General features: G+C 40.7%; 4 protein-coding genes across 6 annotated transcripts; all 4 read left to right on the forward strand.

Annotated features, from left to right (window-relative positions):
- The first annotated feature begins 863 nt into the window (after nucleotides 1-863).
- On the forward strand, nucleotides 864-2,084 carry rxfp3.2b (relaxin family peptide receptor 3.2b). Its single transcript, XM_008289642.1, has one exon. It carries the CDS (start codon nucleotides 864-866, stop codon nucleotides 2,082-2,084), a length of 1,221 nt encoding a protein of 406 aa, XP_008287864.1.
- Nucleotides 2,085-39,887: 37,803 nt separating this feature from the next.
- LOC103363049 (elongation factor 2-like) lies at nucleotides 39,888-47,148 on the forward strand. Its single transcript, XM_008289643.1, has 13 exons — nucleotides 39,888-39,956; nucleotides 41,127-41,341; nucleotides 42,182-42,363; nucleotides 42,642-42,853; nucleotides 43,250-43,428; nucleotides 43,585-43,690; nucleotides 43,957-44,209; nucleotides 44,371-44,566; nucleotides 44,667-45,033; nucleotides 45,138-45,491; nucleotides 45,576-45,758; nucleotides 45,984-46,116; nucleotides 46,784-47,148. The coding sequence occupies exons 1-13, from the start codon at nucleotides 39,954-39,956 to the stop codon at nucleotides 46,975-46,977; spliced, it is 2,577 nt and encodes an 858-aa protein (XP_008287865.1). The 5' UTR covers nucleotides 39,888-39,953; the 3' UTR covers nucleotides 46,978-47,148.
- A 4,044-nt stretch (nucleotides 47,149-51,192) lies between these two features.
- hmg20b (high mobility group 20B) lies at nucleotides 51,193-58,162 on the forward strand. 3 transcript variants are annotated; one of them, XM_008289644.1, is made up of 9 exons: nucleotides 51,193-51,241; nucleotides 51,570-51,716; nucleotides 53,484-53,684; nucleotides 54,031-54,151; nucleotides 54,342-54,394; nucleotides 54,479-54,545; nucleotides 54,704-54,919; nucleotides 55,234-55,366; nucleotides 57,473-58,162. In XM_008289644.1, the coding sequence occupies exons 2-9, from the start codon at nucleotides 51,636-51,638 to the stop codon at nucleotides 57,483-57,485; spliced, it is 885 nt and encodes a 294-aa protein (XP_008287866.1). In that variant the 5' UTR covers nucleotides 51,193-51,241; nucleotides 51,570-51,635; the 3' UTR covers nucleotides 57,486-58,162. The 3 variants fall into 3 exon arrangements, with proteins under 3 accessions (XP_008287866.1, XP_008287867.1, XP_008287869.1); XM_008289645.1 differs by having other exon boundaries at nucleotides 54,345-54,394; XM_008289647.1 differs by lacking the exon at nucleotides 57,473-58,162 and having other exon boundaries at nucleotides 55,234-55,370.
- Nucleotides 58,163-60,676: 2,514 nt separating this feature from the next.
- Nucleotides 60,677-120,784, forward strand: unc13a (unc-13 homolog A (C. elegans)). The gene is made up of 44 exons (XM_008289648.1): nucleotides 60,677-60,698; nucleotides 65,523-65,552; nucleotides 65,647-65,746; nucleotides 69,179-69,296; nucleotides 70,671-70,794; nucleotides 71,287-71,357; nucleotides 71,946-72,000; nucleotides 72,664-72,693; nucleotides 74,579-74,774; nucleotides 77,960-78,144; nucleotides 78,199-78,772; nucleotides 79,268-79,361; nucleotides 80,665-80,711; nucleotides 80,898-80,976; nucleotides 83,320-83,325; nucleotides 83,587-83,661; nucleotides 83,761-83,980; nucleotides 85,548-85,775; nucleotides 86,055-86,196; nucleotides 86,637-86,806; nucleotides 86,982-87,097; nucleotides 88,835-88,998; nucleotides 90,241-90,394; nucleotides 90,549-90,617; nucleotides 90,971-91,060; nucleotides 91,363-91,497; nucleotides 93,450-93,583; nucleotides 97,145-97,230; nucleotides 99,086-99,212; nucleotides 99,305-99,401; nucleotides 100,179-100,322; nucleotides 100,460-100,537; nucleotides 100,689-100,766; nucleotides 100,872-100,960; nucleotides 101,057-101,203; nucleotides 102,771-102,952; nucleotides 104,298-104,389; nucleotides 106,263-106,292; nucleotides 108,749-108,805; nucleotides 108,955-109,035; nucleotides 111,121-111,268; nucleotides 118,057-118,149; nucleotides 120,028-120,187; nucleotides 120,270-120,784. Exons 1-44 carry the CDS (start codon nucleotides 60,677-60,679, stop codon nucleotides 120,556-120,558), a joined length of 5,406 nt encoding a protein of 1,801 aa, XP_008287870.1. The 3' UTR covers nucleotides 120,559-120,784.
- The last annotated feature ends 5,369 nt before the right edge of the window (nucleotides 120,785-126,153 follow it).

Here is a 126,153-nt window from a genome sequence, read left to right on the forward strand (position 1 = left end):
AGCTATCTCATTTACCAAATAAATGAACGTAAAATTACAGAGTCAACACAGCAGTTTCTATTAATTGTCATTAATTGTATGTCATTTTAGAAATATGTTTAAAGAAATAAACTTGAAGCTCCATCTGTTAAACAAAAAGGAAATATTTGTGAATTAATGACAAATCTGTAAATATGTATTAACTGTCTTTTTATGTTTAAAAAAAACATTATTTATTCACTTATAGGTTTTTAATGCCATTTATATATTTAATACATAAAGAAATCTGTAAAAGAAAAAGAAGAATGGAAATTCTGTTACTATTATTATTATTATTATTATTATTATTATTATTGAGTGTATGTATTTGTATGTATACGTATTTGAATGTTGTGTCCTTGATCCTTGTCCTTCACCTGCAGACTGCTGACGGTCACATGTCAGTGCAAGTTTCCTCCGCACTTTTTTTTTTCTCATTTTACGCACATCTTTTGTCTCCACGTCTCCCAAAGCTTCCCTCTGAAACCGGCTGAGCACAAGCAGGTCCCGGTGTCGTGTCAGAATACATTAAGCTTCACCCCTGACGGACATTCTGGAGACTTTGATGTGGCTGCGCTTATCGGAGCGCGGATTCGCTCTGCTCCAATCATCCGGCGTCGACCGCGCGACGGAGCCATGCGCGTTCACGTGGAGCCTATAAACGGACGTGGCGCGCAGGGAGCTGTGAGTTGTCTTAGAGCACTGAGACGAGGATAATCGCAGCAGAGGATGGCATCTGCAGCGCTGTGGGATATAACCTGACACAGATAAGACAGGGATGCTGAAAATGTCATCTGCATGTTTTTTCTCTCTCTCTCAGCTTCCCAGCTTGGCCGTTTAAGGTGATGTGTGAGAAAGAGAGTCCAGCCATGAATGAAACTGGAGTTCAAACACTGGCTCCAGAGCCATGTGAGCAGCAAATACTACAGGAGGACCACAGTGGAAACTGCAGCGGAGGTTCCACCGGCAACCTGTCGCTGCACTGCTGGCTGCAGCTCCTCACCAGGGAGTCTATCATGGAATTTCAAGGAGACAGCTCCAGTGTGGTGGTGCGTGTCATGATAGCATGTGTGTACTCTATAGTCTGTGCACTTGGGCTGGTGGGAAACTCATTGGCTCTGTATCTGCTGCACTCACGTTACAGGCAGAAGCAGTCATCCATTAACTGCTTTGTGATGGGACTGGCTATCACTGATCTCCAGTTTGTTTTGACTTTACCTTTCTGGGCAGTGGACACAGCCCTGGACTTCCGCTGGCCGTTTGGCCGCGTGATGTGCAAAATCATCAGCTCTGTCACCACCATGAACATGTACGCCAGTGTCTTCTTCCTCACAGCTATGAGCGTGGCACGTTACTACTCTATCTCCTCTGCGATGAAGATGCACAGCCGGCGGGCAGCAGCCGCCAGGGCCAAGTGGACGAGCCTGTGCATCTGGGCAGTGTCTCTGCTGGCCACTTTGCCTCATGCCATTTACTCCACCAGCGCCCAGGTGTCAGATGAGGAGCTCTGCCTGGTGCGATTTCCAGACTCGGGCAGCTGGGATCCACAGCTTCTTTTAGGTCTATACCAGTTGCAAAAGGTCCTGCTGGGCTTCCTTATTCCTCTGATAATAATCACTGTCTGCTACCTGCTGCTGCTGCGCTTCATCCTCAGTCGACGCATCGCAGGTGTAGCAGGCCCAGAAGTAAAGCAAGGCCGGCAGAATCGGCGCTCCAAAGTCACCAAATCGATTGCCATCGTGGTTCTATCCTTCTTTCTGTGCTGGCTTCCCAATCAGGCCCTGACGCTGTGGGGAGTGCTCATAAAGTTTGACCTTGTGCCCTTCAGCAAGGCTTTCTACAACGTGCAGGCCTACGCCTTCCCCCTGACAGTGTGCTTGGCACACACCAACAGCTGCCTCAACCCTGTGCTCTACTGCCTGATTCGCCGGGAGTTTCGTGCAGGCCTCAAGGAACTTCTCCTCTACGCCACGCCATCCTTCAGGAGTTTGACCCATCTGCTGCGTCGCAAGGCCAAAGTGGCCGAGGCGCCACCTGTTCTGGTTTTGGTCCAAATGGATGTCTGATTGGGATGACAAAGGAGTAAATGACTAACCCACAAAGCAGACTGCTCCACTGTACTGTTTATCTGGAGCTGTTTACCGTGAGGGTACATTTGCTTCAACCCTGTCAACACAGGAAGTCCCATTTCTTTCTGGCTTTTGAAAACATCATAATCGTACCGCTTCACACAGTGGGATGTGCCCCTGCTGTGTTCTTAAAGATTTGCTCTGCTGCAGATCTTTTCATTGTTACAGTGGCTCTCTGTTTCGCTCTCTGTGCCTCTGACAGGCAGCACAGCTCTCTGGTAATGTGTCATGAACATGTGTAGTTTTTAATCACAAATGAGACTTGAATAGTTGCGTCACTCAGACACAGGATGTCTAATGAGGAGATTTGTTGGTGCAGGCTTGTTCATTTTCTCTTACTGTACAATAAAAATGGAGAAAATTAAATCCAAACACATAATAATATATTTTTTAAAAAGGCCACTAAAAGACTACAAAAGATGAGAGTAACTGAAAAGCCTGTGGGCACATATTTGTGGAAAGCCTGAAAAAAATGGAGCAAAAGGCATCTGTGCAGTTTGTTTTTCTGGGTTGTAAAGAATCACGTACGTGTTGTTTGGTGCATTGTCTTGGGAAAGTGATTCCTGCCTGAAGTGTGAAAGCTTACAAGGCAAGTAGAAGGTACAAAACGTATCAAAAGCTTCAGTATAATGAGTGTAATAAGTGAAATAAGTGCTCTCCTTGTGGAAACCTTGAAGGATTTTGAGCTTGGGGGAGATTCGCGTGAGATTTATACCCTTGGTGCGACACATGAGACGTGAGCTGAGACTGTGTTGTATGTTCACGAAAATGTATGATCAATATCTCTCCCTCTCTTGTTCTCACTGAACGTACACAGCTGCACGCACATTGGTAGCTGCAGACGTGACAGACTGGGCTACAGGATGAATAATTTAGAGTTCCCCTATAATTTGCAGCACATTCAAACCAGGCCATTCATTCATAAAAATAAGGCATTCCTCAATGGACAAGACCATCCATGGCAACACCAGCATGTCCATCTCTGTTGAATTATACTGTCATACTGCAGGAGCGCAGAACCGAGTAACATGTAATGATGTGATCCTCTGTGAATATGTTGTCACTCTTGTGTTTGTGACCGTGACCATAATCATGATCTTTTCTAGAAAGGCACTTGTCAATTTGATGTTTTAATGGAACATTATGTTTACTGATGCATTGTAAATGAAATGAAGATTAAAATTGAAAAAAATAAAAAAAAAAAACCCTCTCAGCTTGAACTATGTGGGATAATTGGGCCATTCCATCTTAGAATTCAGATCACATACATGGGGGAGATAAATTAGGCAACAGAGGCGGAGAGAATCTGAAAAATAAAGTGGCGCTAATATTGATGCGAAACAATCCTGTGCTGGCGGGAGGGCATCAGTCAACAGAGACCCACTTCTCTGTTCTTTTATTAATGAGGTTTAATGTTTTCATTCAGTGTTTGCGCAGCAGCTCTTCAGTCACTAACAACATCAGCACCGCGCTGCAGAAATAATCAGTAAACAAAGGTGCTGACAGAAGTGCTGTTTACTGGAATCGCTGTCTGATAGAGGAGGGAGCTTTTCCTAATCCGATCTGATGAGCTGGGATAAAATCAGATTTTCGCTCTTCAGCAAAGCTCTTCTGACACGGCGTATAGTAAAGCCCACTCCAAATATTTTAACATCAATACCAAATAAAATATTATGGATGAATTTGAATTGTTTTCTTGCCTTTCTCATGTTTTTGTGCATCGTAAAGCTTATGTTTATGTTATATATTGGTATATCTGATTGTTATAAAAGCCTGGAAACAAAAGCAGTTCCCTCAGACAACCAGGGCCCTGCAATGGCCCCAGTAAATTTATGCGAATGTGATTAATCGCTAATTTGTGCGGGCATACTGCCCAGTACATTAACATGTAAGGGCATTAGCGGTTCTGCATTATGCACTTATCTGATGTTCAAACTTGCATGGTGCCGCATGTTAAAACTTGTATTAAGACCATTTATTCTAATTTCATTGTTCTGACATGGTGCATATTCCTGGATAGATTTTTTTGGTCAAGTTGCTCTAAACTGGGTGACACACAGCAAACCTGGAGTCAAGTAATATTCCAGCCAGCATTTCTTGGTTTCCGAGGCTCAAGGCAAAATATCAGTATTTGTATTCTGCTGTATGCTGTGCTTGAAAGCAACCTGGCAAATACACAATGCACCAGGAGGGATAGGAGGGGGCTCAACAGAGGCCCCAGCTCATTTTTTTGCTCCAAAGATCTTGGTAGGTTAACCTTGCTACGATGGGAACAGAATTGTTTTCAGCAAATAACAGAGTCAGTGACATTGTGAAACCTTTCGTCCATATATTCAGTCAGGGAAGATGTAGAATGACCAGTTTTGAGTGCAACTTTGTTTAATGTTTAATGTAATGGTGCTGGTAAATCGTAGTCTTGTGGGCTTTCATACATAGAAGTCAAGATAAAGCTGAAATATCAGCTAGAAAGCTTGAGTAAAGATGAAATATCTGTGCTTACCAGGAATTCTGATAACAGAGCTTGTCTTGAACAGAGTTGCACCCACTTAAAGCTGTACGTGCACAAAGAGCACATCCAGAAGACTTTGCATGAACCCGTTCCTCTGCTTCACTGCATTTATCATGTGTGTCAAAGCCAAGGGTTTATCTTTTTATGTTTGATCCACTGTTGTCATTTTTGGAAGCTCACCTTTGTAATTACCCGTACCAGCATGACAGAGATTTCTACTATTAACATGTGTATTCTGAAAAGCCTGCTTGGCAGTCTGCAGAGAATGGTTTGAGGGTTAGCCTCATTGCAATTAAAACCGGCAGGCCTCCTGGCCAACAGCCAAATGACCCATAATGAAAACTGAGCATGCAACGCTCATGAAATGATAATGAACAAGTGCCATGTAGATGAAAAACTGTGGTGTTTTTGTATTATTTTTAAAAGTTCTTTCATCCCCAGATAGCAGCTGGAGGGAGAAACTGGAGTAAGTTTGGGTTGCTTTTTTTTTGCATCTGACCTATATTTTGCCAGGCTGCATTATTTTTGTTTTGTGCGGGTAGCCACGTACACAAAGATAATTTTCACTCTGCACCTCAGTTTGGCAACAAACTAAAGGTGGATTTCTATGAGTTTAATAACCCTTGGTAGCATGTTCTGCATATAGCTGGACTTAGATGATGGATATAGCACAGGACCCGTAACAAGCCAGAGGTAGCCCAGAAATAACTGCACTTTGAGCAAATAAATGTTCAAATCAATAGCTGAGAGGAAATAGAACAACTGCTAAACCTTCTTAACAATGAAAGGACAAAGACGCCTGTGTAGCAGGGCACAGTGGACCGGCTGACTCACAGACTTTGAGCTCTTATTGTTATCACTGCACTGCTGAGTTTATCTTTTATATTACATAATGCTTTGACTGTAATAAAACTGGGGGATTTTCTTGCACACTCAGAGAATGCACTCACATCTGAGTTCAAAGCGTTTTTAAAAGGGTCATGCAGAACTCCAGAGCGTCTTTTTTTTTTTTTCATCCCTTCTTTCATCTCTTTCTCACTCGCTTACAGGACAAAGTGCCACTTTCATTACATTAAAGTGCAGTTCTGCAACAGCTGTTTTTTGAGTTTTAACAGTAAGCTAATAAACCTGTCAACATGCCATTCATGTCGCGCTGTTTGATCAATACACATCTAAGCTCCCCCTCGGGACCGGAAGTGGTAGTAGAAGGTTGCATGCCACCCTCCGCGCTGACCTTTCTCTGGGGCCTAATGATAGCTGAACGACACCCGCATCTTTGGAATATTTAATTGTCCCTCATTAGCGGTAAACATGCACACTCAAGAGAGGCAGAGTGACTTTTTCCAACGTGGATAGGAGATGTTAGAAAAAGGTGAGACACATAGAGTGTTAATGCCACGTAGTCTACATCAAAAGCTCCTGTGGCGAAAGAAACCCCACACAGCTACATTGATTACCTATTCGTGTAGGGCAACAAACTGGGCTGTTCCTGGGGGTGTCACATATGCAGGGGATAAAGTCCTCATTTGCTCACTGTAAGAAAGTAGAGCACGAGGAGGCTGTTGAAAATGCCTGACAACAAAGGAGATTACACCCACCTTTAACTCTCTGAATCCCAAAACCTTAAAAGGCATGCTGTCGTTTGAAATTAGCTGAAATGACACCACGAATCACGGCTAGAAACCGCAAAAACAGAAAGAATCCTTTTGATTTTCAGCTTTCTGGTGGTCATTAAACTAATCATGTGTGACATGCAGTTCAAAAATCACCACATCTAAGCATGAAATCATTACATTACATCAAAATCACTTTATTCTACATGTCTCCTATGAAAATGTGTCAGAGGTAAAATGTTGGCTCTAGCTCAGGGGTGGGCAATCCTGGTCCTCGAGGGCCACAATCCTGCATGTTTTAGATGTGTCCCTCTTCCAACACGCCTGATTCAAATGATCAGGATCATTATCAGGCTTCTGCAGAGCTTGATGATGAGTTGATCATTTGAATCAGGTGTGTTGGAAGAGGGACATGCAGGATTGTGGCCCTCGAGGACCAGGATTGGACACCCCTGCTCTAGCTGGATTCTACAAAAAAAATCTGCCATCCTTGATGCAACTAAAAACACTATTGGTTAATCAGCAGCAACCAACAGTCAGTTTCTGCAACTTTTTGGCAAAACTCGGCTGAACTGCAGGCTGTGTTTACACAAAGCATGGAAACAAATTAAAAAATTAAATTAGTACAATATATGTTGTGAGTAGAATCACCTTTTTTTTTTTTTTTTTTTCGATATTATTAACAGCTATGTTGATTTCTGACACATTAACTGTGTCATACTGCATAAAAGACATCCTGAGTATGGTTATGCTTTTTCCATTGAGGTGCAGGATTTTATATTGCAATAAAAAAATGAGCCCAAACAGAGAAAAAAAGTGGAACAAAAAAAAAAAAAAAAAACGCCCCCAGAAACCAGCAGAGGTTCTGAAAATTAATCAAAGTCAGTGTGTGCACAGACAAACCTTTATTTCTGTTTTTTTAGTACTTTCCATTTTCTTTGTCTCTCATTTTAATAAACTTTCCTTATCTATTAATTCTAAATGATAGCTTTTTTTGTATGTTAATCGCCCATTTACGAGCAATCATCTCAAAAACGAGAATTGCACCCCTAATAAATATATACTCACTTTCCTATCACTTGCCAGCCAGGAAATCATTTTCCTGCAGGTCATAACTAATCAATCATTCAAAGCTTCAGCTTACTCTTTGTGGAAGCCGCTTTCATTCCCCAAATATGTATTCCCCACATTTGGGATTTCAGACACATCTCTATTCAGTCGACTAATCTATTGGTGGCCCCATTTCTTCTGGTCATATCCAGCTGCACAGCCACAGCCATACCATCCAAAGTCCGTCACTGGATTCAATTTATTCCTCCAAAGCAACAGAAATGTGCTTACCTCTCTGGCTATTAAGAGGTCTCATGAGTGCTTAGCGATATCACAGAGTTCATATTCAATTCTGACTCTTCCCCCAGTTTCCTGCTATACTATAATAGCTCCACTTATACATTCCTCATTTCTCAATCTGCCAGCTTTTCTGCCAAAGGGGCTCTTTGCCCAGTGTGTGCATTGCCTGGCTGTGATTTAAGCAAACAAGGACACTTGTGCCATCTTCATTTGGCAAACTTTGATTACTCATTTCGCTGCTGCTGCCCACACAGAAAGCCTGAGACTGAAGATTATCGTTTGGAGGAAGAGTGCAAATAGACTCCTGTTTGCACAGTCATGTGTAAAAGTAAGTACATGGAGATTGTTGGCTTTTTGACATACTTGGACAAGCGAACGTTTGATCCTCTTTGAAACAGTGCCTGGAGATAAAAGAGGTGTATTTGAACACAACCTCGAGGAAAATTAGCTTTTGAAATCATTTATTTACCAAAAATATGAATTCTTCTGTGAGAAAAGGGGCCTCAGAGGCTGACGTTGCCCTACGGCAGACAGAACTTGTCAACCAGTGTCTGACATTGACCACTCGCACAAGTCATATATCCCTTCGGCTGTAAGGGATGTCTTGCTTGTAATTGCCTCTTTGAAGGGCAGTACAGAAAAAGCTGCCTTTGGTCTCTGCAAAACATCCATCACAGGTGAAACAACTCCATCCCTGGTTCGTCTGTCCAGAGCACAGAAATCCAAGACGCCTGGTCTCTGCTTGCATGTTCACCGACAAACTGTGGTTTCGCTCTAAGTTTGGTTTGTTTTGTTTTTTGACAGAAATAGCTTCCTCCTGGCATGCCTCGGGTCAAATCTTTTCAGATTGTCGACGCAGGCACTTCAGCATCAACAGGTGCAAGAGCTACCTCGAGATCCTGTGAAGAAACTTGGAGACTTTGTTTTTGCATCAAACGAACTGCTCTTGAGACAATTTTGCCAGGATTTACAGGCGAATTGGCATTTATTTCAGATAATTTGGAGATTTTTTTAAAAAGTTTTGATAGACTCACTGGCATTTCCTGAAGCTCTTGGAGAGTTCTTTAGATCTTATCATGATGATGATGCAACACAGCTCAGTAGCAAAGAGAACACCAGAACCTTGAAGTTTAAGTTACACAAGCTTCCCTCCCTAAGGAGATGAAACGGGCGTGACATGTATATTTATGAAAATGGCCACAAAATGTAAAGTGTCATATCTTGAGTCTGCCATATTTGTTAACAAACTCTGTTCCAAAGACAATTGCCTGTCCAAATACGTCACAAAAAAAAGCAAACAACTTCCACTTGCTAATTCACTCGACTGTATTTTATCAGAGCGGAACTCCAAAATGCTATTTCCTAGTAAATTCTTCGCTTTTCTCTCGTCTTGTCTGACTCTCTGCTTGTTTGAGTCACTCAAACGTCTTGGCAGCTTTTCGCCCTGCATGATGTTCATATATTGCAGGCATCACAGAGAGATAAGATTCAAGAAACTGATGTCTTTTATTGCACCCCGGGGGAAACAAGTCAATGTCAAGCAACCCCTCTTTGAACCTGAAATCCCAGCAGATTAACAAGGAAGGTTGAGTTATAGTGTCGCTCAGCAAGCATCCCGAAAATAGATCAGAAAATGTCCCAGGTAAGTTGGAGGTTACGTTCACCGGGAAGCCTTGGGTTCAACGTCAATATGTAAGTCAAGAAGATGAGCATCCCGCATGTTGTCACTGATGCTTTTTTTAGTGGTATGCATCTGACAGCGGAGAAGAAAAAGTGTGTCTTTGTGTTCTTGTCAAGTCTTTGATGATGACGCAGAGGTTCATTTCGGGAGAAATACAGAGTGAAGTTTAAAACTGAGACATGCCTTTTAAAAGATCAAGAGTCTGGGACCATTCATGTGTCTTTGTGTTGATTTTTAGCAGTTGGAAACTTTACTTTGATCGTCGTCCTCATTGAATGCCTCAGCATGCTAACATTTGCTCATTAAATAGAAAGTACAGCTGTAGCTGAAAGCATTGTCATTAATTTTGCAGTAGTTTTTACTCGATGATGGGGCTAGTTGAAAGAGTATCTCCGAAGTTATTGCAGTTTCTCCTGTCGGGGACATAAATGTGTGCACTGAATGGTTCGGCAGTTTTTCACATCTCACTTAAAATCACAAATGTCAGGTTCATGGTGGTTCCAGGGGAAAAGTCTGGGAAAGAAAAAGGTCATTAGAATTCATCTTCAAGATAGCATGAAGGTCTGCACCAAATTTCATGGTACTCGCATGTCATAGTTGTCAAGACGTTTCACTAAAAATAAAAAAATGTCAACACGCTGGTGGTGCTGGAGTGGAAGAGGATCACAGGGGATGTCATTCATCCAGAAACGTCTGTACTGTGAGATAGTCTCAATCAAAGTGACGGACCGGACGACTGGCAGACCGACGTTTCCGTCCCCGGAGATAAAACGGGCTGAGGCTTTTTACATTTAACAGACATGTTCTGTCGCAAAATTTCGACTGACCTGCGTTCATTTCACAAAATAATCCACCTGCAAACACCTCTAGTGACTTGTTCAAAACGCTGCCGCTTGACTACTGACAAACACCAAGAAGAGAGAACGCATTACTTTGATTCTTGGATCCCCTGCACTGGTTTTCAGTTGAATATAGAATTTGTTACTTATTGTCTGTAAGTTTCAGAATGATCAGGGCACAAAATATATCAGAACCTCGTAGGTGTTTTTGAGATCTGCAGGGACTTTTCACAGTTAGTGTTGGTTCAGATGAGACACGGTGAAATGTGTTTGGTCATTATTGTGCCCACTGCTGGAACCAGCTCTGTAGCAGGGTTTTTGTAAAACTGAAAATCCCCCCCCCAATAGAAAAAAACATTAATATACACGACCTTGTTTTTAGAAAAAAATTCATCCACACCTAACCGCATTAGTGCATTTTTAAGCACATTCATATTCTACATGAGGATTCACAGGACAGAAGCGACGACCGGGACATACGGAAATGGTCGCGCCATTCCTCCGGGAGCACGATTTCCATCACAAAGTTCTCCAACCAGCTGGCAGTGCATCCCGGTCTGACCCAAAACCGGCACGGTTGTCTTTGACGGAGAACATGCCTCGGACGTGGAATGGCAAGGTGGTGGAAAATAACCGTCCTTAACGCCGTCCTTCGCCTGTGTTCTTGTACATGGAGCAGTATCTGGGCTTGTAAAAACAAGCAAGCAAAAAGCGCCTGGACAAGAGAAACACAGTTTTGAGGGCGTCCACGCTGTTTCCAAATGTAAACACAGGTCACATATATGATGTGAAGAACATATTTTGTTGCAGGCAGTGACGTTTCGAAACCTAAAACCTGGTTATTTATGTCCACATGCAGACGTATAAATGGAGGATTTGCAAATCTTCACTTTCAAGAATCATTTTTAATGCCGTAAATGTGCGTTTTCGTGTGGATGACAGGCCAACTCGTAGAAAAATATCTTCGTTTTCTGAGACCTCAGATTTGCCTCAGATGAAGCCACTTTTAAAAGTAAGCTGAAGAGAGTTTCCCTTAGTTTTATTATAAAATCTGGTCAAAACTGCCAATAGTTTAATTATGCTTTGCCAGTGCTTTTATTATGCTTGTCTGCACTTTTGTTCTTACCTCAATTTTTTTTTTTTTTTTTTAAATTTCACTGTGTAATTTATCTTCTATTCATTTTTCTTACCGTTTGTCTTTTTAGTCAAACAACTTAAGTTATTCCATAATATCTGTGTGCACTTGATTCAAATTGTAGCAGAAAACATACAGAATGGCCCTTTTTTTTCTACCTGGACAGGAAGTGTAGGCAGGAAGTGAGGCGATGAGGCAGACACACCTGTGAGCTGAGCTGCTGCTAACAAAGACAGGATGGACAACAACAGAGAGAAGTGAGAGGGCCAAAAGAAACTGAGTGTTCAAGAAGATCTTTTCCTACTCTCTGCAAATTTGCTCAGAAGAGTCATATGTTAAAGTAAAGAGAGTAGTTTTAGAACCCTTCCTGGTCCATAAGAAACTGCTGGCTGTATCTGAGCAGGGCTGGATGTGCATCATTAGACCTTTTCAGCTGCTCGGACGTCGGATCCTTTTGTTGAACCCTGGTTGAGGTAATTACTCCTGTTTTTTTTTCTGTCCACATCTCCAGCTTCTCCTCTTTCTCTTGCTTTAATTTTGCACCGTCCCTCACATGAACCTTTGCTACCTCATGTAACTTCACCCACAACCCCCAGAACTGATCTGAACTGGTACAAACTGAAGTGAACTGACCTTTGCTACAATTCTAATTTCTTAAACTGACATTATTTGGATTACTTTTTTTCTCAAATAACTCAGAAGCTTTTTAAATTTCTATATCATGACACTGAAACAGAATTAGTTTGTTCTGTTTCTGATTTTCAGTTGATATTCTGTTGAGCTAATTAGCTTTTATCTTTCATATTTTTGTGACTGATTCTGATTTGGGTTCTATTGAAACAATTTAAAAGAATTGATTGGCCATGGTTTTCTTCTGTCTTGTGCTTTGTAGTTTTGTCGCAAGAAAATTAAGATTTCCAGGCTACCCGCCTAATTAGTTATCTTTAAAGTGACAGCTGGAGAATAACCTTTATCCTCGTGTCTGGCTCCCAACTCAGCTTGAATATGAGAGAAACCTCTACGTTACAAACTTTTCTGTGCTGTTTTTGATTTGTCTTGATGAATTGCTTTATTATATTCTATTGCATTTTATATTTTATCTTCTACATGCTTCCCCCCCACTGCTCTTTGTCTGTGTATGATGACGTGTTACATAAATAAACTTGCTTGCCTGCTTGATGAACTCGGTCACATTAACTGCTGCCGTTTCTGACCTTTCCCTGCTGATGGTGATCTGGAGAAACAATAGAATCTCTAAATTACCAGCCAGCGATTCCGGCTTTATCTGTTCTCTCTTGCCATGTAATGAAGCTGAGGTCAACGCACAAAAAAAAAGAGGTTTAGATCCACCAAACCAAAGCAGGACAGATCCTGTCACCCATGTCTGGCTCCATTATTATCACACACACCAGGCGAAGCTGTGGAGGGAGGAGGACTGAGCCCACATCAGTCTTATCCTCCTGCAGGTACGCTTGTCAGGTGTGAAACACACATTTATGACATCTTGTCATTTTGTCACCCTGTTTGTGAATAATAGATGTTGAATGTGATTATGTTAAAGAAGGTAATTAGTTACTGTATGTATTTATAGCCACGTTAGCAGCATAGCTTCAGCCCTATTTGATGGGAGACCATGACATGTTTTACCAGGACTCATGGCTATCAGAGGATGAATCCAACAGAATAGAATAGAATAGAATAGAATACAATAGAATACAATAGAATAGAATGCCTTTATTGTCACTATGCACATGTACAATGAGATTAAGAGCAGCTCCTTCAGTGCAACATAGAATAAAGAACAAAATAAAGAGCAAAAAATAAAAAACAATTTTTAAAAAAAGACTCTCCAGGTTGACAGTTCAGGGTTTCAGCAACTTGTCCTGACAACCATAAAGAAACTATTTTGGATGCATAAGAATTGCATTTACTCTGCCTAAAAGAAATAATTAATACATGTGCAATTTTTTAAGTGTAGATATAAATATTAAGATAATAAATTAAAGAAAAATCTATTTTACATTTGGTTTGCAGTTTGTAGCGTTACATGTTTCAAATATCTTGAGTTAGCATTTTCTCAGTTACACCGTTTTTTAAAATCCTGTAAAATAGAGAAAAAAAAGAAAGAAAATATGAAAATTTAGCATCAAGGGTGCTAGAAGAAAAAATACATTAAACAGTGGAATACTATACCGTTGAAAAGCAGTAAAAACTTTACAAATATCAGCGAATATCTGTATAATATTGATTTTATTTTATTTTTTTTACAGATTTATATATAGCCAAATTAAAAAAACTAAAAAAGAATTTTACTAACACACATTGTAAAACAACAAAATACTATTTGTAAAAATGTGGGTTTTTTGGGGGTTTTTTAAGGCCAACATTATGTACAATTCTGGCCTGTTTTTTTTGTTTGTTTGTTTGTTTGTTTGTTTGTTTTGTTTGTTTTTTAAAGTCACCATGTAAATTAATCTGGATTTTTTTTCTCTGTGGTTTTACTAAATATAATCAGTGATGTAAGAAAACCGTTCAACAAATTTTTAATTACAAACTGTTTTTAAAAAATCTGTAATGGCCCAGGGCTGCTCATCGTGACAATCATGGGTTGCTGCTACCACCCGCAGGTACCGTAACCATGTTGTGCCCTGAAATTGATCATAACTCAGCAACTCTGATTTTATTTCACGGAACCTAAACCAGAATCAGCTCAACACAACAGGGATTCAGTCTGATTTGTCACAAACACAGAACTCAGTGAATGTTTCTGGTTCTTCGTAACTACAATAAATAAAACAATCAGTTCAGAGTTCAGAGAGCAGGGCGAGTCCAGCTGCTTCACTATATGTGAGGCAGCCGCTAACCCTAACCCTCACATATATAACTTATTCAGAGTGCAGCTGATAAAGATTTATTAGACTATTGATAAAATACCTGCCAAAGTTCTTAAAAATCCAAACTGTTTAGTCGTATGTGCCAAATGTAATTAACTGATTCTGAAACTGTGCCTCGGTTATCGGTAGTAATAACTCATGTCATTGACAGCAACTGCTTAAGGGAATGTAGAGCGCATTGTGCGTATGTTCTGGCTCAAGGTCTGAATCTAATACATAAAGAGTGGGTGCCACACAGGATCCCAGAGACAACACGCACACACACTTACTTTGTGTAATTGTTGTGAAGTTCTCTTTTACAACCTGTTTTGTGAAGGACTGAACATTTGAAGGTTATTTTAAGACCTTCTTGGGCTTTGTCAACACGTACACAGGTGTTTTTAAAAAATGCAGCTTTCTCTATGTATTTTGGCCTTTTGTTCACCCGTGAAAGCAGTTTCAGGTCACTGAAAAGGGACCTTTCGAAAAACTCCTTCCAGAGTGAAGATTTTCCAGAAACTTTGCAGTGTTGATGTGTCGACAGGAAGAAACGGAGACTTTTGCAAAACGATGGCGCAGACGCCCACATTCGCTTCCTGACTGGGTCCCTTACCGATTGATCACATGACTTTACAGCTAAGAAGGCAGCACTCTTCTTCCTTGTATACACCAGCCTGTGCATTCCCAGTGTATGTGCATGGTCATGTAATACACATGTTGGTATGAAAGGGGAACCCATTCTGAAATGCTCATCTGGATGGAGAGCTCTCTTGTTTTAAAAACGCATTTTTAATTGACTGATGTGAATGTAACCTTGGGTGCATTCAAATACTTTTTTTTTTCAGACTCTATAGAAACAGATTTAGTCCATAACACAAGGTACATCAAATCTTCTTCTGCATCTGGTCGGATTTGCAGCATGAAAACCAACATGCTTATCTGCCCATTTTATGTGACAGTGTCTAAATCTTGAGCTGGAAACAAACGCACCGATGAGGGTTTATTTTGCACAACAGACGTTTGATGGTCAAAGGTTAAGACACAATGTTATGATGAAGTACTTTGTCCCAGTCGTATCCGTCCTGGATGCAACAGTACATACTTTGTAGGGCAGCTGCAGTTCATATTTAAAGCAGGAGAGAAAGTATGCGATCTGGAATGCAACCCGCCATTCATCCATTTTCTTCTGCTTATCCGGGTGTTGTGGTGGCAGCATGCTAAGGATTGCATTCCAGACATCCCTCTCAGCAGCGATGTCTTCAGGCTCCTTCTGGGGGATCTCGAGGCCTTGCCAGGGCAGATGAGATATGTAATCCCCACGGCGAGTTCACGGTCTACCCCGAGGTCTCCTCCCAGCTGGACATGCCTGGAAAACCTCCAAACGAAGGCGCCCAGTAGGCATCCTGATCAGATGCCTGAACCACCTTCAGCTGGCATGTTTCAATGAGAAGGAGCAGCGACTCCACTCTGAGCTCCATCTGGATAACTGAGCTCCTCGCGCTATCTCTAAGGCTCAGCTCTGCCACCCCACGGATTAAACTCATTTCAGCCACTTGTAGCTCCCGGCTCGCGATTTCAGTCACTGTGCCTCCAACATAGTTCAACAATGCTGACCGACTGGCTCGGAATTTCGCGCATTTGGATCTCCAGGATATGAAAAACGTTCAGATGCTGACAGGCAGATAAATGTACAACGAGTACTCAGCACTTTCAACACTACATTAGATTAATTACAAATAAAATGAGCCCATTATCTCTCATCATTCTCCACTTTTCCGAGCCAGGCATTCTTGTGGGCCGCTGAACTTTAAAACTGAGAAAACAACAGGGTTGCTGCAGTCATTCAGCTCATCCTGTAGCAAGTAATATTGAGCTGCCTAACCTTTGCCCGAGCGCTGTTTTTCAAAAGAGAGAGTCCTTGAATTTCCTGATGGGGCCACTAAGATAAAGGAAGATTCACAAGTTCAGATTCCTCCAGAGGCCGAGCGCCCTGCGATGTAGGTCAGGCATTTTCTTGCTGTGAATCAGATTTCAGCTGTCCTCAGGAGACTCCGCGGTAAAAAATCGACATCTCCCCACCTCTCTGTCTATCTGTTTATCTATCTATTGCACTTTCTGCATGTGAAAGTGATCTGGCTTCAAGAAAACAAACATTTCACTGGGGTATAATGGTATATACGTAGCGAAATATTCACAATCTCGCTCCGTCTGGGGGTTAGAATGCACTGTCAGCATAAAAAAAAAATCTGATTTATTTTTCACTCATGTCAGTATCAGTACGCAGGTAAAAAGCACATGTGTCAAACAGAAAAAGATAGAAAATGCCTTTTTGTTGGCTAAATAAAACACCCACAGACAATGTTATTCCCATCTGGGGAACAAAATGGCCAAAATGAGGGAAAGAATCCAAACACATAAGCTGCCACAAGCTCACAGTGAAACATTTGTTGTCATCTCTTAAGAGCGATGCCGAGACTGCAGTGTGTTGATGTTATGTAACTGCTTCTCTGTACAGTAGCTCTCATTGTTAGCCTGCTTTTCCTGCACTGAATTCAAATTGCCTTCCCAATACGCAAAAGATTTGGGAAACAATGCGTGCATGTAATCCAGTGTTACTTTTTCCAATTTTATTTAGCTGACATTGACCTTATTGTTCGCTGTGCACTCTCCCACGTTCGTATAAGAGCTGGACTAAGTTACCGAGAGCGCAAACTCAACTCCAAGGACATAATTGGCAATTTTTCGCGGGGTGTAATGCGGCATGAAGGAGCAGCCGGCTGCTAGATGAAAAGCTGCACGGCGTCCACTGCACGCCTCAAACTCTTTAGCAAAACGTCCAACTTAACCTCGTCGTCCCGCCACGTCGAGGTTGCTGGTAGCGTGGTGGAAACCGGTCAGACATATTGAGGTATGTCAGACAAAGCAGCTCCTCAAGGACTGTCTCATGGTGTTAAGCCGCACTTCAGGTTACTATGGTAACCACAGGTATTGCCACATCAACCAGGAGTGATAGCGTCAGGAGTGTAACTTTAACTGTCATCGTTTTCATTGTTAGCTCGTTTTCCGACAATTAACTGACAGAACATTTCATCTTCTTTAAACAACAGCTGCATCGCTATGGACTCCACAGGACAGCTGTGGGTTATTTATTGCACGTTGATTACTGCAAATAAAAGAGGCCTGAAAAATGTAATGAGCAACTGTTTTGTGATGTGTTCCGGCAAATTAAGTCTTCAAATCCTGCAGAACCTCTTAGCAGAGCTTAATCTCTCTAATTGGCAATACGTTTTGAATTAACCTGACCTTGTAAACATGAGAAATTCTTGTGAAGCACGAGAACTGAATGAAGATTATGATTCTGTTAAATAAAAGAAGAGAACAACATAACAATCCAGCATGACGGCCAAAAAGAAAAACAACAACTCGGCCTCCGCTTCCTTTTGTCTGACCTGGACTTTACCAACAAGTGGAAATTACTCTCCCATGCAAATCAGAGTTCTGAAAATTCAAGCAGCATAAAAAGAAAAAAAAGTTTGGAAGGAAGAAAAGCCACAGCAGGAGGAAGCAGACAGGCAGCTGAAGGGTCGGGAAAATCGTTCAGATACAGCAAAGCATAAAACAATCAGAAAGCAATTTTATTCTGTGTTTGCAAAGTTAGAAATGACAAGATTCGATTATGCTGTCTGGCGTGTTGGCCTGTCTGAAATGCATCACCACGCTGGTTGGCAGCATGATGTAATATTACAGGGGATTATCTGAACTTTTCCCCTCAGCAAAAAGCCAAAAACATATTTCTAAATTGTTTACCTTTACCTCTTGTATTTGTGCTCCTTTTTTTATGATGTTTTATCTCAGAATTACCTTCGTCCCTGTGTTTGTGTAGCTTGTAGACTCAGCATTATTGTTTGTATGAAGACAAACACCGGTACACCTGCAAGCTGCTGTCTTTTCATCCCTCTTTCTCTGTGACACTTTTCTGAGATAATAGAAAAATACAAAGGAGAACAAGTAAATAAAGTGAAACTTCATCCCTTTAAACAGAAAGTGAAAAGAAACAGAAGACTGTTACTGTCACCTGAAGTGAAATCTTCTCATTTGAACACATTAAACTGTGTTTCTGCACCATGTACATGACAAACATCGGGGAGGAATAAAGCAAACACTCGAGAAAATTAGATAGCCTCATTACTCTCTACCAAAACAGCTTCGTAAATGGTTTGCAGGGGCTTTAATAACAGCTAATAAATAATTTGCTCTTGATTTATCAGCTGGCTGAAGTCTGTCACAACTTTGCCAAGCTGCAAAAATGCCCTTTATCCCTTCTCTTATTTCCATCCATCCATTATCTATACACCGCTTAATCCTCACTAGGGTCACGGGGGGGCTGGAGCCTATCCCAGCTGACTCAGGGTGAAGGCAGGAGACACCCTGGACAGGTCACCAGTCTATCACAGGGCTACACTTAGAGACAGACAACCAAGCACACTCACATATGGACAATTTAGAATCACCAATTAACCTCAACATGTTTTTGGACTGTGTGGGAGGAAGCCGGAGAACCCGGAGAGAACCCACGCTGCACGGGGAGAACATGCAAACTCTACACAGAAAGATTCCGGTTCCCCCACCAGGACGCAAACCGGCAACCTTCTTGCTGCGAGGCAACAGTGCTACCAACTGCGCCACCCTGCAGCCCCTCTCTTATTTCCATTGTGGGATTTACTTTCTAATCAGTGTCTAGTTATAGATGAATACAGGTTATGTTAGTTTTTTTGATTGCATAGACTTAGGTCCAGATGCCAACAGAAGATATAAGTAGTTGAGTTGGCCTGTCTGTTTAATTCTAAAGAAGACACAAGAAGAGTCGTGCTGGAGGCAGATAAACACCTTTGGACAATCTGTCAATAGACCTGTTTTTAAAGCATTAGTCATTTGTAATTTTGTCATTAAAATAAATCCATTCGTCCCTAATAAACATCTTCAGGGTTGCTTATTGGAAAGCCGAGACTGTGAAAGGGTGACTGACAGGAGGGAAAAGGTACATTTTTTACAAAGTTAACAGCAGGAAGCAATTAGATGCAAATCCGCCCGGGACTGCAATTAGACATAAAGATGTGTCGCACCAAGTCAAAGCGTTTCTTTGAGAAAAGAATTCAGAGACAAAAGGAGAAAGGAAAAAAAAAAAAAAAGAGAGACTAGAGGGAAATAACAGGCAGAACCGCAATTTCTGTTGAGCTCTGAGTTCATTAAGAGGCTGAGCTGAGCGCAAACACAGACACACTCCCACAGCAACCCCGACTGGCGGAAATTGCATATCTATACAAGTAATTTTTAACAGTAATACAATTTGAAGGGAGCGCTGTGCTGACTTGCTTTTATTTCTTATTAACATAATGATGAGATGTTGTTAATTGATGGCAAGAAGCAGGAATGTTTATGTTAATCCGATCAGTAAAAGGTTAATTAAAAACCCAATTTTATTTTTTTGTCCTATTTCAGTCTCAGTTCTTGCAGTGCAGGAGCTTTTCAGAGCTGCTGCCACTTTTCAAAACACTTTATGATTAATATAAGCACTGAGGGAAACATCGTGTCTTTAGTTTAATGCAGAAAATGTCCGAAGAGACCAGAATCATGAGATATTTAACCTAAACCATAATCTACTCCAACATGGGGTGCTTTTTTTTTTATTTCTTTTTTTTTTTTGGCTCAAGCACATTATGGAGTCTGGATGTGGCCCCAGTCTCTGGAATCAAAGTCCTGCAGCATGCACGCCCACCATCTGCTATCGCTGACTTAGGGATAGTATGCACGTGGGAGAACTTTGGCTTCTGAGCAGACGGGCTTTAGGAAGATAGATGACATAGCATACAGAGCAATAAAGTCCATACAGATCTGAGGTTGCGGTGCATGAATGGATCAAATGCAGAACTTTACTTCAGGACTTTAGGGTTTGTATTCTATGTGAAACCAAAGGTCAATGTTGACTTAATAGTTTTAGATGATTTATTTTTCAGTTTGATTAGTTTACGGCAACAAAACAACCTGATTAAGTTTAGGAAAGGATCGTGATTTTGTATTAAAATGGACACTGATGTTAACCCCATGTTCAAAAGCCTTTTTAGTAGAAAGTCTAGCAGGCAGTCTTGATGGCAAACTTCTTTTACTGCGCTGCTAAATAACGTAAAAATATTCTATTCTAAAAGTACATCTATTAGTAGATGCACCTTTGGCCCCAGTTAAAGCATTGGCCCATGAACAACACATCTTGCACATCTGGACACTGCAATTATACCCCATTCTTCTTTACAAAACTGCTCAAGCTCAAGTCAGATTGCACGGGGATCATGAGTGAACACCCTCTTTTTTAAGTCAAGCTACAAATTCTTAATTGGATTTATGTCTGGGCCCTGACTCTGCCACTCCAGATCGTTGACCTCGTGGCCTTGAAACCGATTCTGTTTAGCTCTGGCTCATTGTCTCGCTGGAAGAAAAATCTACCAAGTTGCAGTTCTACTGCAGAGTGCATTAGATTGTCCTCCAGGATTTCTTTACACTTTGCTGCATTCATTTTATTCTCTACTTCTACAGGCCTCCGGGAACCTGCTGCCTAGAAGCATTCCCGTGTCATGATGCTACCACCACCATGCTTCATGCTGAGGATGTTGTGTTTGTGATGATGTGTTTGGTGTCTCCCAACGCTTTAACTGGTGAGTCTCTCCCATCTCAGCAACTCTTGACTCCTAGTCTCTTGCTGCCTTTTTCCTGAAGATGCTTTTAAGGAATTGAGACATCCTTAAAGACACACTAAGATCAATGGTCAGCTCACAGGCAGGAGAACAGAGAAGAGGTGGCACCAAATGGAGAGGTAAGAAGAGTCTGCGTTCTCTTGTTAGCTAATTTGTTGTTAGCTTGCTCACATGTATACAGAAGATCAATGCATTGGATGTATTTGTGCGAATCAGCAGCACAAGGTTAAGGAGCTCTGATGCAAACATTAGCTTCACTTTGTGTCTGAACAAACCTTTTGCAGAACGATTAACAAAACATACAGTTGCACTATGAGTGCATAAAAAAATACAAAGAATGTGTCGATCCTGCTGTATTTTCTGCTCCATTCATTGAGGAATGTGATACGTTTTACTTGAATACATTTACAAAATATACACAAATACATTCTTGTTGATAAAAAGCCAGAGATCTAATAATTGTTAGAATAGAATAGAATAGAATAGAACAGAATGCCTTTATTGTCACTATACACATGTACGATGAGATTAAGAGCAGCTCCTTCAGTGTAACATAGAATAAAGAACAAAATAAAGAGCAAAAAATAAAATAGAAGAGATTTAAATATAAAATAAGATAAGGTATATATACAGTATAAGTTATATGTACAGTATGAATGTTGTCGTTTTTGCACCATTCTGTAATTGTGGTAAGCCTCCATCTGACTTTAGGACTAAGGTTATGATTATAGTCAAGAAAAAGCTTGCTATGTGTAGAGCAATCATTTCTATAATGGCACTGGTGTAAATCTAACCACTGTCATCTGTCAGAACGGTAATCATGATGGCCAATTTCTTCCCTTCCAGTGCATCAGCCCTTCAGTAGTAGCATTTGACCTTTTCCCATATGAGTAATGACCCACTGACTCACTCAGTTGAGATTCTGAGGGTGTTAATTAAAGCCTGCTTAAATTGACAACATCCAATAACCGGCACATTACCGGGGGATGCTTATCAATGGCTGTCATGTTGCTCGAGGATCAAACATATTAGCACTGATCAAGAGCATCACTGTACAATTCCAGCGATTCCACTTCTTGCAGGCACCACCTCGTGACAATTCCTCTGAAGGGGTGTTGCGGATAATGAATGGAAAGGAATGAAAAAATAGAAATAGATCCATTATAACCAATAAGAGTACTCTACTCCAAGCCTGCGTTACAATATTTTATTATCTGAAGAGAAACACGGCCACAGAAGAAAGACGTAAAAAAAAAAAAAAGCGGCTGTCAGGTAATTTCATTTGCTTGAGTGCCAGGCATGACAAAATTGAAATTTCTATGCAGAGTACAGTCTTGTATTGGATGGTATTTGCTATTCATAGAAATCTACAGTCCTTGGTAAGTGTCTTAGAGAATTGCTATTTAACCTGTCAAGGATGGCGCTTGCAGAGATGCTGGCTGCTTGACTGGGTGAAAATTGAACCCTCTGGCTATGATAATGTTTGAACCTGGTATCCTCTGCACAGCTATCCTTCCCTTCATAAATGTGGGAGAAGGCTGCCAACTAATATGTTTAAAAGAAGAAACTGAAAGAACAAAAAGACAGAGACTCCTAGGAAAATGACAACGTTATTAGAGTAAGCATCTAAACATTAGTAAAATTCAAAAAAGGGGAAGACAAAGAGTCCGTTTTTTATACCTCTGTGTTGACTTTCTTGACTAAATCTATGTTTTATAGATGAACAATGTATATAATGATAAATAACTGTAATGTCTTTGTTATTTTAATGATTTATGCTCTCATTTCAGTACTCATACTATCTTATCTTACACTTTCTTTGAAGTAAAAAATGAGGTAGTTGGGCGATTGGAAAAATTCCTTGACCTCCTGCAGTTTGTTTACTCCGCTAAGAGGGAAGCTGGGGATGCTGCCATCACTCCGCTTAATCTTCCCTCTCTGGAAGGTTTAAATTTCCTTGCAACATTTATATGTTGGCACTTCTTCTGTATTCAATATGATGCATCCTCATATCCTGGCAGAAAAAAAACTGCTGACCCACTTTAGGCACAGTGTTATAGAACGGATGGCTCTTTGACTAGTTCAGAAAAATGTAATTTATGTCTGAACAGCTGCTAGTATGAATTGGCAACTACATGCCACCTTAAAAAGGAACAGTAAGGCCCTTTTTGTTCTCAGGAGGGAAACTTCTTTTTCTATTTGCACAGCAGTCGTGCTTCTGATACACTTTCTGCATACTGCATGGCTTAGTAACCAGTCCACCACAAAATCAAAATGGGAAACGCAACACAGGTGCGGATAACGCAAGCCATCCATCCAAATGTAGGAAGTAAAATCGCTGGAGTGGAATCATCACCACAGGAGCAAATCTCTCAAGAAGTGTCTCAGTCATAATGTCTAAAAACTAAGTTCAATGGAATTGGACTGAATGGGTGTTTTGTAGCAGAGCCTTCGCTGCGAGAGCTCAGCTTCAAAAGAGAGCGGACTGCATCCAAACACGCAGCCTACAAAATACAGTTACATAATGATGGTGGTTATTGGGGATTTAAAATACATTAGTTATGCAGCGCATCTTCATTATATGTTTACATCCTCCTTCCAAGGTATAAATCAGCAGTTTGTAAAAGTCAGTGTATCTCAGCTTTCCCCTGCACTTAATCTCAAAATAACACTTGTGTTGTTTTTGTTTTACCAGCTTGCAGTGGTCCATTGAGACCGTCAGCAAAGACGCTGGGTTCTCAGCTGCTTGCACAAATGGATTTCTGCTTCGGTGTTTGTGAACACTCAAGCGAAATGCTGAGTCTTGAATTAGTTTTGGGAGGCTTAAATCCAAAACGTGATGTTTCGAGCCAGTAGTTTGAAGAAGTCTGCAAATGGCCTGCTTTTAGGATAGTTACGCCAGAAATATCTCATCGTGATTGCACATTGTCTCAGCTGGACTGCTTATCCAACGGGGTAAAACGAACAAAATGGAACCTGTTTTGCAAATTGCGGTGTTAAAAATAGAGTTAAATTAAGAGATATTCTTCCCTGAGGTTGCTTGTATGAGAGGAGACAGCTCCTGCCAAAGCACTGGCACAGCAATCTCCTCAGCAATTCAAAGACATTGTTGGCACATTCTACATGAGAATGGGGAAAGCGATGAGTGCGACCTCTACCTGATTTGCAAACAAATGGAGCTACTCTGAAAGTCATTGGAGTTCAGCATCAAGCACCAAGACAGCCAATGAAAGATTTATTCAACAAATACAACAAGTCTGCTGCTGGAATACTAACATGAATGAGGAGCACTTTGTTTACTCTGTTCTAACCAGGAGAGAACACATCTGTGTGTGTGCGGACAAACTCAGATTTGCCTGGAATTTTCATTGCATAAAATCTGGATATTTGTGAAATTTCATCTTGATATAATAAATATTTACCAAGGTTTTTCTTTTTAATGGCCCACTAACCAAGTTTCAGCTAATTTTTTGGTGCATTTAAATTCAAGGCTATGATTGAATGAATGTTTTATTATAGGTATATTTTTCATTTTACCACTTCATCGGGGTAAACCTTGATTTGAAGGAGACTTGTCACAGCTAGGACAAAATACATAAATCTAGTGGGACATTTTCATGCATTGGTACATATTTACTGGCTTTCTGATGTACTTCGGTGAGCAAGACTTTAAGTGATAAATTTATTGTTATGGTCACTGAGGAAACTGTTTGAAAAATGGATTCTCCGGTTTTGTATTGTGTTAGAATTAGACTTACCAATGTCACAAGCTGGACGGAAAGTTAAAATATAAGTACAGGTATATTTCCTGTAACTGCTAAAGAGTTTACCTCCAAACATGGTGACGTAAAACTACATATGGTTCAGTTAAATCAGTTTTTGTTTTTGTTTTTTTTACCTGTATCAAAGATGGGACTTCTCATGATGGCTAGAAATTTTAAAAATATAAACTTACCCAAAATCATAGATTATTTGATCTACTCGTTCTATATTGCAGATTCTGAATCAATAGCACGATGAGAAACGTCAGTGAACATTTCAGGCTTTAATCTTTAACAGTTTCTGAGATATTGTCCTTCAAACATAGCCTCAAATTAAAATGTGTAAAAACAACCTGATGAAAGCAGGTCGACCATCAATTTTAAGAAATTTACAAAAAGCATTCAATATATGAAGCCAACAGTTCACACATACCATTTTAAATATCCATAGTTTCCAAAAAGGTTTCCAGCAAATCAAAGGTGGTTTGAGGAGAAGCCTCCTCCGTGATTTGAGATGGAAAACCCCCTCGTGTCTCCACCAAACTGACTTTTGTAAGTGCTGATAGCATGGAGACTGACTGTGGCAGCATGAAGTATGACTAGGCAAGTATGACTAACTGCACTCCTACCAATAAAGCTAAATTTAGTGTAAAATAATTAGAATGTCTGTCAAACTTCACTCTTCCACTTGCTTCAAAATTCCAGTTTAATTAAATTTTGTCATAAACTAAGCCGCCCAGACCGCCAAACCTTAACACATCCAATAAATCTTCACAGATAAAATCGTATTTGAATAGATATCGAACACATTCGACTTTAAGCAGAGGGATTGTGTATAAGTAGATACAAATATGATGACGTCCAACGTGTGCAGGCAGAATTTTCTACCACCATCAGGCCAAACTCAGTCACGTAGTTTTTCTGTAATCATCTCGATATTGTCAGTGAAAGCGTGACGGCTAGCTGAGGGCGGCGCTCAGCCTCGGTGGAGGTTTGCTCTAAATGGAGTGCATGCACCGTTCAATTCTGAGATGCACTGTGACCAACAGAGGGACACAGTCAGAGGTAAGGCCCCCTGCCGTGAGCCAGTCAATAACAACAATGAGACCAATTCTAAGAAATGAAAAACAACAATCTGCTTGTCAGGATGCGAGAATTAAAAAAAAAAGAAAGAAGGTTCAGGCTGAGTGTCGCTGCAGGAGTCCTGTAAAGGATTTGTGACTTGATAAGCACGGAAAGGAAACAGAGAAGAAATGTTTCTCAAAGCAACTTGTTGAGGTATGAAATGAGTTTGTCGGTCTGATTGCAAGTTGTGTGTATGTATGTATGTTTCACAAATGCATTAACGTCGCATGAAAATCTTCAACCAACTCCATCAGCCACAGTTAATGGACATGTCTAATAGGAAAAGTGTTGGAAAGTCTAGTCTTTGAGTCAAACTGAGTAAATTGTTATTAGAGAAAGAATATGTGCGCTGCATTTGTAATCGCAGTCTGATAATGATCAGAAATTGTGTTCCATTATCCGTGTTTTTTTAATGTATTGGTCAAAAGGAGGAGAGAGAATGCCTCCGAGCCCGTTGCCCTGAGCTCACATCGCTGTCTGGCTGCTAAATCAATTTATTCTCACAGCAGCAGTGACACAACTCTTATCTGCCTCAGGATGATTCTGCGTGCTTTCCTCCATATCTACTTGCTATTAATCAATTTTTCAACTATAATTCATAATCATGTGTCACATATGTCATAAACAACAAGAGCAACTTCAACATGATGTTTTTGACACGATAACAAGAAGCTCTCCAGAGACTGACAGAGACACTTGTGATGAGACGACATAACGGTGTTTAAATGCAGAGTTCAACAGCTTCAGTCTATTTAACTGTGTTATTTGGTTCGTTCCATAATTTGGTGCCAGACTGTATTGGCCGCCTTTGATAAATGACAGCTGGTTAATGATCCGGGAAATGCGTTCAGCTCTTTGTTCAAGTCACTCCATCAAAATGAATCTATTGAAAATTGGTATTTAAATTTTCACTATCCATTTTTTTAGTTACTTCTCCGATGGATAGTTATCTGTCAGTTATTTTTTCATTCTTAACGTTTGTGTTGTGGCTTTAGTATTTTGACATCAGCAGGTCAGATGTGTAAATGGCCAAAGATTGTCTAAAGAAAATTCTTACTGTTTGTTTGCTTTGTGGTGCCAACACTTACTACAGCGTCATTTAACAGTTTTGTCTATAAAAATCAGTATTTGGTAGCATGTTTTCCACTCAAGAAGATATATTTTAATGTGTAATGCTGACATATATTTTTACATGTGTAAAAATAGTGGAAGGTACTTAAAATGTAAGATAATAGCAGCTTGACAGATATTTTGATGGATTACCAGTGACTGTAAACAATAAGAGCATAAAAAATGCAATTATACAAGATAGGGCTGCAAGGTGGCACAGTTGGTAGCACTGTTGCCTCGCAGCAAGAAGGCCGCCAGTTCGTGTGGAGTTTGCATATTTGCTGTTCTCCCCATGCAGTGTGGGTTCTCTCCGGGTTCTCCGGCTTCTTCCCACAGTCCAAAAACATGTTGAGGTTAATTGATGATTCTAAATTGTCCGTAGGTGTGAATGTGAGTGTGCTTGGTTGTCTGTCTCTAAGTGCAGCCCTGTGATAGACTGGTGACCTGTCCAGGGTGTCCCCTGCCTTCACCCTGAGTCAGCTGGGATAGACTCCAGCCCCCCACAACCCTAGTGAGGATTAAACGGTGTATAGATAATGGATGTATAGATAATGGATGGATGGAATTATACAAGATACCTGTCACTCAATAAACAAATCAATGTACAATTACAGTTGTTGTTGATTGTCACCAATTGTGACTAATTTTAGAAAGATATTTATAGTATTAAACTTGAAATTAACAGTTTGCTCTATTAAATAAAAGAAAAGATTTGTGAAATTCTCAGAGCTTTATTTTAACAGCCTGTTTATGTCAAATAAATTCTATTTTCTTAACATAATTTGAGATGCTATGATTATTCACAGCTGCAGGCTGTTAATGTTTTTTGCGAAAATACAGACACAACCTTTAAAATAGCATTGCATTTTTATTTTATTTTTTTACAGTGTACTGTTTCTAAATGTCAATGCAGTGATGTAACTATAGAGAGTCACTGTGGCAACGTGTCACACAAGATGATTCATGCCTTTTATCAGATATTGTAAATTGGAATGCATTTCTTCTTAGGAGAGCAGCTGCACTCTTGGGCACGCTACCCACAGAGGCAAAAAGAAAAAGCACAGCAGCATGCACCAGTGTGATAAATAACATATAGGAAGCACTGCAGATAATCAATCAATATCTGTTAACCTGGAAAGTGTAGACCTGCCAGAATTCACAGTAACACAGCAGAACAAGTGGAATATGAGATGCAGCAGCACTTGCAGCACCAGAGCAGGAATCAGTATTAAAAAAAGTGAATAAAAGCATGAAGACCTCTCAAAGTTCAGGTTAGTGTAATGTGATGGGTGTGGCAGGCGTACTGCCAGCTGACACAGCATAGCATGACACCGAAGCCCCTTTTCATCGTCAACAAAAGCTGGCTTAAAGTCGGCGTGTCAGCAGCTTTCAGTTTGCCATGAATATTTAACCCCGGCACTCCAGCAAACTGCCTTCTGGCAATGAAACTGGCTCCACGCTGTCTTTTGTGATTTTGGAAAGCTTTGTTGGCTTTGTTTATACTGTACCAACACACTACAACTGCAACAAAACCTGCTACAAGCTTCAATCCTCATCAAACAATACATCATTAATCCCCCCCTAATTTAAATGCTGTCTAATGCAAAACCTTTATATTTAGCAGCAGATTACCTTCTGACTGATGTTTGTTTCAACGCTGCTTTCAAAAGCAAATAAAACCTCTCCCACAGTGACAGCTTTACGCGATGCAACTATTTCCCATAGAAAGCCAATGGAGTTGGTTTACAACAAAAGATGTAGTTATCGGAGTGTGTAAAGACGCGATGGTGGCAAACTGACAATTTGCTAAAGGGGAGAGTGAATTTGCATGGAACGAACAACGCTGCATTTCAATAAAGTGTTTTTGCTCTCCATGAAAGAGCTGCGAGTGTCCTGTCAGAAATGGGTCATTAGTCATTTTCAAATTATGGGCTCATTTTCAAATGTCACTGCCATTTTAAGGTTGTTTTCATTCAGTCACTTAATACCCACATACGAGACAAAATCCGAGCTGTCAGCTTTTGCTATGTGCTGCCATTTCTGTTACAATCAGCACCGGTGTGGCGCTAAACGCTGTGATGTTCTCCCACCTCTCTCCCCTAATACTTAGCTGTCACCCTTTACTCTCTTTATCTCTCTCTTTGTTCCTCTCTCTTGTCTTGGATCCAGTCCTTTGCCTCTTCTCTCTCGTCTCATTTCATGAAGTGTTGCACACCGGTGAAGTGTTTGCACTAACCACCAAACTGAGGAACACTAGGTGAACATGGAGGACATGCAAACCTTGACGAGATGAATAAAAGCGAATAATCTACTGTGTCATTGATGCAGCTTTGTGCTTGGTAAAAACAAAAACAAGATGTACAGAGACAGAAGATTGCGCATACCCCCTACATGGCTACACAGTCCTCTAAACTGTTTATTTTAATTATAGAAAATGCTTTGAAAAACAATGTGTGGATGCAGATTTGCATTAAAATGCACGCTGATAGAGAGTCGTGCCGATTTTCCAGTGTCAGCCGCGATTATCGGAGATGCATTATGCCCGAATCCTCTCTGAGAATGTCACTGCATTGTATGAGAACCAAACATGAAATGAACGCTTAAATGAATTATGTCGCTGTAGTGCTACCTTGAAATGAAGCACCAGAAAATGATGCGCATTTCAATTCCTTCCAAATGTTACATGTGACATTTGACAAGGATTCTTCAAAGCATAAAACACAGAGTGGGTTTTAACCAAGACAACAGATGTCTCTAAGCAGATGTCTGTGTGAGTAGCTTAATCAAAAAAGTAAAACCAAACAACAGTCTGGTCCCTCATGTCTGCAGGCTTCACTCCAGGCCAGTGCACCTCCTACTGGCTAATTCTAATGGAAAAAAAACAGCAATCCAAAACACGATTCAGTTTATTAACTTAAAGCGTTTATTGAAATTAAGCCCAACCAAGCAGATATAAAGTTTCACATGACCAGTAATTTTATTCTGAGGAATTATTCCATATGAGTGGAAAGCACAAACAAGCATGAAGGTTATTCTTTCGAGGTAATGAGCTGAGACAAAAACAATTTGGAATCAGACTCTGGTGTAGAAATGGAGAGCACTTAAGTCGGCAAAGGTAGAAAGAAAATTATGGGCGCTGACCTCTAGGCAAAATGTAAAAATTACAAGTGACTGTGTGGGCTGTAAGGTGGATTGGTGGTTAGAACGGTTGCCTCGAAGCAAGAAGGTCGCCGGTGGGCATCCCGGTGAGGATCTTTCTGTGTGGAGTCTCCATGTGCAGCGTGGGTTCTCTCCAGGTTCTCCAGCTTCCTCCCACAGTCCAAAAACTTGAGGTTAATTGGTGATTCTAAATTGTCCGTAGGTGTGAATGTGAGTGTGCTTGGTTGTCTGTCTCTAAGTGTAGCCCTGTGATAGACTGGTGACCTGTCCAGGGTGTCCCCTAAATTCACCCTGAGTCGGCTGGGATAGGCTCCAGCCCCCCCCCCCCCGTGACCCTAGTGAGGATTAAATGGTATATAGATAATGGATGGATGGATGTTCTCAATGCCTATGTTTTATTTACTAATAGCTGTGTACACGTCCATGGGTACACTGGAGACTAATAGATCATTTATCATACTACATGAGGTATTATCTCGCTAGATGTTGGAAGGACAGTCTGCAGAGATGTCATTGAACTAAATAAAATGTTCCTTTCGCAAACAGCCTCTTGTCCATGTTGGTGTAAAGTTGTTTTTTTTTTTTACCTTGTTAACATGTAGCTTTTTTTTTTCCACTGTCAAACTACAAGCTCCAAAACTTCAAGGATATGTATTAGACGGCCAAATACATAATAAACCTAAGAAAGCAATCCTCTCACTTTGCAGGGTGGAACTTTCTTCATTATTTGTTAACAGGATCAGATTTGTATGACTGACTTCCTCTGATTTGCTGATTTATTGATGACTGATCTAGTTTAGCAATCTGCCAGTGTGTGGCAAAAAGCAATGTTCATAGATCTGCACGTTCTCAAGCAAACAACAGCTGCATCATGACTGTATGAAGGCAAGACAGGATTGTTTTCATCGTATGAACCTCTAAATGTGTAATTTTCAGAGTTGAATTTTCAGGGGTTTAATTAATGCCAAGAGAGTAACTTTGATAATTACGTGCTGAAAGTTCACTCTCGACCTTGAAAATTAATTTGGCTTCCTGTTTGCACATAAATAAATTATCAAGTGAATGTAGCTTTCCAGACCTTCCCTGACCTCATCCACACTGCAAAATTCTAAGAGGACGCTCGACTGGAAGGTTTAAAAGACTTTTCTAAATGAAAAGGTCCAGTTGCCTTTTGTAAGGTTAAGATCAAGACTTGTGAAAAGACAAGTTGTTATGCTGGAGGAGGAATATTACACAAACCAAATGGATGTCAGCCGTATTAATGGATTTGAAATACCTGATTTAGGCATCACAACTACTTTAGAAGTGATAGAAAGTGGGAATTAATGTTCTTTACAGCAGGTTTCTTAAGTGCTTAATTCAGGAGGACGGTATGTTTTCAAATGAAATTCAAAGCCACAAACAGGCAGTAATGAATGAATGAATGAATTGGGACTCGCATCACTTGAACTGAACTTACTGCGATTACAATAGATGCCATGCAGGCGCCTACACTTGAGCAACAAGCAATTACCTGAAGAGACGGTTGTTTTACAGACACATCACAACTGCAAAAACAATTATTTCTATATAATTATTCCTTTAGAGTGAGCTTGACTTCTTTGTTTTCACAGGCCACTGACTCAGAAACTGTCAAAACAAGAGGAGCTACATAAATTGCTGCAGTCAAAACACACAAGGATTATACATTGCTTGGTGTTTTGCATCTATTTTGCATGAAAAAAAAATGATAGAACTGCAGAGCTCTGCCCACAATTAATATAATTTCAGTTACTGCAGAATGACTCGGCATCTTAGACAAGCAGCTCATCTAAATACTCAATAGACTGAACTGTTTCCTGAAATGCCAGGTACGCACACGACAAGAATACCAAGGCCTCGTAGCAAAAACAGTCAAAAAGACAACAGCACTGTTCTTCATACGGCTAAAAACAGCCCCCTGTTTCCCAGCTAGTATCCTCCTGCGGTTGTGCAGCTAATGACTGTCCTCTCCAGACAGAAAAGGAGGAATCGGCTCTTTGTTCAGACAGCTTAAGCGTCTTACGCAGTGTTTGGGTGGGTGGACTCGTGTGCAGAGACTTCTACATTGACACCAGAGACCAGAATTTGAGTCTTATCTATCAACAAAGGTCAGTGTTTTGTTCCTTTCAGCCACAGATGATCTTTCCCTAACCTTGACCAAGAAGTTTAGCTGGATAAGTCTTAAAACAAAACAAAAAAGTTTATCTTTGTAGAGTCCTTATTATAGGAGGACGTGTGGGTCCCAGCTCATCTTCTGACTGTCAGCATCCAGTACTGGTGCTTTCAACCATGATAGTAACACAGAAATGAGGTCAGTTGGTCAGTTTGGCCTCCACTGTGGGGACTAAAGTATCTCCATCACTCTGTTATTTTCAGCAGATATTCATAGTGTCTAGAAAATGAATCCCAGCAAATCTGACAACCCCTTTTATTCTCCCTCACCATAAAATTGATATTTGTGTTTGCTTTTCGCTTGCTTGTTTGTTCTTTTGGGATTCTGCCTTTATTGAATCAATTGGAAGAAAATGTGGGAAAGGGAGCGGGAGAATAAGATTTAGCGAAGTTCAGTCAACCGGGAATTGAATCAGGGACGCTGGGTCTTTTAGCGCATGTCATATTTGCACTATTTTTCAAGGAAACTCAAGGACACTTCATGAAATTTCCCTAGATAAATAAAACTCATTTTTGAAGATAGAGATGCTGAATGTGCGTTGGCTGCATTTATACTTTTGATTCTGCTCTTGCATTTCCACAAACCACACACAGTATAAACAGACTTGCTTCCAAGTGCCAAAGTCTAAAGTATTTTGAAAGCAGTGAGGTAAAGATCCAACACTGAGTCATTTTCACCTCAGGCAACGTGCACCCTGTCCTCGCTGCACTTTGGGTCACAACAGCTGGTGCAATGAATGGTGAGCTGTTTTTAGCTCCCTGTTTGAAACACAGTGGCAGCAGAGCCCTTGAGCAATATACCGTGTATTGATCCAGTGTCAACACTCTGACAAACTCACTTTACTATCAGAACACATGCATCTTTGTGCAGCCCATTTCGCAAGGTATTGCAAGCATAGAGCTGATTCATTTGGCAAGGGACTCTCAAACAATCTATTGATTCTTATCCTTTGTAGCATTTGGGGAGCTGCATCCCATCGCAGTTGACATTGGGGAACTTGCAAAAACTTGTAAATTTACAGTGAGATTGCTTGTTCAGTACAATAATGTAGATTGCATGCTTGAGGGAGCAGCACCTGAAGGACACGGGGATTACCAAAGCTGTCCTTTAGCTGACTACAAGCTTTTTTAAAAAGATATTTGCACACAACTGTGATGGCCAGAACTCTAAATATTCTGGTCCCTGCACAGCCCTGTCCTTCTTTCTAGGTTCTAGGTCAATACAGTTTTACTCCTGGCTGCTTCCAGCCGTTTAAGTCTTTATCTCTCTTCTCTAATTCTGCCACACACGTCTTGCTTTTAATTTAGCAGTGCACAAATCGCTGCATGTTCATTCATCAGTAACAGTCGGATCGCAAGTAAGCAGCATTGTGCGACGTCACATCTTTCTACTTTTTAGGAATAATCATATCAGATTGTGGACGGTAGAGGGCTTAAACAGGTCTGCACTGCAACAAAAGCGAGTTCAAAAAGTCATGTTGTTGCCTAGCACTGTTGCCTCGCAGCAAGAAGGTCGCCGGTTCGCATCCTGGTGTGGACACCCGGGATCTTTCTGCGTGGAGTATATATGTTCTCCCCGTGCAGCGTGGGTTCTCCCCGGGTTCTCTGGCTTCCTCCCACACAGTCCAAAAACATGTTGAGGTTAATTGGTGATTCTAAATTGTTCGTAGGTGTGAATGTGAGTGTGCTTGGTTGTCTGTCTCTAAGTGTAGCCCTGTGATAGACTGGTGACCTGTCCAGGGTGTCCCCTGCCTTCACCCTGAGTCGGCTGGGATAGACTCCAAACCCCCGCGACCCTAGTGAGGATGAAGCGGTGTATATATAATGGATGGATGGATGGATGTTGTTGCCTTATTTTGGGATGATTCAATCGTGTTTTTCTCATTGAAATTAAATAATTATGTCAAGCACCAGTTGCATTCAGTTCCAGTCTTGCTTCAAGGTTGTGATTCCTCTTAGTGAGCCGTTCAAGAACTTTCAAAGAATCAAGTCTGACAAGCCAGTTTCACCTTGGATGTGAGGTGCAGTGCACAGTCTAATAAAAACTGTAATGACAGAATGCATTTGCTTCTTGTCAAGAATCTATATCTTTGATGAGAACAGGTAGATTTAATCATCCTAAAAAAATAAAATAAAATGACCCTCCTGGATCTAATCCGCAGTCGTTTAAACACCTGCATTTGGAGAGGTTAAAAATGTTCTTGTGTCTAATTTTAGGAGGACACAGCTTGTATGAAATTAAATGTGTTATCAGAATCAGAATCAGAATCAGAAACACTTAATTGATCCCCTAGGGGAAATTGCAAATTGTAAATGATAAATTCAGGTCTAATCTGATGTGAGGTTACAGATAATCAATGTGGATTCAAATTTCTTTTGCTCACTTTTTGACAATTCATCAACTAAACAGGCTTAAATCTACATTTTAAGGTTTTTTTTTTGTTGTTGTTTTACAGTCGCTACATGTTTATGCCAATTTCAAGAAAGATGAGCTCATGTTTTATATGTCAACATATATTCTGATACAATCTGTTATAATCATAAACTATTAAAGTTTGCTAAGATTTATAAGTTTTGGCCAAAAGTTATTTCTGTCCTTACTCTTCATAATGCATTGCACTTGTAGACCTAGTTTGGATTTGTTTCCAGACAAAAACAAACAATAAAAACGTGCATTGATCTCTTCATTTATGTTTTATAGTTTCTACTTGCTGCTTTGGAGATGTTCCAGACAGAATGCATCAGTCTCTGTGATCTTGATTCAACAATGTTGAGATGTGTTCACTGTTTTATCTATACTTCTGTGTTTCACCAGACAATAAGGAATGTCATTTATTACAATTATTTTTAGCTGTTAGATTTATTACCACAAACAAATGAAATCATTTATAGTTTCCTTTAATCTTAATGTTAGAGTTTCATGTGCAGCGTGTGATTTTCAGGCTCTCTCAGGAGGAAAAAATGAGAGCCACGATCAAGCCAAGGCAGCGAGGTAGAGCGGAGGGCAAGTCTGGATAAATGACAGAAGTTGAAGACTTTCAGGCCCGCAGGCGTTTCTGAGGATCAGACTGAAGCAAATATGTGTGTGTCAGACTTCTGTCTCTTTCTGTTACATAAAGCACCAGCAGAACAGGGACTGTTCCTGAAGTAAGCAACAAAAAAAAAAACAACTTTAACAAGACGTGTTGCCGGAGATGGCTGTTGTGGGAGAAATCACATCCCTCTAAAAGTTGGGTGTCATTTCAATCCATAGTCAATTACTCAGGCTGAGCTGCCTGACATTTCTCCCTGTCAATCATCCGGCGTGAACATTTTCACATATGACAGCACACATGGCTCGACAGGCCGAACAGGTGCGTTAAACTGAGAACATTTTACCCAGATTTCCTCCTGTCCTCACAGGTAATTAACACTGTCAGATTGGTTCAGCGTGTTGTGTTTGTGTGTTTGGCGTATGCGTGTTAGGCCTAATTGTTTTCTAATTCTCTTCCTTGTGTGCTCCTCCCCTCTCCTCCAGTCTTCTCCTAGAATAGGTATCATGGAATATTTCAATGTTTTTGGGAGGGAAAAAAGCATTTTTCTCTAACTGGCATGTCTGTAAAATTCATCACATAATGGTCAATCTTCTTCACTTTCCTCACATGTTATCACAAATAAAGCATGCTTCAGCAGAGTGGGTGGATGGAGATGAATTCAATGTATTTCATTGCATACATATACATAAAGGTCACGGCCTACCTTACATAGAAATGAGGAATGGGTTGTTGTTTTTTTATCCATCCATCTACTTGTTTTGTATCATGTTGACAGAGCTGACTTTCAGAATTCAAATAGAGAACTGCACACAAAATGTCACACAAAGTTACATTATTCACTATAGCAAACTGTGATTTTTTATTTTTTTTTAATCAATAATGAAAGGTGTATAAAACCGCAGTGAGGTCATCCCGCATTGTGAGAGACCTGTAGGAGAAATTCAACAACTGACAAGAAATGGAAAAATACACGTATATTCTATGTATTGAAAGTTTTAAAACTGATTATGTTTGCTATTCGTGACTCCTACACCACATTTCAGTCAGCAACCTTCTTCATGCAGGCATTTCTTGTTGTACAGTACTTTCTATGGTGTAAAAGCTTCATTGTAGGAAACAGAAAGAGGCCCGTCAATAAATCCAATGCTCAAATGGCTGAAATGTACATTCCTGACATTCATATCAAAATTTTTTCCAGCAAATGTTTCATGGGCTTATTTCTTTGTCACTGTATTATTGATAATGTACAGTACATTTACTTTATTGTGCAATATGTTATGTAATATGTTCTAGTTTCTAAACATACTGCTGGATGGGAACTGAAAACCCATCTCCATTTTTTTTTTTCTTTTATTGCCACTGAGAGTTTTAAACAAACACTGAAGATGTGAAGTCAGTTACAAAATAAGCCAGCTCTCACACAGCTTATTCTTGTGACAGATGATGTTCAGAAAAAAAGACATGAAATGAGAATAAATGCAGCATCCTGTAGAAAAGCAATAAGACATAAGCAAGACACAGTACTGAGATAAAATAAGTGAGCTCAAGTATGACTAAAAGTAAAAAGTAATGCTGGTAATGATAACAAGGTCATAAGTTATATCACATGTGATGATGTAATACTGCAGATGAAAATGAAATGTTAAACCTGTGAATGAAATACTGCACATTACAGTGACAATGTTGTACATGACAGTGAAATATTGCGCACATAAAGTCGTATTTTTTTAATTAAAATGTGTTCCCACAGTATTTGTTATGGACCAGACTTTTAACTCTTGCTTCAGTGGATTTTTATAGAAAAATAATAACTGACTTTGTGACATATAAACACTTTCATCATGCTACTTTGGTTTATGTACCGTTTTATGCCCTTATTTCACTGTGAAAAGTTTCATTCCAGGTCTGCTGGCACACAAATCGCAATTCTGCACAGACAGACATTTTTTTTTATTCTACCTGGACATAACTAATGTATTGCTCTATCCACAGATGTGAGCACATCTGTATTTAATAGACAATGAAATACAGGTCTCCTTGCTATCTTCTAATGAGGCTAAATGACTCATCTGATATTATACATCTTATTAATAAAAGGTTGCTCTTGGCCTTATTAGAAATAGAAATATTTCTTGGAAGGTGTTACAATTATATAAGCTAAAGCTGTCGACTGTAATCTGATATGTTTCATATTTATACTGGAATTATGTCAAGGTTGAAGGACACAGTAACACCTACCCATGTCTGACTTAATTCATTTCCTGATTATATAACAATTTAATATATAATGTGGAATATAACTGGGTTACTCCACAAACCTTTAAGTTAAATGGATGTATTTACCTTCAGTGCAGATGTGTAGCTATAATATACTGCCACAGGTGAGTTCAACACTTATCATTTCAGTTCAGGGTAACAGTTTTGGAAGCGTAAAATGACCATTAAGATAACGGTTAAGTTTTCCCTGAGCTCCGTGGAACTTGAAGGCTGCAATCTGGACCTGATGCTCCATCTGCTGGAAACAAAATCAAACGAAATGACATGAATAATCTGCTTAAATTGAAAAAGAAATCTCAACAAGAATGAGACCAAGAAATCCCTTTTTAAACAAAAGTAAAGGCCATTACAGGTAATATAATAAATGTATGTTATTTTATACTTAGTGAAAGGTGTTAAACCACATTCAGGTGTTTGGTGCACTGCCCACCCACTCGATAGATTTGAGCCAAAGTTTATTTTATAAAGTCAACATTGATGTTCCTCAGTATTAGCTTTGCAAGTGTAAAAGTTAATAACGCCTAAGTATAATTTTCTCTTTGTTTCTGGTTTGATTAATGCTGTTACGGCATCATTCACACTAAACTGGAATTTCCAATTAAAATGCCAGTTTTAGACATATGGTAGACATATTGAGTGCTGACTTTACATAATGTCACTGTAGGTTAGATGATGACTAAATGAAATAAAACACCAAACGTAAACACAGACACAGTAACTTTGAGATGAAGCTACATGTGGTTTTAACACAAAGACCAAAGACGATCACTAACTTAGGCTAACTGAATTCTCATTTAGGACTATAACAGGCGACATTTTGAGTATAAGAAATGTAAATAATAAATTACACATGACGCGGTGTAGAGAAGTAATATCGCACAAACAGATGTCACAAAATCGTTTGTGCATTTCAGGTGTAACTGAATGCGGCAGTGGTTTGCACAAACATTTAAAACAGAACAGAAAGTGTAAAATTATCACCACAATAAAACAGCCAAGTGTTCACTGTGAGTCGCGGGACTTGTGGGATGAAAAGTGAAACAGAAGCGCCATCTGCTGGGAAAATGACCAACAACATAACATGAACAGTCTGTTTACAGTGAGAATAAGACCAAGAAATCCCTTTTTTTTTTAAAACTCAAAAGATTCCAAAACAGTGAGAAAAGCTCAAAGTTTAGACATAATGTGGATTTTACGTACACACACAAAAGTATTAAACCACATTTTTATTTTTTGGTCATCTGCCCACTTAGTCATGCAACAAGGATTCAAGGCCTTTATTGGTGACAAACACAATTATACACAGTATAATGCCCAGGGAAATGCATTATGCTCCTGTTCCAGACCAAAACTATATTGATAATAATAATAATGATAACAATAAGAAGAAGAAGAAGAAAGAATAAAACACACAGTAAATAAATCTATATATATGAATATAAACAGATAGATAAATAGATAGAATAAGCAAAATAAATAAATCAAATTGTCAAATTGTGTCAAACACAATACAGTACATGATGATACATGTAATTAATAAATTTAATGCTGATAGTTGTGTGAACGCCAAGGTATAATATTCCAAACTAGAATTACAGATTAAAATGCCAGTTTTACACGTGTTGAGTGCTGACATTGGCTTGCCTGAAGTTACATTAGGAAATCATTATTTACATTTCAAAACGGGGGGAAGCAGCTGATTGCTTCACCCAGCTCAAACATTTGCAAAGTAATTTTTCAAATAGCGAGTAATTCACATACACTGCTTAATTGTTTATTTGTCTTATTATTATTATTATTATTATTAATAGGCACAAAAGCAAATAATAAATGAGTTTAATGCATCCACTTATCCTGTAAAGTTTGGCTCATGCCCTGGAAAAAATAAAGTAATAATTAATATTTTTAGAATAAGGCAAATTCTAATGTGACCGTGTTCAACCAACAAACAAAAGAGAATTGGCTTCTACATTGAAAATGTGTGTTTTATTACCAGTCTTAAATTGTCCAGGCATGTAAATATGGAGGAGGGGGCTTTAAATCTTGAACTCTAAGTGGGGAAAAAATATATTAGAAAGTCAATCTCACTAAGTTACCTGAAGTTTTAGTTTTGAGTCAACTAATTCAAAGATCTAAGTTTAAATATTAAACTGATGCAAAGTTGTTATGTCACCTCAACCTGTCTAAAGAATATTGCAACTTACGGGAAATTGGAGCGTTGCCGCTTCGGCGCGCTTCGGCGTTCCCGCTACGTGATGACGCATGCAGCTCACGCACGCTGTATAAAGCCCTGTTTTCTGACGTCAGCGGCCTCTTCCCTGCCTATGCCCTCGTGAGGTGGGCAGTGTAAAATTCCTTGTCTCTTTTCTCCACCAAGAGAATCCAAAACCATCCGTCAAAATGGTGAGTTCTTCACATTTCCCTGATCGATAAACGAGTTATTGGGTCCAAAAGATGTAATTAGTGTCAGTATTAAAGCTCTGGGAGAAATATTGCATGGATGTTCTGTGACTCGCATAATATGGTATGGCTTGGACCAAAAATGGCAACCATTTTGTCATCTGTACTGTTAGCTTGGAAACGCCACCTAGATAAAAGAAACGCAGTTCTGGACTGTTGTTAAAACTTATTTTTCTTGCTTGCGTGTTTGCATAGCTGTATTCAATTTATACGCTTTAATTTTATCGGGCGACCCTTGTAAAAGCGGTGTTGGCTAACTTTGACAGCTTCTTGTGCTAACGTTAGCTAGTCTTCCGCTAAATTGTCGTTCATGACGCTTGAAATGAAGGGAAATTGGGATAAAGCTGCGTCGTTTTAACACGTCGTCCATATTGGGTGAAGGACCCGGAACAAAATGTGATTTTTAAAGTTGTTTCGTGTCTGAGGAATAACTTGCCGGTATTTCGGTTCAAAGTCTGTACACGTGGCCTATTCATGCCGGTAGATGCTGATTGTAATCTGTTTTTATTACCGTTTCATGGAGGAGATTGTCAAGTTATTGAAGTAACTTATTGTAAACAGAATATACCTGTAGGTCCTGGCAAAGGAGTGTTGGGTGTTTTTAGTCGGCAAAACGTAGACAACAATAACGTCATCTTTGGTGATGGCGGACTCTCTCCGCCCAGGGTGGAAGTGCAGAGCATTTCAGATTAACGTACGTCAGCAACAATATCAGGGGCCTGTGGCATTGTTTGAGCAAGGTGAAATACCTGTTTAAATAGTTACATTATAGTAAATACTCAACACAGAATGATACAAAAGGAAATCCCTGGGCCAGTGAAATAGCAAAATGGGTAGATATGCACTAAGTACACTGTTGGCAATGCTGTTTTTCTGTTGGCAGACCAACAGGTTTAAACACGTCATGCTTTGGCAGGCAGGTTTCCAGCTGTTTCTACCTGTAAGGCGTACATGTCCTCTGTATCTGTACGTTTACGTAAGCTGGCAAAAACAATGACTAGGCCCGACCACGAGTCATGGTGACAAAGGATCATATGTTTCGTCCAAGCTGAAAGAAACTTACTCCCAACATTTGACCTATTTTAATCTTCTAATCTGTACTTTTCCCCTTAGGTGAACTTTACCGTAGACCAGATCCGTGCCATCATGGACAAGAAGGCCAACATCCGTAACATGTCTGTGATTGCCCACGTTGACCATGGAAAGTCAACTTTGACAGATTCTCTGGTGTCGAAGGCTGGCATCATTGCCTCAGCTCGCGCTGGAGAAACTCGTTTCACAGACACGCGTAAGGATGAACAGGAGCGTTGCATTACCATCAAGTCTACGTAAGTGTTCGGTACTTTTCTGACTGCATTCTTAGCTTGTGACTCTTTCTCCCAGATATGGGTTTGATGCCAAGCAGCAAGAGAGTAAAACATGTTGATTAGGTGCCTGTTTTTCTTGCAGTATTTATTATTTGCCCAATAGTAAATCAATATAAAACTCATTCTGAGATTTGCTCCAGCGCAGTATCTAAGTGGTGCAGATTTCTGGCTTGAGGTTGTCTGTTTCACTAGTTAGTAACTGTCTGTTGGTCAACAAAATCCAGTTTATTTTGCCTATTCTGTTGGATTATTGATATCTGTAATCATTTACACCTGATATGCCTGTCTAGTGAGCTGTTCCAGTTAATTCAAGTTTCAAATTTTTCATGTCTGCATATTTGCACAATAAAGAAAATGAAAGACAAATAAAATTTGGCTGAGTAGTGTCGGTAAATTAAATAGCATTAGATTTGTCAAATATTACTGAGTTTTAATATTGTTCTGTGATTTAACAGCATTACCACCCAGGGAGGAGCCCCACAATGAGAAAAAAAAATATAATGAAACTTTTACAAAAACAGCTAATGTTTTTATTGTCTGTTTCTTACATTTGTAGTTATTCAGCAAAGACGTTAACTATTGGAGCACATATTTAATAAGTGTCCTTACAAGTAATTCACCAGTTGTTACCTAACATCCAGCCAGAATTGAATTAAATGGATGTGACTGTCTTAGTCACATGTTGCAGGATGTACTTAATGTTCTATATTAATCATACTTTAAGTGGAATTTGTAACATACACGGTGCAACTGTACTTTTCGTAGTGTAATGTTTACCATTTAAATTTGTCTAACCTGCAGAGCTATCTCCTTGTACTACGAGCTGAGTGAAAACGACTTGGCTTTCATTAAGCAGAGCAGGGATGGCTCTGGCTTCTTGATCAACCTGATTGACTCACCAGGGCACGTTGACTTCTCTTCTGAGGTGACTGCTGCTCTCCGTGTCACAGATGGAGCCCTGGTTGTTGTGGACTGTGTTTCTGGTAAGGCTAGTCTTAGACTCTTACACATTGTAAGTTGGCAGGCAAAAAAATAAAAAGACTGACTACAAATAAAGAGATGCCTGGCATACAGGAGGTTTTTTTTTATTATCATACAAAAATGGGTGGGAGATTTGGCCCATATATTCAAAAATGATCGCAACTTGGCTGCTAAATGTTTCTGGGACACTTGTGCCATTTAAATGTTCAAGCTTAAAATAAATGCTGCTGTTCCATTTAGATTCCAAGTGTTAAATAGTTGCTTTGTGTATCCCTGCCAGGCGTGTGTGTGCAAACTGAGACCGTGCTCCGTCAGGCCATTGGTGAGCGTATCAAGCCAGTCCTGATGATGAACAAGATGGACCGTGCCTTGCTTGAGTTGCAGCTTGAACCTGAAGACCTTTACCAGACCTTCCAGCGTATTGTGGAGTCCGTCAACGTCATCATCTCCACCTATGGAGAGGATGAGAATGGACCTATGGGTGACATCATGGTGAGTTGTCTATACACTGAAAGTGCAACACACACTTGACTTTTTGTGTATGGGTCTCCCCTTGCATTGTCTATGATGAGCAGAGAAGGTTTGATAACTTGAATTCTAGTGTGATAGAAGTGCTGTTTTTATTGAACATATGTGTGCATCTAGACACCTATTTGCACTCAAACTGCTGTTCAATGCTGAATGTGGGTCAAAATGTTTTTCACCTTGTTTAAATTCAATTGAGTATGAAGTAGTAAATTTCTGCAAACTGAAAGATCTCAACTCAGTTGAGACAACATGAGTCTTACCTTCCACAGTAAAATCTCCAAAGCAGGTGTAAACAAAACTACACTAGACATTTAATGGAGAGTCTATAATTACACACTGATGTAGTGGTCTCTTTTCTAGGTTGATCCAGTAATTGGCACAGTTGGCTTTGGCTCTGGACTCCATGGCTGGGCATTCACCCTCAAGCAGTTTGCTGAGATGTATGCATCCAAGTTTGCTGCCAAGGGCAACACCCAGATGACTGCACCTGAGCGTTCCAAGAAGGTGGAAGACATGATGAAGAAGCTGTGGGGAGATAGGTGCGCCTCCAACACAGAAACCTTGATTATCAAACAAAGGCCATGTGATTAGAGTGCATGGCTACCAGCAGTGGAAAAATGGCACACAGAAAAGATCTTAGTGATGTTGCTGCATCTCTATTGTATTGCTTAATGTTTACACCTTTACTATTCTAGGTACTTTGATGGGGAGAACGGCAAGTTTGTCAAGAGTGCTATTGGAGCTGATGGCAAGAGGTACTCCCGCACCTTCTGTGCTCTTGTGCTGGATCCCATCTTCAAGGTAACAAGACTTCAGGTTTATTTGAATAATGTAATGGGGGGCAATGCATTTAGAGTGCAAAGTAGTGAGACTCAAAGAACAAGATTTTGTAAACAGTTGCTCTGTATGCCTGCAAGTGATGATCTGAAAATTCTTCACTTTGACCTGACTAACCAGTGATGATAACCTTCAACCTGAGCAGGCACTGAGTGAAATGATTTTTACTTATGTCCTGACTTTGCTCATGTTAAATTGCAGTCTACTAATTCACATTAATTTCCTTCTAGGTGTTTGATGCCATCATGAACTTCAAGAAAGAGGAAACTGCCAAGCTGATCACCAAGATGGAAATTAAGTTGGATGCTGAGGACAAGGACAAGGAGGGTAAACCTCTCCTGAAGGCTGTCATGCGCCGCTGGCTGCCTGCTGGAGAAGCCCTTCTCCAAATGATCACCATTCACCTGCCTTCCCCTGTCACTGCCCAGAAGTACCGCTGTGAGCTGCTGTATGAAGGACCTGGAGATGATGAGGCTGCCATGGGTATGGAGCTGATTTATTTCCATTTTGCTCATGTACAAGAATGGAGTAGACATGCAGTATACAGAACATGCATGTTAGCAATAATCCATGATGGAATCTGGAAAGGGTAGAAAGCCTAATTGTTCTTGGACTAATGCTGATTTAATAAATTTGTTGCATAGGTATCAAGAACTGTGACCCCAAGGCTCCCCTGATGATGTATATCTCAAAGATGGTACCCACCAGTGACAAGGGTCGCTTCTATGCCTTCGGTCGTGTGTTCTCTGGGAGTGTGTCCACTGGCCTGAAAGTTCGTATCATGGGACCAAACTTTGTCCCTGGAAAGAAGGACGACCTGTACTTGAAGCCAATTCAGAGGTAAGTTTCAACATGTGGCCTGTTGATCAACTATAAGGTGTGAATTTATCAGGAATTTGGTCACTTCTGAATTAAACTTTACCACCTTGCTGTCTGCCAGGACCATTTTGATGATGGGCCGCTACGTTGAACCCATTGAAGATGTGCCTTGTGGTAACATCGTGGGTCTGGTTGGAGTGGACCAGTACCTTGTCAAGACCGGAACCATCACCACCTATGAGCAGTCACACAACATGAGAGTGATGAAGTTCAGTGTCAGCCCTGTGGTGAGAGTTGCTGTGGAGGCCAAGAACCCTGCCGACCTACCCAAGCTTGTGGAGGGCTTGAAGCGTCTGTCGAAGTCCGATCCTATGGTCCAGTGCATCATTGAGGAATCTGGAGAGCATATCGTTGCTGGAGCTGGAGAGCTGCATCTGGAGATCTGCCTGAAAGATCTGGAGGAGGACCATGCTTGCATTCCACTCAAGGTGATAAATCACAGTTCAGTGAAGTTGATTTGTGCTCAAGAGCCATACAAATAAAATGTCCTAGACTTGAACATTCCTGCATTAACACGTCTTTTTCTTTATAGAAATCTGACCCAGTGGTATCCTACAGAGAGACCGTCAGCGAAGAATCAAGTGTCATGTGTCTGTCAAAGTCGCCCAACAAGCACAACCGTCTGTTCATGAAGGCTCGTCCCTTCGAAGAGGGTCTGGCAGAGGACATCGAGAAGGGTGACGTTACAGCTCGTCAGGAGATGAAGACCCGTGCCCGTTACCTTGCCGATAAGTATGAGTGGGATGTCGGTGAGGCCAGAAAGATCTGGTGCTTCGGACCTGACGGAACTGGCCCCAACATGCTGGTGGATGTGACCAAGGGAGTGCAGTACCTTAATGAGATCAAGGACAGTGTTGTGGCTGGTTTCCAGTGGGCCGTCAAGGAGGTAAGAGCCCAGTTTATGCAATGATGTTTTGTTTTAACGGTGGATATACCTGGAACTCACAAATTGTTGCAATGTTGTGTTTAGGGTGTCCTCTGTGAAGAGAACATGCGTGCCATTCGCTTTGACATCCATGACGTGACCCTGCACACAGACGCTATTCACCGTGGTGGTGGTCAGATTATCCCCACAGCCCGCAGAGCCTTGTATGCTTGTGAGCTCACAGCAGATCCCAGGCTTATGGAGCCCGTCTACCTGGTGGAGATCCAGGTGAGTTGCATAGGAGATGCAGCCTATCTGGTTTCTTTCAGTAATCAGATGTATATTTACCTCTATAAAACATGATCAGTGAGTACGTCATACCTGCTCATGTTTTGCAGTGCAAAGCATTTTAGTTTTATCAACTATTTGCTTGTTTTATCCCATAGCTGACTTGCTTATAATTTCACCAGCATTAGTGTCAGGTTGACTCACTATGTCCTGTCCACTCAACAGTGTCCTGAGACAGCAATGGGTGGAATCTACGGTGTGTTGACCAGGAGACGTGGTCATGTGTTTGAGGAGGGCAGAGTCATGGGAACACCCATGTACGTCATCAAGGCCTACTTGCCTGTCATGGAGTCCTTCGGTAAGTCCTCTCTCAAACCAGTGCGGATTTTGTCACTTAATTATTGATGTACCTTTTAGGCTTCTTTCAGTGTAAGTTGTGTCAACAAATTAATGAGAATTTCGAGAGTTATGTCATCATTTGTCTTGTGTGAAATGACTATTCAAATTTCCTGCTCAAACTGCAGTTTTTGACACGCACTGCCCATTTAACTCTGGCTTTGCAGTTTCAGTATACAACAGTCTGCTTAGTAAATACAGAATGTAGTCAGTCCTGTATTTTTTTCTTTTTAGGAGACTTACTTGGCAGAAATCATTTTAAGTGCAACAAGTATGAAGGAAACTACTTTTCTTTAGGAGAGATAGTTTGGACACTAGGGGATAATCTTCAGAAGCTACCATACTGTATATTTTCAAATGAAGGTAGTGGGATGTACTTCTTTTTAAAAAGTAAGCTTAGTTTCACATTTTAATTGGTGCACCTAGGATATGTCATTTTCCTGCGTGTCTTTTTCCATGTTTCTCCATTGATCAGAGTAACGTTGCGCATTGTGTAACCTCTTGACCAATTGTGCAGCCTTTTTACATTAAAAGCCTCTAGCTGTTGACCCAAGTCTGATACTGCTTTACTATACTTGTGATTCTCGTACAAAGCATGTGTTGATGTGTGCTGCTCTGTTGGTTTACAGGTTTCACAGCCGACCTTCGTTCCAACACTGGTGGCCAGGCCTTCCCACAGTGCGTGTTCGACCATTGGCAGATCCTCCCTGGAAACCCCCTGGAGGCAGCAACCAAGCCTGGTATCGTTGTCCTCGAGACACGCAAACGCAAGGGTCTCAAAGAAGGTGTCCCAGCCTTGGACAACTACCTGGACAAATTGTAAAAGCCTGAACCTGGCTCGTCTCATTCCTCTCTACCAACACAAAAGAAGTCAACATTGTAGAACTGAACTGTACAGAACACAGTGAGCACTAAATATTGCCAAAAGGATCGACAATAATAATTAAACAACTGAAAAAATTGTAAACAATTAATAAAAGAAAATAAAAACTTTTATGGTTCAGGCTTTGTTTTTTTATGGGGATGACCATGGCTGCTATGTTAGACTTCAATTCATCTAAGGTGGCAGTGATTCAAAGATGAGAGTTCAAATTTCCATACGGAAGATTAGTATGATGTAGCTGGTAATGCATTGTTTCATTTCAAGATTTACACTCTGTACCATCAGTTGTTTTACTATATTGACCTAAAGGGTTAGTTATATGGTTATATTGTGCTTCAAATGTCTCTACAGCGTGTCTTTGTTGATCTGAAAATACTGCAAGGATTGAAGGGCTGTACTATACAGACTGTTGTGGAAAACCAATTGGTAGTTTCTGTTCATGTCCACTTTTGGAAGAACATACTGTCTTCATCCGTGACTGACAGTCAGAGCTGGCTTATTGATTAGGTATTGTATAGTACTATGATCAGTTCTGGATTACATTGTTTCATGGTTATGACAAAACACTTGAACTACATGCAAGTATAAAAATGTCAATATGGTTCCTCATTACATTATTGGGCACTATAAGCTGCACAACTGGAAGATACTGGTTTCTAGAATCGGAGTTTTTGCTATTTTGTTTGTTTTTTTTGTCAGCCATTTCAGAATTTTGACATCTAGGGTTGGATGATGTCACAGTAAGCCTCTGGAAACAGGTGATGGGTATTGAGGGGTTTTTTTCTCTCCATTATTTGAAGAGTGAAGAGTTGGTGTTAGTCCTGCGTACAACCTACTGTATGCTGTAAAACTGACATGCCTGAATCAGCAGAATCATTGACACAAAATCCTCGCAGTGCTGGGTCTTGGCTGTTAGCGTTGCCTCCTCCATGTCTAGATGCATATAAGCTGCTTGCTTGCTTCATCCATAAATAAACCAAAAAGATTAATAATTTTATCACTTGAATATATAAGGAAAAAGAAAACCTTTCTGAATTCATCTTGCAATATAACTTTGTTTCATAACTGCCAGTCAACCCCACCCTTTCATCAGTATGTACAATGTGAACAGATGTGTTAGAGGAAGGAATGGATTGACAATATTATGTTACACAAGCAATTCCCTTGCTTCAGACAACTTCTGCTTCGAATGTTTTAATAGTTAAAAGTATCTGTAGTCCTCATGTTGATGAGGAAACTCTGTATATTCATGTTATGTCTGGCCTGAACTAACCATCTCAACTCACACAAAGCAAAATCTCAAATACATATTACATCAGATTTATTCCAAGGCCTTTCACATTAAAACTCTTAAAATTTCCCAAATCAATATGCTGTAAAACACATTCCTCCAACAGATAAGGAGGCGTCTTTTAAAGGAATTAATTCAATGCATATAAATCCAAATCTAATTTTTATATACATGTGTGCATTTTTTTAAAAAGTGATGAAGCAACAGCAGACCTATAAATACAATATACCAAAGCAGTTTGGGATGATTTACATGATTGGTTGAAGAGCAAAATGTTTGGCTTTGCCATAGGATGAAAGTTTTTAGCTATAAAATGAACTCAAACGTGGACTCTTTGATTAGATGTACTCTCTGTATGTGATTTTTTATTATTATTTATTCTTAAAACAAGATGCCTGTGGACAACTCCAAACCTCTCCATGTTCCAAAAAGAAGAATTCCCCTTCTTAGCTGCTTTAAACTTTGAGGGAAATAAAAAAAAACTGACTACAGTTAGACTTTTATGACTAACCTCAAACTTGTTAAACATACCTGGTAACATGTTCTTCAGTTTTAATTTGTGGTCATTTAAACGTGTTTGTTGCATGTTCAGTGATTTGATGTCATTCAGTGCTACATTGTAAGGCATGTGGCCTTAGTGTTTGTGTGGACAGAAAATTGTTAATAAATGTAAAAAAAAAATAATATTAATAATAGTTTAGAGCAGTGCAGTTACATTTTGTAACCACAGGTGAATAGTGGAACATTTCCGATGATAAGATATATTTAGGAAAATGTTGGTGACAAGGACACTCAATGCAACAAGGAGGGCAGCAAATCAGACATAATAGCAAAAGAGTACTTCTGAAGACATTCTCATGGTCACTTTCTCTCATTAACAAGTATTTATTGCCATTTACATATAAATTTAGATTATTCATCCATCCATTCATCCTTCTGCTTCATCCTGGAGAGGTTCACAAGGGACTGAAGCCTCTCTCTGGGAAATTTGGGCAAAAGGCGAGTTACACCCTGGACAGTAAAAATATAAATGCAGCATGTAAAGCCACACCTGACAAGGGTGTACATTAACTCAGCAAGTCAAGAATTTGTCACCGGTTGAGAATCAGAATCAGAAAGGTTTTACGGCCAAGTAGGTTTTCACATACAAGGACCCTGACTTGTTTCAGTGTACAACAGTAACATATGAACGTGCTGCCAGTCAGGAGGCACTAACAGCCAATAAGAAGCAGTGTTACAAGCCATATCAGCAGCAAGTGTAATCAAGAGATTATGAGTCACAAAGTAATAAAAGCGCTTCCTGTGTGCAGGAATGTGCAAATGAATCACCCCAGAAAGTGCAGCGTCATCTAGTATGTGATGTAAACAGCTTGATATGTATAAAGGGATCTTATTAATCCTGTTCAAAGGTTTGACTTAATGTAACGCATAGTCAGTGTCTATGGTGGAGAAAAAGAGGCAGTGTCAGTGGGCGCCTTTTATTGAAGATTAATTAATGCTTTTCACAAGTAGTTAATAACAATACTACCAGTAGAGAGAATCAGTTTAATATGTACACAAAATGTCTGCTTAAGTGAACTAATCTAGTGGGTAATTAAATCATAACGGACTGCAACTTTGTTATCGTAAAACTAAATGCAAAATCGTAAAAAGGGCAGTACCTTTTCCTCATGACTCATTGTGATCAGTGCAAATTTGTTACTTTAGCATAAGATTAACTTTATTTTTTTTATGTAGCTCAGACTTTAACTGTAGCATAAATATTAGATACCACATACAGAAATCCTTTTTGGTTTTAATCCATTTAGTTTATTAGGTTTATTAACTGAGCGATGGGCTTAGGACAAAGGTTCTAAGTACTATAACTTTATTGTCATTGATTATTAAAATCCCGACAGTACACTGTCAAATCAATATTCACCAGAGATGCTCAGCCTTACAGTAGCGTAGGTTTTATCGCAGGCAGCGTCTTTCTTTGAAAATCCTACTCTTATACTTTCACATATTACAAAAAAGTCATCTTGTTAAAGTCATCTTGTGAAAATTAATGGATAGCATTCTTATGACTCATGTAAATGGTAAACTGTGATATATGTATATTCCAATGTAAAAAAAAAAAAAGCTTGATGTCCTTTTTTTTGCTTGTACACTTTGTGAACTCGGTTTTGAAAAGGTGTTATATACATAAAGCTGTTAATATTATTATAATTGCAGAGGCCTCTTTCATACTTTTTCAAACTTTCAGGAATATCACTTTTTATATGACCGAGGGAAGATGCCCCTTTTCACGTTTTCATATTTAGCTTTATGATATTAAAGAGCTTATCTGGCATAATTTAGTTGCCCTCTAAATTTGTTTATGTGTTCACTTGGTTTTGTGGTTTTATTTCAGTTCAGCTTTATTTATCGCAGAGGTTAAATTAATAGTAGCTTTCCCAGTCCGTACATTCAATATCAATTGATAGCCAGATATAGTTAAAAATGTCAAAAAAAAAGCATGTTAGAAAAAATATGTATTATATTGATGTTTAAAACACATCTTTATATACTTTTAAAATAAAATAGTGGTTCATAAGGGGATATTTTTACCTTACCCTACTAAAATTTAGTATTTTGTAACTTCTTTTCTACACTTTTTTGCTTCTGTGGTATGTTTTTCTTTCGGTTTCTGTTGCAATACTGTCATTCTGAGTATCTTTTATGGGCTTCCACTCATTTTATATTGTTGTTGCTTTTTTTTAATGTTGTTATTCTTATTATTAGTATAAGTGTTGTTGTTGTTATAACTGAGTGCGGTGCAAACTGGTTTATGGAGGGGGGGGGGTCTTCAACCGACCAATCAGGAGTCTCCCTCTCGACCAATCAGATGACAGTTCGACTTCTCTTCCTGTTTGGCCGAGGATTCATTATCGGGTGAGTAATAAAGCGTTCATCCAAAAAGTAGAAATCATTTCTACTAATCGTCATTGTCTCGAGTAAATAAGCCATTATTAAATCTACGTGTACATGTTTTGCGTGTTTTTTTTTCTCTAAATGAGGAGTAGACAGTTTGGATTACGTTTTTGTGCGGATTTTTATCCGTTGTGTGTGCGCGTGTGTGTGTGAACAGCGACCAGTTAGCCGCAGCGAACTGTTAGCAGTGAGGTTAGCTTGAAAAGCGGCGTCCCTCCCGGAGGATTAATGCTGAAATTCACAATTCCTCACGACTCTTTGTACAAGTTGTCTCGTTTTGTCTGCGCAGAATTCCTCCCACGGTACAAGTCTAACGGATTGAGACTCGTTTTCACACTTCGCACGGACGGAGATCATGGGAGGCATCAAACAGGAGCAGAGTGATGCATCCCAGCAGCCCAAAGCTTCACACACAGCGGATCCTCCACAAGATGAGGTGGGCACTGCTGCATCCCACCACCATTAACAGGGATAGTAAAAGACTTTGGTTTTGCTTCCTTAGTTGGAAGGATGTTAGATTTTACAGCTAAAAAAAAAAACTGGTTGAAAATTTTGTTTAGGCAGTCGCACTGATGCTGTTCACTAATTCACCTCGTTACCATTTTGTTTGGTACATTACTGAGCCTAAAGTAATTTACACCTAGATAAAAAGCCTCCTCTAATAAAGATCAAAACGCAGGAGAGCCATCAGAAAGTTTGCAGCACAAAATACAACATAGAAGGTAGCTGAAAACTGTGTAATTTTTTTTTTTTAATTACATATGTATCGACCTTTTTGTTTCTTAATTGACAGTGAAGGTTGCTAATAATTCAATGTGCATAGACTGATACAGTTTTTGTAAGTAGGACAACCAAAGTCCAAAATAGCCAAGTAGAAGAGATGCTGCTGTGTATTTGAGAAGAAAAAGTTCACACAGAAGCAAAAGTTCTTATTTTTGAGTTTTTTGTGCAGTCAATGTGTGATCATAGTTTAAGAAACTGTAGTCATCTATGGTGTAATAAAATGTGATTTCAGTGATAAATACTTAAACTTTAGTCAATGGATCAGACTTTTACAGTTAAATAGTATATATCTGTGATGGAGTTCAGGATTCAGCTGTAGCAAATGGTTTAAATGCAGCTGATGAACTGTAATTCTGTTTTCTAACCGCTCACCTGTCAGAGGTGAAGAAAAATACACGGTGTCATTTAACGTTAGGTCCTTATCGATCCTGTCTCCATGTCAGAAATAGATTATAAATAATTAAAGACTCTACCATTGTGTTGTTTTGTGTGCTACAAACAGCCATTTTGAGCCAGTCGTCAATGCTGCTTTCACTTTCACTGATACACCTTAGTTGCATTCACTGTGACTTGGACATCAGAGTTTTGGTGAATGAACTTGACCTATGAGAGCTTTGACCCCCCTGAACCCCCTTGAAGGTGCCTCTCTCATAATGTTACAGACGGGGGTAAAATAAAAGAGAATTTTAAAGGCTTTTTATTTGCACAGAAGAGGTTGACTGAGTCTAAACAGCCTGTAACGGGGACATTGTGTGAATAGTTGAACTGAATGATAGAAGCAAAACAACAAAGATGGGTGGAATCAATAAATGACGTACAAAGATGGTAGAACATAAATGTTTTTTAAGTCTTATGCTGTACAGTTAAACAGCAGAAAACGCTACAGCCTTCATATTGAGTATTTCTGTATCCTTTGTTTAGCCTGATGGTCTCACTGAGATACCACATCTCTTCCTCCAGGGAAACCTGGAAGAATGCAACATATCTGTAAATCTGTTTCATAAAACCCAAACACTGTAATCTTTATGAAGGTAGGATTTATTACAGGCAGCTTCTTGTGTATGAGGGTGAAGGTAGTGGAGCTGCAGCTCAGTTCATCTGGTAGTTATTCAACCAAAAATGGAAAAATACTTACATTTATACTCTGATATGTGAGTATTTGTTGGCTGTCTTAGTCTTTTATGATGGTAAATTTAATACCATTGAGTTTTGGAGTGTTAGTTGGACAAAGTAAGCAATCTGAACACACTCTTCAGCAAGATAGAAAATTTTATATTGACTGATAATCAGCATCATATTTTAACTGATTGTGAAAATCACTAGCTGCAACCCTAATTTGTATTTATGTTATGCTAGCTGTCTACTGAACAGTGAGGAGTGACGCAGATGTTTCTTAGAGTGTTGTTTTATCTCTGTGCAGCCCAAGAAGAGAGGCTGGCCGAAGGGAAAGAAAAGAAAGAAGGTGCTACCAAATGGTCCCAAGGCACCAGTAACAGGATATGTCCGCTTCCTGAACGAACGACGAGAACATATGCGGGCCCGATACCCCGACTTACCTTTTCCGGAAATCACCAAGAGACTCGGGGCAGAGTGGACACGATTAGCCCCGAATGACAAACAGGTAGATCGTTAAAGTTTTCCATGTATGCACACTTGATTTAATACAACACAAACTCTGAGAACCGAGTATTTAATGATGCTTGAGTTATTTAACTATGAGCTAGTTTGTTTTTTGTTCACAATCATACACATAAACTGCATTCACACAGATTCTTTTTGCTTAAAAGATTTCCCTCCTCAGTGGATGTTCTTTTCAGCAAGATGGTGAAATGTGTACTCTGACAACTTTTTTTGCCGAAATGTTCAACTTCACTATTTTCTGCAAAACAATTCAAATGAACCAGGGCTTGTTTTTAAGCCACACCAAGTTCCAGTGAAGTATCACAACCTTATTTGTGTGCTAACAGCGCTATTTAGATGAGGCGGAACGGGAGAAGATGCAATACGCCCAGGAACTGAAAGAGTACCAGCAGACTGAGGCCTATCAGATCACCAGTGCTAAGATACAAGACAAGAGGATCAAAAAAGGTGACAAAAGACCTCAGCTTACCTCATGCTTTTTTAGGCTGATGACTGCTCATGCATGTGTATTCATATCAGTTATATAACGTATATAAAGCACCACAGTACCAGTCCAAAGAGCAACCTGTATTTGCGTAGCATTGCTGTGTGCCATGTGATGTGTATGTGGTGTTCATATAGTGTTTTTCTCTTTCAGAAGACGCTCCATCAGTCATCTTCAGTACCAGTTCAGGGTCATCTTTAACAAAGGTACAGGATTTTCTAATACCTTATGACTGTATATTCACACAAGCTTTGAGCTAACGTGTCCATTTGCTAATGATTTCTGTTTAGGCTTCTGACCTCTCCAGCAGGTTTGACATCCCTATTTTCACAGAAGAGTTCCTCGACCAGAACAAAGGTAACAGAGAAACTGACAACAGGAAACCATCGTTCTGTTATATCACAAGTAAAACAAAGAAGTGTTTAACATGTACTAATGTTAAGGTAGATCTGCACACTAAGACATCATCTCACGCTCCCGTCAAACATTCTTTGTTTCACTCGTTGCGGTTTCAGCTCGAGAGGCTGAGTTGCGACGGCTTCGTAAGGCCAACATCGAGTTCGAAGAGCAGAACGCAGTGCTGCAGCGGCACATTAAGGACATGTACAATGCAAAAGAGCGCCTGGAGGCTGAACTGGGGCAGGACGAGAAGCGTACCCAAGCTCTTCATCAACACTTGCTGGCTATTAAACACACATTGGTCAACAGTCTCTCATCAGTCCCCCTGCCAGGTCAGGATTCATGTGGCTGTAGTTAGTCAGAATAAAGGAATGAATGGATACTAATGCTCCTGTATGATATGAGATAGATTTCCTGTTATTTCATTTTCGTGCAAAGTTTTGTTTAACAGGTCATTATACATCTATCGATATTGTTTTCCTTCTTAAATGGTGTGGCTGCTTGAATTTGAAATGTGAATATTTGTTAATACAGACCAGAATCATTTCCATATTAATACTTAAATTCAACTATGTTACCACAAAAAGATCCAATAACACTATTCAAAGATGTGTGTAGATTTCATTCCTGTGTTTATTCTGAACAGGTACAGGTGAGACAGCATCTCTCGGAAACCTGGACTCGTACCTGAGTCGTCTCAGTGGGGTGCTTGAGGGAAACCCCCACAAACACCGCGCCCTGCTCAACCAACTTTGTGAGGTCCTCTCTCATCTGGACAGGTAACTGTTATGTCCCACACTCAGCCTAACGGGGTGGAAACAGTAAAATAGAAGCTTGGCCACTCTAATACAGGATACAGATACTCTGCAGGCATTTTCTGATCAATCTGCTATCCTTCATCTTGCTTAAATATAGGATTGGATGTGTTTACAGTAATCTGTAAAAAGCAGAAGGTTATACCTGCTTACCAGGGTTCAAACAATACCTTCTTTTGCAAGTGTTTGCCGGAATATTGTCTTTACTTTAGTGTAGTGGACACAAATTAGGTGCAACTTGGTAATCTTTACTTTCCTCTTTTGGTTAGTTGTTATACGTTAAAGACGCCTTAATTTGCCCTATCTGCTGCAGCGTTTATGAATCCTACAGTGTTATTACAGTCAACCTTCCTGTGAACTTGTTGGACAAACAGTGGGAAGGCTGGCTACTGTTTGTGCCAGGTTGGCAGCGAGGTCATGGACCAAGCTTAGTTAGATAGCTTACAAAGACAGCGTAAGGGTTCATTTTTTTAAAACTGCAAATACAGTGATTGTGTGTTGGGTTTTGAGTGCTGCCAAAAAGCAGGTGATTACATTTCAACAACTTAATACAGAGCCTGGATGCAGCATAACAAGCTGTTCACACTACACCTCCTGTGTAGACACAGCTGTTGAGGTCATGACATAAATATGAAGCTGCTGCCAGCAGCTGGCTGGCCGGGTCAGTTCTAGTACACGTTAAACAAATGTAATGTAATGTGTTCATTTTTGATCTTGACAGGTACTTTCCGAAGTATTTTATTTTGAAATTTTAGTCACTGCTAACCTCGTAGCCTTGGCCCAGCCCGTCTCCTCGTGTTCCTCAGCTTGGCTAGCTTGATTTTGTTCTCCATGTCATTCAGCTGCCTCTCCAGTGAGTCTCCACCATTGGCTAGAGCTGGAGGGCCACTCCAGCCTCGTCTGACTCACCGGATGTAGGGTGCTGCCATTGGCCGCTCATTTCAGCCAGCTTCGTTCTCTCCTTCTGCTATCTGCATGTCAGCATTTATTTCACTGCAGGAAACATGAAACAACAAAATACACACTCCAGGCTACATTCCAGACTGAAAATTTCAAGTTTTGCGGAGGATTTGGAACTTGCAGTCCTGCTTGTTTGTTTGTTTGTTGTGGATGGACCACACATTTCAATGACAGTTCTTGTGTCCCTGCATGAAAATGTTCCACCCAAACAATTCCACTCATCAAGCTGCATCTTTCCCGTAGCCCCGCTTACGACGACTGTGTTTGATTTAAAGAAATGCAGATAAGTCAGAGCATTTTGTGATGCAGCCAAACCAGCTCACTGAGGCTTGGAGCAAAACAAAGACACCGTAGCGTCCACTAATGATGAGATAGCCAAGTACCATCGTCAGTACAATCAAAGGTGGTGGAGCTAGAGTTCATCATTCCTGGAAAAGCAGCTAAATGGCATCGAGGAACACCACAACAATGACCAGAGGCAGGTCAGGGTTAGCTGGTTAGCTGGTTAGCAACAACTGAACGCACCTTTAAAAGGCTCCATGCAAAGCTAAGTTAACTGGCTGCATATCCTTCCTGCACAAACTTGAGAATGGTGTTAGTCTACTCTTCAAGAAAGCAAATTTCAAAAATGTCTAAGCATTCATTTAAAATGACCACATTATTCTATATAATCATCCATATAATTCATGTATACTTCTCAATTCAATTCAAGCATCCAAAGACCATGGCTGTGTCTGAAATCAATCCATAACCACCATGTAGCGTCCACATTTACCCCCTGCATTTTATTTGAGTGTCTGAGTGTGTAAGTATAGCCCCCATGTAGCGCCTTTAGACAACATACCGGGGAAAAAACACGTGGAGTTTATGGCATGTGCAGTATTTTCTACTAACATGTTAAACACGGTGCAGTGTGGCACATTATGTAGATGAAAACATTTGAGTTGTGAGACTCTCCAACCGTCACTTTACTGCACACTACTTCAAAAACCAGTGAGTGTCCATCATATAGGGAGTGATTTCCGACACAGCACTTAAAACGTATCGTAATATTGATATGACAGTCATATTTTCTTTTTTTTCTAACTGTATGCTTTCATTCCTTGTCAGTGAGAAGTTATGATGAGACTCCAGGCAGAGACCCACTCCAGAGGGACAGGCTTGGTGGTATTAGGTCAAGTCAGTGCCATTCAACAGAGCATGTAGGCATGGTAACGTCAAGCAATGCAAAAGGGTACAAACACTTAAAAAAAAAAAACACAACACACACAGTCCACATCTACATGCCTATTGTTTATGAATATGTGTATTCTGCAGAATGTGTATTCCTACACATGTTTCTTTTATGAATGTATGTGTGGCAGCGTTGAGGGTTTTTTACAGTTCAGGTTTTTACCAAATCCAGTGTAATCTTCCCTTCAGAACTGCCTTAATTAAGTACATTTGAATTGACTCTAACCCTATCGTGTAGCTTTGTATCAGCAGTTATCTACAGGTTCATGGCATGTCCAATACTGCAAGCCTAATTATCAGTTTACAATAAATGCCATTTGGCATGTGGTGGGCGGGGGACGTGTACGTAGTGTTATTTAGAATGCATGAAAAAAAAAAAAAAACTGGAAGGGGTAAAAAAAAAAAATTAAATGTTGGGGTATACATGTTTGAATTTCCATTGATAATGCCAGGTTGTGGAATGGGCAGATAGTTTCAAATGCTGTAAGATTCTATATTTGTGAAGTATATTTGTATTTTTTTCAAATGTTCATTAAACCATACTGAAAATGCTATTTCCAACAAAAACTAGCGTGTGCGGTTTCACTCTTTTAAATTGTTGTGAGATAATTAATTGCTTTACAAAATTTAAATCAAACCATAAAGCAACTTATTGAACCTCACAGCTGGATACCACAGGAAGTAAAAGTATGATTTAAAAGAGAGATGATAGAAGAAGATAGATGATATACGGTAATAGTGCAGAGGACTGTGTGTCCCAACAGGGGGAGCTGCTGTCCCACACATGCTTTGTCAATCCTGGACCAGCTTTGAAGCGGTTTGTCAGTCTGGTTGTTGGTTTTTGTTGTTTTTAGGGATGACAGTGGAATGACCTGCGGTAAGTATGCATCACGGTTAAACACTGACTTTAATAACTGAGAATCTAAGTCCGTCTTTAAGTTGTTGATTTAACCCTATAAAACACATCTCTGTGCATCAAAGTTGCACATTTATCAGTTTTTTGTAGTTAAAAATGATCCCGTCCTAGCCTAAAATGGCTTAGATCTAACTCTGTACTTTCTTAAGAATGTGCAGGTCTGTGACATCTTTACCTCTTTCTCTCCCAACTCGATGCAGCCCAGCACACCAGCTCACCTACACCTTTGCTCAAACACTGTAAAACTACTTTGTCGTACACAACAGCAAGGTTGCAGTAATTCAACCATACATGTTTGAACCGGAAACTGAAGAAAAGTAATGACGCTCAAAGCCCTCCCTGAGCATCTACACGATTGGCTCTTTAGGTTCGTTACATAGGAAATCCCAGAAGTGTGAGTCCACGGTTTTGAAACAGTCATGGGTACACTGCAGCTTCAAGGTAGAAACCCTCACTTGTTCGTTAAGTGCTGATCTTGATACCTCTTCTTAGGTGAAAAACACAATATGGACACATTAACATGGTAGAAAATTAGATCTTCACCACCGGCAATCAAGTAATTTCTCACTAATTGTCTCTGTTGATTTCATAGTGCTCTGTAAAGTTAGGTGTGGACAGTTGATCTGCTTCCACTCTAGTGTCTTACCTCAGTCACTTCGTCATTTGTGAACACCATCATTACCTTCTTACAGCAAAGTAGCTACATCTCTGAAATTTTGAATTCTTCAAAACGTTTTGTGAAATACAGCTAAGTTTGAAAGAAACATGCCAGTATTTGATTACATTTTTTAAAACATTTTTATTAACATAAAAAATGGTGTCTAAAATATTAAATCAATATATCAAATACTTTCCAAGTTGGAAAAAGAAATTGCCCACATTTCTATTTTGGGAATCATTTTTGAAACTCTGTTGTACTTGGATTAGGCCATTTAACAATATTTTGGTTTATCAGTTAATGAGATATTGTCCAAACATAGCCTCAGATTTCAGTGTGTAGCGGGAAAAAAGCTTTTTAATTATCTTTGTCTCGTAAAGTACTTGATATATGAAGGTAAAACTTCTCAAATATCTTTATGAATCGTCATATTTTATGCTAATAAACTTCCAAGCAAATCAGAGATGGTTGAGCAGAAATTGTTCTACAAAATGTAAAAAATTTTGGATGGAATGACCCTTTAGTTTCTGTTGTTACATGTTGAGAATGTGATGGTGTTTGAAAATATTAGTTGCAAAAATAAGTTAATGTGGTTAAAAAAAAAAATATGGAGACAAGCTGCATCAGTAGCATATTTTTTTCATTAATGTGTGCTCAATGATGGGACTTTTTTATGACACTTCAACTCAGCCATAATCAGAGATTATTTGATCAACTTGTTCGATATTGCAGAAGCTGAACTGATGAGATGATGAGAAATAACACTTGAAGTTTTAGGGGTTTGACTTTATTGCTTCCTCAGATATCTATTGAAATTTCGAAGTGCAGAAACATTTTCTCAGAGAGTGCTTGACATATGAAGATATATAAGTAGTCATATTTTATGCTGTGAAATTTTCAAGCAAATCAGAGATGGTTGAGCAGAAGTTGTTGGGATGGAATGACTCTGGAGTTTCAGGGGTTTTTACATAAGCTGTTTCTGGAGGAAGTAACAAAAATCTTATTACACGTTGAGAAAAATCAGTTACAAGAAACCTGGTGCTAACTATGAAGCCAGAGGCTGACAATGTGGCCTGTGAGACCCCCACCACCACCACCACCACCACCACCCTCCACACCATCAACACGCGCTGTGACGTCACGGGCGGAGCTGTCCACGCAGCGGTGGTGCTGAAGCTGAACAAGATGGCTGAGTGTTGGAGACCGGAGAGCTGAGAGCGGAACTAGGGGTGGGGGGAGAGAAAAAGAGTCTCAAATTCACTCAGACGCGCCTTAAAAAAGAGACACACAAGGAGGACTGCAGCCACGTTTCCTCTCCAAAGCGCGAAGACTCCTGATTCCTGTGAGGTGTAACGAACCCTGGCGGGCCCCGGTCCTGCTCTCCACACCGACGGCAGGCTTCTCCATCTCCAGCCCCGCTCCTGCCATTCATCCCCACCGGACTGTATATTTGCACTGATTAGCTCAGCCAATAAAGGAAGCTGGTGAAGAAGCTGGACTATAAGAAATGTCATTGCTGTGTGTTGGAGGTAAGGAGGAAAAAAAAAAGAACTGCCAATGCATGTCTTGGCACGACTTGCTGTGCGTTTTTTTTTCTCACCCAGCAGTTTAAATAGTATCCTTACAGTTTTTATTTTTTATTTTTTTTAAGGGGGAGATTTGCTTGTGATGCTACAGATCCACGCATAAATATTTTAGAAAATCCATCCTGCACAAGGAGCGTTAATTGCTCCTTAATTGCAGTTTATTGCAAATCCATTAAAAGGTAGAAAAATAAAAATCTCCCATCACCTCTAGTAGATTTGTCACATTTCTTATCTCTACTTCGCTATGATTCATCCAGAAATGTTGCACTCCTGCTGTCCTTGATGACAGCTCAGACTCGTTTTTACTAAAAACCTGGCACCGCTACAACCGGATCGATTTATGGAGTAGGTGTATGCTCCTGGCAGCCTCTGTCAAACATAGTAAAAGCAAGATGCGATCCACTCTCTGCTTGGCCCTGTGTGGAGGGCTTTATCTTTCATTTAAAAAAAAAAAGGCATTATGGTTAATAACTGTCTCGTTTGGAAACCTGTCATGTCAGTTTTCGTGCGTAATTTCCCGGAGCGAAAAAAAAAAATAAAGGCGTGTGCAGCCTGCTGGGTTTCTTTACAGTAGGGGTTTTTTTTTTCTTCTTAAAACCACGTGACTCTTTGCAATATTCTTCAGTTTCTCTTATTAATTGAGCTACAAAATCACCACCGATTCTGGCTTTAGAATAAAACAAAATTCCATGTTCTGGGTTCCTACTGTAAAAACACGCCCAGGATCCAACCACACCGCTTGCCGATGGTGTTATTTGTCATTTTTCGGTGATGATGTCGTCTGTGATGGTTTGAGTAGGACCTAAAGGAGATGTAGTCACTTAAATGTCATGCTGTTGCTGTAAAAAGTGAGTATTTATGGTAAGAGTGGGCCTGTGAGAGATGTAAAGTGAGGCTGGATTTGCATTTCTTCTGGGGTTTTCTCAGATTTAGAGCAGAAGACCACCTTTCATCAAATCTGATTTGCTATCAGGCATTAATTTAAATTAACCTGATTAACTGTCCAGGTGGAAAATGTGAGCTTGGATTGTGCAAATGTCTAAGAAGTGAAATGCAATTCTCCTAGTCATCTCCACATCTCACTTTGGGAACCAAACTCCATTTGAAACAAGACAGGAATTTTGCTTGAAGTTTCCTTAGTATTGAAATTTAAGCAGTTTTTCACTGCCTCCAAGCAAGGATAACTTCTCCACGTGTTTTATAACAACACTGTAAACAGGAGTTTATGTCAGTACAGCATATCCAAAGGCCTGGTTGATGCAGGAAAAACTGAGTAATAACTGCAGTAACGCTTGTGTAGAGACCCTTGAAGTGCAGGTTTATGTTATCCAATATTTATTTTAATGGCTGCTGAAATGTGTGCACATCTTTGTTCTGTCACCTTCCACTTCCTGAGCACTCTAAAACAGACTTGTACAGATCTGCAGCTCTTTTTAATCCTTGGAGTTCTCCAAATTGCACCAGCTAGTTGTCATTCTTTTGAAATTTTAAGCCAATTCGTAGCGTGCACTCGGTCCATTTCTGACATACTTTTATAAATATGGTGCCTTTTTTTTTGATGAAGAGAGAGCAGGGATGAAAAGATGAAAAAAGTGATTCCCTCAAGCTTCTTCGTCAGATTCGGCGGCAGGCTTGTAGTGTTTGTGAAGAGGCTGCTATGCTGTTGACACCAGTGCTGGAGCTGATTGCACAGATGTCAGGATTGAGATTCCGGCTCGTTGGTGGTCCCTTTATGTCCCGAAGCTTTGTTGGCATAGCAACCCCAATGGTATTTTAGGCCTCTGCTGGCATTTTCTATTTAGTTTCTACACACTGTTGCAGGCCTGCAGCGAAGGTTTATATTGATACTACTTTTTCTTTTTTTTTTTCGTGGTGGCTGCGAGAAAAAAAAAGGAGAAATAAAAGGGCGATGAGTAATATGTCTGTTCATCCTGGGCTGCAGCAGTCATGTGGTACTTGTGTGTGCATACTCCACTTGCATGTCTCATGATGTTAGATGGAGATGGCAAAATGATGCCACAGAAGCTGAGTGAGCAAATCTGGGAAACATCCGTGCTGTCACATCCTGTAGCAAAGATGTCATTTTAGGCATTGTAACGTCATAAAAGACTGAGGCATAACAGACACCCTTAGTATAACCCTTTAACATGTATTTAACGGTATTTCCACATGTGTATTCAGATAATTTGTTCATTTATCCATCTGCAGAGGGTCACGAGCCTGCTGACACTGGGTGACCCTGAACACGTCGCCAGCCCATCACAGTGCAAACGCAGACAGACACACAACCACACAGTCACACCGACGGCCAGTTTCTTTGCATAGACAGAGAGAACATGTAAACGCCACACGGAAAGGCCCAGCTGCTGCTAAACCCTGCACCGCCGAGCCACCCGGCATCATTAGAGAAGAAACGTTTTTGCATAAGCAATCAGAACGAAATGAATATAATGTAGCACCGCAACGTCCTTGGCCGGTTCGGTCTTTTTATGAGCACACTGCTGCATTACTGTAATAACGACTGGGGTTGCTAGGAGTCTGGAGCAAAGAGCAATTGCATTTTAATGGGAATATATGCAGTCAATACAAAGTATTCAACTTCTGTAGCTAATGATCTCTATCCTATATACTCTCTATTGTATATGCTCTGTTTTTATATCGATTCTGAAAGACACTGTGCTAACAGTCTGTAGAATCTTCATAGTTTCAGTGTAATTCATGTAGCAGGTTTTAATTAGGTCTGGATAAGAGGAGTACTCAATCATCAGTGACCACAGAGTATACTTTTACAGCTGTCATACGGTTAATACATTCTCTGAGGTGTACTGCAGGTATGTGTATTTTATGAGGCAGGCAGAGACCCTTTACTGTCAGTAACTGTTTTTCACTTTTCCCTCTTTTTTTTTTTGGTCGTATTCTTTATGATTTTCTTTCCTGCATTCCCTCCACAAGACTACAGCTTTATATCTTTGTTGCTCTGAAGTGTGGGCCTTTTGAAAGCTTTTTAATTGGAAAAACTCAAGAAATATTAACCAAAAAAAAAAGACCCTTTAGCTCCTCTGGATCTGGGCAAAGGGAATGAATTTGTCCAATTTTTTTCCAGAGCAAAGAAAGACTAAATGAAATCCTGCAACTGCTGTGGCAGCGACTCCACATTTTCTGTTGAGAGTTTGCAGAAAATGTGCAGCGCTCCTTTTATTTATTTTTGCTGTTTTTTTTTTTTTACCTACTCTCCTTCACTCTTTCCTCTTTGCTGTAACTGCAGCACTGTTGGTTTAGTCTTACGCCTCTGAGCAAGAACCCCCCCTCCTCCTCCTCCTCCCCATCCCACCACACATACACTCACCACTCCCCTCTTTCCAGCACCCCCCACTGTCACACTGAAGTGGTTATTTTTAGTGTTGGGGATGCAGCTCACTCTGCCTGCATCCGGCTCCACAGAGAGATTAATGGAGCACGAGAGAAAGAGATAGAAAGGGAGCACACGTGCATTACTTGCCACATGGCAGAGGGGAGCTTGTAGGAGCGAGTGATTGAGTGAGAGAGGACCCGATGGCTGGCTGACGGCGAGGAGGAGAGGACAGCGTGAGCGAGAGAAAGTGTTGGCGAGGGTGCAGCCGAGGTGCATCTGTTAATTACTGTTTATTTAAAAGCGTCTTTGTCAAATAGATGTTCGGTGCCGTCGTGGAAATGAACCTGTCTTGTTCCTCTGCTGCTGAAATATCAGGATTTTTTTTACTTTGAGGTTGGAGAACATGCTTCACCTCACACCTGCCCTTAATGAATCAGAATGATAATAAAGTGATAAGCATTATCCCTGGGGTTTTTTTTGGGGGGGGTGATGCTATTTTTAGAAGCCAATTTGTCCACAATGATTATCATGCCTGCTCTGCTGTCACTGACTAACAATATGACTCAGAATTGTTTTTTCTTTGCAATCATCTCTTTTGCAACCCTAATTTCTTGTCTTTTTATATTCATCTCCCTTTATTTTAAACCCTTCCAGTCCTCCTGCAGCTGCTCACACATGTCGAGTTTGATTTTAAATTATGAATATTTCCTGCATTTCTTTTCCCGTAAATGCAACATCAGTGAAAAGAGGCAGTCAGCAGGGATTAAATACCAGAGCTCTGAATATTAATACCTCACTACCGAACACGGGGATGATGGGCATCGGCAGGGTGCAAGACTGAATGAATAATGAATAGGCTTTTGACGTCACCGTGGCTTTAAAAGTCAGGCTGGTACCTCCAGAGGACCCTGTGTGCAGGAGGGGCACCTCAGCAGAGCCTTGTCTATTGTGTTAGCAAAAGTGAAGCACCGCTCAGTCTTTTATCCATCAGCTGACTGACAACCATGAAGGAGTACACACACATGCATCATTCAGAGAGGACGGGGCATGTGGTCGCAGTCCTTTCGAGCTTTTTACTTTTTCTACCTGCACAAACCGTCCTTCTGGATCTCCTCCCGTGTCCCGCTGAACGGATGCAGTCTTTCATAGTGAGATCCTGGCATTCTACCCAAAGAGCATAGAGAAGTCCCAGACTGAGAAGTGCAGACCTCCCACCCTCTTCCTAAAATGCCAGACTGCTGTCAATCACCAGCCATCCATACTTTCATGCACATGGACCGTAGTCACATGACGCTGCAAGCACAGGCGGCAGAAAACCCCTTTTGTAGATTCATTAAGTTTGCAGTATGTAAATGGGAACTCTTGTCAGGCTAACAAGACTAATTTCTTGTATTTTTTTTTCAATTTGTTCGCAGTGAAGAAAGGCAAGCTTGATGGACCCCAAGGTGAGTTGTGACCTGTGATGATAACTTACCATTTACTGTTTAATGTAAACACACAGTGACATAACCGGCCATGTTTGTATTTTACTCCTCACAGAGAAATTTAACACATACGTGACCCTGAAGGTGCAGAATGTCAAGAGCACAACCATCGCTGTGCGCGGCAGTCAGCCGTGCTGGGAGCAGGACTTCATGTTGTGAGTGATTACTTTATTTCATCATGTCTCTTCCCACTTCAACACATAACTTTGCCTGTAAATCCACTTGTGGAAACTGTCCTAATTTGGTGTCAGTCTTTACTGCAAATCCTTTTTGATTTGTTGCTTTGGGCTGAAGACAACAAGTTTGAAATTGAAGAAAGTTTCTGGTTTTGGAGTTGAAAATAAGTGAGCTTCTCTCTGTGGTGAAACACTACATTAGCTGCTACTAGCATAACACATCCAAATCTCTCACTGAACTGTGGACAGTTGAGTTGCATTATGGGTAACAGAGGTGTCACGATTTGATGACAAATGTTCATCTTATTGTTTTTTTGTGAAGGTCTTTCCACGGTCCTTATCAGAAAGAACACTTAACAATTTAACTAGAATTAAGATGACCTAGCTGCCATTAGTTGATTTATGTCACATGATGGCCGTTAACCGGATGCTCTGCAGGAGAAATAGCATCATCATGGGTCCACCCAATAGCCAAAAGGTTAAGGAGAGTGTAGGCACATGCACCTTTAGCAGCAGATCCCCGGCTCGATTCCTGGCCGTCTGGATCATGTGCTGCACGTAATTCCTCTCCTGTCTCTTCAAGTTTTCTGTCCATCAAATAAAAGCTGAAAAGTCCAAAGACATATCATAAAAGAAATGAATACATATCATTGGGATTTTATTTTACTATAAAGGGATAGAATTTCAGCTGCTGCCAGTAAGGTAGGTTTTCAGTGGAATGATGTGCATTTGTTGCATTTGGTGCATTCTTTGGAGTATTTTGCCAGCTGAAGTGAGCACGCAGTGTTTATGTGCACATCTCACAGGTGATGACACAGTTGTGCTGTCATGGAGCAGTGTTTGATGAGCACCTTGTTACTGTATGTCTTTATGATTTCCTTTTGTCAGGATGTAATGGGTTTTTTGTTTTTTAGAAAAATTTGATTTCATGTGCAGGTGTTTTCCCGGCTCAGAATAGATGTTTGTGGGCTGATAACACATGACAAGAAGACAAACCAATGAGTCCACATTACCTTATTGGATGGTTATGTAGTTATTTCTGACCATCTGATTAACAAAAATGACTACTATACTTAAGTAAACAGCATATTTTCTTATTAATAACTCTTATCATTTTGGCGCTGGTGATATTTCATGACTAATACCTCTTTGGAGTTTGCCAAAATGTCCTCTATGCTGTAAAAATGCTGAAGTATTAACACTAGATTGCTCACAATGTTATTCCCACTAGAGCAATTAAATCACATTTACTAACCTGCTGTCACTTTAGATGCAGATAACTATATATATGTGTGTAATTTAAACTTTTAATAAGTTGTCCGATTTGTGCAAAGCAGATAGCCACACAAGTAGTCGAACAAACTCCAGAGGCATCGGTTCTGCTACAAAAATGTAATAGTGGTTCTGGAAAAATAACTATACTGGAAGCAATAGTTCTCCTGTAGTTTGCAGTAGACAGAACAACATCCTTTGTGATCAAATGTTTTCCAGAGTGTTGCTTCATCTGTTCCCCTCAGATTTGTCCATATCTTGTGGCATCTTAGGAGAGGAAGGGTCACTGTAATGAAACAGAGTATGCCCTAAACTATGTTGTTATATGATGTTTTGAAATCTCGCTCTGTGTGTCCCCTTGTGCCCCTCTGAAGGTCTCACACAGACCCGGTTTTCTGAGTGCAGTGCTAAATTGGTGCAATATCCCCCAAAGTATTCAACCATCTGTTTACTTTCCTTCTATGTCTCTGCTGCCGTCGTAGCTTTTTAGTTCGAACACATCTTTTTACTCTTAACTTCTGAAAGTACAAGTGTAGTAAAATTGCAATATGTTTGATTTTGTTTAAAAAAAAAATAAGGCTCGTGTTAGTTTGCAGATTCAACCCAATGCTTCATATTAAATATTAAAGAAATTCAAACTACTAAAGACTCTGGGTGTTTAAGACCCACTCTGCTGGAAATCTGTTTTTTTTTTAAAATCTTATTAACATGTCCATCAGCACCATGTTTGGACATTTTAGCACTCAAATGTGAAAATAATAAATGCAGAAACACAATGAAAGACACAGATTTATGGGGTTTCATACATAGTAAACCTAAGAAACCAGTTCTGTCACTGTGCAGGGTTCGTTTTCTTCAGAATCAGTTTCCGGTTTGAACATGTGTAGCTGAAGTACTCAGAGTATAGAGTAGTTTAAGCAGCGTAGTAGGGGAGCTGGTGTGCTTAAGCTGCAACCAGTGGTGGAGGGGTGATTGGAGAGACAGGCAGATCTGCACAACAATATAAAGTTAGCATCTGAAGTCAGAAACTGGTTATTTTAAAGGTCAAAACTGATAAAAAATGTAACGCTAACGCAAAGAGACGAGTCTTTGGAACTTAAGCGAACAACTGAGGAGGGACTTTAAATAAGGAATGGATACCGTTATTACACATGAACAGAGATGTCACCTCGGGGTTTCAGCTCGACGGCACACAGACGCTGTGCAGCTCAAGGCAGCCGGGTCAGCGGTGACATTTATACTTCCTAAAAGGAGTTATTTTTGACTCTCTCCCTTTGTGGAATGAGAGGGGTGAAATAACACCTCTGCTGGTGTTTGAGCCGCTCCAGCAGAGTTCACACACCCAGACAAGAGGGTTTCTCCCCATTCAAGCTTCATCAACACCTCCAAAACGTCAACACAACAGTAAAAGTGCCAAACGCAACTGATGAAACTTTCTTGTCTTGCAATCCTTCTGTTTTTTTGTTTAATCTGCCACAAACTAAACTAAAAGAAAAGTCACCTCCCCCCCTCCTTAGCCTTTCATTTTCTTTCCCCCTTTTTTGGAGCAGCGCACCATTCAGCCTGATTACTTCCTCAGCTCACAAGAAAACAGTAGGATACATTTTCATATCAAAGCCACGGTTATTATTAGGCTTTTATTCATTTAACTCAGTGGGCCCCGGCAAGAGAAACTGTTCAGTGGTGAGAGATGCATAGTGAGCTGATAATCTGCCAGTCAGATATGTAGGCGCACTACAAATCCTTGTTAGTCCTGACGTTGTGTGCTGTTGCTTGGGAAAACGAAGCCACTGAGTTCACTGTTGTTTGTCATACAGAAATAAAGATAGTCCCTACTGTTGTCTTATCTGTGCTGTCTCTTATATATTGCCGGCAGCCTTGTTGACAATCACCTACTCTTTTCCATCTTCATGCTGAATGACTCATTTCCCACAGCAGATTGAATCATGGTGCATATCCATCACCAGATTTGAAGCAGCTCCTCATGGTTCTGTATACAACCGTGTCTCCACTAAGCTCTTTATAACATTCTTTTTTATTTCACGCTTTCTTTCTTTCTTTTTTTTTTTTTCTTCCTCTGCATTTTCCCAGTTTATTTCTTCTCTTCTCATCCTGCCACTTCCTCTTTGTGCCAAACAGTGAAATAAACCGCCTGGATCTGGGCCTCACAGTGGAGGTGTGGAATAAAGGGCTGATCTGGGACACCATGGTGGGCACCTTATGGATCCCCCTGCGCAGCATACGGCAGTCCAACGAGGTACAACTCCTCCCTTCCTTCTCTTTGGCCAAGGCCTTGGGTTTCATTGGCTACGCTTACTGTACACGTACCCCAATGCTCCAGATGGAGTAATAAATTAATGCAATTATTTAATCTTCCATGGATCAACACACAGATTATAAAAACAAATGACTTGTTTTTGGTTGCTGCTTTAATTAAGGCCTCTCATGTGACAACTGGAGAGTCTTTGAGGGTTTTTTTTATTTTTTAGCTATGGAAGTGATAAAGAGTCTCAACTATAGATTGCATTTTAAATTGGTTTTGGTTTCTATGTGTATTTGTCACCTTCATATTCATTTATTCAAACTTTATTCTGACTCATGGAGGGCTCATTTACAATGAAGCCGAGCGAGAAAATAGAAGGTGTAGGCGCACAAATAAATTAGAACAAGATGAAAAACAAAAACCTGAATTGCCCAAAGGATAAAAAATTAGTTACGTTTTCATAGATTCTGCAGGTTATTTCAGGTTGCAGGTGCACAGGGAGTAAAACTGGATCTTCCGAGCTCAGTCAAACAGCCGGCACCGGCAGCTTAATCAAGTCATTATGTGGTATGTATTATAAGGGCCCACCTAAAAAGACAGCAAAGAGGTACTGGAAGGGACCTATAAATGAATAAAATCCAGTGTCTGTCCTGCCTTACAAGAAGGAAGACCACCCAGCCTTATTATAGAGTACACAGTTATGATAAACGTTGATGCAGAGGGATAAATGGAGGCCACTGCTGATGCATGCATGAATAAAATGTCACCTTAATCTAGTATTTGGAGAAAAGTTGCCTCAAAAAGCATTTTTTTGACAGTATAGTGTGAACAATGATTTATTTCTGTAAAAGACATGTTTTTGTTGTAGTTTGTTCACCAGTTTGGACATGTGGTATTTAAAAGTCAGCCTCTCATTGATCCAGTTGTCGAGATTTTTGAGTTCTGTCAGTCTTTCGATATTTGTGTCACAGATTAGTGGCTGGTGAAAATCAAGTATTTACTGTTATCTGCATTAAGAACTGATTTATGCTTATTGAGTGTCACTTGCAAACTCAGCAAATCAGTCCTAAAGGCCTTTGACAGCAGAATGTACAGTATCCACACTATTGTACAAAACTGTGTCATCAGCGTAGAGACGCACATTACATCCAGATACAGTCAAAATATATATTCACCATAAAAAAAAGCAATAAAAGAGTAAAACTTCCAAGAGGGTGAATACTTTTTCATAAACATTGCAATCTGAAAAGTGATTTAGATGTCTAGAACCAGCCTGTGATTGACTTTAAACACATAGCAAGAGACATTTATCATGCAGTATGTACTGTTCCAGTCATATTTCTCTCCGTCCTTCTTTGTCTTTTTCAGGAGGGTCCAGGTCAGTGGTTGACCCTGGACTCCAATGTGATCATGGCTGAGAATGAGATCTGTGGAACCAAAGATCCAACCTTTCACAGGCTGCTGCTGGACACACGCTTTGAACTGCCACTAGGTAGGACCTTTTATTATATGTTATTCATGCTACCTTGTGCTTTATTTTTTCTGCTTTAACTTTGCTTCCACTATTAACACCACAAGTGCTACGGTTACGACTGCAATTCTAACTCTGCCTCTGGTAATACTACTTAAGAAAGTACATTCTTGATCTGGGAAACAGCAGTTGGCAAAACAGTCTTACCACAAGATCCATTAGCTTTATAGATGTATGTAAGAAGTACAATTTCATGAGCAAACTCTATCAGCTAAAGAAAACTTGTGTTACATGATCAGAAGCTCCAGATTGGTTTACAAAGAACGTTTTTTCAATCTGTAGCTATTACTGTCACCACTACCTTTTACGTCCAATGCTGCTGCCATTAAATTTATAGAAATTGAATGCGATCTCTACAGCTGTATTCCAGTGCTAATAGAAGCACATATAGAGGAGTTTACTGTCCACAGTTTGCGTTGCTAAGTAGAGTAACACATTTCTGTTGTCCTGCAGACATTCCAGAGGAAGAGGCCAGATACTGGGCCAAGAAACTTGAACAACTTAACGCAATGAGAGATCAAGATGTAAGAACTGCCTTCTGTTGCACACTGTCACTTTCCTCCTTTATTCATTCCTTTCTCTTTCACTTTCTTTTGTATTCTTAACACTTAGTTTCTTTTTCACGGTCTTTCATTATTTTCTCTCTAAGTTTTATACATTTTTATTAATCCTGAATTTTTGTGCTAGATATCGCTCAGGAAAAAAAAAAACAATAAATGATGAAATGAAGTGCCTATAAAGTAGCAAAGCAATAAGGAATAATTACAATACATCACTGAAATAAAATAGGCAAAGTACAGTAAGGCTGGAATAGAACAAAAAAAAAAGTGCAAGCAATTATACTGAGATAATGTCACACATGATAATGAAATTTTGCACCTAAAAAAATGTGATGAAAGTGAAATATTGCACATTACCCTGACAGTGTTGTACATTAAAGTGAAATGACATGTAATCAGAATGTTGCACTTGAACAGTTACACGCTATCGCTGCCAATAACAGCACAACAGCCTGAGTCAGTATTTTACCAGCAATTTTCCTGAAAGGAGTAAATCTTATTTTCTTACACGTGTCGTGCTGTGTTTTTTTGTTGCTGTTTTTTTAACCTCAGTACGCCTATCAAGAAGAACAGGAGCGACCACTCCACGCTCCAACCACACAGTGCTGTAAGTGTCCTCCTGTGCTGTCTCCTGCTGTGGTCTTTTTCATGCCTCCTGTTTTTCCTCTCCCTGCTTCCTCTGCTTTTACCGCCTTGACTCATTGAGAATGGGGCAAGACGGGAGGTAGAAATGAGACTAATAGATGAAGCGAAGGACTGACGGAGGGAGGAAGGGAGGGAAACTGATGTCATTAATCACCAATGCATGCCTGCTTCAACACTAGAATGACTTATAGCTGATAGATGTGTGATGAATGTGAGCTGACATACGCTGTGTGTCAGACACACACTCCCGTCTGTCTGTCTGTCCGTCCGTCCGTCTGGTGATGGTGATGACACAGGGAGCAGGTGGGTAAGTGTGCATAGTACGAATTCACAGAAAGTGGTTTTGGCTGTCACCACAAGGCCTGTGTTTGTGCAGAGATGATAACAGCATGTACAAATGTTCTGCTCCTTGTTAACTAACAGCATCAAGGACAGCTGCAGCTTCTTCAATAACCACACACATGTGCACGCGCACTCCCTTACACACATATTTACATCTTAAAATCATTATTTCTCAAGGCTACAAATCTCTCCATGTTTGTTTACCTGGCTTTGTGGACTGCTGGTGCGTTTAATTTGCAGCCCAAACCTAATTTGGGGTTTTCCATCCTTTATATCTTTGCAGGTAATTGGAGTCTGTGGGGAGATCAGCAAAGTAAGTTTCTCTCATGCGCTCCTGTTAATGACTTGGGGTAATTCTGTATTTATTGTCCATGTCTCACTTAATGTAATGATCTCCTTGTGTAGTTTTCCTCAGAGACCATTAGCTGCCAAGAGAATGTATTTGTTCCCCACACAGCCTCTCTGAACTTCATCTCAGCTCGTATCCATGTTGTTGTGATGAATTTGAAAGTCAAACCATTAAAATGCATTCAAGTAAAGACACGTGCGTATCAAATAGGATGCATATTAATTATTTCCATAATTTCTGGAGATAAGCCCTTTTCACTTTCCAAAATCTAATTTAGTCTCCTTACTTTTATACATCACAGGTTGGCCCTCAACATTTTTGCTCAGGCAACACAGTCCAAAAGAAAAGTTGATAAAAAAAAAAAGTTTAGAGAAACACATCTCAGGCTACAATCACACTGATACATTCTCATTTCAAAATGGTCTTCCTGAACAATTTCAATCCAGATAAGTTTCAGAAATAATGTCTGTCTGCTCTAACATGCCTGAAATGCACTTGGAAGGAGACAGTTGGTTGCTTAGTTGTCCAGTCACACTGTAGTGGTGCAACGAATCAGGGGAGGACATGTAGCCGCTGATAAGACCCAATCAGGAAGTGGAAGTGGGTGCCTGCATTAAAGTTTTCAAAAGTTTCAATTTCTCCCAGTCTACTCTTCAAAATCTTCTCTCTAAAGAGTTTTTGAAAAAGTGAGTTTTCAGTGAACTGAAACTGCATTCATGTGTGGAGGAAGGGTCAAAATGCACAGGGGGAAAAAATGCCTGTGTACGTGTAGACGTGAGCTGAGGTTTCTTCAGTTAGTAGTGTGCACTCAAAGCAACAAGCTTAATAAACAATAATGATTGTATTGTATGGGCTGTTTTTATTTTATTTATTTATTTTTAGTTGTTGTCATGGTTTTTAGCCTGCATAGTAGGCTATCTTACACTGTAAAACAAACAAAAAAATCTACAATTTCACTGAATTTACAGAATATTATCTGTTTAAGTTAAAGATTTTTTTCTGTATTTTTAAAATACAAGATAATAATATTAATAAACTTACAAAACTGAACTGAGTTTAAATGTCCAATATCTTCCTAAATTTTTTGTCAACATAAAAAAAATAATATTTTATAGATATTTTCTTTATATTTAACAGATGAAACAGTTGAATTTGACTTTAGTACTGGTAATTTTTTTATATAATAAAATACAATTAAAAAATTGAACAGAAAGTAGAGAGTAATTTTACACTAGTTTTTTTCATGGAAGATATCTTGTATATCTATGGACTCTTTCACAGCAAAAATGTATTATCATCAGTGTATAAAATCTATATCTATATATACACAAAGCCAAAAATACACATGATCTCATGTAAAATTAAGGCTAAACATTTTTATTTTAATTATTCTTCCTATGTTTTTTCCTTTTGTTAAATATTAGCTGCCAATATTTATTTATTTATTTATTTATTTACAGTTTATTGCATTTTTTTTTTAATTACAGAGGTTGTTTGGCCAGTTATACTGTATAGCCTGGAATTAATACCTGCAGAAACTAAAGAGGGCTAAAAAATTGTTATTCAAACTGTGACTATCCTGTAAAAAAAACAAAAAAAAAAAACCTCTTCATTAATTCATATTTTAATTCATAGTTATTATTCTCCCAAAAAGATGCACAACTGAACACACATACATACAGATACACTTCTGAAACCAAACCATGAGCCCTTTTTTGTCAAAGTGGTTGAAAATAGCATTTGTTCAATCACTGCCACATTGCCGAGTGTGATACAAATTGTTCTAAATCGAGTATTTGTATGTTAAATCAAACTCGTCTTGTTTCACCCGCTCACTTTGTCCGTACAGATGAAGACCCAGACAGCGCCGTGGACGACAGGGACAGCGACTACCGCAGTGAGACCAGTAACAGCATCCCGCCTCCCTTCTACACCACCTCCCAGCCCAACGCTTCCATGCACCAGTATCCCATGAGGCACCAGCACTACAGACACTCCTACAACGAGGACATGCATGAGCTGGACTACGATCACAGAGCCATGAGGTAACAAGTGCGCCACAGCCACCACTTCGCTTCGCTTGTCACTGAGGAAGAGTAGTTTCTTTTACTTGATTCTGATTACATATGTGCACCTTTTTTTTTTTTAAATGCATATGCAGCATAGAGAAAGGCTTTGTTTTGGTGAAACAGGAAGAAGAAAGAACCAAAAGAACAACACTTTTTAATGCTGAAAATGTAACCTCACACTCCCCACCTTATGCAGAATATTTCTTGTTGAGTAAATCCATCTGGGTTCATATTGCCCTGAGACAACTGAGCCCCTTGTTTTGTTTCACTGTGTTGCACATGGTAACATGTCCCACTGTGCTCTCCTCCTCTAGAGAATAACCCCGGCCTCAGTGTATACAAGCAATGCTGGGGCACAGAGTTCTTGTATACAGGTCATGTATGAAGCGGGCCTTTGTCACTATCTTTTCTGTGTGATTGTGTGTGTGTGTGTGTGTGCATCTTTTGTGTGCATGTTGAGTGTGTGAGCATCAGAAACCCCACGTGACTTCTTCTGCGCTAACGTGCAGAAAATAAATGCATAACGGTAACTGGGAAAATTTTTTAGACACGTCTGCAAAGGCGGCACTCATGCTTTTGTCAGATAAGCTGAAACAGAAAGACTGACCTGTTCTTTTGGTAAATGGGTAGAATACATCTGGAAGTGGTCAGTGAGAGGTCTTTGTGTTGACATGTAAGGAATAGGTTCATAATGCAAATAGGTTTTGCTTGCTGTTATCAGTAGTCAGTGAAGGGTACAGCCTAAAAAACACATTCCTTATTGACTCAAATTCTTCTGATGTTCTGATGGCTCCTGATCCTATCCAAGTCATCGTTTCATTTAGTTAGTTTAGCTCGTTAAGGAGCACCATGACAGAGACGTCTGCGAGGCTTATTGGTCTCAGGCTAACAAACAAGTGGTGATTTATGACGGGTTTAAGTTAGATGGTAATCTTACATTTCCAGGGACTATCAGATGGCTGTTATTGTAACTTAAAAAAAAAATAAATCCATGTAAACTGATTGTAAACAAAGTATCGGGCATGGTTTTGTGCTGGTCAGAACGCATGTGATCGGCCCTGGACTCGGCGTAAGACTCATCTATTGATTGTCTTCATAAATTACATTACAAAATGGCTTCCTTGTGTTGCCCTGGATACTGTTTCCTTGTTGAGCTGCAGAGAAAATTTTGCACTAAATGACTCCAATGCAGCCACCTGACTTTACTTACCTTCAAATTAATTTTGGAGGAATGACTGCGGATCACATCGTAATGGACCTGTCAGCATTCAGCAGGAATGATAACAGCAAGAAAAAACTCTCCAATGTCCATATGGCCACCTGACTGTTGTTTTAAGGCAGAACTGTGAACCTAAATCCTGACGCAGGCAGCGCAGAGGCTCAGCTTGGTTAGAACTTTCTTTGAAAGATTTGCTCTGAGCTCAACTGATGCTCCTCTCCCACCTCTCCCCTCCCCCCCACCTCCCTCCCTGCTCCTCCTACCAGACGCTATGATAGTTTAGACTCGGCCACCAACGGGCGCAGTGATATCGACTCAGGCTCAGGCTCGAGCCGCCGCACCAGTCGTCAGTATTCTCTAGACAGTAGGCACTCACTGTCCGATAGGTGGGTCTCTGTACCTCCTCTCCAACTTCTCCTCTTCCTCCTCCTCCTCCTCCTCCTCCTCTTCTTCCTCCTCCTGCTCCGGCCTGTGACTCCGTCTCGCTGTGACGTCAGTGGTGGACTTGTCCCGTCCTCCTCGCTCGCTGTGCTTGCATGCATGCGCTCTTGCCCTATCTCTGTATATGTATATTCTGTATTTTCCTTTTTTTTTTTTTAATTACTTTATCGACAACTACCGGTCCTGCATCTTATCTTAACTGTGTTCCTGGTGAAGAATCACAAATTATCTCCCGCAAATAATGTATCATTCTCATTTCCTCAGTTGTCAGAAGTTGTGTGCAGTGTTCTGTTTATGTGTGTGGGTGACTGATTGACAGGAAGTGAGCGCTGCTTCGTTAACAGTCAGAGACAGAGAGGAGACAGAGAGGTTAATTGTTGGTTGGAGTTTGTGGAAACGCCTGTGTGAGTCCGTGTGTGTGCGCATCTGTCGCCGTGACAGCTTGTTATTACAGCCTCACCCTTGTATGTGAGACTTTAAGCAGGGCCCTGTCTTATTCTGGGTGTCCCATACTTGGTAATTATACACATTTAATTTCCACTTGTGAGACAGCAGGAGGTCGACTGCCAAATAGTGGGGCCCTGGCAGAGAGGTCCAAGACAGATTATGTTGATTTCATCTTCATTTCATCATTTTTTTTTTTTTTCTTTTTTATTCTTGGTGAGGAAGGGCAGCAGACATGTGTTTAGAGTCGAGCATTATGAAAGCGTTTGTCACTGTCTGCGTTAGTCTTTGTGTTGGATGAAAGAGAGATCGTGAGATAGGTGAGAAAAAAACGGAGCTGTTTGGATTGAGTGTTTACATGTCCATTCATCCATACTTGTGTTTTCCCTCTGGCTCACGGCCCAAAGCCTTAATACAGTCCTTTACCGCTCCTGCTCCGTGCATTATTGAACTAACAGACCGTAATCGATAGTGACGAAACAATAAAGTGTGAGTGCGTGTCCTAGTGTGCTAAAGAAAATGTTTTTTACGTGTCTCAAACCTCTCTTTCTGACTCATGGTCTGTCTCGGTGTCTAATAGCCTCATTCATCATTGTGAATAAATATTATTCATATATTTATCTACAGAAAAGACTGTTTTTGTTCTGCCAGGCTAATAAATTGCCCTCAACCTCTGCAGGTTCCTTTCATTTGACTGTGCCTATTTATATCCTCGGTTTTATGAAAAGTGTGTCCCTCTGTTTTCGCAATCAACTGTGCTTTTGTATGGCGTGATCTAGTATCCATAGTAACCTTTCCCATTACTAATAAGATGATTCCCCTTGCAGTTGAATAGATGCATCACTAGCATAAAGCTCTTGCACTGAGTTACCTGGTTGTTCAAAGTCACTCCTCTTTTCCTGTTAGCTGCCTCCCTCCTTGGCCCCAACACAAGCTCCCTAATTATCTCTGTGACACCCAAACTCCGTATCGTGAAAGCCTGGGGACCCCTGTAGTTTACTTTTAAACCTTTGTGGGTGTTCATCTAACACGTGTCTTTGTCTCCCCCTCGATTCAGTCCCACAGACAGTCGTTACGCCTCGTCGGGCGAATTGAGTCGAGGCAGCTCTCAGCTCAGTGAGGAGTTTGTTCCAGAGGATGGCGAAAGCTTGCGAGGCTCCGAATTCTACGATGAGAACGACTCCTACCACTCCTGCCACTCCTCTGTCAGCTACGGCAAAGAAGACTCCCCGGGCTGGGACGGTGAGGACCAGCAGGGCGTCTACAGCGATGAGGGAGGCTACCTCAAAGACGGAGGGGAAGAGGGGGCGCTGTATGACGAAGAGGAGGGAGACATGTACGCCGAGGAAGGGGAGTACAACTACGAAGATGAAGAGGAGATGCCGTATGAGGAGGATGAAGATATGTACCCACTGGACGGCACGCTCAGTGAAGACCAGGAGCTTCCTTACACCCCCACGCCCACAAGCACTGCCCCCACTCTGATGCCGCCCTCTGACAGCCTGTCCTCCGCCCGGCCGCCGTTGGAGAAGCAGGCGTCGTTGCATCAGCAGCGGGTCGCCCAGGATCAGCCGCCCAGCGCGGCTCCTGGTCTACCTCCGGTCTCCCAGGACAGCACGTTGCCCCCTTTCGCTGCAGATTCCACCAAACCTCCGTTTACACCCACGCAGCAAGATCTGTCCGTCACAACTACATCCGCCCCCACCCCGACAACCACATCACAGGTTCCTGCTCCGGAAATCAAGCCCCTGGAGCCTGAGCCCAAATCTGAAGTGCCGCTGGAAGAGCCTGAACCCCTGGAGCAGCCTCCGACAGCAGTGAGCGCTCCCCCGGCTCCGGAAGAGAAACCAGAGGAGCCTCCTGTTCCAAGGTGAACATGGTTCAGACACTTTACAGGAGATCAAAGCAAATATAAGCTTCCAAATACTGTCAACACTTCAGTTTAATTCATCAGACAGTTGCTTTTTGCAGTAGATGCACCATCAGGGACATAAACAGAAACCAGGTAGACTGTGTGTTTATACATCAATAGATGGCAGCTAATGGAAGCCAAGCAATCAGGTCTTCAAAAGAGACATAGCGAATACTGGGGAAACAACACGGGCAGAAAATAATCCATATAAACCACTGTCACTCTAATAAAACAGCCAATAAAAGCTTTACGAGCAGCTTGGTGAGGCTTGGAGCAAAGTGCTAACACCAGTATGCTAACACAGTGTGCTCATAATTTGCAGATAAACCATGCTTACCATCTTGTTTTATCAGCTTGCAGAAATTTGCTGTAAAATGCCCTATTGGTCCATAACTACAACATCCATTGCAGTACTTCTTGTAAAATATATTCCCTTCTCAACCCTTGTTTCAGCTTCCCAAAGAGGGAGATCATGGAACCTGGTCCTGCCAGAGCCAAGGCCAACTGGCTTCGACTGTTCAGCAGAGTCCGACTGCAGCTGCAGGAGGTACAGCCTGAGCATGAGTGTGTTTCACCATATTTTTGTGTTGCATTTAAGCACTGGGCTTTACTGGGTGATCAAGTATTTCTCTCTGCCGATGCTCTGCTTTACATTATAACTATTTTTGCGTCGCTCCCTGCATGTCTTTCTCTTACTTTGTTTTTTATTTTTCCAGCTTTTGTTGACCAGTCTGCCATTTTTCCCTCAGTATTTTATCGTACTATATGTGTTTATTCGGTTTACCCCGTGTTGTATTGTTTTGCCATTTCACTACTTTCTTTTCAGTTGTTTGCCATCCTCGTAGCGATTTGCATGTAGTCCGTTCTGATCACCCACGGCCGGAGCAGACTCTCAGGTGGGTGCGGCCAGTGGCGTGTTAATCAGTCTAGCTTTTACTGTATGCATCCTGTCATAGTTTTTCTTACGAAGAGCCAAGACGCACATAGGAAGCTGCTCGCAAGCCTGTGTCATTTTCAAAGCTTGGCATTTATATCAATCAGGACTATTTCTGTGCATCAGTGTGACGTTGGTATCAGTGCTGTGTGTCATTCTTTGAGGAGGCAAGCAGACAAAGAGCATGTCTTTCAGTAATGGAGCAGATAGAATTAGAAGAATGATTACATGGATAGCCATCTGGTTGTAATCTTCTTTGACTGTGATCCTCAAACTCGGGCTGCAACTTGCAATTTATTTCATTGGCGATTAGTTTCTCAATTATTTAGCTAGCTGTTTGGGCTATAAAACGTTGGAAAATGGTTTTTAAAAATGGAGACGTTTTCAGTTGTCTAATTTTGAGCACAACGCAAAGATATTCAGTTTAATATCACGGAGGAGTAAAGAAATCAGACAATCATCAAATTTAGGAAGCTGGAATCAGAGACTTTTAACATTTTTTCTTTAAAAGTTGATCATGCGTATCCAATACATGTAATAGTTGATAAGTAATCAATTATATGTTGCAGCTGCAGCTCAAATAAACACCAAACTCACCAAGAAAGACACAACACTCTCCTCATCTCCTCTCTATTTCTACTTTTGCTATTATACAATTGTTTTTACTTGTACACTGTATAGGGATCACTTGCAGGCGTTGTGGCAACAGCTAGTGATGAACTTAACCATAAATTTTAGCTTTTGGCTGAAGAACAACTTACAGTATCTCAACAGGTTGTAGTTACCAACATATAGACCAAATAAAACGACTAAATACAAGAGTAAAGTACAGTGCTCTTCTAATTTTCCCACTTTTACTGTAAACACAGCCTGCCTCTCCCTACTTTTTCCACCTCATCTGTTTCTTTCTCCCCAGGCCCGAGGAGAAAGTGTTGGCATAGCCTCTCTGCTTTTATCAGCAGGGTAAGTAACCGTGATGCTGACACCCGTACGGTTATTGAAAATCTATAACTTGCCAACTAAAAGGCAAGCCTGTGGCCTTAATGTCTGAATGCATTTATTAGATAATTGATTTGTTGTGTCCAGATTCTAGTTAGCAAATGCAGCTGAAAACATAGCCGCCGTTATGTGTGTGTGCTTTGTCTCCAGGATGGGTGGTGCTCTGTACAGCATCGACAGCATGCCAGATCTCAGGAAGAGGAAAGCGATGCCTCTGGTCAGAGATCTGGTGAGTTTCTGCTCTAATCTCTTTATGTTCCCCTGACTGAGTGTCTCACATCTCCCCAGTCCATCTATCACTCAGCTCAGCAGACAGCATCTCCTGTTTCCTCTGCTTTCTTGTTTCTGCCTGTTCTTTTTTCCTCCTCTTCCTCCACTTCTTTCAGTTCGCTGCAGTTCATCCTCTCTGCTAACAGACAATACATTTCCCTGCTGTTAAAGCCTGACAGGGCGAGCTGCAGGGCTGAGAGGCCACTGGTGAGGCCAGAGGTTTCCTCTGACTGACGCTGACGTCTGCTAGATGCTGTCATATAACAGACCTTTCGTTACCCCACCCTGCCATCATCTCCATGCCTTCCTGACACTGCCTCATTAGCAACACAGAACACTGTAGAAAACTTAAATCCTCTTTAGAAATCTGTGACTCACGTGTGAAGTCACCTTCTTGGTGTATCTTGTACTGCTGCTCCAGTTGGACAGCATTGTCGCTTTCCTGCCCTGATTAAAGTGACAAGAGGATCAAGTTTTATGAGGATGTGCACATATTACGCTCATAATATGAACAGAAACACACAGTATAGTTCTTTAAACTTTTCAGAAGGACAAACCTCGAAGATATAGTTACAATTTTCCTCTTGAATACTGGAAAACCACTCCATCTTTTCAATATGTTTCCACACTTGTCTCTCTCTGCTCTGTGTGAACACATCCTGCAGCTCTGCAGAGTTTAGCCAAAAAGTCCCAAATCATTTTAAATTTTTTGATGCGATTGTTGCTCACAACTCAGCCACTAATGGCTTCACTGTTGCAGCAAAGAGCACAGCATTTTTTGTTTTTTACAGAATCCAGTTAATGCACATGGTTAATTTTGGGCAAATTATTAAAAATGACATGTAGACGCATTACAGCACGTCACAAAGAGGTAGTTCAAGGACTGTCAGACAGCTCAAAGTTGAGTGATTCTTTCTGTCTTTACAGTTTCTGCCTCTGACAAATGTATAATTTTGTCGTTTCTTTAAAACATAATATGTCATTCAAACCATCCGCAGGCTTTAGTGTTCAGTAATGATAAGGAAATATAACAGAATAGAATAAAATAAAACACAATTCCTTTATTGTCACAGACATTTTTTTTTAAAGTACAGTATGTTCATTTGATTATTTATACAATGTTTATACAGTATTCTTATTTAACAAGGGTTAGAAGACATGGTTAATGCTGCTCTTACATCTTTTTGTTCAATAAACCAGCTTTACATTAAAACCAGAAGCCAGATTAAACAAATAAAGTATAACACAGTAGTTTGTGAGCTTTAGATAAAATGTGCTGGTGGGCACATTGTGATACTGTTAGACAGACCCAGGCTAGCTGTTTTCCCCCGTTTAATGTCTTAATGCTGACCAAAGCTAACTGGCTGCAGCCTTGTATTTACTGCGCCTCCATAAACAGCAATAAGCACATTTTCCGAAGTGTCAAACTAAATGCAAAAAATACTTTCTGCAGTGGGAGCTAACAGAAGTCTTTATATCAGCCACCAGGCGAAGCTCAGTGTGCCGTTTTCCTGAACACACCCAATCCAAGCAGTTGCGCACAGAAGTAATTAGCACGAATGACTGTCCTCATTAATTAATACATAACACCCACTATGCACCGACAGGCAGACACAGGCAGGTGCACCGCTGCTTCTTCCCTCCCTTCATCTCTGTCTTTCATACAAGAACACACAGTCACGACTTGTCAAAGTGTCTCAGGTGATTGATTAAACAGGCTGGTGCGCTGGCTGGCTGAGCAGTGAGGATTGTCTCATTCAGATATCAAACAATCGGTTCTAGTTGCAGCAGGGACAAATTCAAGTCTCCACATTTGGCTGTAGATTTGATAATTTATTACCCAATTGTTTTTAGTATTTGTAGGGAAATTTATACCATGTAAATCACCAGAAATTACATAATTTATCAGAATCAGAAAATGTACAAACAGAGAAAATCACTGAGTTTTAAACATATCCAAATCTAGGCTTAAAATCATAATATTTCATCGTGTCATATCTTTTTTTTTTTAAATTGCTAAAAAATAAAGCATCTGCATTAACCAGATTCTATCAAAAACAAATAATTCTGTGCTATTTGCTGCAACCATGAAGCCATTAGTAACTGAGCTGAAACCAACAGTCACATTTTTTAAAAAAAATACAATAAAATAGAGTTTACACAGAGCAGTATAGAAACAAATTAAAATATAAGTAACTTTAAGACATTTGTGAGTCCTCTCTACTTTTAACTATGGTTGTGCTGCCTTTTTCTAATATGAAATCTCTCCCGTTTTCCCCCCATCGTCACTTCTCTGCCACAGGCAATGGTGAGTAACACTGTTTTACTGTCTTACAGTAGGTAGAGAGTGTGCAGTAATTTTCATCAAGGTGGTCACTCATAACAAAAAGGAGTCATTTAAATTCTGCAGCTGTCACCTCTAACTTGTCATACCTATTCAGAAAAACAGTGGCAGACAGATGGTAATGATACATGCTCCCTCACAGGCAGCGCTGAGATTGATCTTGATATAAAAAGATATTAAATGTGGGAGCTGAGAGAAACTGATCCCTCCTCTGCTGTCACTCAGTCCTTGGTTCAGAACTCCAGGAAGGCAGGCATCACCTCAGCGCTGACGTCCAGCACGCTGCACAACGAAGAACTGGTCAGTCCGCGTTTACGCTATTTCACATATAACACATGAAAATCATTCTTGCACACGCTCTGCTCATTTTGCACCAATCTCTCTCCCGTGCCTTCGTAGAAGAGTCACGTCTATAAGAAGACCCTCCAGGCCCTCATCTATCCCATCTCCTGCACCACGCCCCACAACTTCGAGGTGTGGACGGCCACCACGCCCACCTACTGCTACGAGTGCGAGGGGCTGCTGTGGGGAATCGCTCGCCAGGGGATGCGCTGCACCGAGTGCGGAGTCAAATGCCACGAGAAGTGCCAAGATCTACTCAATGCTGATTGTCTGCAAAGTAAGAAGGATGTGGAGGGAAATGTTACTGCATTTAAGCCCCAAATGCACTGAATTAAGAATAGGAGGATGTCATGTAAACTTAGCAACCAATGAACAAGGTTTATCTTACTCGTCTGTGTGACAACGAGATGAAATGAGGCCATGTACTGGAAGCTGTAAACATCATTATAAACATATTCAGATCTGTTAATTAGACCTATGAAGTCCAGGGGGAACTAGAGCCACAAACTTTATCTTGCTCAAGTTCTTTAAGTTCCATTTAAAGCTATTTATGTGTTCTTTAAGTCAAACTTTTTGACATTTTGGGAATGTTTTTATTTATTTTACTATTAGTATATTTGTGTTATTGCTAAGAGTTGAATGAAATATCAAAATGACTCTCATCGTCATGATAAATACGGAGCCAGAGCTGGCAGCTGTTAGCTTAGCTTAGCACAAAGACAGGAAACAGAGGTTTGCATTACTCTATACAAACCTTTTTTACATTTTTTTTTGTTTACATATTTAACAAATATTAACTATGGTGTGATTATAGACCTTTAGAGGTGCTGGTAAGTTTATTTTAGAATCCAGCCTCCTGTTTCCCTATTTCTTATTAACCAGACAGGCATGAGAGTGAAATCAATCTTCTCATTAAGAAATAAAGCAAATAAATGTATTTCCACAAACGTTCTTCCCCACCTTTTTAACCCCAAGAGAATTCTGGCTGTTTTTGTCACACTTTGACTCACTGACACCTCATTTTTCACTGTCCTGAACATTTATATAAACAGCACAGCCACTGAATTTTAAGTTCAGATTTAGTTTTCCATGTTAAACATCCAACAATTCATTCTGTTTTTAGAGTTTCTGGCTCTGAAAAACGGTGTTATTTTAGTGATTTCATAAACACCGCATCACTTTCCAACTCAGGGACTCAGTGGGTTAAATGTGTAAATATGTGTTTATTTCTTGGCTTAACACCAGCCTTACATGACCCATGCAGTTCTCAGATATAGCCAGAGCTAAAACTTCTATACCGCATTGAGCTGATGTTCAGGGACAAAAAAAAAAAAAAAGCATAAAACATCCTTTTGCTGACTTCACGTTTTAGACTTCTCCCTGTGTCAGTTCTATTTTTTATATTAATAAGAGAAAACTAGCGAGTCCATTTATTTCCTCTTATGTCTATTTGTCACTGCCAGGCACTGAGTCGTCGTCCTCCTCCTTCTCCTCTCACTCCCACTTTCTTATTTTCCTGGTTTTCTTGAGAGGATATTAAAAGCCATTTGTCTTTTGTTGTTGTCATCCCCCTCTCTGGTTTCCATTTCTCTTTTAGTCAGCCTTTTATAGCTCTGCCTCTAATTCATGAAGTACGTCCAAGAGTTTCCTACGCAGTCTTTCTCTATATATTTTAAATTGATGTCTTAGTTTCAGATTATCCTATAAATTGTAAAAATCTATCCTCCATGCAAGTTTTTGATATTGTTACCAGTCATGACTTTGCTCTCTAAACCCACTTCTATCAAACACATATCCTATTTTGATGTCTAAACCTTTCCTATCTTGGTTTTCTTGCAAACCAGGAGCAGCAGAGAAGAGCTCCAAACATGGCGCCGAGGACCGAACCCAGAACATCATCATGGTCCTCAAGGACCGCATGAAGATCCGCGAGAGGAACAAACCCGAGATCTTCGAGCTCATCCAGGAAGTCTTCACCGTCCCCAAGTCCACCCACGTCACCCACATGAAGCAGATCAAGCAGAGCGTGCTCGACGGCACCTCTAAGTGGTCGGCCAAGATCAGCATCACGGGTGAGAGCGGCGTCGCGTTCGGCTCGGTACAGTAGCTCTGAAGCGAGCTGGCCGGCAATGGTCAGCGTCAAAGTCAGAGGAGACGGCAGGTGTCAGGTGTTTGTGTCTATAAAAAGAGACAAGCTGCCGTGTGTGTGTGTGTGGAGGGAACACAGGTGGCGTTTATGGGGCAGTAGAGCAGAAGGTCAGATGATTAAGAGGCATCTGCTTGCATCCAAACACACACACACACACACTAGCTGACCGGCTTGGCTTTTCTTTTTTTCTTCTTCTTCCTAGTGTTGTGTGCCCAGGGTCTACAAGCCAAGGATAAAACCGGCTCCAGCGATCCTTACGTCACCGTCCAGGTGGGGAAGACGAAAAAGAGGACCAAGACCATCTATGGCAACCTCAACCCGGTCTGGGAGGAGACTTTTAATTTGTGAGTCATGTCTTTTGGGGGAAACATCCATCCATCCATCCATCCATCCATCCATTATCTATACACCGCTTAATCTTCACTAGGGTAGCGGGGGGGCTGGAGCCTATTGGGGGAAACGTGTCATAAAATACATGTTATAATGATTTAATGATGTCTGAGATATTTAGATTACAGCAGTTCAAAAGGCTGCAAGATAACTGATTTAAACTAATATTCAATTATGCATGTTTTTAATTAATGTTCTTGAAATCATCGAAACATTTCTGCAGTAGTTCTCACATATGCTTGGAGTTCAAAAAAATGAATATCTGGTGAGTTCTGTTTACTCTTCAAGCACTTGATACCTAATGAGTCATAATAGTAATCCATCTGCTCCTCTCGTCCAACTGTAACTACTATTTTCGGTACCTCTGTCTCACTCTCTGCTTCTGTCTTTGCAGCGAATGTCACAACTCCTCGGACCGCATCAAGGTGCGAGTTTGGGACGAGGACGACGACATCAAGTCTCGCGTGAAGCAGAAGTTCAAGCGAGAGTCGGACGACTTCCTCGGTCAGACGATCATCGAGGTGCGCACCCTGAGCGGAGAGATGGACGTCTGGTACAATCTGGGTCAGTTGGAATTTTAAAGCGCCCCCTCACCACTTTTACAGTAGTGATCCCAGGGCTCCTCGCCGCCCTGCTCGGTTTATCTCATCGTGCAGTTGTGTGACTGACTTAAACTTCTGATTAAAATTCTTCCGGCGGCAAAGCTCCGTGACTGTGTGTGTTTCTCTGCTCTTCACAGACAAGCGTACGGACAAATCGGCGGTGTCCGGGGCTATCCGCATGCACATTAATGTGGAGATCAAAGGAGAGGAGACGGTCGCCCCGTATCACGTTCAGTACACCTGTCTGCATGAAGTAAGCTCAGTTTTTCTGTGCATCTTAAAAGAAGCAGAATCTTTCTCCAGTTCTGTACCTGAGTACAGTTTTTGAAGTACTGCTGTTGTGAACATTGGTTGTCTTGAACTAGACTTTTACTCCAGTTGTACGTTTTAATTCTTCTCTGCTGCATTTACCTGTACGGCTTGCAGAATAAGAGGAGTTGTACGTAAAAAAACATGTAAATTACACCCTTTAGCCAGTATTTTAAAAAAGATAAAGAATAAGTTGAATTTCTTTTAGAGTCATTTTTGGTTGCAGCTTAGTCACTAATGGCTTTACATTTGCAGCAAAGAGCATTTTTTCTTTTCTACAGAATCTAGTTACTGCAGACGGTTTATTTTTTTGCAATTTTTTTTTACCAGACATGTAGAGCCGCTACTGGATGTCACAGAGGAGTACTTCGAGGACCATCAGAAACTTGAAAATTTGAAAATTCTAATAATTATTGGATTTATCATTGAATAATTCTGAATCTGATAAATGGTGTATTTTGCCAATTTTATAACCTGTTGGGAGCTTTTCGTGGTTCATGGGGTTAAATGTGGCTTCTCGGTTGCATCAAGGAGCACAGAATTGCTTGTTTTGTACAGAATCTGGTTAATGCAGAAGGTTTATTTTTTAGAATTTTTTTAATGAGACATGTAGATTAAAGTAAAGTGAAGCATCTAGTTTTTCTAATAAATGGTGTAATTGTAGCAATTTCATAAACATAGTATGTCTTTCAAATCTGCATATGGGTTTTGGGGTTTAGAGGGTTAAATGTGCAATTATGTATTTATTTCTTGGCCTAAAACAATTGACATTGTTCAGTAGTTATTTACAAGCATGCAGTCAGTGTGCAACAGTCTTTTCTTATTGCAGATCTGTGCAACAATATGCACAAAAATACGTACAACAAAATGCAAAACACGATGCAGCTCATGCCTCTGAGTCCATATGTTCAACCCTGAATGCGGACAGTTACGCTGCACACTGCAACGACTATAACAACAAATGATCTCTCCCTATCTTTGGTCACGAAGTGGTACTTTTACTTTAGGTTTATAGCACTACAATAGTCTTTTCCAGCTTCTATAAGTTTGTGTACCTCAGTGCCAAGCCGTCCTAATGAGCCGTGATAAACTGGTTAATTTACTTGACTGATGTTTACTTCCATAATCGATCCAGTCCAAGTTAAACTTAAGTTAATACCCCGTGAAGTTTGCTTTGCTGTACAAAGATAAAGACCACTTCCAGTAGCAAAGACATCCGACACATTTCTGCTCGGCTCTGTGCAAAAAAAAGAAAGAGAAAAACCTGTGCTGATTGATCGTAGGCCAATCACAACTTTGTATGGAGTCATTACTCGGCCCATTACTCAGCAGAGCATATTAGCTGAACCTTAACTGACAAATGACTTCTGTTATTGCAGCCCATAAGTGCCCATAAACGCATTCAGGATGTTTTACAGTGGTGTAATGCTTTATGGCCGAGACTGCACCTTGTGTTGGCCTCATAATATAGTTTTATGGCTCTTTGTGCAGCACAGCCAGCAGACACACAACAGCTTGAGAGGTTGGCATCTTGTCCAATTAAATGTATACAAACTTTAATTACAGCTGAGCGCGATGTGAGCAATCACCTGAACTTGTTGGCTTTTTTTTTTCATTATTTAAACCTACATTCTGGATTAGTTTCCTCCTCTCTCACTCTCATGTGTTTTCCCTTCTGTAGAACCTCTTCCATTACGTGACAGATATCCAGAATAACGGTGTGGTGAAGATCCCTGATGCCAAAGGGGATGATGCATGGAAGGTGTACTTTGAGGAAACCCCCCAGGAGATTGTGGACGAGTTTGCGATGCGTTACGGAGTGGAGTCCATCTACCAGGCCATGACGTATGTTCCTGTCTGAAACCCTGACCTCAGAATTTTAACAAAGACCGTAGGGCTGAACTACGAAGCAAGTTTGACACAGTCAGGGTTTCTTTGTGTGAGTCAACTCGACAAAAGCTGAAGCCCCAGTCAGAGATCACAGGTATCATAAAAGTGGTTCTCGACTTTCTTTGTTAACTCAGGCTTCAGACTCTGTGCACATTCCCATAAAACGTGGCATTAAATGCATCATGTAACTGTTTTAATGTAGAGTTACAAGGAATATAAGTATTTATGATGGTAAAAAGCGCTGCTGGGAGAAAACTGTTAAAAATGCGTAAATATATGATCATACCGATCAATGCAGCTGCTTATTTGTAACACAACAGTTGCACATCTGAGCTGTTAAACTTTAAACTTAACATACATAAACATGATATTGTACTGAAGTGCATTTAGGTCTGACACTGTCCCATAATGCAGGATATCGCTTTAGTTTATGGTCTAATCAAAGTGAAATTAATAAACAAACAAATCAGTTTTCTTTTAGCTACAGTACCAGATGTATAAATCAACTTGGCAGTAGGGCTCGGCCCGAATAGCCGAATAGCCAACTATTCGTTCATTGTGCTGGAATCGGGATATCAAACTGGATCTCCAAATATCCCCGCCGCCGTGGAAACGGAGCCGTCACCGCTAACCTAAACACAGAAACTGGTCTGGTCTTGCTATTCGGACCAGCCCTACTTGGCAGCAAATCAGAACCAAACATAAAAACATATTTATATAATTTCAGCATCACCTGAATGTATGTCGGGTTCCATGGCAACAGATGCATCCTGTGTGTTATACTGTAACTGCACGGCTTCACTAAGTAGGATTAATAATGCACAACCCAACAAGTTTGCAAATAAAACACATTCCCTCAGCTGAGGATCTGAATCACTCATAAAGAATCATCAGCAAATCATAAGGTTAAAGGGAGACACTTCTTACGCCCAATTTAAATCCAAAATTCTGAACAGAACCTGCTCCGGACCAGGTTAGCTCCACAGCATCCGTTACCATGGTGATCTAGCCAGGTAAAAACAGAACCACCTTTGTGACACTGAAAACTGACTCAAGCTCAACATACCTCGCGAACCCACTTACCTCGCTTCGTAGTGCAGCCCTCTGGTTTGTTTGAGTGTTGGCTGTTTCCATGCATTAAGCGGCCTAAGCCGTTAACATCCAGTCTTTGCTCACATGTCCGTCTCTCATTCGCAGCCACTTTGCCTGCTTGTCGTCGAAGTACATGTGCCCGGGAGTTCCTGCAGTGATGAGCACCCTGCTGGCGAACATCAATGCCTACTACGCACACACCACCCAGGCAACCAACAACGTCTCTGCCTCTGACCGCTTTGCTGCTTCTAACTTTGGGGTGAGTCAGAAAACAGACTCGTTTAGCAGAATCAATAAACTCAGCAGATTTCCACAAAAAGTGTTTACTTAACACTCTCTTTGTTTTGGTGCCGAGCAACCGGAGTGCGTCTGCTGTGTGTTTAATACCACCATGCATGCTGTAATACCCACAGAAAGAGCGATTTGTCAAACTCCTAGATCAGCTGCACAACTCCCTGAGGATCGACCTCTCCATGTACCGAGTAAGACTGCTCTTCATCTCACTGTTTATGCTCATAATATCTCCTGTAATATCTTCTGCATTATACGCGACGATTCTCTTCCTCCTTATATGTCTCTCTTTGTGAGAAACAGTAAAACAAAGGAGGCGGACGTGTTAATCAGACTGACAGCTCCTCTGAAACATGCACAGACACATTCAGGAAACACTGCACACCCACACAGCAAGACTTGGGATTTGTGGCAGTGAAAATTGTGTGGCCGTGCTGGATCTTGCCCGCGGACACACAAAAAAACAAAAGAAAAAAAAACAACACTGGACAAGGACAGATGTGATTTCAAGGGTTGTGGCTCACTGTATTTGTTATTTTTGCAGAACAATTTCCCAGCCAGCAGTCCTGAGAGGCTGCAGGACCTCAAGTCCACGGTGGACCTGCTCACCAGTATCACCTTTTTCAGAATGAAGGTACAGTTCCTCCTTCTTTCAGCATGTGTTTAAGATAAGTCATGACCTCCGCAAACCCATCAGACCCACTCTTTGCTCACTGTGTTCCACATATGAGGATGCAACAGACTTCAACATCAATATTTTCCTCAGGGATTATTAAAAACTTCCTGAAAAGCTGAATTTTAAAATGCAAGCAGCTCCTTTCCAATGAATCAGTGCTCTCTGTCACCAAGATCACCATGAGTACAGTTCCGCAGCGCCCTAATTAACGAGCCAGTCACTTGTCTGGTTTCACTGTCTCTCTTTGTTTTTCTGTTCAGGTCCAAGAGCTCCAGTCGCCACCCAGAGCCAGTCAGGTGGTGAAGGATTGCGTCAAAGCCTGTCTCAACTCCACCTACGAGTACATCTTCAACAACTGTCACGAGCTCTACAGCCGCGAGTACCAGACAGACCCGGTAAGAAGCAGCGCTGATGGACCGAATGTCTGTGTAGGTGTGAGTGAATGCGTCTTTGTCTTTCTCAAAAATGTCAAATTTGAGTTTGGATTTTGGCCATTATTTTAATTAAATACCGGCAGAACTATAAGTACTAAAGCCCGTTGTGCAAAGTTTGCAGTGTCACTATAATAATTAGCATTTCACTACATAGCATACTTTAACAATCTATGGAGTCTAGTCATTGTGAGCAAATTATAAAAGTGAAAGTCCTACATTAAGAGGCAGATTTTAAAGGCTCCAACAATAGTTCCTTGCTGTTCTGCTGCTTTTTCCTCAGAATGTGACGTTATGATGTTTTTTTTTGCTGCTTTTTATGGCAATATCTGTTTCCCCCCCAAAATTTTCATTTTCTTTCAACTAAAAGTGTGTAAGGAACTTGGTTCTTGTGTCTATATACTCTCCAAGCAATGTAGCCAGGTGTGTTTCTTTTGTCTGTTTCCTTTCTGTTGTTGCTGGAGTCCATTTTTTCTGGTTTGTATGTTGACAAATCAGGTTGTCGTTGCTCAATCTGGATTCAGTCAACGTTTTTCTCCCCGACAATCTAAAGAACTTCTCTGTATTTTTTGTTCAGCGGCCAAAGCACTGACTCTGAAACTTTTTCTGTAGCTGTCCAGTGATTGATGAATTTTCCTCATTCTTTGTCTCGAGCGTGGCTCCATCTCTCTGCAGCAGAATGCAGGATAAATCACCGCCCAACCCGAAAACTCAGCGAAAGAGTTGACTCAGTAATCACTGAAAACTCGGCCGGCAGTTTTCCTCCTAACTTATCATTACAAAGAGAAGCGTCCTTGACTAATCAGATTGGCTAAAAATATTCCTCGTACAAACAGGATTTGTCCTTGTTAGTAGCGCACCATCTTTTGCTTGATTACTGCTTTGCCCTTGTTTGCTGCGTGCGATGCACCGTTATTATTATCAGCGTGTCTGGGTGTGGTGAGTCCCCGTCATCCTCTCAGTCTGGGGAGGCCAGGCTCTTCCATCCATCACTCCTGCACCGGATTTCAACAAGGATTTCTAGAACTTGCTCTGAGCCCTCATTAAAGCGGCAGCCCCATTCAGGCTCCCCCGTGAATTTCAAACACGTATTTTTTTTCCCCCCCCTTTGAATAAAACATTTCATCCTGAGGGACGTTGCTATATTTTGTTGAAATCTCTGCAAGATCATTCTTCTCTCTTCACCCCCTGCGGCGCCCAGCTTAGTTTTTTTTTTATTTTTTTCGTCTTCTTCCAGCACATCCTCATCTATTTCAAAGAAGTCGACCAGACAGTTGACATCCGGAGTCTGTTTAAAGCTGTTTGAGCAGCAAATGTTGAATATGTATGAGTTGTTGGATTAACAACACAATTTCCCTTCCAAAAATGTTCTCGAATGTTTCAGACAATAAAACATACCATTAGGAAAACTCACATTAGTATTAGGAAGTGGCCACACGGCATACAGGACTGGATCGCTGGTTATCGTATCCAGAATATGACTGGAGTTTGGCTTTTAAAACTTAACTACATCTGCAAACTTTACATCAGGGGTGCCCAATCCTGGTCCTCAAGAGCCCCTATCCAGCATGTTTTAGATCAAGGGTGTCCAATCCTGGTCCTCGAGGGCCCCTATCCAGCATGTTTTAGATGTTTCCCTCTTCCAACACACCTGATTCAAATGATCAGCTCATTATCAAGCTCTGCAGAAGTCTGATAACGATCCTGATCATGTGAATCAGGTGTGTTGGAAGAGGGAAACATCTAAAACATGCTGGATAGGGGCTCTCGAGGACCAGGATTGGACACCCCTGCTTTACATCTTGGCAGATTTTGCCAAAAGTTCCGATCTTCTCTGTGTATCTTACAAATAAAGTAACCAGCAGCTAAAACTGTCTCTAAAAAGTCAGCGTCAACATTTCTTGTTTCTGTTCCAGGCCAAGCAGGGCGCTGTGCCTCCGGAGGAGCAGGGACCCAGCATCAAGAATCTGGACTTCTGGTCCAAACTCATCACGCTTATCGTCTCCATTATCGAGGAGGACAAGAACTCTTACACTCCCTGCCTAAACCAGTATGTCTCTATGGTTTCTATTTGCCTACTCAGGGCTTATTTTGGTACAGCACAGCTATAAGTATTAATCCACATTGCATTCTGATGAACAGTCATCTTTGCAGAACTTAGTCTTGCACTGATTGTTATTTATTTGAAACTTTTTTTTTCTTTTTTTAACACTCTTTTTCTGGTATTAGTCTCATAAACTGGTCACTTGCTGAACCTCTGCTTGTTGATAGATGCTCCTGTTTACTGATGTTCCCTCGACGCCTCACATGCAGGCTGACACCAGTTCACTCAGACAGCTGTGAGACCAACAGTTAGCTGGAAAACAATTAAATAAGGCATTCGACTGTCAGATTTGACCGATTTGAAGTGATTTTATCTACTTGGGCTGACTTTCATGCACGGAGCACGTTTTAAATGTCAATACCGCAGTCGATCATCTTCATCTAATTGAAGGAAGCTAAATTTGTGATTGTAATGAGCTACCTTTTCTTTTTAACTGACTCAGTCCAGATCTCTCTGCCTGCAGGTGTGTCTGAGTCCGACCTCTCTCTCTCCACATTTAGGTTTTTTTTTTTAACTAATCCATAACAGATCGCTTCATCTTTGGAACACGGTAACAGCATAATTGATTGTTTCAGACGTCAGGCAGGCAGTGACTGACTGAGGAAAAGGAAAAGTACTACTTTCAGCCACAACATCTAACACAGTGTAACCAGATGATGTCTTGGCTAAAACTAATGACTAAAACACTCGACAACGCCACTCTGGGAAATCTTACCCAGAGAACAGGTTACTGGATTGAACCCACACAGATAAGTATCACAGTAAAAAAAGGAAACAGAGACGTGATTTCAAAATAATTTGAAAGAGCAAAAAAGGAGAATTTGTTGCTCTTACTTTATTCTATAAAACGGTCAAGGTAAAGAATGCAACCAGGCTTCGTGATTAACTATGAGGTAGAGACAATATTCAGAATCGTATACACAGAGATGCAATGGATATTTAAAAAGGCAGCGTAAAAACAGACTAATCATGCAAAAAAATGTCAAATCAAACCAACCAGTTAAAACAAGAGAAATACACGAATTAATAAATAAATAAATAAAACCACACTGCCGCCGATAAAATATTAATTGACACCTCTGTGTAAAACCATAAAAACCGATTTAAAAGTAATAATAACAATTTTTAAAAAACACACCTCAGCAAAAAATCACTATATAAACCTGGCACTATAAGACCACTTAAAAATACAAATAAAATCAAATAAAAGCTAGGTGAGTTTAACAGAAACAACGAAGCAGCAGCGGCCGTCACAGCTGCAAAGACAGAAAGACGTTAGTTCTGAACAAACCACATTTAAAGATTTACAAAATGTTTGAGAGTTACCTTGGCTGTATTTCACTCTATCAAACAACGCGGCGACAAACGGCGTTCGACTTGTGTAGGCAGGCGACCCCAGGCAACACGGCAGCAGGAGACAAGCGTGATCTTCTGTTGTGCGGCCCATGCTTATACACTGTGTCGGCCTTTGTGTTTGATTACGCAACTCGCTGCCGGTGCGGCACCTGGAAAGGGCTGAAATGCCATAATGGCAGCACAGCGACCCCGAGTGACGGGCGGACCTAACCCGCCGGTTACAACAGTATCTACCTGTGACAGCGTCTCCATATCAGCCTGATGATCATCATACAGTCACACAAATGCAACCAATTTTAACACACACACACACACTCTGGTAAAATGGTTGCAAATGCGACCGGTCACAGTCTTTATCTTATAAATTCACATCAGCAGTGACATTTCCACACATTGCTCCGCTTTCAGCAGTTTTTCCTGTTCTGATGACAAATAGTGAGCAGCACCTGGTTTCTACTGGATTCCTGCCATCTGACAGAGCTTTTTAATGATGTGAGATTCAAAATCGGGCCCTTGATCACTGTGGAGTCACTTCCATAGTGGATCAGGTAGTTGTCCCATAGGGCTTTTGCCACTGTCTTGGCTCTTTGATTTGGGGTTGGCACTGCTACAGCGTACTTTGTGAAGTGATCGGTTACGACAAGTACATCCTTGGTGTTACTTCGATCTGGTTCTATTGACAAGAAGTCCATGCAGATGAGTTCTACGTCGCAGGAGCCCAGTCTACAACCAAAACTACAAACAACGCTGCACAAACTGTCACCTTCCAGAGATGCAACAGCTCCAATAGTTTTGGGTTGTGTAGAGTTTTTTTTGTTCGTCTACAATGGCACAAAAAATGTTTCCAAGGTGCGGACAGGGACGTGTCAGCAGTTTTTCGCCATGTTGGTTCCCGCAACCAACTCGCGGAGCTCAAAAAGCCTCGGAAGGTTGGAAGGCTGAAAACGAGCAGCTGAAGGAGCTCAATAAAAATCTGAACACACCAGTGAGCTTCGAGAGGATGACAAGAAGGTCAGCGAGAAATTACAACTGAGCTGCAGTCTTGTCTGCATCAAGGATGCGCTGGTGGAGAACAGGGAGATTTTGGTGAGAAATCTCAAAGAGCTGCTGCAAGCCAGGAGGCAAAGATTCGTCAAATCCAACAATTCGATGCAAGAGGAGCTGAATCGGCTGAAAGAGCAGCCCAGCATGAGGGAGGAGGAGATCCTGAAAAATAAAGGGGAGAAGGAGGAACTGCAAGAGAAGGAAAAGGAGCTGCAGAAAGATGTGAAGAACAATGAAATGCAGAATGAGGGGGTGCCGGAACAAGAACAAGAACAGAGGGAGAAAGCAGAGAACAAGAGTGAAGATGTGGAGCAGGAAGACAACAATCTGCAGGAGGAAAACGCTGGAGGGGGAGGAACAAGAGCTTCATGAGAAGAACAAAAAGGGCAGAAGCGTCTTCAGTTTTTTCAGATGGATCAAGACAGGAAAGAAAGAAAAGGCGAAGAAGAAGCTGGAGAAGAAACAGGCGAAGAGAGAGAAAGAAAAGGTGGAGAAAAATGGTTTCTGGAGCTGGTTGCACTAAAAAACAATGCGACAGCAAAGGCACAGGAGACGACAACAGCCTCTGCCTCACTCTTTCTCCACCTTAACTCACCCATCCTCACCTCTCCACCTCCCCCTCCATTACCTTCCTTTACTGCCATCCCTCCATCTGTCTAACCCTCATTCACCCTTTTCTCCACAACCTTCTCTCCCCTGCATAACCTCTCTCCATCCTCGATCTCCCCCAACCCTCTCTCCCTTCTCTCCATGCCCTCCCCCTTTCACCCCCTCTTCCCTCTCTTTTACCCCCTCTAAATAAAAAAATGACCGTAATGAATTGTATTTCTGCATGTCTGCTTCTCTGAAATATAACCTGTTGTCGTTGATGTTGTTGTACAAATACTATATATAAGAAATAAAGCTCTGAATGTTATTATTTCTGATGGAAACTTATGGTTGTTGTTCCAAACCAGTCAATATGATTTGAGTGTTTCATCCTAGAACCATCCAAATTTAATTGCAGTTCCCTTTAATGATGCAATTTTCTCTTATCACCTCTTCAACTGGAATCTGAGGCTCCCATCTGCTTGCTCGGTTTCATATATGTCCTTTCTCTCCATCAAGATTTCCCCAGGAGCTCAACGTGGGTAAAATCAGTGCTGAAGTGATGTGGAACCTATTTGCTCAGGATATGAAGTACGCAATGGAGGGTGAGTGCAAATCGGTCGTGAATCTTCTGAGATGACAGAGCTTGTCACGCTCACTGAGGAGCTGCTAGAAAGCTGCTGACAGTGGTTTTGTGGTTTGAGCGCTGTTTGCACTAATGACCAAAGACACAGAAGACAGTTTATGTTCAGAGGGTTGAATTGAATGTTTTTTAGTTTAACTTCTAAGAGTTTACTTGCAAATACTTTGCAGAAACTTAACCGCTGCAGGTAAGAGATGGTGTTTTTTTTAACGCTTCCACTCAGTTAATGTATCCACAGGTTAATACTGACCTGCTGAAATATGTGATCATACACAGAAAATGAGAGTTTTGGTAGATTTTATGTTAATGTTAACTGACTTTATTGTGTACTTACGTCAACTGCATTACTTGCAGTAGACTAAACAGCAGTTTTTAGTCTAATTTAGTCGAAAAATGGTTATAAAATTTATCCTAAATGAGCCACATGGTCATGCATGTACCATATAGTTTGGTTTTGATAAAGAAAATATGGCAGGAGAATTTTGTATTTATTTTTTTTTTTTGCAAAACCTGAAGCAACATACAGTTTTTTTATGGTGTCAGTAATATTAGATTTTAGTCAAATTGGTCCACTTTTTTTTATTTAGTTTAATTAATTTAATTGACACTCTTTTTAGAGCTAATCCTCATCTGCAATAATGTTTTGTAACAGTTTAAAATGACTTAAAATGAAAATTACAAAATATATTTGGCCACTAAAAAAGAACAACAATCTAATAAAACTGCATACAAATACCATTAATCCTCTGATCCCCAAACAATAGCAGGGCTTTTTTTTTTTTTTTTGCTTCTGTCACATTTTTACTCAATATTGGCTCATTTTGCACTGTAGTACCAAGTCCTGTGCCTCGATGGAAACAGAACAACCATGGCTAGAATTCTATTTGTTTGATTATTTATTTTACAACATTTATATAAAAAAAAGATGTAGTCAGCTTGTAATTTTCGTCCATAATTTTCTTCTACCTGCTCTGCGTACCCACAGTTTGTTAATTTACCCCAGTCTGGAGTCATGTGACTCTTGCTCATAGCTGAGTCATTTGTGGTTGCGCCAAAGAGAACAACCTTTTTTTGACATTTGCAAAATCTAATTTTAGCAAACAGCTTATTTTTAGTTACTTTTAAAAGGAGATGTGGAGAATAAAATGATTTAAATGAAATATCATAATCTCCAAGCTTGGACTTGGCACGTCTCAGATGAGTGGTTAACAGGGTGTTGCAAAGTTGAGAATCTGATCATTCTTTTTGTTTTTGCACTTTCTGGTTCTGTTAATTTTTTACAGTTTTTTTTAGGTTAACATGCCTTTCAAACCTGCCTGCAGGGTTTTGCGGTTCAGAGGGGTAATGAAGGATAAAAGAGCCAAATAGGAGAGATAAATCTAATAAAACATTTACAAACAGACGCCAAAGGACTTGTGATCATAAATGTAAATTGTCCAAAGGTTCCCAAAGAATATATTCTTAAGGTGTTTTGTAAAGCTTTCAGGTTGCTCAGAGTATAAAAACTAAGAGTAGAAAAAATTCAGGACACACTTGAGGGTCTTACATTTAAAGCCAGTCATTAGACTGAGTTTGGTATAACCTGAAGCGTTAGTCTAGCACAGAACTGATGTACGATGGCAGAATTCTGCATTAATGACAGCTATACAAAATGTGACTGTGTACTTAAAGCCTCACAATCACATTCAACAAGTCCATTAGGATGCTTGTTAGACTCCGGGTCACTGCCTCTGTATGCACAGTAGGTCTGCTGTAATTCCGGATAGCCGTAGCTTAAACACGAGCTTAACATGGATTTATTTTGATCCTGTTTTTAGAGCATGAAAAAAATCGCCTGTGCAAGAGTGCAGATTACATGAACCTGCACTTCAAGGTCAAGTGGCTGTACAACGAATACTGCAAGGACCTGCCTTTCTTCAAGAGCAGAGTGCCCGAATATCCTGCGTGAGTAGCGTCTTGTTTTGCACATAAACACACGAGGAGAAATCAAAACGTACACAAAGATCACAAAATTTCCAAATGTTTGCTCCCCGTAGGTGGTTCGAGCCGTTTGTCATCCAGTGGCTGGACGAAAACGAGGAAGTGTCTCGCGACTTTCTGCACGGCGCTTTGGAGAGAGACAAAAAAGATGGGGTAAAAGTTTCCAGCTCTGCTCCTTATCTCCCCTTCAGTCCTGTGGAAACGCTGAGTCGCTGTTGTTGCTCAGGCAGAATTACTGTAATCCATCCTTTGTGCTTCCTCTGTCACACACAAAGTTATCATCCAAAAGTGTCATCCTCCCTCCCGCTCTGCCTCTCCCCCCTTCCCCTGCGTTCTTCAAAGGCAAAAAATAGCAGCACGGACACGACGGTGCAGACAGGGATTCTTTGGAAGTTTTAAAAAAATTTTAAAAAAGAGTGGCGGAGACGTGCATGAGCTTAGAGAGGGAGATAAGTCTGTTACAGCAGGACATTGTGAATTAATGGCCTTCTTCTTCAGTTTTGACTGCAGGAAAGCTGTCCTCACCTCATTACCCAGACTCCCTGGAGTAGCACCTACACAATCACCTCTAGCCAATTAGGGAGCAGGCGCTAACCAACAGCCAATTACAAGGAGACAGACAGGAGCTCCCACCTGTCACTGGATGGCTGTCTAACTGTCTGTAAGGCAAGGTTTTCTCAGGGAGGTCTGAAACTCCAGACATGTAGCGAAACATATCAAAGGTCCGGTTTAATATAGCATCTAATGATCCGCCTGTATGGTCTTGGCTGTGCAGAGGTCACATCCTGCCAGTCTCCTCCGAATCTCAGCATCTCACCTGCTCCCCAGACTCTTAAAGTCCCGTTCTTTCTCATGCTTTTTGTCCCTTTTGATTTTTATTTTTTTTGTCCCCACCTCAGTTTTTTAATCTTCGTCCTTTCCGCCCCGCAGTTCCAAGTCACTTCAGAACACGCGCTGTTCTCCTGTTCGGTGGTGGACGTCTTCTCCCAGCTCAACCAGAGCTTCGAGATCATCAGGAAGTTGGAGTGTCCGGATCCGCAGATTGTAGGACACTACATGAAGCGATTCGCCAAGGTAACACCATAATCATCACTCACAAAATACTACAAACAGATCTTTAATTGTATATTTTATTACATACCATTTTTAAATTCAATCATTGAACTACAGCTATTCCATGATGATTTCTCTTTTTTTGTTTTCCTCTCCAGACCATCAGCAACGTCCTTCTGTCTTATGCTGATATCATCTCCAAGCTGTTTGCAAACTACGTCACCATGGAGAAAGTGGTTAGTGGCCAAAGACATGATCTATGTAGAGTCAGCTGGACTCAAGCAATGACACAATATCATGTCTATTATTATATTTATTATTCTATTAGATGTATCTCTGGCTTAAAAATGTTTTCGTGACCGTTTCTGATGTGTTATCTTCCTCCAGCCCTGCATCCTGATCAACAACATCCAGCAGCTGAGGGTTCAGCTGGAGAAGATGTTTGAAGCTATGGGTGGAAAAGACGTGAGCGATTCAGCTCCAAATATATATAAAGTTTTGTTTATATTGCTGCATAACCTTTCTGCCCGGTCACTTGAACCAAGCTTTGTTTTCTTGTTTGTTTTTCAGCTTTGTGTGGAGGCGAGCGATATCCTGAAAGACCTGCAGGTTAAGCTCAACAATGTCATGGATGATCTCAGCAGGGTCTTCGCTGTCAGGTAGAAACACGCTCACGCACAGTCATACACAAATATACACTACAAGCTACATCTCTGCAGCACAGACTTAACTTAAAAATGTATTTTCCTCTACAGCTTCCAGCCTCATATTGAGGAGAATGTGAAGCAGATGGGAGACATCTTGGCTCAGGTGAAGGGAACCTCCAATGTGGGAAATGCCAGCAGTGTGGCCCAGGATGCCGACAATGTCCTGCAGCCGATCATGGAGTTCCTGGACAGCAAGTGAGACAATCTAGCTGATTGAATTGATTCTAAATGAGGACTGCTTTGTTTTATTAATCAACCTTTTTAAACACTCATGGATGGCTTGTTTAAGTCTGGAGGATGTGTTGAATAGTTAGTTTAAGGGAATGTGTGGATGTGCAGGAAGTTAAAGTCTCACATTTTCTGAGTGTGTCTTCCACTTTTTTAGCTCAAAATGCTGCAAAGATGCTTCATCATGATTGTATAACTCCTGCTGTAAAGAGGCCGATTTAACGTCTGTAGCTTTAAATCCAGCTGAGCCGCTGGTGTCCACTCACCCTTCAAGAAGAAGACTCTCAGTGCAGAACAAACCAGTTTACAGACGTGAGATCAGGACTTTTGCTTCTAGCTTTCTCTCTGAGCCATCATTCTACATGAAAATATCACAGAATTTACAGCACGGATGTTGTTTTGTGTGTTTGATGAGTTTGTAAAACAATGCTGCAGTTATCAAATCAGTAGTTTAGTCGTGCAGAGCCAGTGCTTGGAAATGACTCCCTTAATTTGATGGCTTTCAGTATCGATTTCATTTCAAGAGAAAATATGCAAAAAGAATAGCTTCATTGGGAAATCGGCTGTATTAAAATGCAGCATTTGTGAGCACATTGAGCAGGAGAGAAGCAAACCAGTTAGGTTGCACCGAAGCGCAACAGGTGACAGGAAAACACAATAACACACATTCAGTCCTCGTTTATTGGTTTTTCTTAGGTTTACAATTTCCTCAGAGCTCCTGCCTGTGGACATATAGTCAAAAGTAATGGTACTGTTCGCCACATCCGCTGCACAACGCGCTAACACTGAGGATTTTCCTGTGATGGCATTGCTATCAACAATACAAGTAATCCACTAGAGCAGGGGTGCCCAATCCTGGTCCTCGAGAGCCCCTATCCAGCATGTTTTAGATGTGTCCCTCTTCCAACACACCTGATTCACATGAGCAGGATCGTTATCAGGCTTCTGCAGAGCTTGATGATGAGCTGGTCATTGGAATCAGGTGTGTTGGAAGAGGGAAACATCTAAAACATGCTGGACAGGGGCTCTCGAGGACCAGGATTGGGCACCCCTGCACTAGAGCTTCTGTTCCTCAGGTGCTAGCAGTGCCTGAAAACTCTTGTGTTCTTGTTAAAGCAGGCAGAAATAAACATCTTCAGATCTTAACAGCTTTTATGCTACACCACAGTCACAAAATACAGTAAAAACTGATTTTTCACTATGTGGGACCTTTAAGTTCAGCTGAGGAGCAGTTACACCAGCAAACTACACATGGCAACTTTCATTTTAGATTAATTTCTACTCTAATTAAACTTGTTTGACATCACTCAGACTGCTTAGAGAAATATAAAAAATAGTTTAAAAGGCATCCATGGGCTTTTCTGACTCTTTATGTAGAAATGACCTTCTTTTTTTATCTGTAAAGTCTTTTATTTCTTTTTGATAATGAGAGGATTTCTAGCAACCGCAGCTTCTCTCTATCATCCTTTCAAGATGCCCACCTCCCCTACCGCGCCATATTCACGTCTCATTTCTTTCTTGTGTCTCCCGCCAGCCTGACTTTGTTTGCTAAGATCTGCGAGAAGACGGTGCTGAAGCGCGTGTTGAAGGAGCTGTGGAAGCTGGTGATGAACACCATGGAGAAGACCATCGTTCTGCCGCCGCTCACGGACCAAACGGTGAGACAACACAGAGGAGTCAATGCACAGAGGCACACAAATGCACACAACATATGCGGTAAACTATATAGATTATTTTAGAGGGTGAACAGACACAAACAAGCTTAGTGTTTCTATGGAGAGTGATGAATATTTCATGTTTTCTAATGGCGACAACCGCAATAGGCAGAAAAGATGATTCACAAAGCGCCTAATACACATAATCCACACGTATGTTTTTTTCCACACACTCCTCTAACTGCCAAGGCAGCATCAAAAGAAAACGGAGAAGGAGGTGGAGAATGAGGAAAGGGAATACAAAGGCAGACATTTCGTGTGTGTTGCGATTCAAGATGGCCCATGTACAAACAAAAGATCAAACTGCTTTCGCATCACATCTACATGGCATCCTCTCAACCCCCTCCACACACACACACACACACTATATTCAACATTGCCCCCCAGTGCCTTCATTCATCCAAGCAATCAAGATGAAAACCCTTTTAAAAATAAGAAAAAAAAGGATTGCACCATATCATTCTGACACCAGCTCATGGCTGCTCTCCAGTATGTCAGCCAACAATTATTTGGAGTTTTCTGATTTGTGAGTAACTCACAGTGGCAGAAACCTTTTTTATTTGCCCAAAGGATCTGGCCCATTTCCAAAAAAAAAAGAATCACACATTTTGGAAAGCAGCCTCTTGTTTTTCTTTTTTTTGTTGTTGTTTTTGTTTGTTTAGTTTTTCTTTTGTTTTGGATATATGTGTTCTTATGTATGTTTGGTTAATAACTAAAGAGCCTCATATCACTGATAGTAACCTCTGGGTTTCGTGTCATTGCAGCTGCTGGTTCGGTTTCAGGAGCCAGCTGGGTTTAGGTCAGGGGGAGCGGAGAAAGGGAAGAAGTTCTGAGTGACAAATTCTTCATTTAAAGTTGTTAATTTGCTGTAGTACCAAGAGATTTGATATAGCGAAGTAGTCTAGCTGTGGTGGCTGCTTAGTTCTCGACCTGTAGCTACTCCAGGCTTTTAGACAGGTGCCAATTGGTCCCTCCAGCCCTGCGGCCCAAACTTGTATTTTTGATTGATGTGGGGCTCTTTGCAGCTTGACTGACCCTTCTCTCTGGTTGTTGTTGTTGTGATTACTATTACATCCTGCTCCCACCGCTCTCCCTCCACAGATGATTGTAAGTACAGCACTCCTGCGTGTCTGTCTGTCTGTCAGTCCACGGTGGTCGACTCTCTGCTATATGTGGCTGCGATCTTCCCCTGTTTCTTTCCCCCCACATCTCACCGTCTCCGATCTGTCCCATCCTCTTCCTCGGCTCTCCTCATCTCTTCTCTAACTCTGTCTCTCCGTTCGAGAAGACAGAAGCATGGTGCATTCCTAACTCGTTCTGATAGGTCCCACCTCCCCCCCTTTCAGCAAGTCTTCACCAATCAGTGCCCCTCCCTGTTCCCCTCTTTTACTCTGCTGTCTTCTTCTACTTCCCGTACACTCTCCTCAACCAGGAAGTGGTATTCCTCTTTTTGCACCTGGTGTTGCCTTGTTTCTTCTCATGCATTGTGTCCTTTTACCGGGACTCTGGTGGGGTGACTCTGATCTCTCGGTTGGCTTGGTATCTGGTGTCCAGCCTCCTCCCTTTTCTAACCCTCTCCCTCCACTGTCCCCCACCTCTCCCACCTTTCCTTACCTGTTTGAACTGTGTCCTGCCCTCCCACCCCCTACTGTGGGTTTGTTGCTTGCATCTGATCTATTTCAACACTGCAGTCTTCTCTCAGTAAACTGTACAACACTGTACTGCACTGTATGTCTCCGCAGACCTGTCATGTCGGTCTGTCCTGGTTTGGTTTCATGTTCTGTTGTTACTATGATTAATGTAACGATGACTCTCAGGAGAGCTTAACATTGGTTTTGGTTGATGTGGGTCAAACAAAGTGCAGTCAGTGTACTGTGTAAAAAATGCTCATGATGTCTTACAGCTCTATGGGATGGCTTCTTGGTGTACAAATGTTCCGAATGCAAAAGCACATTTAAGACTCTCCAGCAAATCTATGTCGTACTTTATAATATGCAGCCCGCCAAAGAAATTGCATAATAATGTGTTTAATTTCTAATGGACAAGATTGTATGTTTCTCCATCAGCGTGATCTGTGATGTTGGTTTATCGTCAAACATCATAAAAAATGCAAAAGGGCTCCAAAGTGGCACTGTGGATGGAAGTCATCACATAGAGCTTTAATGTGTTGAATAATGCATTTTCCAGAGTTCTCTCTTTATCGGACTAGTTAAACAGTTTAGAAATATAATGCATATTTGTAGATAATTACCTTAGAAGACTGGTAACGCTCTCATGTCTGTCTGCTAAATATGAGACTAGAGCTAACTTGGCATACAAGACTGGAAATAGGGAACAGTTTTAAAAATATCTGCCTGCCAACACCTATGAAGCTCAGTAATTAAAGGCCCCCAAGTCTGTGTTTCACTATGTTAACACATACATATGGTGTTTTTTTTTTTTTAAATACTAGAAAAGATATAATGAGTAAAAGCGAGCATTTCCAACTTGAAACTGCAGTGTACCGATGATGGCCTCAAAAACACAGATTCAGACTACCAGGGTTTGTTGTGTAACAAACACAAATCAGAATGTTAAAGTGTGCATCTGTGTGATAAGAGCAAAGTTACTCTCTAAGCTAAATTAAGCCAATAATGTCCTTGCTTAGGCGTCATATTTAATGGACAGACATGAGTGTGAAATCAAGTTCCCTTTTAGAAAGAAAGACGATAAGTTTACTTCCCAAAACTGTTTTTTTTTTAAACTTTAAGTAATAGGTTATACTTTTTTTCATTAATAGGAAAGCTGGTATGTTAAGTTGCATTTGGGTTTTTGACTGTTTTTACATTATTCCCTCTGCTTCCTGTTACTGTTATTGCTTTAACTAAATTGTAAACTCATTATTAGTGGCCTAGCCCCGATATCAAACCACATAGTGTTCTAGTATTGTTGTAGTCTACTGTCAAATGTCTCAGTAACGATCAATAGGATGGATTTGAATGCAGTGGAGTAAAGGCAAATATGTCACCTGCATATTTTTATGGCATCATTTCCCCATCGTAATGTTTACTATTAATCTTTGCCCACCAGCAACTTGTTAGTCATTTTTGTGTGTCTTTTCAAGAGACAAAAACATATTCCTGCTCTGGAGAGCAAAAATAACTAACTGACAAAAAAAGTGACATCTCTGGCAGTGTTGTCAAAGTTTGTTTGCATTTTGCAAAGCGACAGATGCACGTTTGATTGCACACTCTCATGTAGCCGGTGAGAGTGAAGTCAGACAGCGGGGACTGGCCACTGCTTGAAGTATTAACCACATGCTCTCTTTCCAGGGGAGGCTGAAGAGTGCTTCTCACAGTGATGTAAGGACTAAACCCCTTTAGATCAATGTGTCTCGTCTCTCTCCTCTATGTCCTCTCTGCGTGTCTATGTCTCTCTCTCCCTCAGCTCCCCAGTCAAACAAAGCAGTGGAAATACTGATTTTTCACTTTTGTGTTTACACTATAATTCCATGTAGTTCTGTGTACATGCTGTGAAAATACCTCTATCAGATGCTGCACTGCCAAGCGACGCCGCAGGTCGCACACTGATGCACATGCAGATATTTGTGACTTAAACGCAACACAAGTTCAACGGTCGCTTAACACTCTGAACCCCAAGCAGTTTTCCTGGGCATTTCTTTTTTTGTTCCCATCATGCTTTTATTCACTGTGAGCTCATTTTTCAGTGCAATATAAAGTCCTGCATCTCTATGGAAACCAGGGCTAGAAGCAGAGATGACTCAAAAATGTCTTTTTGCAGTTTAAGAAAATAATAATGCCTTAAATCATCAACAAAGTAAAAAACAAGAGTGATTATTTATTTTACAGATGTTTTTTACGACTGCAGGTGTTACAAGCACTGTAAAAAATGGTAACTCTACACACTATATATATATATATATTTTCTGACTTTTTCTGTGTTTCCATGCTTGTCTCCTATCCACTCTGTGCAAACACAGCCTGCAGTTCAACCCAGTTCAGCTGAAAGGTTCCTGAATTTCTGCCACGTAACTGTTGGTTGCAGCTGCGCCACTAATTACACCAACGAGTGCAGAATTTTTTGGTTTTTCATAGACTTGTTTTTAATTGAGACATGTATAAAAAGGTAGTTTTAATGAAATATCACAGTTTTCACAGTTTTACAACAGAAGATTGGGTAACACTTTGTAATAACTATCCGTTATAACTAGTTAATAGATCATTTGTAAACTGTTAATTAGTGAGTTATTAACCACTTGTTAAGTGCTTGTTAATAGTTTGTTGATGATTTATATTATATGTAACTGTATATTAATGATTTACAGCCATACCTTATAAGCCAGTCATAGATCATGAACAAGCCATCAGTGAATTACTTACTAATGACTTGTTAAGTATCAGTTAATAGTTTATATATGTTATTGGGACGTCATTCGAAAGTTGCAACAAGTCATTTATAACTCATTAACTAACAGTTTGTAAATGGTTTATTAACTATCTATAGGGCATCGTTATAAATCATCAACAAACTATTAACAAACACTTAACAGGTGGTTAATAACTCACTAACTAACAGTTTACAAATGATCTATTAACTAGTTATAACGGATAATTATTTCAAGTGTTACCAAAGATTGCATCACAGATTAGTAGTTCAGGGTTTAAAGGCTGAAAATCCAACAGTTCTTTCAGTTCTTTTCAGCTTTTACAGTTTTTGGCTCTGATATATCATGTCATTTTGGCAACCTTTTTATTTGAGACAACATGCCTTTTAGGGGTTCAGTGGGTTAATTCGACTCCAGTTTTTTTTTTTTAAACATGCTTTTTGTTTCATGATAGGCTGTCTGCTTTGCTACAATACAACACAGATGAAAAATAGGGTGTGGTACAACTGCCAGCAACATCACAGCCAAATCAGAGAACTTCACACAAGCCAGTGATGATTGGCCACAAAATCTGCTTGTAGGGGCAGAAGCAAATGCAGTATAATTGTTCGGTTCATCACAGCAGCCCCTGCAACAAAAAGCACATCCATCTGCCCGATTTTTGTGATAATTTAGCACATTGTAGCAGTGGAAAGAGGTTGGATGACTCTCACACGACCAGCGACTGAAATATCAGAAACACAGCTTCACACAGTTTCTAAAGTGTTTTTATGATGACATTCCTCTAAAAAACTAATATGTTGTTCAGGTTTTTTTTTTTTCCGGTGTTGTTTGTAGGACTGATAAAAGTAGCAACAAAGAGTTTACTGCAAAACCATATTTCATGTCTAAGGCTGTAACCAAAGATAAGATGTGAAGGTGCTGTCTGCAGCATTTAGCCTTATATTGCATTAGGCTGGACTTCCAGTAATACCTGCGTACATCACAGTGCAACTGTATAGATGCTACGTGTGCGTGTGCGCGTGTGCATGTGTGTGTTACTGAGTGCACGTCTCCTTTTCTTGCCCTCACTACAAGCTGAGTCACTTTCCCTTCTCTTTGTACCGAGATGTCTCAGTGTGTGTGTGTGTGTGTGTGTGAGAGAGAGAATCTGTGCAGCGGCGTGTAATGTTTTGGAATGAATAAAACACAGATAAGTGTGATAACAGCACTTGAAAGGAAAAAGTACCTTGACATCTGTAAAGCGGCTTAGAGTGACTGTTTATGAATGTGTGTGTCAGAAGCGTCGCTGTCCTCTGTGTGACACTAAGCCGTTTACCGCTGCCCTGTTTTGTCATGATAATAACAATGCTCTCCTCTCTCTCTGCTCGTCTACCTTTCTTGTTTCTCCTCCTGTCTTTCTGTCTCTCGCAGGGCACTCAGCTCATCTTTAACGCTGCCAAGGAGCTCGGACAGCTGTCCAAGCTGAAGGTACGATATGTTTCTACGCAGCGATGCCCCGGACCTGGCACCAGGGCTTCAGACCGAGACTTTAATCGCCTAGAAAATATGAAGACGAGCGTACAAATACACAGACTGCTCATTTTGCTTCTTTGTGCTTCTCCCTTTGTCATCTTAAGGAGCACATGGTTCGAGAGGAGGCCAAAGCACTGACACCCAAGCAGTGTGCTGTGATCGAGCTGGCGCTGGACACCATCAAGGTAGAGATTCACGCTTACACTTTCAATATACATATACGTCCGTGTAGGAGTGTGATCCCAGGGTTCCATGTGGTGAAAATCCATTTCTGTTGCGTTTTGTGGTTATTTTAAACATGGAGGTGTGAATAAAAGGCGTTAAAATTTACTTCTGCCATTCTGCTGAGAGTGTTCATGCACGACCAGAATCTCAGGAACTGAAGGCACAGTGGATGACTTTTATTTTTGACATTACTGTCACCATATCCATAGGAAGGACCTCTCCATTAGCATGTTGTGCAGCTAATGTGGCTAATGTCACCATGTATGCACACAAATCAGAGCTATGTGAAGAATTTAAAGCTGAGAGACTTCCAGAGATGATAAAAACTTTATTTGAAACTAACAAACAAGGACCAGGTGGGTTACTGTGTTGTCATGTCAGCCTTTGTGCTTCAGTGCAAAATAAACTCAGCCGGTGTTTACTTCTCTCCTGCTCTCTGTGCTCACATACAATTTACAGTTTCATTTGGCAGACACTTTTATCTAAAGCAACGTACATCTGAGAGTAGATACACATTCATACACCAATGGCGATGGACCTGACATGCAAGGTGTCTGCCTGCCGTTGGGTAACTTTGGATTCAGTGTCTTGCCCAAAGACACTGCGACTGGCTAATCGCCAACGTTGCGATTAGAGGACAACCTGCTCTACCGCGGACACCATACACACTGCTGAATTCCCTACGAAGCTGGTTTTATTTATGTAGCTCTGTGTTTTCATTGTCATACAACAAAATAAGTATAAAACAGCGACTGAAACACAGCTCATTAAAACTACATGTGAGCCAGCGGTCGCTTCAGAGCCGTTTTCCAAGCTGCTGCTCTGAACTGCTAAAATATTAATTTTATAGACGCAATGCTGCCTGAGAAACTCAACAACGACACGTTTTAAGTTGTGAATTCTGTAATATTTCCGTGTCATATCATCACTCAAGGAGAAAGCTAGAAGCAAAAGAAAGTCCTGGTCTCGCACTCATTTACTGAACTTTCAATCACAAATGACAGTCTTCTTCCTGAAGAGGCCGTAGACAGCAACAACTCGTCTGCATTTAAAATTACAGATACTGAAACAGTATTTATACATACATGAGATGAAAAATTGATTATAGGATCTTCAGCTGCAACAAGCATAAAGTAAAACAACTAAAGTGTGATGTGTGGATGTTTAAGTTAGATGCAAGCAAGACTTGAAACAAGACATCAAATCGACAGCTTTTTTCCGAAGTGGACCCTAACTTTTATTTAAAAAATAATAATAATAATCATCATTGTTTGAGCCAGTAAACTTTAAATAATGATTTATCAGAGTTTTCTGAGTTACAAAGGGGAAAATAAGGCATTTTAAATTGAGTTTCCAATCACAAAGCATCTCAACATAACACAAAAACTGACAAAGCACCAAAATGATTCACAGTCTTATGAGCTCTACAGGGACCTTAACAAGCCTAAAATTATATACATATTTAATCAGTTCTTCGGGGTGTTTATTGAGTTGTTATTAGTGGATCTACAATTTTCAAGCAGCTACTGCAGCAGAGACACAAATCCTGATCAACCCAGATTTTTTGCAGGGCTGTCCTTCCCTGAATAATTTGTTACCTATTAACCATTTAAAACACCAGGAAAGACTGTAAAGTGTCCAACCAACTATCCAAATTCCCCCACAAAAATTTAATTTGCTAATATGCAAAACAAGTAAAAGCAGCAACTATCCACATTTTAGAGCTTCAGTTGTTTGGTTAGCGCGGGAAAAAAACAATTAAAAAGTAGTTTCTAATTCCTGTCTGCTGACGAGGTGAATTCATTAAACGAGCCTGTGTTGCAGCTCAGTGTGTGAATGTTCGACTCCCTTTGCTCTCATCACAACAAAGGGATTCCCAGGAACATCAGACGTCACTGTAGTAGTTCGCTCTGTCGGATAATTGCTCCACTATGTTCAATCATTTCGAGCTTTCCGTCTTTGATAGTCTGCTACAGAGAAATGTTAGTAAACAGCTATTTTTAAGTTCAGTCTGTCTGCTTTTTTTTTTTTTTTTTGTATTTCAGCAATATTTCCATGCCGGTGGCGTCGGCCTGAAGAAGACTTTCCTGGAGAAGAGTCCCGACCTCCAGTCTCTCCACTACGCCTTGTCGCTGTACACGCAGGCCACAGACAAACTTATTAAGACCTTTGTCCAGTCACAGAATGCACAAGGTAACCTAATGGTCTTTATTCTCTCTCATCCTCCTTTTTTTTCTCCCTGCTTTTGGATTCTCTTCATTTGCTTAATTCTTCTGTTACGTAATTCTCCAATGGATTCCTGCTTCTTTGCTCTCAGAGGACCCCGTGTCTCCCGCTACCTCTGTTAGGGTTTCCCAAATGCCAAGCTGCATATCCTGAAAGTACCTCACATGCTTTGTAGAGCATAAAGTCGAGGCCGTGGCAGCACAAATATTTTTTTCCTCAGAGCTCGGAAACGCTGAGTCTCCTTGTAGCCAGCCTCCGGAAACACGGAAACTGTTCTTTACGCGATCTGACAGCTATTTGCAATGAAAAATAAATAAATACCCCTTTTCTTTTCTCCCTGCTCTTTGATTCCGTTGCTCAGCCTTCGTCCCACCGTCAGATAGCTACACAGCAGCCGTCATCTCTGTGGAAGCTGATGCTGACACGCTGTCCCCGAGCGCCGCTGGTGAAAAGCGCCATTTGAGTGGATGATCGTTTAAAATTTAATTAGGCAAAATGCCATGCGTTGTTTTGTTTTTTTTGTTTTTTTGCTGCATACCTAAGTATGTTTTGCAGCAGTGGATCCGTGTGAGCAGATCAAAAGAAAAAATGAAAGATTCAATAGATAGTTTCTCCCAACTCCAGGGAAAATGCTTTTACATGTTGTTCAGTTAAACCTCCGCAAACCTAACATTTCTAAGTGTCTCTGCTTTTTCTGTCTCCTCCCTCCTCTTGCCCAGTTTAACTTCACGCTCTAAACCTCAAACAGGTCTCTGAGTTTTTTTGCTCCTGTTACATTTTAAACTCACTTCAGTAAAATTTAAGTACTGCATCTCTAATGAAAAAGTTAGCCAATGTAGTACAAATTTCCCCCAACTTTAGGTAAAAAATCTTACACATATTGTTTTTCTACTTCCTAATTCTTCAATTCAACCTCTGCAAACCTCAGATTTTGTATAAGTGTCTCTACTTTTTCTGTCTGCTCCCTTTTCTTGCCCAGTTCACTTTATCTTCTAAAACCTCAAACAAAATCTCTGCATTTTCTTTTGCTAGTGTCACATTTTTAACTCGCCGCGAGCTAAGTTTTTTAGTACAATATGACATCCTGCATCTCTACAGAAAGAAGGAGCAGATTCAGTAGAAATGCCTACATTACTCCCAACTCCAGGAAATAATGCTTATACATGTTGTTTTTCTACTCTGTAATTCTTCAATTCAACCTCTGCAAACCTCATATTTCTTCGTCTCTCCTCTCTCTCGGTCTGCTCTCTTTTCTTGCCCACTTCATCCTCTAAACCTCAAGAAGTTTCTCTGCGTTTTTTTTTTTTGCTCCTGTCACATTTTTAACTCACTTCAGTGCAATATAAAATCCTGCGTCTCTATGGAAAGAAGGAGCAGATTCAGTAGAAATGCCTCAGTTTCTCCCGACATCAGTGAAAATGCTTATACATGCTGTTTTTCTACTCTGTAATTCTTCAAACCTCATATTTCTGCGTGTCTCTCCTCTCTCTGTCTACTCCCTCTTCCTGCCCCGTCTGTGGGCCAGTGTTCGGCGGGAAGGGGGTGAGATTCACCACTAGTGAGGATGTTTACCCAGAGAAGGGTATGTGGCACTCAGGCTCGGAGGGGCCTGAGACATCCAGGACTACCAGAAAGCCCTCCAGAACAAAGCCCAAATCCCTTCCACCTCCCACCACCACCTCCCATGTGCATCCTGAAACCCCCCCTTCCTCCTCCTTGCCTGCTCCAATTCATCCCAACAGACAAATGCAATGCACAGATTGAAACTCGTTTTTTCCTTTTTTTTTTGCACACACATACAGCACAACAAAAAGCACACTGACTTTATGCATTCATGCATGAAATATACACACTGATGTCTGTATGTACGGGACTGCGCTGAATACATACGCCACGGACGGTATGTATGAGCAGACGCTCAAGCATGATGTGCGGACATCAGACAAAAATAATAGCAATGCATTAAAGTGTGGAGGAGTTTTGATGCAGCATGATGTCATAGAGAGAAGCCAAAGGGCCGAGTGTGTGCCTGTGTGTGTGTGATTGTGTGTGTGTGTGTGTGTGTTCACGTGGACGAGTGACTGACTGAGCAGAGCAATGTGACTGACTGAGACTCTCCTTAAGGTTGTAGAAGCAGAAGCACTGAGTTTAATCTGTCTTCAGTGAGGAACCCAGAGAGGAAATCCTCCGACGTTACCGCCCCGCTTGCTGTTTTTTTTTTTTTTTTTGGAAATGCTGATGAAGAGGAGAAGGATTAATATGAAGATGATGATGGCTGCTGGCTCAGTTTGTCTGGGAGGGCTCCCTGTCCTTGCCTGCTCTATCATCACGCGCAAACACAGGCGGAGGCGGACACATACAAAAACACCCACACAGCTGCCTAAAGCAGTGATGAGAAAGGCTGCACGACTCATCCCCACCCCACCGCCACAGATTGAGCCAATCAGAAACAGTCCCTCGGGTCAGGTGGTCCGATTTCTGTCACTTTAGATTAAGATAAAAAAGATCTGACTCTTTCTCACATACTGTATATTCGTCGTGCTGCAGCTGTATGCATTCAGCTAATTCACTCTCCTCGGTCACGTTTGATGCTTTGACAATGAGATTCATCTCAGATTGACAGCTGGAAGTGAAAAGATTAACACTCTGGGAAGAGAAACCCAGAAGCAGAAGTGTTACACAGCAAGTTGTGTTGATTTATTCTGGATTGAGGCCAAAGAGATCAGTTTGGAAGCAAATACAAACCTATTTAAATATGTTGGCCTTTGGTAAATTAGGCTTTTTTTTCTGCATTTTAATCTGCAAAGCAATTAATTAACTCATTGTGAAAATAAGCTGCAAATTAATCAATATTTACAGCAGAAGTAGTTTGTCATCATGACAGCAGTGTGTATTTTTTGAAGTAATCAGCTGGAACAAATGTAATTTTGGAAATTTCAAGCTACAATAGGGACAAAAGTAATATCTCTTTTACAATACAGCTCATACAAAAAAATAAATAAATATCCTATAATATATATATATGCGTATAAAAAATATTAAGCTTGTGTCATACAGCTTTAAATATTGTGAAGAAATGCAGTAATTATTTTGTTTTATAAGAAGCTGAATACTTTATTGTAAAATGTAACCACTGCAGACAACTGAATGTTGAAATTTAAATACCAGTGAATGGACTGCATTGAAATACTTTACTTTAAAGACCATTTGTCTAAATGTATGTGGGCTTAATAGATACCATATAGATTAGCCCATGTTGGCTTATCATACATATATCGATATCAGTGTTTATGTTGGCCAATACATACCAATATCACAACTTTTGTGCTGAACATAATGCAGAAAAAGATGCTTGCGGTAATTCAGAAGCAGCATTTTCACATAGTTTGCTCTGTCTGCAGCACATGTAGCAGAGTATCACAACAGAGTCAGGCGGTGTTTTCACAATACGTTACTGGAAAGGCAATAAACCAATAATTAGGAACTGATTTCCCTTTTCCAACTCTTAAGCTTACCATACTGTAGGTAAATACATTTATATTTGTGTATTTATACAAAAACATTGGCTGATATGTTGATATGAAGGTTTTTACTCCTGAAAAAATCTACATCAAAAATCCAAAATTAGCAGTTAAACTCATGGAAAGCAATTTCAAATACTTGATTTTATTCTTTCTGTTCACAAATTAATATTTAAAAACTGTGTTTTTAGTGGCTTAAGTGAGCGTTTCTTTCTTGACTCGTGACAAACTGTAAACTTTAAGGACTGATTCACTCCCCTGACAATCACTCCCTTGTGTGTAAATTTGATCTGTATTTTTAAAAGTTGTCTGACATGACAGGAATTTAGATCTGAGAAATATTGAATGTAACAGTTTCAACACAGTTTACTTAATTCCTAACTTTAATCTGCAAACCTTAAGAAATCTAAATCCCAAGTTTTTTGAAACTGAAAAAAATTTGAGCGAGAAGTCAGAGCAGGCAAATTTTAAGTCAATTATTTCAACTTTGTCCTTTCAGTGGTGTTTGATTCTTACAGAGCATTTAGCGATGGTTACCTTTCACCGTTAGGTAATTGGTGACTTATAAAATTAAAATGATTATGCATGTACAAAGCAGTGTGTCTTCAGCCGTCCTGCCAGCTGCTGAATGTCCTTGACTATAACAAGAATGCAAATTAATTCGCTGTCAGTCAGATTTCACTGAATAGTTTCTCCAACCTTATTAGAGCGGATGATTAGAGCAGGATGAATGAACGGAGCTCAGTGGAATTTATTCGTATGAACTTGACTGCGGCTAAAAGAAGACTTTGATCAGTGGCGACTGCAGTTCTTGAACACTGCAGGCTGTGAGCGGCAATATTTGTAAGTGAAATTATTGAGAGTGAACGTGCAGCGAACTCGGGTGACGCTTTGGCACCATCGCAGTCTGAGATTTTAATGCCTATTCCGCTGAAGATTTGCAATATGGTGGAAAACGTGCACCTCTGATTGTTGTGTTTGTTAAAGAGGAAAAAGGCCGCGTTTTCTTGGCAACGCGTTCCTGCCTCCCGGCCAGCAAAGTTTCTTTCTCATCTTTTTTTATGGACGTCCTCCACAGAGTAGACGAGGCCAGATGGATGACTGCTGCCGTCTTTGGTCCTGTTGGCAGCGAGACCAACAATCCCATAATGCTCCCTCGAGAGCTGCAGAGAGCTGCATGCCAGGAACACTCTGCCGTCTAACTCCCACAGACACCTTGTTTAGTGGGCGGCTGGTTTAAAAAACACACACACACACATACAGGCTGCTGGTCGCTGCCACAAAGATACCGTTGACAGAGCGAAGACACTAATTAAAACATTGAAAATTAATGTCCATCTGTCACCGTATCCTTCAGGAGTCGTATGTGGATAAAAACCACTTGTTCACATGCGGCACAAAAACCACAAAGGAAAGATTTGTCCACAGTCTCCCTCCCAGACAAAAGAGTAAGAGCCACCATGAGAGGTCAGAATCGTTCTAGTCCTGAAACAGCCCTGCAGCTAGAAGTACAGAACCAGCTTGTGAAGGTCTACAGCAGAGTCATCTTGGATGGAGAGTTTAATATTTGGGGTTCTAAAAAGTGTAACTGAAACCTGTCACCAACATGCACAACAGACCTTTTATTCCATAGACTTCCATTTAAGTTGAGGAAAAAGTTAAATCTCACAGCAGCTGAGGTGCGGATCTGACAGACAGACTTGCAAATGGTTGAAACACATTAAACCCTCAGAAAAAATGAGGGTAAAAGAGTTAAAACACCCAGTAAAGGAAAACTTTATAGCTCAGAGCTTGCTCTTCAATAGTTTGGGAGACAAAAATGTCATTCTCACTTTTGTCTGACATTGTTCTCATATTTTTTTCCCTATAATTCACAAGACAGGTGGGTTAGGAGGAGGACAATTAGCAACAGGAGTCGACTAATTGAGCTACATGTGAGCCATATATGAGCTATAAATGTATTTACACATGTATATATACATGTATACTTATATAGACACCTCTGTATAATTTAGCTCAGTTATTGTATTATACTTGTATTAAATAAAGCTCTTATATACCTCATATGTAGCTCAACTGAGAAAAAACGAAGCAAGTAGTTGAGCTTAAGAAGGTGTTTCCTTTAAGCCTCTAGTATGACACCTGTTGCTAATTGTCCTCCTCCTCTCTCACCTATTTCTGAGTTGTAGGAGAAAAATATGTGAAGCTCTGCAGACAAAATCGAAACTCAAATGAGGCTGTAATGAGAATGGCAATTTTGTCCCTATAGAAGACTCGAGCTGTAAAATTTCCTAAAATGATGATAAACATGTGTCTCCTCACGCAGCGCAGCTTTATTTAGGATGTCGTCCTTCACCGACAGATCCGAGAGGCTGAGCTGCTTCTCTCTCCGTGTGGTGCTCTTCCTCTTTTCTTCCTAATACCATGCTTGGGTAAAAGTGTTTACCAAGGAATGGGTGTGTCCACCTTGTCTAGATCCATCTGAGCATGCCCTGACCTGATCCATATCGAAGGGACGGGAGGGCGGGAGGGGGAACCACACTGTCGGTTTGACCTTCTGCAGCTTCTCTTCTGTCTTCTTCTGAGCCTCCTACTAACCACCCTGCATCCTAACAGACACCACGCGTCTATGAGTGGGCACAAATTACTGTCCTCGCCGAATCCAAATTATTACCTCTGTGTTGCTGAATTCGTGCAAAGGCTGCTGCTCTCAGTCAGGGTCTAATCATAATGTACAATGCACCGCTGGGGAAAATAGCACAGTCGTTTCAGGTCAGTAACAAAACTCTTTGCTGCACAGAGTTTCTAGAGATGCGAGAACTTCCATCGGTTCATATATTAAGGCTGTGCTTCCTATATTTAAAACACTTCTGCCCACTCATAGCTGCTTTGTCTGATTGTCCACTTCCAGACCACAACATGTGCACAAACCGATCACTTTGCTTTATTTCGAGTCCTCCTGTTACGCCATGATTATTTTAGTATGAAGACACAGTTTCAGCATTCTGCCTAAAATCCACAAGGTTATAACGAAATCCATTTCAACGCTGTGAAATTGAAATGGAATTGGTCTGTAACTTTGTTTTCGCGCTCGCATGTGGAGGAGGACTCGGAATAGAGGGCGCAGTGACTTCTGTTAATGTTTGGTCTGTGATAGGAGCACAAAGCTTTCTCCACGCTTTTCACATTCAAGGGGTATTAACGGCAAACCTGCTCTCTGTTTGTTCCCGTCAGGCTCCGGGGTGGACGACGCCGTGGGGGAAGTGTCCATCCATGTGGAGATTTTCACTCACCCGAACACCGGAGAGCACAAAGTAACAGTCAAAGGTAAAGGGAAAAGGTTTTTTGGTGGGGGTTTTTTTTCACCCTTTTTGTTTTCACCTTTGGAAAATGGATCAGTAAGCATGAGAGTGTTTCTTCTCAATGCTGGAAATAACAGTCTGCTTTCTTTTTTCAGAGCTTTTAAATGTGTCACACCGTTTGACTTCAGTGGACAGTGTTTGCTCAGTGAAAACAGTCCTAAACGTGCATTGCCCTTAAAAAGTTTTCACCCTTTCTGCAAGTTTTTTTTGACAAGAATGTACAATGAAAGACTCCCTCATGTCAAAGTGAAAACACAAAGTCTAGTCAGTGTTTTACAGCACTGAGCCTGTGTGGGTAGGTCTCAATCAGCCTTGGACACTCTAATTTTACCACATTCTTTTTTACAAAACTGCTCAGGCTCTGTCTTGTTAAACAGGGATTGTGAAAGAACAACCCTTTTCAAAGTCAAGCCTCACAGTCTTAATTGGATTGAGACCTGGGCTGTGACTCAGCCACTCCAGAACATTCACATCTTTGCCTTTAAAGCATGTCTGTAAAAACTTTTTCTGTATGCTTCAAGTCAGAAAACAAATCTTCTCCTAAGTCGCAGTTTTCTTCCAGGTTGTCCTTCAAGATTTCACTATACTTCTGCTGCATTAAATTTACTTTCTGCCTTTACAAACCTACCAGGGCTTGCTTTGGAGAAGCATCCCCACATCATCATGATGCTGCCACCACCATGCTTCACAATGGGGATGCTGTGTTTCTGATGATGTGCAGTGTTTGGTGTCCGCCAAACATAATGTCTAGTCTGATGGCCAAAAAGCTTGATTTTCATCAGACCAAAGAACCTTCTTACAGTTGGCTTCAGATTCTCCCACATGCCTTCTAGTGAACTCTAGTTGAGATTTAGACAATAGCTGCTGCATGCACTGTCTCTCTTGTCTCAGCAGCTGAAGCTTGTAACTTCTTCAGAGGAATCATAGGTGTCTTGGTGGCCTCTAGTCTCTTGCTCTTTCTTATCACTCAGTTTTTGAGGACGACTTCCAAAGGGGTATTCAGTGACTTGAAAGTTTTCTTGTAATCTTCATGGTGTAGTTATATCCAGAACGACTGATGCACCAGTGACTGGACCTTCCAGATACAGGTGTCTTTGTACTACAATCACCTGAGATGCATTAATTGTGTGACTTTTCATCTTTGTTGCATTAGTTGCTATAGATGGGGTGAAGACTTATTCACTTATTTCACATTTTATATTTTTAATCATTGGCATTACTTTGTAGAAATTAGTTTTTTCTTTGTTGGGAATTACTGCAAAAAAAGACCAAATTAAGTTGATTTGATGTTGAAAAGAAATCAAAGGGGAAAACTATGTAGGGAGGTGAATACTTCTTAAAGGCACTGTAGCTCGCATATAGACGGAATCATCTCCTTTGACAACTGAGCGATCAAAAAAACAATTCTCAACCAGTAATCCTATTTATTTTGCCAAACATTAAAGAGGGCAGATGTTCAGTGATAAGACCTCAGGTGATGTAACAGAAGTAGTTATTAATAACTGCCATTGTTCTAATGTCAGTGGGAACAAAAAAAAAAAAAGACTGCATGCACAACAATATTGCCGTAACAGTGCACCAACATAAAACTTCTTCTCAGCTGCCAAAGAAAAATATGACTTTGTAATGAAATAATATCCCAATTCCACTCTCGCTATCTCGGCAAGGAACTGAATGTGAGGCCTGAGGGAGAGGCAGTATTTTCTTGTTCTGATTTTTTTTTGTTCATTCGCTCTCTCTCTCTCTCTCCACATTTTCACACATTTTCTCCACATGAATCTTTCTCACAATCACCCACACCTTCCCACTCTCTTTTCCTTCCTCTTGTTTCTCTGTGACTCAGTGGTGGCTGCCAATGACCTGAGGTGGCAGACGCAGGGAATATTCCGGCCGTTTGTGGAGGTCTACATCATCGGCCCTCACCTCAGCGACAAGAAGAGGAAGTACGCCACCAAGTCGAAGAACAACAGCTGGGCGCCCAAATACAACGAAACCTTCACTTTGTAAGTAGCTGATGAGGTTTGTTTTGGTGTGATGTTGATGATGGAGGTGCCTCAGTAACACAGCACGTTCTCCGCTCTGCAGCACCCTCAGCAACGAGGTGGGTCCCGAGTGCTACGAGCTGCAGGTGTGTGTGAAGGACTACTGCTTCGCCCGAGAGGACCGCACCGTGGGCATGGCCGTCCTGCAGCTGAAGGACGTGGCCTCCAAAGGCAGCGTCGCCTGCTGGCTGCCGCTGGGCAAACGCATCCACATGGACGAGACGGGCCTCACCGTGCTGCGCATCCTCTCCCAGCGCAACAACGACGACGTGGCCAAGGAGTTCGTCAAGCTCAAGTCCGACCAGCGCTCCGCAGAGGAGGGCCGCAGCTAAGAGGCAAAAAAAAAAAGAGTTTAAAAAGCCCCGTCTGAAGCCAAAATCAGACCTACTACTGCCCCGGAGCTCTCCTGAGCCACTGCAAGCCACTGCCCTGATGATCCAAGTGTTGTAAAAGCACAGATAAGACGACAGTCACCACACATCCGATGCTGTAAATACATTTATTTGAGTGGAGAAGATACAGTGCTAATCAGAGCATCACACATTTTCTTAAAAAAAAGAAAGAGTGTCTTTATAGTTAACGATATTATCCACCATCTTTTCGATAGAGTTCAATCGTAGAGAATATATCTACTTTCCTCTAGAGGGGAGTCATGCCATTCCTCACACACACACACACACACACACACACACACCTCATTTGACTGGTCAGGGTGAGAAATATCTTGTAGCCTTTAATATTTTGGCTTTCCTTCTCACTTCTCTCTGCCTTTTCAACTCTACCCCTCCACCCAGTTCCTCTCGTCCCTTCCCTGCTTTGCACCCGTGTAGAGAAGGGACCGCAAGTGCCAACAGATAATCGCTGAAAAATGCCAAGACCAGCCCTAAGCACAACAGGACCAACTGTCCGACTGACCCACAAACAATAACAACAACAACAATGGCCGCATGGCTTTAAACATTCCAGATATCGGGTGGGGAACAACACACTGGGAACAAAGCACTATTTAGTTATGATAAGTTTAATATTTATTTACTTCTTTCTTCCAGATTATATTTTAGTAATTCTATATATCATCATATATATATAAATATATAAATATACATATTATAAAAACATGAAAGACATATGTAAAGATACACACAGGATTGTTCGATGGACGTGTGGTGCTTGAAAGATTGTCCTTGTCTGTCTTTCTGTCCGTCCACCCTGTAACAGAGCACACTGCCTGACACCCTCAATGCCTTCTGTCTTGTTGACCCTCGTACAGTCCGTCCGTCTGTCTCCTGTATATCGACTGTATGGGGAGAGGACTCTGATGAAAGCACTGTGATTCATCAGATTGTGTGTGCGTGTGAATGTGTGATTTGAGCACAACGCGCGAGTGTGTTTGTACTAATGTTGACCTCACGTAGCCGCCCGTGTTGCCTGTTACCTGCAAACGTAATCACAGAAAGCCATCACGAGCAAAGAACGTCACACAGGGAGGGGAAGGGTTTCGGGTGTTGATTTTATAATCCGATTCGGGGAGATAGTCGTTTCTGTTTACAAGATGGTTATCTCCGTCTTTTCTTTTCTTTTTTCTTTTTTGGTTTTACTGCAAACATTCCTCAGCCCTTTAGTGGGTGTGTGAGCGGTGCATTATAGAGGAGGAAACGCTCAACTGCCACCTCCTTTTCTTAAAAAACAAAAAAGTACATGCCAACATGCATAAAAAGATAAATACATCCCCGAGACCCTATTTTGCCAAGCAACATCCTCCGAGGTATAATATCCACATGTAAGCACCCCGGGGAGAGCACAAGCGATCCAACAGCCGGTTTCCTAAAGATCCAGCTGCAGGTGCTGTAAATCCTGATTGAGAAGTAAGACCTCTGCTAAAGGGCTGCAGACCCAGACCACACCAGGTACTGGCGCTGACATTTTAAAAGAGGGCCTACAGTCTAGTCTTTTAGTCGAATCAGTGTAGAGAAAGCGACGTGTCGTGTGAAGATTTTTAGAAGCACAGGGTCTTTGCTGCACCCGTAATAACACATTTATACTCTGATCCTGTCACGTTTTTTCGTCTCTCAGTAATCGTTTGAGATCGCAGGAATCGTTTCGAATCATCCAGCGGTGAAACCGACTGTCACTTTCGTGTAAGACTTAAATGTTTTAAATGGACTATTCGCTGTCGAGCATGTCTCTTAATGCTACTTCTATTTTCACTGAATGAACCTTATTTTATAAGAAGAAGAAGAAGAAAAAATGAAGATTGTTTTATTTATCTATAAGAGGTTTGTATGCTTGTGAACAGGCAAGGAAATGATGATTGGGGTCCTCGGGACTCAAAAAAAAAAAAGAGACATAATAACAGGGTGTTTGGTGGTTTATTTTTTCCAGTTCCTCATTGCCGCTAATGAGGGCCTTTCCTCCCCCTTGAACACCACTTGCTAAATAATTTAAAAGGCCCCCATTATTTGAACAAGGTGTAAGAACTGAACTCTATGCATCTGATCTATTAAATCTACGTAGATGAGTCGAGCAGTCTTATAATGTTTACATTGTGGATTATTATTCTAATTATATCAGCACAAGTGTTTGTCTGATATGTTGTAAATGCTGTCTCTATCGTAATGGGCCAAATATCGCAGCTGTCGTAGAGCTGATTAGAGACCGAGATTTGTTTGTACAGCTTTTCGGCGCGGAGGGAAAAAATAATCTAGAGCAGAGATCGATTGTTGTAAATAGCTCGGATGTAAACAAACACACGTCAGACTATGTGAAGTGAAGTTTGCTGCTCTTTTGTAGACTTGAATTTTGCTCTGGGGCGACTGGGTGGTTGGTAATGACGTGTGTGTGGATGCCCAATCTGGATATGTAGCTTTTGCTGAAAGGTATAGGAAGGCCGTGTACACACTGGAGATGAGCTACAAACTGTTTGTATTAGTTTCATCAGGGGCCTTCAGCTCTGATTCGCTTGAAACTTTATCACCACAAACTATACATATTTAGAATTAAGTCTGTAAAGTTGTAGCTTGATATGTCAGATACTTTCAGAGATAACTGTTTTTTTAAATGCCCTTCAACCTGTGAGCATTATGTTTGTTCCACACATAGAAACTTGAGGCTAAACAACAATAGTTCAGGAACTATTCAAGATAACAGCCTGATTTTTTCTCAGTTATTTCTCACCATGTTGTTGGTTTAGAATCTGCAATTTAAGTAGATCAAGTAGTCTCTGTTAATGAGGAAGCTGAAATGTGAAAGAAAAAAACTGAAGCCTGAGGAATAATTAAAATGAACCTTTTTTTTTTTCATATGAAGTGTTCTATGTTTTTTGCTTTTTATTGTTGTATTACGTAACTACATATGTTTCAGAAAATATCACCAGTTAACTTATGCATTATCAATTTCTTCATTAATGTGTGCTTAAAGATGGAACTTTTCATATCAGCTCTTTTTGTTTTATATCATATTTCACATTTCAACTCAACCATAATATTGAAGTTCTGAATCAACAACATGATGAGAAATAACAGTAAAAAATTCAGATTTTATGTTTTATAGTTCCTGAGAGACGGTCGTCCAAACAATGTTTCTAAAAAAATGTGCTGAAAGTGGATCAACAGGGAATTTTTGAAAAGTTTTATCTCTGAAAGTATTTGATATCCAAGCTAATATGTCCCAGATATCTTTATAAAACTCTATATTTTATGCTATAAAAACTTTCAGACAAATCAGAGACGGAATTTGTTCTAAAAAATTTGCTGTTTTGAGATGGAATGAAACTTTAAGAGTTAAATAAGTAATGTGCCAGTTTCTTTATATATCAAACAACTTAGACCCTAAAATCAACCCATATCTAAATACTTTGAGTCACTCTGGTGTGTACAAGGTCTTTTATTCAAAGAGGACATCTGCACAGTCTTTTAATAACTTTAAATAACAGGTACACAACTGTCACATAGCTGGAAATGCCACGAAGAAAAAAAAAAAATCTTTATTTATTGCTGTTGACAATGATGCTTTAGTCAAGGGAATTCTTCCTCCTTCAGAGGCTCAGTTTGCGTGTTGGGCTATCAGGTTGGCTCGCAGATGAAGCACAACAAAAAGCACACAGAGACACAAGAAGCAGACAGACATGCATGATCTGTCCGGACAGACACCTGCACAGCCGATGCCGGTCCTGTACTTCCAGAAACGGTGCATGATAGGAACAATAAAACAAAAAAGAGAAAAAAATGTATTGTGCCAGCACGCATAATTATTTGATGTTAATTGCCAATCGTCGTCTCCTTTATTTTGATATTTCATCGTTGTTTTCTATTTTTCAAATGTTTGTGAATATATAAATATGTATTACTGATGATGTGTAGTGGTACAAAGTACTCGCATGAGACATTTTTTTATACACGAGATGTTTCTAATTTTTTGTTTTTTTTTTATTCTGGTTGTTCTTATTGGGGGTCGAGGTTCCTGGGACTGCAGTCTCATTGTGTTTCTGCTTCCAATAAAATATGAAAAAGAAAAGGCTCAAATCTTGTTCCCTGTTTGTCAAACCGGACAGAGACAGAGCTGCATTTTTAATACACATTTGTTTCTCTTGCTTTGCTCCAGTAATCATGCCGATGTATATTTTTAACATAGCCATCTATAGTACAATATCGTATAATGATATGAGCATCCTCAGATGTCTTTCTGTAGCAAATCATTCATGCACAGGTCAAATCAAACTATCCACATCCAGGATTTTCCAAATTGGAATTTTGGGTAAGAGGGTACTCTTGTATATTCCTTTCTTGCTATAGTGTGTCTCCATCTTCAAGCTCTGTTCACAGACTAAGATCATTTTGGTTGGGTTCTGTTTCCAATTTGGATTCCCAGCAGCAGCCTACATGCATATTGTTGCTTGGGATGAGGTTAAGTCGGTTTATTTAGGGTTCTATAAACAAAAGACGTCTTGCTCTCCCTTCGCAATCATCCCACTGTATGTTTTTGACACAGCCGGTGACCTTCTATACGAATATGTTTAATTAAAAGAGGCTGCTAAAAATCTGAGACAGGGATTCAATTCACAGCACCTCCTTGAAGTTATGCAGATTTCACACATCTAAATTCAGTAGACTGGGAGTTAAATTTGCTGGTTTGCCTCTTGTTTTGTTTATGCTTTGCGTAGAAAAGAGATCTTGAGGGAATCTGGGATGACTAACTGCTCAGCACTGAGGACGGGTGGAGGCAAGCGGGGGAAAGTGACTGGAAACACTCTCCTCACTTCCATTAGCAGATGCGGTGGCTGACTGCCAGAGCGGCCTTTGAGAAGCCCCTGAAACAGCAGAGACAGAGATTACAAACGTGAGAAACGCTATCTTAACACGTCAAACCTCACTGACGTAGCATACCTGGACGATACGGATGAAATTCAGAGTGACTCTTTCGTCTAAGTCACTGTGGGGAGTGTAGAGACCCAGAATCTTCACAATCTGCAGAACAAATTAAAGGATGAGTACACAATAATATATACATATTAACCCCAACTGGACAAATGGACCCACCTGCTGGCTGGAGAGGGCAGTGCAGGTCTGAACGATGGCCTGTGCGTCCGCCTCGGTCTTTTTCCCCACCTGCAGCAGCTGAGCGGCCTGGATGAGGGGCTCCAGCGTGGCCACAGCGCCCCCTGCCTGCACACCGTGGCCCCGCAGCCACTCCTCCAGCAGGCTCACATTGTAGCTAAGTAACAGGAAAAAGATGATCAATGTGAGAGAGAGAAAAAATCCACTATGTTTACGCAGATAAAAACATAAAAGAGATGGAGGGATTAACATAATTATGCAACATTAGCAGTGCACTGAAAGGTAAAGAAGAAGGTTCATGTTGAGAAGTTTGAGTGACTTATATTACTGTTTTGGCCTTACTATGACAGTTTGACACTCTTTAGTTTTGGCTGA

This window comes from Stegastes partitus, unplaced genomic scaffold, assembly GCF_000690725.1.
Source record: "Stegastes partitus isolate 25-593 unplaced genomic scaffold, Stegastes_partitus-1.0.2 Scaffold627, whole genome shotgun sequence".
NCBI classification, from domain to species: Eukaryota; Metazoa; Chordata; class Actinopteri; family Pomacentridae; genus Stegastes; species Stegastes partitus.

Excerpts from the sequence above, each read along its gene's own strand:
- rxfp3.2b (XM_008289642.1), top strand. The coding sequence starts at position 864 with ATGTGTGAGAAAGAGAGTCCAGCCATGAATGAAACTGGAGTTCAAACA.
- LOC103363049 (XM_008289643.1), top strand. Across the intron at positions 44,210-44,370 it reads AGATGATGAGGCTGCCATGG|GTATCAAGAACTGTGACCCC; the intron begins GTATGGAGCTGA and ends TTTGTTGCATAG. Across the intron at positions 45,492-45,575 it reads TCCAGTGGGCCGTCAAGGAG|GGTGTCCTCTGTGAAGAGAA; the intron begins GTAAGAGCCCAG and ends TGTTGTGTTTAG.
- hmg20b (XM_008289644.1), top strand. The coding sequence starts at position 51,636 with ATGGGAGGCATCAAACAGGAGCAGAGTGATGCATCCCAGCAGCCCAAA. Across the intron at positions 53,685-54,030 it reads TAGCCCCGAATGACAAACAG|CGCTATTTAGATGAGGCGGA; the intron begins GTAGATCGTTAA and ends GTGTGCTAACAG. Across the intron at positions 54,395-54,478 it reads CAGGGTCATCTTTAACAAAG|GCTTCTGACCTCTCCAGCAG; the intron begins GTACAGGATTTT and ends ATTTCTGTTTAG.
- unc13a (XM_008289648.1), top strand. The coding sequence starts at position 60,677 with ATGTCATTGCTGTGTGTTGGAG. Across the intron at positions 65,747-69,178 it reads TGGGAGCAGGACTTCATGTT|TGAAATAAACCGCCTGGATC; the intron begins GTGAGTGATTAC and ends TGTGCCAAACAG. Across the intron at positions 78,773-79,267 it reads GAGGAGCCTCCTGTTCCAAG|CTTCCCAAAGAGGGAGATCA; the intron begins GTGAACATGGTT and ends CCCTTGTTTCAG.